Raw genomic sequence first — 119,273 nt, forward strand, 5'->3', positions numbered from 1 at the left:
ATAAACATTTTGCCATTACATACAAAACTGAACTATTTTATAGCTGAAACAGTAAGTTGTTTTGGGAGAAGGGGAAAATATATTTTTATCCTGTCTATTGCTTCACCGTTATTTCGAGAATAAACCCAGCTTAAATATGCAAATGTCACTCCCAAAACATATCAACTTGCATGTGCCGAAAAACGAAAGTTTCATACAAATTCTAAATGGATTATAGCCTGGAAAGTGCAAAGCACGCTCCCCTTATTATCACTAAAAGTTCATAGAGATCTCACAAAATTCCGTTATAATTAATAAAGCTCTCTAAACTACACAATTAATATTTTTATTTACATCGCGTCTACACTCATAAGATGATTCACGAGCGCACAAAACGGCACTTAATAAAAACCGATCAGGCGCTTTCAGCAGTGAGTGAATTCTGACAAGTGTTTCTAATTGTTCAGAAACAACAGATATGTCTGTGATTGGCTACATTGCTCAACACTGCAAAAACACGTTGGATAGTTTGCCAGATCTTCAATTGCTTTGCTTTCGTTTGAGGGTTATATAGCAGCGGGGCTGTCGAGGATTCCATGACTAACCACAGGGGGGGCAACTGCCCCCCCCTTGCCCCCCCCCTAATGTCGCCCATGCATATATATATATATATATATATATATATATATATATATATATATATATATATGGAGAGAGAGAGAGAGAGAGAGAGAGAGAGAGAGAGAAAGAGATTTTGATGTGAGGGAGCAACAGGGAATGAACATTTTCACCGGGAGAAGCATTATTATGGACATTATTATGGTTGTTTTGGCTATAGGTAACAGTTTAAAGTGATGGATTTGTTTCGTACAGACACAAAACTTTTCACTTTACAAGGAGTTAACTGATAGATTGGTGTTGTGTGGATTACTTGTGGATTACTGCGATGTTTTTATCAGCTGTTTGGACACGCATTCTGACGGCACCCATTCATTGCATTGGATGCTTTTCAACAAAATGCAATTTTTGGGTAAACTATTTCTTTAAGCATTACAATAAAACAATAAAATAAAGTTGCACTTCAACAGATCTGTTGGATTAATACTTTCTGTGTTTCAGAACTCATTCTGAGATGAGAATCTGCAGACAGTGCAGTGCAATGGACTACAGCCTCCCAGTGACAAATAAGGGCATTACAGGAAAACAAAACTCAAGGAATCTTTCCCATTGCACATTTTGCAATACAGGAACATGGTAATAAATTAGCATAAAACCTTACCTTTTGATTTGAACAGGTCATCACCATCGTCGTCACTATCCGACTCAAAAAGACCCTTGAACTCCTTCTTGTCAGCTCTCTTCTCCGCAAACCTCTTGCGTTTGATCTCAGGAAGATTCAAATCCTCCATCTAAATTAAAAAGCGATGGAAAAGAAAAAAAAAAAGTTTAAATGCTGTCATTAATCAAAACACGACAAAAACATGAACAAAACACTCTAGACATAATAATAATGAGAATATAATGCTGATAAATGCTTCTGTTTTTTCATTTCAGATTTAGTTTTAGACTAAATCTGGTTGAATGGAAGACGTGGAAGTGTTTTTTTTTTCTAGCTGATGTACAATGAGCTATTCTTTGAGTTTCCTTCCATCTCATTAACATCAGATGTCACAAAATGAGTCACTGTTGAGACTTCAACCTCTTTTATCTATATATGTCTTAATACTACAAAAGATATAATATAATAGAAGTTAACAAATTTAGAAATCAAGAGTAAAAAAATAATAAAGTTACATTATTTTCTCCTAAAAACATAATGGGACATAAGTGTGTGTGTGTGTGTGTGTGTGTTGATGGAGGAAGTGGCAGGAGGGAGGCAGTGGTAATCAGATCTGAGCGTGGGGACTCGGTGGATCAAAGCCTGGGACGCAGCCCTGAGCGCTATAATACTCTTCCTGTAGCACTAGCCCTGCCGCCTCCTCCGCCAATCTGCCGCTTCCTAGACGCCAACACTCCGCCTGGTGTCATCTCCATTATCTCCCCATGGACACGCTCCAGCTCCACACACATACACGAACACACACAGTAGGTGCTTTCACAGAACCAGCACTACAGTTTTCACTAAGACAGTCACATCTGTGCATTTCATATAAGACTGGCATTAAAAAAAGCACTGGGATAAACAGCCATGTCAAAATATATAATCCAAATAATGAGATTCTGTTTCTAAAGATCAAACTATAGCATTGTAATGACGCTCTCTCTGGTAAAACATGACGGAGTTGTCTAAATCCTGCTTCCTCTGAGAGGTGTGGTTTGGATTATTCTAGTAATCATGGTTGTGGTTTTGGCACTTTTTACCCTTTCTTTTCCAGAGATCTCCAGCTGAATCTCCTTCTCACGAAGTTTCTTCCACTGACTGTAATATTTAGTGAGCGGAGTGCCTTCCTCTGCTACCTGCTTCTCCCAGGCCGCCTGTAAACACACCAAAATAAACACAGTGAATGTTACTACATAGGAGAGTTAAACAAAAGGGATCTCAATACACATTCTCAACAAAATAAAGCCATAAAGTTACTCAAAAAGTACAATTGCTGGCCATGATGAGTACACACAGGCTTGCTCTGTTATGGTGGATCAATAACCCCCTCCCCAAAACGAAACAGAAATATTGTAAGGTCTATCACTATACTCTGAAGTGTATTGATGAAGTATCAATTGTAGCGGTCCAAGAAGCGAGCCTTGGTGCACACCTTTTCTCCGAAACAGCAAAAATAAGTGGCAAACAGACGGATAAAGGGCTACGGGAGGGTGCAAGAGAGTGAATCCCTGCCAGACTTTCCTTAAAGGTCTTTGTGGATGATATTGATCAGGTAAAATGAGATTAGTTGACCTCTAAATTCAATAGACTGTAATAAATCCCGACTTCAGTCTACAGTTAGCGAAACTTATTTATAACAATTTGCAGTGGTTTGTAGGATAGCGAAAACGATCAAAGCTAGAAAAGGGCGCAATATGCTCTTTCCTTGATGCAACAGACCCAAACAATGCTAACAGATGTGTACATGACCAGCGAGGATGAGCTCCCTGGCAAACTGGGGGCTTCATCCTTTTGAAGCATCTGTTCAGCTACTGCTGTGCACATTCTGGAAGGAAGTCCTGATGCGATCGCTCGGCACTACGGTGCTGAGGCTAAAACAAACCGCAAGAAATCACAACAATGTTTTAAGTCATTGCAACAGTTTACGTGCTCCCGATACATTGAGCTTTGGTGTTTAAAGCAGGTGATGCAGAATTTTAAGTTTAAAAGTGCTGATTTTTCATGTAACCAATATAGTTATTATAAACACACTGCCAGTCAAAAGTTTTTGAACAGGAAGATTTCTTTTTTTTTTTTTTTCAAAAGTCTCTTCCACTCACCAAGCCTGCATTTTTTTTAATCCAAAGTACAGCAAAAACAGTAACATTTTGAAATATTTTTACCATTTAAAATAACTGTTTTCTATTTGAATATATTTAAATTGGTAATTTATTCCTGTAATTTAAACGCTGATTTTTTTTGCATAATTACTCCAGTCACATGATCCTTCAGAAATCATTCTAATATTCTAATTTGCTGCTCAAAAAACATCATTATTATTATTATTATGTTGAAAACAGCGGAGTAAAATTTTTTTTAGGTTTCTTTGATGAACAGAAAGTTCAGAAGAATAGTATTTATCTGAACTAGAATTATTTTGTAACATTATAAATGTCTTTATCATCATATTTGATCAATTTAAAGCATTCTTGCTAAGTAAAAGTATTCATTTCTATAAAAATATAGAAAACAATTATACTGATTCCAAGCATTCGAATGGTATAGTGTATAATGTTACAAAAGCTTTGTATTTCAGACAAATGCTGATCTTTGGATCTTTCTACTCAAAGAATCCTGAAAAAAACTGTATCCTGCTTTTTTCTGTAACTGTTTTAAATATATATAATAATAAAAATGTTTCCTGAACAGCAAATCAGCATTTTAGAATGATTCCTGAAGGATCATGTGACACTGAAGACTGGAGTGATGATGTTAAAAATGAAGCTTTGATCAAAGGAATAAATTACATTTTAAAATATATTCAAATAGAAAACAAAATGCAGGCTTGGTGAGCAGAATAGGTTTCTTTAAAAACCATTAAAAATCTTACTGTTTAAAAAAACTTTTGACTGGTAGAGTAAATAATAAGCAAATAATAAATAAACCAGTAAAATAAATATATGCAAATATAAGTACGTATGCACTGTATTATGAGAGAGTAAGAAAGACTAAAACTTTTGGTTGTTTGTTTTTTACATTGAAATAAAATTAAAATTTATACTAAAAAGAAGAAATGTAGCCTTTGCAACAAACTAAAACAAGTTAAACCTGAAGTACTAAAATTACTAACTGAAATAAAACTTTAATTAAAATATAAATAGAAAACTATTTAGAAATATATCAAAAAAAAAAAAAAAACAACAACATAAGAATTGAAAATCTAAAAAATAAAAGCTAATTCATAATATTAACAAAACTCCAGGTAGTTAGATATGCATTTATTTAGCCTCTGTGTGAAGGATTAGGGTTAGTATTAGAGCTGTTGGAGGCACTGGTACAATCCATAGAGACAGATATTTGTTTGTTGGACTGATCCGTGCGGCTCTATGCAGCTGTGCTGGCGGCAGTGCCGGGTGAGAAGTTTGCCATGCCACCCTCGTTACTAAAGGACATCTTTCCCGCTGGCCAGAGCCCAGCGACAGACGCACCCCGGCATGGTGCCATGCTGTCTGCGTGCTCTGCCCTGCTGCATCTCTCCCTACGGCTCAACATTACACAGTGGAGAGACACAGACCCTTCCACCCCTCCTTCATTTCAGTCTTAAACGGCCTTAAATATTTATCAGAAGCACGAGTCGGTCCAGAGACAGCGAGGGGCGGGGAGGAGAGATGAACGGGCTGTGCGTCGGCAGGGGTGACAAATGAGAGCGGAGATGGAGATGAATGGAGCCGAGATCTCGCCCCAGAGAGGAAGCAACTTCTCACCTTCTCTCACAACCTTCACCCCTGCCGTCCCCTCATTTTTTTTTTCTTCCCACCAACTTTGTCATTATCAGCCCAGTCAGCACCAGGGTTATTATTGTTAACGGCTATGAAGACGAAAATTAGCATTAAAAAAGAAAAGAAAGAAAGAAAAAATGTAATTCTAATTAAAGTTTTTTGCCAAAAAGTAAATAAAAACATTTTTTGACATTTTCTGATTATATAACTAAATATAGATAAAACAATACTGAAACTAACATTTGCAATAAAAATAAAACGTAGAATGTTTACGTAGAAATGTAGAATTGTGCAATTGGTAAAAATAATAATAAACTATTATTATTACTATTATTATTATTATTATTATTAAACTATTATTAATATTAAACAATAATAAAAACAACAGATTATAAAATTAATACATATTTATTAAGCAATAAATGCATATTTACATATTTATTTATATATATTTATTTATTTATACACTAACACTAATTAAAAGTAAACTAAAATTAAAACAAATAATAAAAACAGTGACATTTTCTAATTATATAAAAATATAGATATAACAACATTTAAAATAAAAATAAAAATATTTATACACACCAACACTAATTAAAAGTAAACAAAAAATAAATGTATTATTATTGTTGTTGTTATCAAAATTTAACAATTATTATTATTATACTATTATTAGTAGTAGTAGTAGTAAACAAATATAAAAGAATTGATTATAAAATTAATGCACATAACTTATTAAACATTAATGATATATTTATAGAGAAATATACATGAATTATATAACTAATTATAGATAATACAATAATGACACTAATTCAAAGTAAACTAAAATTATTATTCTTAATAATTATAATAATAATAATAATAACTTATTATTATATTATCATCATTAATCATTATATTATTGTGGTTATTATTATTGTTATTAATAAACTATTATTATTATTATTATTAAACAATTATAAAAAATAATTAAAAATGAATACATTTCTGTTTTTTAAGCATTACATATTTACAATTAACATTTACATATTTAAATATGAATAAAACATATCATCTATGGATGAAACTAAAATTTAAAATAAAAATAAAAAATATTAATACACCAACACTAATTAAATGTAACAAAAATAATAAAAACAGTGACATTTTCTGAATTAATATATATTTTCAATTCTATTTCATTTCTATTTTTTTTTCCCAAAAAGAGATGCAAAAACAGAACGCAGGGCATCTGATTGATATAGAAAACAACCAACACGCTTCACTTTCTGTATACAATGTTTAGAAATTTGAATTCTAGAATTTTAAAATGGGTGACAACAACAATATTATTATTATTATTATTAATAATAATAATAATAATAATAATAATAAATATACAATTATTATTGTTGCTTTTATTATTATGATTATAAAACAATGTAAAATATTTATTATAAAATGAATGCATATTATTTATTAAATACTAATTACATACACATAATTATTCATATATTAAATTCATATAAAAATTCATTACACATTATTAATTAATAAGTATGGATAAAACAATAATGAAAAAAAAAAATTATACACCAACACTAATCAAAAGAAAACTAAAATTAAAACTAAATAAAAACTGTGACATTTTCAATAAGTACAATAATCCTGTTTAGCGAGCACAAAATCTGCTTCAATCCAATCTACTACTGGACTGTTGTTACCAGACGCTCGCAGACGAAGCACTTAACGTCTGCGCGTCCTCCTCTGAGTCTCTCGCTGAGAGAAATGGCATTAGAAAGCTTTCCGCTCCATTACTTTCATCTGCTCTCACATCCGCCACCGACCCTGCGTCAGGCTACGGTCGTAATAGCATTCCGTGCCACGATGGCCGTGTGTGTCTGTCTGAGGACCTGTGACTGCACTTCCTGACTTGCAGGTGGTGTGGTCAACTAGGCTCCAGGCCAACCGCCACATGCTGTTTTCAACTGACCACAGCAACACACACTCAAATGTGTTCACACGTAAACACGCAGCGCTCCGAACACGCAAACACAGACCAAGACTGCGGGTGACCAGCAGTCACCTGCGATGGGACGGAAGGCAGGGTGGTGTTTGAGGTGGGTGGAAAGAGGAGGAACTGCAGGGATAACAGTCTGCTTTTACAGCTAAAATAAACATATGACTGCCATGTCTGGTCCCAAAGCTCACAAGAGTGGAGCAAAAAAACATCCTTCAGTTGACGGATTTACATTACCGTTCAAAAGTTTGGGATCGTTAAGATTTTTCGTATTTTTTAAAAGAAGTCTCTTACACTCAAAGTTCCATTTATTTGATCAAAAATGCAGAAAAAATAGTAATATTTTGAAATTGTATTGTACATTTTAATATACTTCAAAATATAATTTATTTCTGTGATGCAAAGCTAAATTTTTATCAGTCATTACAGTCTTCAGTGTCACATGATCCTTCAGAAATCATTTTAATATACTGATTTATTACTTTTATTATCATTATGTTGGAAACAGTTGTGCTGCTTAACATTTTTTGGCACCTGTGATACTTTTTTCAGGATTTTCTGATGAATAAAAATTTAAAAAGAACAGCATTTATTCAAAATAGAAATCTTTTCTAACAATATACGTCTTTGTTATCAATTTTTATAAATTTAACACATCCTTGGTGAATAAAAGTATTCATTTCTTTAAAAAAAAGAATAAAAGAAAAGAATGTACTGACCCCAAAGTTTGCATATTTTTACAAAGGTTTCTATTTTGAATAAATGCTGTTCTTTTTAATGTTTAATCATCAAAGAATGCTGAAAAAAAGTATCACAGGTCCTAAAAAAATATTAAGCAGCACAACTGTTTCCAGCACTGATTAGAAATCAGACACTGAAGACTGTGTAATGACGCTGAAAATTTAGTTTCGCATCGAAGGAATAAATTATATTTTAAAGTATATTAAAGTACAAAACCACCATTTTAAATTGCAATAATATTTCAAAATATTACTCTTTTTTTTCTTTTTTTTTTTTTAAATCAAATGATCACAGATTTGATGGACAGAAAAGACTTCTTTAAAAAACATTAAAAACCTTACTTCCAAACTTTTGTACCCAAAAAAGGTTGTACAGAAGACTGTTTAATGCTGGACAGTAGGGTTATTATAGTTAACTAAATGTAAAACCATAAAACTAATTTTGTTTCTTGAAATAAAATAAACTTCAACTAAAATAAGTAAACAAATAAATAAATCTACAACATTTCTCATGTTCATTAATTTTTTTCTTCATGTACTAAAATAACTAAAACTGAAATAAAATTTAATAAAATCTATATAGACTATATAAAACAAAAACAAAAGATGACTAAAAATAAAAAAACTAAATAACTAAAATTAATATTAAAACTGAAAAAAAAAAATCAAGATATTAATATAAACTATAATATCTCAGTAATATTAAAATATTACTGCTTACAAGTGCAGAAATAAATGTAAATAATATTTAACATTTTTTTAATGTAAAGCATGAATTCATTTTATTGGTTTTATTAAATATAAAACATTTTATAGCATACAAGCTTGATCAAAAACGCAGAAAAAACTGTATTATGAAATATTATTACAGTTTAAATTAAGTTCTTCAGCCATTACTCCAGTCTTCAGTGTCACATGATCTTTCAGAAATTATTTTAATATGATGATTTATTACTTTTATCCTCAATGTTGGAAACCGTTGTGCTTCTTCATTTTTTTGGAGCCTGTGATTCTTTTTTCAGGTTTCTTGATGAATTAAAAGTTTAAAAGAACAGCATTTATTCAAAATAGAAATCTTTTCTAACAATATAAGTCTTTGCTATCACTTTTTATCATTTTAACACATCCTTGGTAAATAAAATATTCCTTTAAAATTTTTTTTTGACTGATCACAAACTTTTAAATGGTAGTTTATATTGTTACAAAATTTTTATTTTAAATAAATGCTATTCTTTTTATTTATTATAATTTTTTATTTATATTAAGCAGCACAACGGTTTCCACCATTGATTATAAATCAGCATATTAGAATGATTTCTGAAGGATCATGTGACACTGAGTAATTATGCTGAAAATTTAGCATTGCATCACAGGAATAAATTCTATTTTATAAGTATATTAAAATAGAAAACCACTATTTTAAATTGCAATAATAGTTCACAATATTATTAGTATACAAAATATACTTTTCTGTATTTTTAATCAAATAAAGCTTTGAAGAGCAGAAATGTCTTTAAAAAAAACTTTTTGAAGTTTTGAACTGCAGTGTATATATAAATATAAAAATTGATATATACTATTCTTGAACTATAAAACTGAGGTAGGAATGGTGGTTTACTTCATTTTCAAGTGAAAAAACATTAAGTGAAAAAAAAAAAAGTAAGATGGGGCTTGGAACTAACCAAATATTACTGGTTTTTGACATTTTTTTTGTGCGACTTTTGATACAAGGCCTACATTTTGCTTAAGATCATGAGATAGTTATAATGCATCCATTTTGATTTCATATTGACTTCAAGAACAGTTTGGTCCGTTTCTGGTACAAAATGATACACGATTTTATGCACTCACCACAGCTGTGACATCAGCCACGCCAAAAGCAGCTTTCTGCCTTCGCCCTGTGATGTAGCTGCAGTTCTCCTGTATCTTCTCCAGCAGCTGGCGCATCTGCTTGCAGTAATTGGCCACTTTGCATTCCTTCAAGAACGCTTTCAGCTGAGGAGACCAACAGGAGAAAGCATGCATGAGAGACAGGGGGAAAGAGCACAAATGAAACATCACAAAAATGATGTGAATATACAGCCACATGCAGGAAAAGTTTTAACCATCCTCAAAGAGAAACATTAATATATCTCTTAAAACTGTCTGTACAGATTCAATTTCCATTTTTTTTTTTTATTCCGCCAATGAAAAGTACGGAAGAAACGGGAGTGGATATTATAAATAAACCGGACTGGGCCAAAAGAATAAATATTCAAAACCGGATTTTTAAACAGCAGTGAGGAGAGTTTGGTTTTGGCCAGAACAGAGGATGTGGCCAGGGTGTATGTGTGTGAGAGAGGCCTGAAAGAAGTGATGGTGAAAGAAGCTGGCTTTTTTCCTACAGCCAGTGTGTTTGTGTGCTGTTAGTGTGAACATTGCGGTGTAAGCGTGTGCTGTGTTGCTGGGGTAAGTGTTGGGATGTGTATGTTGAGGTGTGAGCACTAAAAGGAGCCATTAAATACAACTGTCGAGCACGCTCCATAACTTTCACTTATTATGACCTGTTGGCGATGTGGTAAATACTGGAAAGTGAATAAGTGAAAGCTTATTCCAGAGAGACTGAGAACAGTACCTGAACGATTGTGGGCAAAGCCAGCTCAGGGAAGCCAATAGAGCAGGCCTGTGTGTGGAAGTACTCCAGAATGAGGTCATACAACTGCTCCACTAGACCATCCTAAAACAGCAAAAACACATAAACATTCACAAGTCAACACACAGGATGCATTCTTGGCCCAAAAAACATACTGAGAATTTTTGAATAAAGTTATTTTTGTTTTCTTTGCACACAAAAAGTATTCTCATAGCTTCATGAAAATAAAAGTTGAACCACTGATGTTACATTGACTATTTTAATGATGTCCTTACTAACTTTCTTGGCCTTAAAAGTGGTAATTGCGTTGCTGTCTATGCAGGGTCAGAAAGCTCTCTGATTTCATCAAAAATATCTTAATTTGTGTTCCAAAGATGAACGAAGGTCTTGCGGGTTTGTAACAACATGAGGGTGAGTAATTACTGACAGAATTTTCATTTTTGGGTGAACTGTTCCTTTAAGTTACAATATATCCAAATTTAAAAGAACACATCATAAACATGTACATAATTTTAACCCTGCACCTCATGTTTTGAAATGAAGAATCACATTCTGTGTGAATTCCTGTGTGAATGTGAAGTTGAGAAAAAGAAAACAGTCCTCTAGAGCCTCCCTTACAATGCAACACGTACCTGTGTCACGAATTGACATTTCAACACTAAATGTTGGACTTGGAAAGCTAGGATTGTCTGCATTCACATACTTGCATAGAATTTGTTTTAGGCCTTCAACAGCATCAATTTATGCTCGTTTTTAATTGTTCGATTTGGATTTACACATCAGTCAAAAGTTTTTGAACAGTAAGATTTTTTTTTTTTTTGAAGAAGTCTCTTCTGCTCACCATGCCTGCATTTATTTGAGCCAAAGTACAGCAAATGCAGTAAAATTTTGAAATATTTTTACTAGGGGTGGGCATAGATTAATTTTTTTAATCTAGATTAATCTAGATTAAATTTTGGAATTAATCTAGATTAATCTAGATTAAAATGGCTAATTTGAATTCTGCTGAAGGCATTCAGAATATGTGTGCTACCCAAATAATGACTAAAAGTAAGTCTTTGAGAATGGATCATAAAGCTCATAAAGCTGTTCTATGATAATTTGTTGATGAAAATAAATTATGTTCAATTAGATGTACTTGTGTTTACCAACTAACTAACAATGAAATTATTTTTTCTAACTATAGATTGTGTTTTTTTTTTTACGTCAACACCTACCCAACCCATTACATGTTACACCGTACTTTTATTTTGACAGGTTGCCGTGAAGTTTCTGTGTATACAGTATGATATGATGCTAGTTTTCTCAAATGAAACGGTAAAAGTGACACTCACAGCAGTTTGGGCGATTGAGTTTATCTGTTCATGTGAGATGAAAATGCCAAAAATTACCGGGAGCGTCACGTGTGTTTCAGTATTCGTGTAGTAAAAGCTCGTCCCCGCCATGCATACGTACAGCTAGGCAAACGGAACATATCGGATTCATATTAAAACGGTCTTTTTGCATTTCAGTTTTCACATACACTAGTCCATATCGCGATTTGAATTAAGTGACAGACCAACATTTGATTTATGAATCCAAAAAACGACGAATTTACGTGGCATTTCGCTATAGTAGATTCTGTTTTCATGAATGGAGGACGACGCGATCCCGTCTGTATTTTGGCGGAAGAGACTTAAGGAGGAGACGCGATCATATTCTATAGTCTTCGGTATACATCCGCGTTAAACTATCAAGGTGAAAGTCATCATAGCTTGCGTAGTTTAGACCCAGCTCCCAACCCAAATTTGAGAATAGATTAACGGCGATATTTTTTTTATCGCACGATAAGAGTTTCACGTTAACGCAGCACGTTAACGCCGATAACGGGTAACCACTAATTTTTACTATTTAAAATAACTGCTTTCTATTTGAATATATTTTAAAATGTAATTTATTCCTGTGATCAAAGCTAAATGCTTGTTTTTAATTGTTCGATTTGGATTTAAGCTGATCAAAGCATCATTATTCCAGTCTTCAGTGTCATATGATCCTTCAGAAATAATTGCTGATGTGTTAATGTGCTGATTTGCTCTTTAAGAAACATTTATTAATATTATTATTATTATTATTATCAATATTCAAAAAAGTTGAGAACATTTTTCAGGATTCTTTGATGAATAGAAAGATCCAAAGATCAAGATTTATCTGAAATAAAAAACTTTTCAGCAAATCAGCATATTAGAATGATTTCTGAAGGATCATGTGACTGGAGTAATGATGCTAAAAATTCAGCTTTAAAATCACAGGAATAAACATTTTAAAATATATGCCTACAGAAAACAGTTATTTTAAATAGTACAATTTCAAAATTTGACAGTTTTGCTGTACTTTGGATCAAATAAATGCAGGCTTGGTGAGCAGAAGAGACTTCTTTAAAAAAAAAAAAAAAACTTTTAACAGGTAGTATAATTTTTAGACATCTTTGTTAGGAGTTTGGTACTGTATTGCACTCTATTTTTAGGAACATTGGGTTTTAGTTCAGTTAAAATAAAGCTTTTGTTACACAGGGCAACAGCCTAAAATACAGTGAAAACAGTAATATTGTGAAATATTATTACGATTTAAAATAACTTAAAAATCATTTAAAATCAATGTAATTTATTCCTGTGATGCAATAAAAGTATAATTTTTTCTTTATCTTAACGACCCGGACTTGAAAACGTGTCTCAAGTTGGAGACATGCTGGTGGCATTTACAAACGGGTTTTTTGTTTACCACTCAAACTTGTGTCAATCTAACAAAAATAAAAATGAAAAGCCAGTCTCAGCAGCACTAATGTCCATTACAAAAGACACCTGTTCCTGAGGTAACATAATGGTAAAAACAGCAGTCAATCAGTTTTCCCCTCAAAGAAATGGCTGCCCTGCCCCCCACAGAGTACTCACATCTCTACTCAACACCTGGCACACAAGTATTCACACTAATCCTGACCCGGTTTAGTGCAGGGATCGGACCTAAATCCTCTGCCCTACCTAAAATTCACAGCCACAGCCTTCGCAAACACATTCCTCCGCAATGGAAACGGGAAAACCCTGCTCGTAACTGCCCTTACTAGTCGGGAAATATTTAAGATTAAGTAAGTCAGACAGAGATCCCAGACAGCAAGGGTGGAGTGGCGTCTCGGGGGGCCTGTGGCTGCGGTGTCTTGGCCTGGGTGAACATACTGGAAAGCTTCCCCGTGCCAACCAGGAGAGCAGGATAATCCCTGCAGCTTGTGTGGCAATCCTCTTGGCAGCGACACGGCGCGCGGCGCTTTAGCCTGTGTAGCAGCGTGTTCGGGCTTTCATCTCCTAACCTCAATCCAGTTACAGCCAGTCAGCATGAAGACATGACAGACTCCTGGCCCAGGAGGAGGGGCGATTTTTATCCAGGCCTTTATCTGCATTTAAGTGATTGTCTTTTGTTTTATTTTAATATGACGCTTTGCTCATTATTTTGGATTTGCACTACCGTTCGAAATGTTGGTGTATTTTAAAAAGAAATTATACTTTTATTTTTTATTTTGTACTTTTAGATTTCACTTTTTAAATTATTAATAAGCTAATTAACTGTAGGAATAAAGTCCACATGTTTTTTTTTTGGTTTACTATTAAAGTATTAAACGCATTAAATGGTTTTCAATTGACCACATGGTAAAACATTAATTCTGACAGGTTTATTATACATACGTAGCCATAAACTGAAAGAAAATGAAGAATTTATGAAGGCCTGAAACTCAAAGAAGTACAGGATGTGTCACCTTATAAGCCTTCTCTTGGAGATTGGTCTTGCTGAGTTTGAGGATCACTGCAAAATTGATGGGCTTTATACTCATGCGGCCTGGTTTCTTATTGAAGTCTTCCTGCTGGAGGATCTGAGGAGCAGAGTGAACAAACAGATACATCAGAGCACTGCATCACAGACATACATGCACAGAAACACACAAATAAAAAAGACTACAGCAGTAGCCCACTGATTATTCACACAAACAAAAACCAGAGAATGACTCAAGGGCTGGCTTATAGTAACTTAAAGTATACTATCTAACCCAGGTGTGCAGGCAAGTGTTGGGGAAGCCTCTCTGAAACTGAAGCTTCCCATGCAACAAATAAGTTACTCAAGCAGTTAAACCCTTTTTCAACCTTTGATAAATATATTGAGGCTAAATATAACCTGACACATACAGATGACCTACTTCTTCAATAAAGGGATAGTCCCAAAAATGAAAATTACCCCATAATTTACTCGCCCTCAAGCCATCCTAGGTGTTTATGACTTTCTTCTTTCAGACAAATACAATCGTAGTTACTAAAAAAAATACTAAAAAATCTCCAGGCTCATCCAAGCTTTATAATGGCAGTGCACGGCTGTTGATTTTCCAATAAAGTGCATCTATGCAGCATGAAAGTACTCAACACAGCTCTGGAGAGTTAATAAAGGCCTTCTGAAGCAAATCGATGCATTTGTGTAAAAACATCCATATTTAAAACTTTAGAAGCGTAATCTCTAACTTCACAAGAGAGTGGTGTTCCAGCAAATGACGTAGGATGTGAGAGAGAGCGAAACACTGAATGATGGATGGATGCACTTTATTGGACTTCAAAATCTCAACAGTTTGAAAAAAAAAAAAAAAATCTCAATCTTGTTTTTAAGAAAAACTGAAGTTAAGAATTTAAAAAAAATATATATAAATAAATAAATAAAAACAAATGTTTTTCTTAAAAACAAACAGAATCATTCCTTGGCACAATTAGTATTTTAAATAAAAATTAATATATGACTAAAAATAAATAAAATAAATTCAGTCAAGTGGGTCCAAACTTTTGACTGGTAGTGTATTTCAGGGGCCAAACTGTGTGTGTGTGTTTTATTTTAGATGTGCAGCATTTATACGGCACCAAAACAAAAAGGGTACAAGTTTTCAAACAGGGTACACTCTTAAAAATAAAGGTTTTTGCAGTGATGCCGCAGAAGAAACATTTTTGTTTCCCCAAAGAACCTTTCAGTATACAGCTCCTAAAATAACCATTTTGAAAAATATATATATATAAAAAAAAAAAAAAAAAAAAACTAAAGAACCTTTTCTGCATTTGAAAGGTTCAATGGATGTTCAAGGTTCTTCATAGAACCATAAATAACAATAAAGAACCTTTATTTCTAAGAGTGTAACTTTATTTAACTTAAATAAGTTTCCACTAAATACTGATTTTTCATTAAATAAATCTAGGTACAACCTAATTTACATAACCAAAACCTAATGATAAACATTAGCATAGCATTTAATATAAACATTTAAATGTTTTGCTACAAAGACAGCAACTAGGTCTCAAATTAATCTTTTTTTTTCTTTTTTTTACACTACCATTCCTATTGTGATCAGGAGGAGGGGCGATCTTTATCCAGTCCTTTATCAGATGCATTTAAGCGGTTGTCTTTTAATTTTATTATGACTCTTTGCTTATTATTTTGGATTTACAGTATCGTTCAAAAGAAATTGTTTTTTTTTTAATTCAACAAGGATGCTTTAAATTGATGAAAAGTGACAGTAAAACCATTTATAAGGTTACAAAAATTTCTATTTCAAACATATGCTGTTCTCTGTTTAACTGTTTTCTTTTTTTTTTTTTTTTTAATTTAGTTTTTATTGACATTCGGTAACAATTGTTGCATGTGCATGTATCACACAGTGTCAGCTTGAATGTCTGTTTTCCAGAAATAAAGAACATTAAAACAAAATAAAAACAACAACTTAAACACTTAGGGAGTGAAGTATGGTTACTGCTGCATATATAACATATTATTGTCTCAGGTTAAGCAGATCAAAGTCCGGCCTGTATAGAGTTATATAGTCTATCCATTTTTTCCAACGTGAAAGAAATAAGTCCTTCTTGTAGTTCAAATCTGCAGTTAATTTCTCCATCCTGCATATTTCCATCGTGATGTCCATCCACATGGTCAATGTTGGACTCTCCTGTGAAAGCCATTTTTTTGTAAGTGCCTTTTTGCCTGCCACTAACAAAATACTGAATAAATGTTTGTCTCTCTTTGTCCATCCATCAGGCATGAGTCCAAAAAAAAAGACTTTGCTTTGTAAGGGCAAGTGGCTCCCAAAAATTTCTTCTATTGCTTTATGTATTTCCTTCCAATAAGTTTTAATACCCTGACAACTCCAAAAAACATGATAATGATTTGCATTTATATTTCCACAATTTCGCCAACAGTCTGGGGAGTTACCTTTATAGTGTGATTTTTGATAAGGTGTAATAAAATATCTTATCAGGCTCTTCCAGCCAAACTCCTTCCAACTTTGTGAGCTGCTACATTTCCATTGATATTCCCAGATTGTTTCCCATTCATCCTCTGACAGCTCTATTCCTCCTTCCCTTTCCCACTTTGTCTTAATGTACAGGGTTGAATGTGCTTTCTTATTAATAAGCCCTTTATATAGACCTGAAATAATACCCCTGTCTTTGTTTGCTCCATAAGCCCTTTTAAATAGATCTAACAGCTGATTACTTGATTCCGATACATACTTTAACTTTTTGCTGATAAAGTGTCTCAGCTGCAGGTAGCGATGGAAGTCCTGTGACTCTAGAGCATATTTCTCTTTAATCTGTTCAAAACTAAAGAGTGTATTATCTTTTATTATTTTGCATATAGCCGTTATTCCTTTATTTGTCCATTCCTTAAATCTTGTATCTAATTTATTTGGGACAAACTGTGTGTCATATGCACACCATTTAAGGATCACAATATCCTCTTCTAATTTGTATTCTGTTATCACTGTTTTCCATATTTTAAATGTTAACTTTACCCATGGGTTTTCCGTATTTTTTATGAATTCTTGCAGGCTGCAATCGGCTATAAGTGCTTGTATGGGGGTGGAAGTCAGACCCTCTTCAATTTTTTTCCACTGAGCGTCGTATGCTGGATTACACCAATTTATCATATATTTTAATTGTGCTGCCCAGTAATAATCTCTGAGGGAAGGAAGGCCCCATCCCCCTTTTGCTTTAGTCAGTTGGAGGGTTTTAAATCGGATTCGGGGTCTCTTGCCTTGCCAGATATATCTGGACAACATTTTATCCCATTCATTGAATAGTTTTTGATCTATTTCTATCGGTAGGGTTTGAAATAAATATAGTAATTTGGGTAGGATGCTCATTTTAATCGAGTCTATTCTTGAACTGAAACTTAAGTATGGAATTAGATTCCATCTTTCTATATCCTCTTTAATTTTCTTTTGTATCGGTGCGTAATTATGTTGAAACAGTTCTGTGAGATCCTTCGGTATTACAACCCCCAAATATTTAAGATATTCTGTTTCCCATGCTAAGTCATATTTACCCCTAATTTCATCTGGTACTTTATAATTGTATTTAAGCAGTTGTGTTTTATTTATGTTAATTTTGTATCCTGATAGTCTGCCAAAATATTCAAGCGATTGCATTAATTTGGGTAGGGAATTTGTTGGTTGACCCAGAAAGATCAAAATATCGTCCGCGTAGCAGGCCAATTTGTGCTCTTTATCCTGGATGTTAATGCCTATTATTTCTTTATTTTGTCTTATATATTGGGTTAACGGTTCTAAGTACAATGCAAATAGGAGTGGTGAACATGCACAGCCTTGCCTCGTGCCCCTTTCCAATGTAATACTATTAGATAAGCTGCCATTTACCTTAATTCTAGCATTGGGTTTATTATATAATGCTTGTATTGTTTTAATTATGGTCTCGTGTAGGCCAAATTTATGTAAAACTCGATAAAGAAAACTCCAATTCACTGAATCAAAGGCCTTTTCTGCATCAATACTAATTACCGTAGCTGCTATTTTATTCTTTTGGATGTGGTTAATAATTTGTAGTGTTCGTCGTATGTTATCTTGCGTTTGACGCTCTCGAATAAAGCCTGTTTGGTCATTATGTATCAGATTAGGTAGAAATCTCTCTAGTCGTCTAGCCACAATAGATGTAAATAGCCTATAATCTATATTGAGAACCGATATGGGTCTATATGATCCACACTCTAATTTATCTTTATTTTCTTTTGGAATAGCAGATATTATTGCTTCCTTCCAACTGGGTGGTGTTTGTGCTTTCTTTAGAGCCCAGTTAAAGGTAGGAAGAATTACTGGTATTAGCTCTTCTTTCAACTCCTTGTACCACTCTGCCGTATAGCCATCTGATCCTGGTGATTTGTTTGATTTGAGTTTACTTATTGCCATTTTTAGCTCTTTTTCAGTTATGTCCTTTATCATTATTTTATTCTGTTCTTCATCTAACACTGGTAATTCCAGAGAATCCAAAAACTGATCTATTTCAGTTATACTGCCTCCTGTCTTTTTAGAGTAAAGAGTCTTATAAAATGTTTCAAAGGCTCCCATAATTTCATTTAGTTTGTTTTTTATTATTTTAGTCCCTGGATCTTTGATTTTATGAATTGTGTTCTGTGCTATTTTCTTTTTAAGTTTCCAGGCCAAAACTTTCATTGATTTGGATCCGCCTTCATAATATCTTTGTTTAAGGAACATCAGATTTTTCTTGATTTCATACGTTGTCAAGTTATCAATTTCGTTTCTTGTTTTCCTGATTTCCTCCAATAGAGATTGTGTTGTTCGCTCTTTATGTTTTTTCTCTAATTCTTTTAATTTATTTTGTAATTCTCCCAATTTCTTATTTCTCATCTTTTTTTTATAGGAGGATATTGCTATGATTTTCCCTCTTAGGACCGCCTTTAGGGCATCCCACAGAATGGGAGGGGATACATCCCCTTTGTCATTCATGTCCAAGTAGAAGTGGATTTCTCTTTTTATCTGTTCTTTAAAGTGAGGATCATTGAGCAGGCTTGAATTTAATTTCCAGTTATTCATTTTTGGTTGTAAGTTTAGATCTAAAGATAGATTTACTGGTGCATGGTCGCTCAAATCTATTGTTCCAATTTCACATGTGTTTATTTTATCTTTGTCCTTTCCAAATATTAGGAAATAATCTATTCTCGTATACAATGAGTGAGGTGAGGAGTAATGGGTATAATCTCTTTGATTGGGATGCAAATCTCTCCATATATCAATTAACCCAACCTCCTCAAATATTGTGTTAATTTTCTTGATCAATAATTTTGTATTCTGGGCTTTCCCAGTGGAAATATCTAGTTTTGGCTGTAAATGTACATTTAAATCCCCCCCACAGATTAGAAGGCCTACTGTCTCTGATACCATCATATTAACGACTTTCTTAAAGAAGTCGATATCACTTCCGGGTGGTGCATATATGTTTAGCAACGTTATTGGGTTATCCTCAATGTTTCCTCTTACTAAAATAAATCGTCCCTCCCTGTCACTTATTTCGGATACTTTTTCAAAGTGTAATTTACTTGATATAAGGATAGCAACTCCTCTCCTTCGCCCACCTTTATAAGAAGAAGAAAATACGCTTGTAAAACCCATTCTTTTCAATTTCTCGTGTTCCTTGGAGTCCAGGTGGGTTTCTTGTAGATATACTATTTGTGCTTGTTCTTTTTTCATTTTAGTTATTATCTTATTACGTTTTATAGGATTTAACAAGCCGTTTACATTATATGAAGTAATTTTTATCTTGCCATTAGCCATAATCTGATTGTCTGGGTGTTTTTGAGACAACAAAATCAGGTGCAATCCATACACTCCCTGAACATACATAAACAACTATTATATAAACATAAGAGCTGTATAGAACAACAGCTGCAAAAAGAACATTGAATTGTCTTTGAACAAATACTGAATACAAAAAAAAAAACATGTTGACTTCCAACTGTGGGGTCCTCGAAATGACCCTGAGTAAGCCCCGATGAAAGGGGGGCTTTGAGGGAGGGCCTCTCTCACCTGTAGGTGTGAGTGGGCCTTCATGCGCTATTCGGCCGCTGTCCATTCCTTTCACAGCACAGATAGAACACCCGACCATTGTAATAATCTCTGTTGCCACATTTAGCGTAGTTCCAAAAAAATTTTAAAACAAAGAAATCCCTTATGCGTCTCGTTTTAACTATCTCTTCGGGGACATCTTTTTTAATTTTAAAAGGAGCGCAAAAAAAGAGACGAGAAAAAAAAAGTGGAGAGAGAGAAAGGAAAAAAAACCCACAAAAACATCACCGGCAGTCCTCGCAATATGTCAGTTTTTACGTCCTATCGTTACTCCTGTTCCTGTCGTCTGAATGCTTGGAGTTTCTCCTTGTAATCCCGGGTCCGATCCTTACTCATCTGACCCCTGGTCTTCCTCACTGTGCGCCACGTTAGATGTCGGATTTGTTCCATAATGGTCTCCGGGCGTTTGATGACCGTTACCGGGAATCCCCTCTTCGCCAAGTCGCTAGTTGCTTCCTCCACCGAGCTATATAACACCGGTCCCTCTGGATAAAATACTCTCATCTTTGCTGGGAATGGAGTTTGGAACCGGATTTTCTTCTCTTTTAACACAGATTTCGCCTCTGCATATTCCTTGCGTTGCTTTAGAACCTCCGGTGCGTAATCATGATCCAGGTTAACTTTGTTACCCAAATATTCAAATCCACGTTTCTGCCAGGCTAATTTTAATATTTCTTCTTTTGTTCTGTAGCTGGCCATTTTGGCAACGATGGATCTTGGCGCCGCATTTGGTGGTGGCTTTGGGACGAGCGCGCGGTGCGCTCTCTCAACTCGCACTTCAGCTGACTCTGGCAACTCCAGTTTGTGCCTTAATAAACGCTCCACGAAATCAACCATTGAAAGTGCATCGTCTTCCGATCCCTCTTTGACACCGTGTATCCTAATATTTTCTCTTCTGGACCGTCCCTCCAGATCCGTCAACTTAGCGTCCATTTCAATATGCAGTTTAAGCATCTCAGTTACTGCTTCCTCGTTGGTTTGTATTCGAGTTTCAGCGTCTTTGATCCTTTCCTCGGCCTCTTCCACTCTCGTATTTGTCTTATTTATATCTTCTCGGATCCCCTTCAACTGTGTGTCATTATCTTTCCTGAATTCCCTCAGTTCTCTGAGTATAAGATCCAGACTTGCGTTGCTAGCTTGTTCTCCTTCGTCTATTAGCGCGTCGTTGTCCTCCATGGCGCTGCTGGCCGGCGAAGTGTGTTCGTCTACATCTCTCTCGTGTTGCACCCTCTGTGTAGATTTCTTTTTGATTTTGTTTTTTGGCATCTTTAAGCCCCTTTCTTATTTTAACTTTTTGCAAAAGTTGTTGCGAATTCGAGTTGTTGTGGGCTGTTTTCACCTCAAAAGTCGGGATCACGTTCTCCTATGCTGCCATCTTTTTCGAGCCAAACCGGAAGTCAGCTGTTTAACTGTTTTCAACATTGATAATAATAAGAAATGTTTCTTGAGCACCAAATCAGCATATTAGAATGACTTCTGACAGATCATGTGACACTGAAGACTGGAGGAATGGTTGCTGGACATCACAGGAATAAATTACACTTTTAAATATATTAGAAATAGAAAAGAGTTATATTAAATTTTAACAGTATCTCACAATTTTGCTGTTTTTACTGTATTTTTAATCAAATAAATGCAGCCTTAGTGAGCATGGGAGACTTTTTGCATCTTACATACCACAAACTTTTGAACCTGAGTGAACTGATTCATTAAAATGAATATGTTAATTATTTATTTAATCATTTTATCGCTTTTTTAAACCTAGCAGTACAAAAAAATGTGATCAAAAATCTGCTGTGTAGTAAAAGTAACTTGGCTTTTTAATTTATATACAACTATTCCGCATAATCCACATTTCTGCAGGCAACAAATTTGAATACTTTTCACAATACTTTCTCCACAATTAACAATTGAAAGATGCTGTCACTCTAGCAAACATACATGGTGCATGGCACATGGCTATGACTTCTCCCATAACTCTCTCTGCACTTCCGCATTTGAGAGCAGTTGAAATGACGAGGTCATCTAGAAGCAGCGAGGTGTTTGTGTGTGTGCGTATGTGTATGTGCTCATGGACGGCCGGTCTGTGAAAACAACGGATGTGGTGTCGGCCTGCGGGACACAGGAGGAAGTGGTGGCGCATGGTCCCAACCTGATACGCTCAGGGGCTACTGCAACAGGAAGCTTGAAATCATAGAGCGCAGATAAAGAGAGAGAGGGAGAAAGAGCGGGAAAAGAGAAAAATAAAGAGACAGCCATGCCCTACTCTACTTCGCCGCACGCCTACTTTTCAACATGAGCGCGAAAACAGGAAGTGGACTGCATCACAAATAAACAGAGGGAGCAAGAAGGGGGTCGGTGGGAGTCGCCACACTGACAGAGGATGTGGTCTGCGCAACACGTTTGAGAGCTGAGTGAGAACCACAGACCTCCCTCGTACACACACACACACACACACACACACACACACACACACACACACACACACACACACACACACACACACACACACATATATATATACGGACACACACGTACGCTCTTCCCCCCCAGGCTTTATCGCAGTATGGTCAGGACTGGTGGGAGATCGCAGCCAAGCAGTGACCACCCCCCCTCGTCCCCATCCCTCCCTTCCGTTGGTCTCGGCTGCTGTCGCCTCCACGCTTCTATTCTCACAACAGCTGTCACCGCAGGGGCCCACGCCAGCCACACACAAACACACACGTTTTGTCACCCGCCTCACACTGTGGAAAATGTTGACAGTTTGTGACCTCTACTTCTCCCAAAAACGAAGACGCGCAGCGTTCGCACACATTAGGATGCGCATTCATGCAGACCGCACACTCTGATCTCTGGGGTCTTTTATCTTTCAGGCTTTAATTCAAAGCTTGTCGACCGTTTAGGTAGCTTGTCTTGTCTTACTTTTTGGGTTTTAATTTTCCAATAGTGACTAGTTGGTGGGTTTTCTGAACAACTACATGTATAACTTGGCTGCATCAGAACCCAATCAGATGTGATATTAGGGAGCATCCGTATTGTACAAGTTCTTGTGTTCAAAAACCCAATTTAGATTCCTGTTGACAACTAAGTACAGCTGTGCAATCTAAGAGATTTACAAGTTTGAGGTTTCAGCCATCAGGAATTAATTGGAATTTGAAAAGTGGTTGAATGTGAGTTTGCATAAACAGATAAAGTACTTATCTATGTCTTATATATACTTATATAGTCACTTATTTTTGTGAATAAGTATTTTACGCTCACAAAGGCTGTAATTATTTGGTTAAAAATACAGTAACACCATGTCCTAACTACATGCGACACGACGACACGGTGAAAGGTATCTTTTCCATGTCAATCTGAGTTTTTACCCTAACTAGCCGTGATGGCAGGACGCAAAATTTCTATTTTAGAATTTTTTAGGTTTCTATTTCTGCGACGTTGCGGCTTGAACAACAACATACAAACTATGACATATATAATGTCAGGTTCTGATTATGTGCTTTATTCAATGTTTAACGTGTCTAATGTGAGTGTGAATATCATATTTTGTGACATTTATGGCCATACTGAAATTAATTATAGATTATTTACCTCAGATCTTGAAAATAAATGTAAATAAAACACCTTAAAACTGAATGCGAACGAATAAGTGTTTTCCATGACAAAGACTGTATAAGTCACTCAGTATGTAGGTTTAATAATGTTAAAAAGGTTGAATATTTATGAATTACATTGTAAACTATTTTGTTGGGAGTGCAGTGCACTCCTGTGCTTTCGAATGGCTGTGATATTCTGTCAGCCAAATTGCATGTCACTCATTTTGTTGCGTCGCATGTAGTTAGGACAAGGTGTGAAACAATTATATTAAAATTCTATCACATTTTAAAAAGAACTTTTCTATTTTAATATTTTAAAATGTAATTTATTCCTGTGATGGCAAAGCTGAATTTTCAGCAACTATAACTCCAGTCTTGATCCTTAAGAATTCATTCTAATATGTTGATTTGGATCAAGAAACATTTCTTATCAATTTCAAAACAGTTGTGCTGCTCAATATTATCATATAATCATATATGTGGAAAACAACAGCATTTATTTAGAAAAGAAATCTTTTGTAAAATTACAAATGTCTTGACTGTCACTTTTGATGAATTTAGTGAGTCCTTGACACATAAAAGTTCAAGAAAAAAAAATATTTTTTAAACTTTTTAACAGTAGTGTATTTGGCTATTGGTCAATTGTATACAATTTCACTGCCTAAGTAACTGTAAGTGAATAACAGTTAATATGTACTTAATTTAAAAATTACAAATAAATAAATAAATAAATAAACTGTGGATTTGTTGCAAAAAAAATTTAAGAGAGTGAAGAGACCAAAAAAATAAGAAATTTCTGTCTTTAATTACTCACCCTCAAGTCATTCTAAACCCGTAAGACCTTCGTTCATCTATGGAACACAAATAAATATATTTTTGATGAAATCTGAGAGCTTTCTGACCCTGAATAGACAGCAACGGTACTACCACAGTTATTTTCACAATGTTCTTACTACCTTTCTGGGCCTTGAACGTGGTAGTCCTGTTGCTGTTTATGCAGGGTCAGAAAGCTCTCAGACTTCATCAAAAATATCTTAACTTGTGTTCTGAAGATGACCGAAGTTTAGAACGACGTGAGGGGAGTAATTAATGACAGAATTTTCATTTTTGGGTGAACTATGGGAGGGACGAAGACAGGTAACTTTATCCGTTTACAGCACTCACAGTCTAGCAGTATGAGCACAGCACACTGTTAGCATGCTTAACCCCTGCACTTCTTAATGAATCAATCATCAGATTAATGAATCTTCAAAACCAACAACATATGTAACCCTGGACCACAAACCAATCATAAAGGTACTTTTTTTTTTTAAAAAATGAATAAGCAAGGTTTCCATTTATGTATGGTTTGTTAGAATAGGAAAATATTTGGCCAAGATACAACTATTAGAAAATCTAGAATCTGAAGATGCAAAAAAAAAAAAAAAAAAAACTAAATTCTGAGAAAATTGCATTTAAAGTTGTCCAAATGAAGTTCTTATAAATGCATATTATGGTATATTTACAGTAGGAAATTTACAAATATCTTCATGGAACATGATCTTTACTTAATATCATAATGATTTTTGGCATAAAACAAAAATCGATAATTTTGACCCATACTATGTATTTTTGGCTATTGCAACAAATATATAGGGTCCAGGGTCACATATATTGAAGTACAAAATATACGCTAGTTCAACTCACAAATTGACCCTTTAGCTGGTAGATTCTTCATAGGAAGATTTCTTGTTATTGTACTTCAGATGCGATGAAAGGTCAGCGCATGGAGAAGTCTTTTTATAGTTAACTGTAAAAAAGTGGGACGACCATGATGACAAACGCCGTGGGTACAGTACTCATGCCCAAACCACGTCCACCCACACAGGAGCCTGTTTATTCAAGGCAGCCTGGGAGACATGAGAACAGTGGATGACGGCATGATATGCCAGTCTCACCTCTAGAAGGAAGGGCAGGGCGGGCACGAATGTCTTGGTGTTGGCAGATAGCAGGATGATCGCTCTGACACAATGCATTCGCAGAGGGTAATACCGGGAGGTGGGCACAAGCCTACAAATAAACACACAAAAACAAACAATAGAACCATTAATGACTTGATAAGAGTTGAAATGAAAACAGTAGTTTCTGTAAGCAAACAAATAATGTGGATTTGTAGCATCATTTTTAATATTCAAATCTTCAGTCTTTAGTAAGATCTTCATTTTAGCAGGCAGTAAAGTAATCTAGAATTCAGAGCTGAAGTTCTGAGCTCAAATCGACACACTGAGAAATGCAATCTTAAATGTGGTTAAGGGCGCCACCTGCTGGTAGAAGCTGTCAAGACAGTAACTAATAATAGCATTTACAGAGTAGCTCACTAAAAATAAATAGATTGTAATTTGCCTGATTAAAAAACTGCATCTAAATTAAAAATATCTAAGTTTGCTATTCTTGTTTGTAGGATTGCACAATTTCACAAAAAAAACTTGTGATTATATACAGTATCTGACTGTAAGATAATAATTACACCTGAAGTCAAAAGTTTACATGCACCTTGCAGAATCTGCAAAAAGTTATTTTACCAAGATATGAGGGATCATACAAAATGCATGTTATTTTTATTTAGTACTGACCTGAATAAGACATATTTACATATAGTTGAATTTATAAAAATGTATTATTGAAATTATAAAAATGATCTTGTTCAAACATTTACATACACTTAATTCTTAATACTGTGTTGTTATCTGAATGATCCATAGCTAAGTAGTTTTTTTTTTGTTTAGTGATAGTTGTTCATGAGTCCCTTGTTTTTCCTGAACAGTTAAACTGCCTGCTGTTCTTTAGAAAAATCTTTCAGGTCCCACAAATTCTTTGATTTTCCAGCATTTTTGTGTATTTGAACCCTTTCCAACAATGACTGTATGATTTTGAGATCCATCTGAGGACAACTTGGGGACTCATATGCATCTATTACAGAAGGTTCAAACGCTCACTGATGCTTCAGAAAGAAATACAATGCATTAAATTGAATTAGCAGATTTAACTTATTTTGTCTTTTGGGAAACATCCAAGTATCTTCTGTGGCTTCTGAAGGGCAGTAATAAAAAAAAAAAACATGATATTTAAGCAAAATAAAAAAAGTACACACCTTCATATTCAAAAGTGGCTCTTAATGCATAGTTTTTCCTTCTGCAGCATCAGTTTTAATATGTTTTATTTTAATCATGCAGCCCTACATTAATGACTTTTTTGACTGATGTGATATACTCAAAGTTGGTAAATATCTCTTTAAAAATGCTGAGCAAAAAAGCAATTGGCAAAAAAAATAAACAAACAATCAATCATACTTGATGCAGCCGATAATGACTTGACACAATGGGTAGATCAATGGCTCCAAAACCTCACTTGGGTAAATGGTGCTCAATACTCGACACCACAGATACAGACAGTGCACATACTGCCAGTTATACACAGACTGGTATGTCTCCTGAGGATGCACAAAATAGAAAAATACAGAGATAAGCTGACATCTGCAAAAAATACATTGGACATATTTCTTAGTGACAAAGTAATACAAAAAGGAAAAAATATATGTAAAGTTGAACTCAGTTTTACAATTGAGTCAACAATGCCTAACAATTCTTAAACAGCAATTTTAAAAATAAAGATTTTTCTTTGGACTAACAAACACAGATGATTGACGATAGCTTCAGGATTAAGAAAATAAATATTTTTATTTATTTATTCAATTTTATTTTTCTGTTAACTTCAAAGAATAATTTTTTCAACACATACACACACACACACAAAAAAAAATACAGGTCAAGATTTCAAACTACCTTCTTCTTCAAATTCATGGCGTTCCTGAGGTGGATGGCTAGCTGACGGATGTAAATAAAGGTATGCTGGTAGGACACCTGTGTGTCCAGTGCGTACATCTCAGTGAGTGTCCGCTGCATGAAATTAATCATGGGAAGTGTGTTGGGAGACGTGAACTTGCAGTTCTTTACATAGGCGATGTACATTTGCTGCAAACAGAAAACTCAATTTTAGTAAGGAACCATGTATAATGATTATCTTCATTAGCATTTCATCATTACAAATGAAAATTTATTTTGTAAAAATGAATTTAATTAGCAAGCACACGTGAAATTAGGAAAGCCTGTTTCTACCACTGAATAAATAAAACGAGGTAATTGTGATTACATCTCACAATTTCAAATTGCGAGCAAACAATAAGTTAGAATTGTGAGACAAACTCACAATTGTAAAAAAAAAAGTCAGATTTGCAAGATACAAACTTGCATTTGCAAGAAAAGTCAGAATTTTTAACTTACAATTCTGACTTTATTCCTTGCAATTATGAGTTTTTCACGCAATTCCGAGAAAAAATAAGTCAGAATAGTAAGTTGTCTCACGGTTCTGACTTTATAACTCGCAACTGCGTGTTTGTCATGCAATTCTGACTTTATAACTCTCTATTTTCTTTCAGAATTGTAAGATATAAACTTACAATTCTGAGAAATTCAATCAGAATAGCATGAAAGTCAGAATTGCGTTATAAAGTCACAACTGCGATTTCTCACAATTCTGACTTTTTTTTCAGAATTGCGAGTTTATAACTCACAATTGTGACATTATAACACGCAACTGCAAGTTATTAAGTCAGAATTGTGAGATATTAACTCGCAATTCTGAGAACAACAGTCTTTTTCCCCCTCAAAATTGGACTTTATAACTCACAATTGCAAGTTTATATCTCACAATTCTGAGAAAAAAAGTCAGAATTGTGTGAAAACAAAAAGTCAGAATTGACTCGCAGACAAACTCGCAATTGTGAAAAAAAAAAAATCTGAGTGGCAAGATACAAACTCGCATTTGGAAGAAAAAAGTCGCAATTGCGAGTTTATTTCTCACAATTCTAAAAAAACTACCACGTTTGGACCACGCAATTCAGAGGGAAAAAAAAAAGTAGGAATTGTCAGATAAAAAGTTGTAATAACCTTTTAAGTGGTGAAAAGAGGCTTTCATATGAAATAGATCAAATGTAACAGTAAAGACATTTACAGTGATACAAAGGACTTCTATTTTAAATAAATGCTGTTCTTGTAAACTTTCTGTTAAAGGAGAACTCCGGTGTGATATTGACCTGAAGTGTATTGAATCATGATACCGAGTGTGAACGTACCTTGCATATCTCATCTCGGTTTGTGTCCTGCTGTCCGAAATCTGGGGTTAGTTAGCCGATGCTCACAACAGGTTGTCAATGAGAGTCAATAGGGCATCTAAGTAGCCATGTAAATAAATCACTGTTTTATGCCATTTACGAGGCACAAAGTAGCTCCACACTTCATTGGTAGACTTCCAAGGGCCCTGACATTTAAAACGAGACATTGAGAACTCAGAAAAAGCACCGGTAGTTTATTTACGAGAAGATTTATACAGACAGTTCCTGCAAGAAAAAAACCCGGTCGCCGCCATCTTGAATTTAGTCACGATAAGTCGAGTGTCGAGCGGCCGGTGATTTTACTAAGGGGAATGTCTGTATAAATCTTCTCGTAAATAAACTACCGGTGCTTTTTCAAAGTTCTCAATGTCTCGTTTTAAATGTCAGGGCCCTTGGAAGTAGGGCTGCACGATTAATCGTTTTTAAACCGAAATCGCGAATTTGAAAGGGTGCGATTTTCAAATCGCAAGAGCTGCGATTATTTTGATTTATTATCAAATGTGGTAACAAGCATATAAGTCGTTTTTGACAGGTCACTTCAAGTGCATATTACGTCTTCATGCTTATATTACGTTTGATGCAGAGTTTAACCAATAGGGGGCATTTTAACACTGCATGTAGAGACATGCACGGGCCGTATTTTTCAGTCCCGCCTCCGCAGAAATATGTTGATCTCGGTCCGTTCCTACCTCGACATTCATGTTTTGTCCCGCTCCTGCCCGCATAAAAGTAACCTATATAGTTTTTTTCAGTACATCAATTGAATTTACATGAAACAGTTTTGTAACATCTCGTAAGTTTCACAAAACCCCAGCATAAACGTCCCCGATAAAATATTTGTTATATAGGCTAAGCATCAACATTCACAAACCACTGTTATTCTTAACAGAATTAAGAGCAATCATGAGCTACTGTGTGTATCCAGAGCAGAATGCAAGCAGACAAAGCTAAAGTTGACATCTCAGTTCATTTGCGATCTCATAAAGCTCTAACACAATGAATATTATGCACGATGAATCTTTCACAATGTCTACACTTCGTGTGTTTTAATTCGCGAGCACGCAATATTCAGCACTGTGCAAGAATGTTTGAGCAGTGAGTGGATTCTAACTTAAACACCTGACTGCCTATCCTTGTGCGTCGGGTCCCGCTATACTCCCGTAGGAGTGCAGGTCTCTACTGCATGTACTGAGCAAATAACGTTAACGCCATTTGGAAAAGATGAGCGGGAGCAGCGGCTCAACTTCCCAACAAAGTGTCTCTTAATGTAGGTTATCATCAGTGTTTTACTGATGTAAAATTGTTTACAGTGTGTTTGGATTCCTAAAAGTTTAAGATTTTAATAATATTTTATTATATAATTTTAATTGTTAATTTAATTTTATTTTATTTAAGATACTGTAGTTATTTTCTTAATTTGTCATGATAACTGACAACTTTATTTTAAAAAAGGCAACAATGTTTAAGAGGTTTTAAATAAACAGTAGAACAGTGTAGCATACTTTGTGATTATGCTTGGTCTTTCTTTGTTTCTGTTAAAACCACCATATCAAACCTGTAGCTCTTTTATGAAATAGTAGTAAATCGCATTTTAAATCGCAAATCGCAATTTTGATCAGAAAAATCGCAATTAGATTTTTTCTCCAAATCGTGCAGCCCTACTTGGAAGTCTACCAATGAGATGTGGCGCTACTTTGTGCCTCGTAAATGGCATAAAACAGTGATTTATTTACATGGCTACTTCGATGCCCTATTGACTCTCATTGACAACCTGTTGTTAGCATCGGCTAACTAACCCCAGATTTCGGACAGCAGGACACAAACCGAGATGAGATATTCAAGGTACGTTCACACTCGGTATCATGATTCAATACACTTTAGGTCAATATCACACCGGACTTCTCCTTTAATCAAAGAAGCCTAAAAAGTATCAGCCATTTCCAACAATATAAATGTTTCTTGAGCACAAAATCAGCATATTAAAAAGATTTCTGAAGGATCATGTGACACTGAAGACTGGTGTAATGTCTGCTTAAAATTCATACATTAAATTAGAAATGTTATTTTCACAATATTACTGATTTTACTGTATTTTTGATCAAATAAATGCAGCCTTGGTGAGCATAAGAGGTTTTAAAAGCATTTTAAAAAGTAAACCAAGCCCAAACAATTTATTAGATTGTCACTTAAAGGGGCTATATGTAACTTTCTGAAATTTAAACTCGCGACTGACACCTGTGGCCAAAAAACGGAATTGCTCTTCCTCTCTGCTCGCTCTCATACGTACACACTTCAAAAGTCATCCGCTGCAAAGAAGTCAACATTATGTTTACAGAGGTAAGAACAGTCAAATACATATATTGTTTGAGAAACTAAGTTTGTTTGCAATATATATGACTAGCGGTGGTGGCAGAGTGATCTGAAACGTTTAACATGAACGCGCTTGACGTCACATCCGCAGACAGCAAACATAGGAAAAATAGGATACAGGCTTATAGGTGCACCCACTGTGAGCTGACAAGGTGTCAGTATGCTCACCAGGAGATGTTTGAGTCATAAATGGTCAAATAAAAAAGCTATTGTTACGTTTATTTTGGGGAAAAAGTTACATATAGCCCCTTTAATTAGGACATCAGTCAATATTCAACTCAATTTTCATATTTAAGCAATTATTTTTTGTCAAGTCATATTTTCTAGCTACTTATGGTATTTGAGAAAACAACAGATATATGACAGTACTGCTGTAATGCACATTGCAGTCAGGAACATTTACTACAAAAGAAAATGTCATCACAAAACCTAACTCACCTTAAGAACAGAGTTTAAGTAGTTTTCCTGTTTGTTTTGGCAGATTTTGTTGAGAGCCAAGAAGGCAAGGACCCTCACAGTCTCCTCTCCTGTGCTCCAGTGTTTGATCAGACTCTAGTGTCACAAACAAAAAACACCACAGATGCTGACTTTTTTTTAGTTGTTTGATTAAAAACATCCATCTCAGTTCACTAAGCACCATTTCTGTCTAAGTCAGTGCCACTGATTTGCAGTGCTTACTTTGAGAAAGTGCCTGCACTGTTTTGGCAGACACAGGTAGTATGGCACCATCTGGTTGGCGTGACGGAGAACTGCAGCTATGACTGTGGCCTGGGTTAAACTGGAGAGGAGCTAAGGAGAAAAGAAAAAGCATCACATGTTAGCACTGGGATTATAGAACCAACTAAAAACTAAGTGACAAAGATGTGGGGAAAAATCTACCTGGACAACACCAGCAACATACATCTTAATATCAATCTGGTTTTTCTGCCACCTGGGACTTGAGGATGGAAGTATCAATCTGAAAATATAGATTAGCACAGTTACATAAAAAAAAAAAAAAAATGTGAGTGATCTAAACATCTGTCTGTACAGCAAAAGAAACAAAGCTGTTACTTTTTCTGGCCTTTCTCTGGAGCTTTCAGCTTCAGCATTTTGTTCAGAGCTGCATGCATGTCCTTTATGCAGAACAGGATGAGGGAATTGAATACTGTAAATGGAAAACAGATAGAGGCTGTCAGTAAGCACATTAAACATATTCCGCTCTGTAAGCGAGTGCCCTAAATAAGACAGTTAGTTACCCGCGCTGTCTGAGATAGTATATCGACATTGCTCCTCAGAGTCGCCCTTTGTTGTAGCCACGGCAGCCTTGAAGGCTTGTGTGATGTCCCTAATCAATTTTGCCGTAGGCTCTTTCTGGAAAGAAAAACATTAGAAAAAGATTCAATAAAGAGTGCTAAACCATGAATCAAACCTACCAGCTCCCAGATGAATCACAACATTATAAACTTTGATTTAAAGCAAAAAAAGCAAAAAAAAGGAAAGTATAATATACACACACACACACACGCACACCATTGTTCAAAATGTTTTTTTTTTATGTTGAGTTTATGCTACCAAGGCTGCAACTATTTGATTTGAAATACAGTAGTGAAATAGTAAATAGTACTTCAATAATAGTATAATAAATAAATAAATAATTAAAACATATACATACACTGCCATTCAAAAGTTTGGAATCAGTCAAATTTTTAATGTTTTTAAAGAAGGCTTTTCTGCTCACCAAGGCGGCATTTATTTGATTAAAAATACAGAAAAAAACTGTAGCATTGTAAAATATTATTGCAATTTAAACAGTAATTTGAACAGTAAGATTTTTTCTGCTCACCAAGCCTGCATTTAAGCCTGCATGGTCCAAAATACAGCAAAAGGAATATTGTGAAATATTTTTACTATTTAAAATAACTGCTTTTTATTTGAATATATTTTAAAATGCAATTTTAAACCTGTGATCAGAGCTAAACTTTCAGAATCATTAGTCCAGGCTTTAGTGTCACATGATTCATCAGAAGTCATTCTAATATGCTAATTTATTATAAATGTTGAAACAATTGTGATGCTTAATATTTAGTTTGAACCTGTGATCCTTTTTTCAGGATTCTTTAAACAAAAAAATTGCTAAAAACAACAGCATTTATTTAAAATAGACTTTTTTTGTGTAACAATGTACACTACAATTACATTACAGATTTAGGGGCTGTACATTTTTTCTTTCTTTCTTTCTGTCTTTGAAAGAAATGTTTACTTTTATGTGTATGTGTTAAATTGATAAATAATGAAGTAATGAATACTGAATAATGAAGACTTGTATTGTTAGAAAAGATTTCTATTTTGAATCAGTGCTGTTCTTTTTAACTCATCAAAGAATCCTAAAAAAGTTTCAGTTTCCAAAAATATTAAACAGCATAACACTTTTCAATACTAATTATAAATCATTATCATTATTTCATCACAGAAATAAATTATAATTTAAAAATTATATTAAAATAGAACTGTTGTTTTAAACTGCAATAACATTTCACAATATTACTGTTTTTTTTCAGTATTTTTGAACAAATAAATGCAACTTTGATGAGCATAAGAGACTTCTTTATAACATTAAAACTCTTACTGTCTTAAACATTTGAATGGCAGAATTATATACATATTTTAAAATGTTAAGTATTTCTGTGATGGTAAAGCTGAAATTTCAGCATCATTACTCTTAGTCTTCAGTGTCACACAATCCTCCAGAAATCATTCTAATATGTTGAAAACAGCTGCTTAACATTTTGTGATTGTTTTTAGGATTCCTTGATTATTAGACCATTCAAAAGAACTGAATTTATTTGAAATAAAATCTTTTTAACATTAGAAATGTCTTTTTTTTAATTTTTATTTAATGCATCCTTGCTAAATAAACTTCTTGAAAACAAATTACTGACCCCAAACTTTTAAACAGTAGTGATGGGGTCCCTACTCTTTTGCTTTCACTGATTGGTGATTCTTCACCAGGAATAACAATATCTCCCCCTTGTGTCAGTTTCAAAATCTACAGCTAGCCATGCTGTCAATGGAAAATTTACATTCAAGGGTTTTTCAGTGTAATTAAATTCAAGATGTCTCATTTACTATTAAAAAAAATCCAGCTTAAAAGAAAAGGGAAAAAAAACACATTGATCATCCACTACAGCTAAGCATCCACTTTGGACAATAAATAAGAGCTTGTACTGATCATCTGGAAGTTCCAGATGAAAAACACTGAATGAAACAGAATATAAACACATTACCCCGAGTTCAGTTCTCCAATTGTCAATCATTGCTTCTGTGACTTTGGTAGCTTCTTTAGACTTTTTCCCTGATTCCTCCTTGTCATTATCATCATCGGCTTCCTAGTCACATAAAAACTGTGATTTTTCAATATTCCAAGGAAAACACAAACATTCACATAGGAAGAACTAAACGACTGACTTTCAGCTTAGAAGGGAGTTTGTGGTACATCCGCTCCTCTTCGTCCTCTTCCTCATCTTCTTCACTATCAGTCTCATCAAAATTCAGGAGCTTCTGGTCATTTTGTTGTAAAAACTCATAGAATTCTGGGTCTTTGCTCTTGAGGGCTGACAGCTGGTCCTTGTGCTCAGATGCCTTGCCATGCTTTTTGACAGACCTGTGACACAGTTCATCAGAGTTAGATCACCAGAAATACAGGACTTGTTATCTCACTAGCTTTCTCCAGTGATAACAATAACATATACTCTCCCAACATTTGCAGAATGTAGCAGGTAATGGGAATAAAAATTGGATACTGGAATTACCATTAAAAATTGAAAGCCACACTTACGTCTTCTGAGGTGCTGGTTTCTTGACCTTCCCTTTCTGTTGTGTTGATTCCTCATTTTCACAATCATCTTCCTCATCAGAATCAAACCCAGATAACATGAACTCATCTACGCTGAGATCCTCCAGCTTCCTGCACAAACATAGATAGCACATCACTAATTTACCTGAAATAAAAAGCTTTTGTAACAGTATACACTATACCTTTCAAAAGCTTGGTGTCGGTATATATTATAGGAACTAATACATTAATTTAGCAAGGATGATTTAAACTGATCAAAGTGATGAAAAGAATGTTACAATGTTACATTTAGAATGTTACAAAAGATTTCTATTTCAGATAATTGCTGTTCTATGCAGAACATAATAATAATAAATGTTATTTGAGCAGCAAATGAAGGATCATGTGACACTGAAGACTGGAATAATGATGCTAAAAATTGAACTTTGAAATCACAGGAATAAATTACATTTTAAAATATGTTCAAATAGAAAGTGGTTATTTTAAAATATTACTAAAATATAACACTACTGTTACAATATTACTGCTTTTGCTGTGCTTTGGATCAAATAAACGCAGGCTTGGCGAGCAGAAGAGACTTGTTTAAAAAACATTAAAAATCTTACTATTCAAAAACTTTTGACTGGCAGTGTACAGTAATGCTTTATGACATGCTTGTCACATGATCCCCTCTATGCAGAATAGAACAGCTTATTCTAGATCAGGGGTTTTTAAACTGGGGCCAGTTTAGTGGAAAGGTAGTTTAGAGGAAATACCGTGTAAACACAAATAATAATACAAATTAAATAAAAATAGATTAAAATATATATTTAATTGATTGAAACAAAAATGTTTTATTTGATATAAATGAATTGATTAAAATAAATATGTAATTTAAATAACGCATGTAACATCACAGTACCGACAGTGTTTAAAAAAAAGTGGTGTAATAGAAACAAAATATTTTTCAAATAACAATTTTTTCTAATCATTATTGTGGCCTTTATACATGAAAATATATAGCTGTTTATATACAATTATATAGACTGACATCTCTTAAGTCTCCAACATGACAAATATTACTCAAAAGTGCTGTTCATTTCTTAATAAGTATAGTTTTTACTAGTATAAAACTAACGTTACTCAACTCAATGCTCTCCGGGAAGCATGTTTAGACAACTTCCCTAGTTAAAATGTCAAGAATGTGATTTAGAAATTACATACAGAAAGTGCTTAGGTTACAACAGCAAACGTCTCTTTAATATTCAACCAACTGTTTAGCAATCACATGTAGTTTCAGTACACCAGAAAATAACTGTTTCCAAACTCATTTTGGAGCTGATTATGATGGAAAAATCCAAAAATCACTTCAGACTCAACTAATATTTTTTTACTGTCAACACGATAACGTTCTCGCCATAAATGTTAATATGCGTATCCTTTTAAAAGACAGTTGAATTTTAGCTCATCAGTAGCTAGAACTAGCTAGCTATCGTTAAATATAGAATCATATAAGTGTTTAATGAAGTGAATTGAGCTCTGACACCTCCGTATACAGTTAGAGTCACTGTAATTTAACTCAAACAATAATATATGATTATGCATGCGAAGTTAAATAGCTAAAAATGTAACATACCTCTTGTTTTTGCCTGCCATGCTGGATAAAAACGTGCGCAAGGACGCAATACCCACAATGCACCGCTTTCGGCAGCTCTACTGAGTTGATCTCGTGTTTAACGTTAACATTAGACACAGAACCAAAACCGAAAACCCACAATCGTTCTTTAACGCTCATTATGTTTACGTTTTTAATTCCTCGTTATGTTTTTGGTAGTATTATTACAAACAGATTATTTGCCTTTATATATAGGTGATACGCGATTTTTTTGCCTATCGCAGAATGCTTCAAGCCACTGACAATTTATAAAAAACATAAAAATGATATAACATAACTCACTAAATATCTAAAATCCACCAATACAGGTCTCCAACCACGAGGCTGGCAGACAAAGCACATATACTAGCACCGTCGTTACAACAAAGCCCAGATACATTTGTTGTGGGCGTGACATATTAAACAGAATATATTTTTGAGTAATGCCGATCAGAGCTGAGACAGACGTCTGTTTTGATGCGACATGTGATGTAGCATGTCAACGAACCACGCACAGCTAAATAAAACACTACATGCATTACAATCAATCATCACACACGGACAAAACTGGAGAGAGCGCTCCACAGAAAGAAACGGGTCTTGTCAATTAGACACAGACGACGCCAGGTGAGTTTGGATTCTGATCTCATCCAGACCGAATTGCAGCTCAATCAGCTGGCAATAAAAGCAACATTTATTTATTTACCTATTTATCGCGTATTTGTTTAAATTTAAAAAACATACGAGATGCAAACACATCTCGTATGCTCATCGTGTCAAAGCTGAAGTGTTATGAAATTGCCCTATCGCTTTGTTGTGCTCTTTGTCCAGACATCAGTTTGTCAATCGAGTCATGTTTAAAGCTCATGCATTGAGCATTGACTTCTCAGTGTCTGGTTCAATAAAGCGTTTGAAATACGTTATGATGCCTGAATGATGCTTTTCATTTGTCAGCTGTCAGTGCAACTGATCTCTGCACAGTATCCCCTTTGAACAAAGACAATGAGATCAGCCAAATAAGCGATTCGTAATACATTGTTAAATAGAGCAACATATTCCTCTATTGTATGATTTTATGTGTGTTATTGTATGTACGCAGACAGCAAATATTTATTTCCTATACATGCACAATGAGCTTTAGCAATTTCCCATTCGTAAACGAATCGTGTTTTGAGTCTAAGTTCGAATCTTTTAAATGAATCGGTTCAACCGTATTAACAAACCCACTCTGAAAGATTCGAATCCCACTTATTCGTTTCTCGCGTCAGAAACCCTCTCTTTAGATGTCGGAATAAACTGATAAGACTCATTCTAAGTAATGAATTATTAAGTATTCAAAAAATAAATAAAATTTAACCGAAAAAGAGATAAACAGCAATTTGTGCTTACATATGTGACCCTGGACGACAAAATCAGTCGTAAATAGCAAGAGTATATTTGTACTCAGTACATTGTCAAAATGGGTCAAAATTGTCGATTTTTCTTTTGTCAAAATCATTAGGATATTAAGTAAAGATCATGTTCCATAAAAATATTTTGTAAATTTCCTACCGTAAATACAGTGCCTTGCAAAAGTATTCACACCCCTTCATTTTTTTTTTACATTTTACTTTGTTGCGGCATTATGTTAAACTGGTTTAAATTACTTTTTTCCACATCAATCTACATCTCACACACCATAATGACAAAGCACAAAACAGGTTTGTAACAACTTTGCAAATTTATTAGAAATAAAAAACTGAAAAGATCCTTTTGCATATTCATACTTTCATAAGTATTAATTTCTGGGACACTCGAAATTTAGCTCAGGAGCATTCATATTGCTTCTAGATGTTACTAGACTTCGAGTGGAGTTAAACTGTGGCAAATTCATTTGAATGAGTATGATTTAGAAAGGCACACCTCTCAGAAAAGGTCTAACTGCTGAAAATGCATATCAGACCAAAAACCAAGTCCCGAGGTAAAGATAACTGCCTGTAGAGCTCAGTGACAGACTTGCGTTAAGGCAATGATCTAGGGAAGAGTTCAGAAATAAAAAATCTGCATTGACGGTTCACAGAAGCATGTAGCCTCCATTATCCATAATGGAAGATGATTGGAACAACTAGGACTCTAGAAAATTTCTGCCAGCCCCCATCCAAACTGACAGAGCTTGAGAGGTGAAAAGATGAGGCAAAGAATGGCAGATAATTGCCAAATGCAGATGTGCAAAGCTTGTCATATCATACCCAAAAAAGACTTGAGGCTGTAAAGGTGCTTCAACTATGTACTGAGTTAAGGGTATGAATACTTAGGCAATGTACTTATTTCAGTGTTTTATCTGTAATAAATTTGTAAAATTTGCAAATCTGGTTTTTGCTTTGTCATTATTATGGTGTATGGAGTGTAAATTGATGTGGGGAAAAACTAATTTAAAGCAGTTTAACATAATGCTGCAACAAAACAAAATGTGAATAAAATGAAGGGGTATGAGTACTTTTGCAAGGCACTATTTATCAAAATGTAATTTTTGATTAGTAATATGCATTGTTTAGACCTTCATTTGGACAACCTTAAAGGCGATTTTCTCAGTAACGTTATTTCGATTTTTTTGCAACTTCAGATTCCAGATTTTTAAATAGTTGTATTTCGACCAAATCCTATCCTAACAATTTTTTTTAAAGATTTTAGATGACGTTTAAAAAAACTGCCCCTTATGACCGGTTTTGTGGTCCAGGGTCACATATGGTTTACTTGGAATATTCAAAGCATGTAATGTGCACCGCGGGGATGTCAGAGACCTTACGTCATGACGTGAAATAATTGCTGAATTGTTTTAGAACCGGTTGTTGGAAACGAACAGTTCGAAGGAACCGACTCGCATAAATGAATCGCACTAGCTAACTGTAGTTAAGGAGGCGTGATTTGACAATTGTGTTGTAGCTTTTAACCATTACAGACGGGCCGTTATCAAATTGCTCGATGACACCTTGTTCAGCTGTGTTTAAATGTGAGCAGTTTTATCAGAGCCTCGTTTAGTACCAAATATTTAGAAAAAGAAACATCCGGCGCGACCTTAAAAAGTGACGTCAGTGTCCAGCACTCATGCGGCTTTCATTTACGTCAACAACACACAAGCACCCAAACTGAGGCTTTATGCATTTTTCATATGGACTCTGATGCTCAACCGCTGCATTGTAGGATTCAGTCAAAGATATTCTTCGTAAAGCAAAGAAACGAAACTAAAGGAAAAGGCGTCTGTTATTTCAGGTAGTGCTGGTTATACACAGTGTTATTGTGCTGCATGACTTGTATAGCACAGAGGAGGAGGGGAGAGAGATGCTCTGTCTGGATGGCACACTGTGTGCTGAGTCAGATTTAATGATGCTGGGGATGTTTGTAGAGATTGTCTTTAGCTGAAGCGTAAACTCTGGAACAGCTTGTCTAGAATGTAGGAAGAAAGGTGCTATTTCTATATCTGGTCCTCTCATTTCTTACAAATACCAGTTGCTACAACTATTGCTACAACTGTGGAATCATAAAAATGAATATATTTTCTCTTTTTCACAGTGTAAGAAGCTTTCAAAAGCTTATTATTAAAAGTTATTATAGACTTTATAGATGTTTTTGGACAGAAAGCTTTTTAATGGTTTTTTTTTTTACTTAGTCTCTTCTGCTCACCAAGCCTGCATTTTTTTTTAATCCAAAGTACAGCAAAAACAGTAAAATTTTGAAATATTTTTACTATTTAAAATAATTTTCTATTTGAATATATTTTAAAATGTAATCTATTCCTGTGATTTCAAAGCTGAATTTTTAGCACCATTACTCAGTGTCACGTGATCCTTCAGAAATCATTCTAATATTCTGATTTGCTCAAAAACATTTATTATTATTATTATTATTTTGATTATGTTGATAAAATTTTTCAAGTTTCTTTGATGAATATAAAGTTCAGAAGAACAGCATTTATCTTTTTTAACATTAAAAATGAGAAATGTCTTTATCATCACTTTTGTTCAATTTAAAGCATTCTTGCTAAATAAAAGTATTAGTTTCTATAATTTCTTAAAAAAAAACTGACTTGAGCTTTTGAGTGGTATAGTGTATAATGTTCTAAAAGCTTTGTATTTCAGAGAAATGCTGATTTAAATATTGATAATAATAATAATAATAATAATAATAAATGTTTCCTAAACAGCAAATCAGCATATTAGAATGATTTCTGAAGGATCATGTGACATTGAAGACTGGAGAAATGATGCTGAAAATGTAGCTTTGATCACAGGAATAAATTGCATTTGAAAATACATTCAAATAGAAAGCAGTTGTTTTAAACAATAAAAATATTTCGCAATATTAGTGCTTTTGCTGTATATTCACTGGTGAGCAGAAAAGACTTCTTTAAAAAACATTTAAAATTTTACTGTCCAAAAACCTTTGACTGATAGTGTAGTCATATGTTTTATAATTTTATTTAATTATTTGTTTCATTTGAGCGGCTTTATTCTAGTACTAATAACTTATTATGGTTACAATTTTCATTTTAGTTACAGAGTTTAGTTTAAATTGAGTATCTCCTGATAAATGCATCAATGTCTGAAATGAATTATCATACAGCTTTTATTCAGCAGCAGTGCTGTAGTGTCTCACTTTGTTACTGTTTTGAAAGGACTGAGACATCTAAAAAAAACCTATCCTGAGTGCCTACCAAACTACAACAAGACTATTGTGAACAGTTTCATTTTGTCTGCATGTTTAAACAGTTTATTATTGACCTCAGGTTTCAGACCGCAGTGTTTGCTTTGTATAACTAAGGGATTTATACATTTGAAACCCCACAGCCATTTTGTGGGCAGCCACACGACTGCTGGCTGTAATACTGAGCCTATGACTCCATGCACTTTTCATGCTTTCACCTGTCATCTGTTATTTGGAGTAACATGAGTAATGCTTTCGAGTTGGAGGGGTATTGTTAGGAAAACAGTGCCTTATAATTGTTCTATTCTTCAAAACATCCCATTACTGGATGCTTTGTTTGATTTGATTTAAAATAGCGTCCACCTCAACACTATTATAGAAGAGGTGGCATCTTGTAATCCCACCTTTGTCAGCTGGATTGCTATTTATCACCCTGCTTTAAAATGTCCCACGCAGCTCCATCCCACTCAAAGTGAAGCGTATGACAGATACCAGCACATTACTGTGGGCACCTTGGTTTCTATAGTGATGCTTTTGATGGAGAATTGAATGTGTGCAGCTGGCTGGCCAACTCATCACGACGTGTCCTGGTCCAACCTTTCCATACCACTGGTCCTTTCAGCTGGAACATGGTTTCATTTTTATAATCAACCAGCCGGTTTATTTATTCAGTGAGTGTGCCGGAGAGACCAAATTTAAAAAGCTTTCAGGGCCTCGGGCCAGTGAGAAAAGGCCACTGACTATTGAGGAGCAAACCATATGTAGCTGTAAGCTGTAAAATGAGTGGGAATTTGTGAAGTGATCATTTTCACGATATTTAATGCTTGAGCGATTCGGCCTGGCTCGCTTCTCCCATTATGATTCTGTACTCGTAGTTCAAAATGCCTTGAAGCGACCATTATGCTGTATGGAAAGGAAATGTGAACCAAGAAAACACAAATTAAGATGGATTTACAGCCTGGCGAATAACATGCACAGACGTTAAACATGTCTAACAGCTAATTAATAATTCGGCTTAGCTAAATGAGAGTTCTTAAAGACACTTGTGAAATCGTTTTTTATTTTCTTGACTTATTTCCAATTGAAATGGGACGTTTGTAGGTGATATAGAGTGTAACAGCCTGGTTCTGAAAGTAAAATCTTATTTATTTTCTCCATAGCGGAATTTATTTTTTGAATGATTAAAGATCAAAAGGCGTTTGTGGTTGGCCAAACTGAACCATGATTTCCAGGGCAAGAATCTTGACAACATCCATGTTTGTTCTTATCATTTCAACTCAAGTAGGTGTTATATTAGTCTAATATCTTAATTAATTATGCTTGTACGTATCTTTACCACCTATTAACTTTAGTTCGTCAAAATATTGCGCCCTTTCCTGCATCCTTCTCTATATGATTTAGGAGCATCCACACATTTTTTGCGTGGTTTAGACAGCAAAATTTAGCAGAACAACGCATTCAGTAGTACCACGCAATCCATGGTGTGTACATCCGAGTATCTCCAATATGGCCGTGCATCGGGCTAACTGACCAAACCGTGCAAACCTTCTATTTGATCATATGCTTTTGTTGATGTTGTTCACAATGCTTCATGGGACTATAGTTGTGTAGGGAATAGGGGAGTGCGATATGTATCGTCTACGACAGGGGTCCCCAAACTTTTTTCTGAGAGGGCCACATAATTTTCTTTTCTTTAATGGGGGGCCGGGTCGTTTTATAAAAGAGAATTCCAGGGGGCGGACTGACTACTATTATTATTATTATTTCATTATGATTTTACCTGTATTTATTATACCTTTTAATGCTAGAATAGTTTATTATTTTGTTATGCACCACACAGAAAAATGATTATTTCTTTTCAAAAGATATACAGGTGCTTCTCAGTAAATTAGAATGTCATGGAAAAGTTCATTTATTTCAGTTATTCAACTCAAATTGTGAAACTTGTGTATTAAATAAATTTAATGCACACAGACTGAAGTAGTTTAAGACTGTGGTTTCTTTAATTGTGATGATTTTGCTCACATTTAACAGAATCCCATCAATTCACTATCTCAAAAAATTAGAATATAGTGGCATGCCAATCAGCTAGTCAACTCAAAACACCTGCAAAGGTTTCCTGAGCCTTCAAAATGGTCTCTCAGTTTGGTTCACTAGGCTACACAATCATGGGGAAGACTGCTGATCTGACAGTTGTCCGGAAGACAAGCATTGACACCCTTCACAAAGAGGGTAAGCCACAAACATTCATTGCCAAAGAAGCTGGCTGTTCACAAAGTGCTGTATCCAAGCATGTTAACAAAAAGCTAAATGGAAGGAAAAAGTGTAGAAGAAAAAGATGCACAACCAACTGAGAGAACCTCAGCCTTGAGAGGCTTGTCAAGCAAAATCGATTCAAGAATTTGGGTGAACTTCACAAGGAATGGACTGTGGCTGGTGTCAAGGCATCAAGAGCAAACCACACACAGACGTGTCAAGGAATTTGGCTAGAGTCGTCATATTCCTCTTGTTAAGCCACTCCTGAACCACAGACAACATCAGAGGCATCATACCTGGGCTAAGGAGAAGAAGAAATGGACTATTGCCCAGTGGTCCTCTTTTTAGATGAGAGCAAGTTTTGTATTTCATTTGGAAACCAAGGTCTTGGAGTCTGGTGGAAGGGTGGAGAAGCTCGTAGTTCAAGTTCCTTGATGATTTGGGGTGCAATGTCATCTACTGGTGTTGGTCCATTGTGTTTTTTAACAAACGTCAAACTCCGCCTTCAGCATTTTCAGCGCTTCCACAGGCTTTTCAACTGGGAATGGGGCCACTGGTTTCTCAGCTGAAAAATTTTGGGTAACTGGGAGATGAGTGAAGTCTTGCTTTTGCACCTGTTCAATCACGATGACGCATTATGTTGAATGTACCATTCTGTTGGTGAATTTAACAAATAATTAGGCTATGTTAATAACTAAGGGAAATTTTAGTTTGAAAGCCAACCTCTATTATCAAATACCGATATAAGTAAAACATGTATTAAAAATTACATTTTTACTGGCATTGTTCAGAGGGCCGGTCCAAATGTGGGGGCGGGCCGCATTCGGCCCCCGGGCCTTAGTTTGGGGACCCCTGGTCTACGATAATGTCGTAAGTGGTATGCGATTGACATTATCAAGAATATTGCAAAAACCAATCAAAAACACACTGTGTTTGCACATTTTACACTTTCACTGTGTGGTTAAGTATTAAAATACGTTTAGAATTCATACAAAATTCAAGATAAGGGGGCAAATATGCCCCTGTATGACTTTCATGTCTTTTATATTTATATAATCTGATATTGCTAATGTCACACGAAAAGTGTTGTTTTTTTCTCCAAATATCAGCACGATTGCAAATGTGATATTGATTTTTTTTAAACAGTCAAACAAACAAGTTAATATTAAGTGACTTACATTTTATTTTGCTCTATTTTGTCAACAAAGAGTTTCAGACAATGCCACAGCATAATTGTTTTGTGTCTCTGAGCGACACGCAACATTGTTTTGTTACTAATTCAAAATCAGACGTTTTAATGAATCAGTTGAAAAAAATGGCTCAATGACTCACTCATGCAGTGATTTGCCACCACCTACTGGCGATTTTAGATTTATATTTAAGATATATTTTCCCTTTTTCCGGTAAACCATTTCAAATATCAGTATTCGATGTTGGTAACAGCCCTATAGTGTCCTTATTAGTGCTGGGCAACGATTAATCGCATCCAATATAAAAGTTTTTGTTTATATAATATATGTGTGTGTACTGTGTATATTTATTATGTACATATAAAGATACACACAAAATATTTACATGTATTTAAATGTATATATTTTTTAATTTATATAAAACAAATATTTAATATAAATATAATTTTTTCTTGAATATACACATGCATGTGTGTATTTATATTTATATATATATATATATATATATATATATATATATACACACACACACACACACACATATAAAAAATATACACAGTACACACATGTACACAAAAACGTATTTGATGCGATTAATCGCAATTAATCATTTTAATTAATTTAATGATTAAATTTAAGAATTTGACACAAGATGATGCACACATTTAATTAAATCAGAAACACATTGCCTTATAAAGGTAAAAATGCCCATAAAAGGTTAAAAAAATCTATTTTAACCTAAACTATTTAAATTAAAAGTTAATTTCGGTTACTCCTGCAAACTAATGGGCAGTAGTGGCCTAATGGTTAGAGAGTCAGACCTGTAACCTAAAGGTTGCAGGTTTGAGTCTCGGTACAGGTAGGGGTTGTACTCTGGGTGTGTGTTTAAGGTGTGTGTGTGTGCACAATAACACAACAGCAAAATATCATCTGATTATAGATATCGACTATAGTGCAGAAAATATTGAGATATCATTTTTGGTCATTATTACACACCTCTAGTAGAGAAGTACACCGTTTTGTACCTTGGTCTTTTTATCCAATTCTTAAATCCGCAGATAAAATTTTAGTTCATTGCTTATAAATCTTTAAAATCCCTTTAGGGAAAATACTTAAAGAACCAAGGCCACTGAAAAAGTAGTATTTTGTCAACTTCTAGAAGTATGCTAGCATATAAACAACCTAAAAGCTACTAAACTCTATAGGTAGAACTTTCATCGGGTGTGTTTCTGTTTTTCTTTAGTGTCTTAGAGTGAGGCCCAGGCTCCAGCAGGCCTCGGTGAGCACCGGCATGATGGAGGGGGGTATGCAGCTGCTGAACCGGGATGGTCACAGCATCTCGCACAACTCCAAGCGCCACTACCATGACTCCTTCGTGTCCATGAACCGCATGCGGCAGCGTGGCCTGCTCTGCGACATCGTGCTCCATGTGGCCAACAAGGAAATCAAGGCGCACAAGGTGGTGCTGGCCTCCTGCAGTCCATACTTCCATGCCATGTTTACAAGTAGGTCTTATGTTCCTATTTAAGACTTTTTTTTTAGCATATAGATGGTTTCAAAGCTAACACACATGAACTAAGCATCACAAAAAACAAATCTTGACTTCACATGGTCTTTAAGGTGTATTGTTTATTCCTGATGTGTACATTACCTCAGCTTCCTTTTCAAGCCTTTCCTTCCTTCCTGTCTTTTTTCATCACCTAATGTTTTTTCCATGCTTTATTCTCTTCCTTGTCCTGGTCTCAGGTCAGCAGGTGTCTGGTTTTTCCTATTGCTCGTGTGTCCCGCTGCACCTCAGACTAGAGTGTGATGGTACGAGTCAGGACAGTGTGGGCTCTTCATTAGCCATGACTATTCTGAACTTACCATACACTAGATTTACTAACAACGCACTCATTTAACTCCATTATACATATGTGACCCTGGACCACAAAACCAGTCTTAAGTCGCTGGGGTATATTTGTAGCAATAGCCAAAAATACATTGCATGGGTCCAAATTTTTGATTTTTCTTTTATGCCAAAAACCATTAGGAAATTAAGTAAAGATCATGTTCCATGAAGATTTTTTGTAAAATTCATACTATAAATATATCAAAATGTAATTTTTGATTAGTAATATGCATTGTTAAGAACTTAATTTGGAGAACTTTAAAGGTGATTTTCTCAGTATTTAGATTTTTTTGCACCCTCAGATTCCTGATTTTCAAATAGAAGTATCTCGGCCAAATATTGTCCTATCCTAACAAAGCATATATCAATAGAAAGCTTATTTATTGAGCTTTCATATGATGTATACATCTCAGTTTTGTAAAATTTAACCTTATGATTGGTTTTGTGGTCCAGGGTCACATATCAGAACGGAAACTGCTTAACAACACAACCTTTGGACTAATTGGTTCTGAGTTTCTGCATTTCTCTTATAAGGAATGCTGTTTTTTACATTTTCTTTAAATGCTTGCAACAGTGTGATGAAAAATAATATCTTAATAGAAATAAGAGAAATAAGCATTCTGTATCTAAAACACAAAAGTAGATCTTTTTCCTTTCATAAAATCCTTTCAAAAGCAATGACCCCATTTAAAAGTACATACATACGCTTGATTCTTACTACTGTATTGTTACCTGAATGATCCACAGCTGTGTTTTTTTGTTTAGTGATAGTTGTTCATGAGTCCCTTTTTTGTCCTGAACAGTTAAACTGCCCGCTGTTCTCCAGAAAAGTCTTTCATACCACAAATTCTTTTGTTTTTCACCATTTTTGTGTGTTTGAACCCTTTCCAACAATGACTGTATGATTTTGAGATCCATCTTTTCACACTGAGGACAACTAAGGGGCTCATATGCAACCATTACAAAAGGTTCAAACGCTCACTGATGGGTGAAATCTTTTGGAATTTGAAAATCGGGTAAATTTTACTTATTTTGTTCTCTGGTGTTTTTTTTTTTTGGTTTAGTGATAGTTGTTCAGAAGGCTCAAACACTCACTGATGCTTCAAAATAAAAACACGATGCATTAAGAGCCGGGGGCTCTTGCTTTGTCTCCTGGGAAACATGTAAATATCTTCTGTAGCTTCTGAAGGGCAGTACTAAATGAAGAAAAAAAATAAATAAATAATAATAATAATAATAATAATAATAAATATATATATAGGCAAAATAGAAAAATGTGCACATTTTCATTCTGTTCAAAGGTTTACACATAATGCCCGTAATGCATCGTTTTTCTTTCTGAAGCATCAGTGAGTGTTTGAACCTTCTGTAATAGTTGCATATGAGTCCCTCAGTTGTCCTCAGTGTGAAAAGATGGATCTCAAAATCATACATTCATTGCTGGAAAGGGTTCAAATACACAAAAATCCTGAAAAACAAAAACAAAGAATTTGTAGGATCTGAAGGATTTTTCTGAAGAACAGCAGGCAGTTTAACTGTTCAGGACAAACAATGGACTAAGATATGTGGAATACCTTATTCAGGTCAGTACTAAATAAAAATAACATGCATTTTATATGATCTCTCTTATTTTGGAAAAGTAATTTTGCAGATTCTGTAAACTTTTGACTTCAACTGTATTTCAGTTAGTAGCTATGGCAATATTCCTTAACTTTATTTCAATTAACAAGACTGATTTTTAAAAACAGGTTTAGTTAATAACAACAAGGCATGTTCATTTATACAGTGATTTCCAATGGCATGAGCATCACTGAAGGTCGTCAACATATTAAATTCAAACAAAGTTTATGCAAGTTTCATGCAAATGATAAAATGTGGTGACAACCAATGACAATACAGACAGTGATCCGCTGTATGATAACTGTTTCAGCAGTCAAGTAGGAACGTCTGCTAGCGTCCAAAAGCACAAAGACTCTGAACTCTGATCAGATGTTCATCCCATTTGTGATCAGATTTTTGAAAGCTATTGGCAATGTTAGGGCATCTAGCAATAGGAACACCCACTTTGACAAACAGTTCAACCACTCGGCGCCCTCCAGAGGCCGCTGTATGTATGAACGGGCCATTACAGTATCATTGAACCCCCTGAAAACAGTTTTCTGCAAAAGCCTCTTTTGAGATAAACTGCTGTGTGTTGTGACTGCAGATGAGATGTCAGAGAGCCGTCAGACCCACGTGACCCTGCATGACATTGACCCTCAGGCTCTGGAGCAGCTGGTGCAGTACGCCTACACTGCCGAAATTGTAGTAGGAGAGGGAAACGTGCAGGTACGTCACCTTTAGTGTCTTTTAAAGTGCATTTTATATATGACACTCACAGTAACCCCTGTGTTGGGCTATCTTGTTTGCTTTGTGAGGTACTTAGGTTTTGTTCAAAGTTATGGTTTGCATTTTTGCAAATGAAGGTCTTCTGATATGTCATTTCAAAAGATCAAATGCATATGTGGCGGGTGGCTAGTTTACAAGGCGTTGACCTCATTAGACTAAAGGTAGTCACATTAGCAAAATTTCTGCAACATTTTCAGTGAAATTTTGTTGCCTTTGTCTGTTGTCAGAGGTGAAGTGATGTAAGAACTCAATTAGAAGTCACTTTTGAATCCACTTTTCTCAACAGGTTAATGGAGTGAATTCACATTAAATCAAATAAACCTGCATAAGAAACATTTTTGTGCTCATGCGAAATTCCAGATTGTGTGGGTTATTATTGAAATAACTCCAGTTAATGTGGCAGCACCTTAAAAAATCCAAATTATGTTAAAGATTCACTTACTACTTTTCCTCCGTTTCATCCACTGTATCTTGCCTTTACCTTGAGCAGACCCTGTTGCCGGCAGCTAGTCTCCTGCAGCTCAACGGAGTGAGAGATGCCTGCTGCAAATTCCTTCTCAGCCAGCTGGACCCCTCAAACTGCCTGGGCATCCGTAGTTTTGCAGACACTCACTCCTGCAGCGACCTTCTCAAGTCAGCCCATAAGTACGTTCTGCAGCACTTTGTAGAGGTATCGAAGACTGAGGAGTTTATGCTGCTACCTCTCAAACAGGTGAGCCATTTGCTTTGGGAAAGTAAAAGAAAAAGGAGAGTTCACATTTTAATAACATTTTCAGTGTTATTATAGCATTTTTGTGTACTTCATTTTTTATATTTAGTACTTTTAAATGATTACAATTATATATTTTAGTCTAATTTATAAGTTTAGGTTTTACTTTTTATATATAATATTAAAAAAGTATGTAACTTTTGCAATTTATATTTACATTTTATTTCAGCTTTATTATAATTACTAGAATTTAGCTAACAAGAAGACTGATAATTTGCATATTCTACAAATTTTTTACTAAAATTGGGCCTGTTAAAAAAAACACGACATAAAAGGTACATATAATAGCAGGGGTGGGCGATATACCAGTAGACATGATTTACCATTAGAACTTTGTCTACTGGTAGAGATTTTGGAATAACATAATGGTTACAAGCTCACATGACGTTGCTGTGCATTGGTAAAACATATCATTTGCACACGTTTTTAATTGTTTTGGTTTAAAAACACGTGATTTTAAGCCATTGAAATACAATTAACAGTGAAAGAGAACTAATTTCACTATATTCAAAATATCCCACAAGAAGATGGTGCTAATAGAGCACGCTATACTTTGCCGACTTATAGACCTTGAACGGTTAAATACACACATGTATGTGTCAGAATGGCTGCCTTTGCATTCCTTATAAATGCAGTAATTTTGGTCTTTAGTGAAAGCAAACAGCTGAGAAAGAAAAACGTGTTACAGTTTATTGGATCTGGGCAGCTCCTAAAGTGACAGCAGTGTAATATTCCTGCTGTTGTCATTTATGTTAAGAAACAACAAAACAGAGAAAATCTCTCACTGTTCTTGTCTAAATCACTTTTGTAACTTTAATTAGAAGAAATATAAATTGAATTTACACAGTAAAGAATATGCAGTGATTTTATACATTTGATTACTTTTTTTATACAATGTATGCAGCATTTTTCATTTATTTGTCCAGCTGTAGTTTTTTTTGTTTGTTCTGTTGCTTGTAATTAATTTCATATTCTTTTTTAAATCGCTGACTGTTTACTTTTCTTCAGTAAGTTTTTATTTTTATTTTTTTTAATTTAGGCTAGTATTTTTGTGATAATGACACTGGTGACAAGAATTATAAAATTTCTATGATATAAAAAATTGATATCATAAAGACCTTATTTAAAGCAAAAATTACTATTTTGTGATATATATTGTTACCATGAAATGACTCATATCGTTATATAATATTTTATTCATACTGTAATTATTAACGAAGAAAGACTCAAGAATAGATTTATTCAGAGTGTAAAAAGAGGGGTGTAAAGTGTACCCGTTAAATGATGTATGGAGAGTGCTGGAGAGATGAGCCATAGCAATCCTCAGAGGAAAAATGGTTTTGGCTACGGATGTCTAATTATATATTTGTCACTGACACCACTTCCTGTCACATTGGCTTTGAGCTTTTTAAAAACAAAATCTCTTGATCCTCTCTCCTCCTCTCTGTTGTCTGGGAAGTCTTGAATCTTTTGACTTAGTCTGAGGAAAAAATATCTGTACTATTTTGACCTTCAGTGCAGGAAGGCTGGTCACATCCTGGCTTTTAAAACACCCCTCACCCTCCTAAAAAAATCTTCCAAGGTCTGGAGAAAGCTGTCAGATAGAATTTACATTCATTTCAATGTCAGTTGCTCAGCTGGCGCAGAGTCTCTCAAAATGATGTGGTTCAAATTCATCTTTTCTCACTAGTGTTCTGGGAATAGAAATGTTTAATCTGTGAGTTGTAAAAGCCATGTGACCAGCAACCAGGCAGCAGACGAAGAAAATCATGGTTTAATATCCCTATATAATATACTACAATTCAAATGTTATTTCTGAAGGATCATGCAACACTGAAGACCGAAGAGTTATGCCTGCTGAGAATTAAATTTTAAATTGTAATATTATTTCAGAATTGTACTGTTTTTACTGTATTTTGATCAAATAAATGCAGCATGAAAATAGAAAAATCCTTAAACAGCAGTGTACGTATTTTATATATAATTACATATCTTAAACTTTTAATTATTACAATAGCATAATTAAATATTTTAATTCTAATTTATTTAGACAGCATACACAGGAACATTTGAACATTTGCAGAGAGATGTTTTTGACCCTACATAAGATAGTTACAGCATCTATCAGGAGGAGCTAATTGGACCATGCTAATCAGCCAAACCCTGACCTCTTCTTCGACTCGAAGCTAAAATGTCAGAACGCATTGCCCCATGGCGACACTGATATAAGTGCTCTCGGCGTCAGCACCTTCAATACAGTGTCAATCATCCGCTCAAATACACGGTGACAACAGCACGTCTTTGAGAAGCTGAGACAGCTAATCAGCAGAAAGCAGCTCCTGCTCTCATACAACACTAATTTCATCAGCCCTAATCTGCTCTCTTCATGGAAGAGCATTATTTTGAATAATTGTAGTGCTGCTGGTATTAGTATCTCTGTGCTTTGAAAGGTTGAAATACCCCTGCTGTTTAGACACTGATTTGGAGAGAACCATTAGCAAGAGGTGGCTGATGATGACACACACTTCTGTTCTCTCTGTCTGTGATTCTCTCTCACGCTTAACAGCTGTTGCAGGCTGGAGGCTCCCATTGGCCCCATATTTAACCCAGAGTACCCGGTAAATGCTTGTAGCCATGTTAACTGTGCCCTCTGCCCCAAATAAACAAACAGTCTGTGACAGGAACACTGCAGAGTCTGATGTGGTGCTCTTGCATGTGTAGATTAGATGATAGTGTAATGGTAAGCTAAAGAAAGAAAGCTAATGTGTGCAATATTTACATCACTAACAGCAGCAAATGGAATTGCAAAAACAATGATAACGGTTTCCCAAACACTTTTATCAGGCCTTCCTCCCCGTCTGCCATTGTTCCAGTCTAAACACTCACTCAGCACTATTGGTAAATTGAGACGTTGACATGTTAGCATGAAGTAAACACAAGCCAACACATCAGTGTTTTTGAAATAAATAAGTCTAACTGTAACTAGGATTTTTTTCCCACATTTTTTGCATATATAGTTGAGGTCAAAAGTTTACATACACCTTGCAAAATCTGCAAAATGTTAATTATTTTACCAAAATAAGAGGGATCGTACAAAGCATGTTATTTTTTATTTATTTAGTACTTACATGAATAAGATATTTAATATAAAAGACGAACAAGACAAAAGTAAAAGTTGAATTTATAAAAATTACCATGTTCAAAAGTTTACATACGCTCGTTATCTGAATGATCCACAGCTGTTTTTTTTATTTTTTTTTTACTGTTAGTCATTCATGATTCCCTTGTTTGTCCTGAACAGTTAAATTGCCCAAATCTTTCAGATCCCACAAATTCTTTTGTTTTTCAGCATTTTTGTGTATTTGAATCCATTTTTTCATACTGATGACAACTGAGATACTCATATGCAACTATTACAAAAGGTTCAAACACTCACTGATGCTTCAGAAGAAAACACGACGCAGTAAGAGCCAGGGGGTGAAAACTTTGAAGATCAGGGTCAATTTTATTCTTATTTTGTCTTTAGGGAAACATGTAAGTATCTTTTGTAGCTTCTCAAGGGCAGTGCTAAATGATAAAAATATAATATTTAGGCAAAATAAGAAATTATTATTATTCTGTTCAAAAGTTTTCACCCCCTGGCTCTTAATGCATCGTTTTTCCTTCAGAACCATTAGTGAGCATTTGAACCTTCTGTAATAGTTGCTATGAGCCCCTCAGTTGTCCTCAGTGTGAAAAGAACTGTCTCAATATCATAGTCATTGTTGGAAAGGGTTCAAATACACAAAAATGCTGAAAGACCCAAGAATTAGTTGGACCTGAAGGACGTTTCTGAAAAACAGAAGGCAGTTTAACTGTTAAATTATTACTAAACAAACAAAAAAAAATACAGCTGTGGATCATTCAGGTAACAACACAGTATTAAGAATCAAGCGTATGTAATCTTTTGAATGAAGTCACTTTTATAAATTCAACTATTATTTTTTCTTGTGGACTATATGTAAATGTCTTTTATCTGAAATATCATATTCAGGTCAGTACTAAATAAAAAAAGAACTTGCATTTTGTACGATCCCTCTTATTTTGGTAAAATAATTCAAATTTAGCAGATTCTGTAAAATTTTTGTTACTATAATGCTATTGTCAGGATGATTATTGATGAAGAAACAATACTTTTTGCTCCAGAAGGATGCATTAAATTGATCAAAGATATAAAATTGTCACTTTTTCCACAAAAATATTAAGCAGCTTAACAGTTAAGGGATAATTTACCCAAAAATGAAAATTATGTAATTAATTACTCACCCTCATTTTGTTCCAAACTCGTAAGATCTTCGTTCATCTGAAACCCGAGAGCTTTCTGACCCTGCGTAGAAAGGAACTACCACGTTCAAGGCCCAGAAAGGTAGTAAGGGCATTATTAAAATAGTCCATGTGACATCAGTGGTTCAACCGCAATGTTAAAAAGAATTCTCGTAATTTCATATGAGCAAAAAATCCCAAAATAACACCGCACCACACACGTGACGCAGAAGAGAAAAAAAATGTTGAATAAAGTCATGTTTTTGTTTTCTTTGAACACTTAAAAAGTTAAATTAAGGTTGAACCACTTACATCATGTCAGATAAAAATGGTTGAAACAATGTGACATGGACTATTTTAACAATGTCCTTACTACCTTTCAGGGCCTTGAAAGTGGTAGCTGTGTTGCTTTCTATGCAGGGTCAGAAAGCTCTCGGATTCAATCAAAAATCTCTTAATTTGTGTTTTGAAGATGAATGAATGTCTTGCGGGTTTGAAACAACATGAGGATGAGTAATCACTGACAGAATTTTAAAACAGAGATCTGTTTTTTGACATTATGTGCAGAACACAATGTGCTTGGAGTCAAACTGAGCACATCTGTCCTGTACAGAATATTACATAAGATGTTTAAATGCACTCCATTCAGATTAAAACAGCAATCTGCCTTCTTAAAATGTTATGTAAATACTTCAGTCCAACTGAAGCCAACCAGTCAAACAACCTTTAGTTTTAAGTTCTTTCTTGTAATTTCTGCAGGTGCTAGATCTGATTTCTAGTGATAACCTGAATGTCCCATCGGAGGAGGAGGTGTACAGGGCTGTGCTGAGCTGGGTCAAGCATGACATTGACGGGCGGAGGCAGCACGTGCCCCGGGTGGGTGTGATTTCTCCTGTCAAACTGCTTTTAGCAACATCACAGGATTAATGCTTATAAAGGATTATGTCTCTGCAAATCGATACTTGTTTCTTTCTGTATTCTTTAATCCTTTTAACTCGCACGTCTTACCTGTCACTCTTTCCATCCATGTCTTCAGCTGATGAAGTGTGTGCGACTGCCACTGCTGACACGAGACTTCCTGATGAGCAATGTGGATACGGAGCTGCTGGTGCGTCACCACTCCGAGTGCAAAGACCTGCTAATTGAGGCGCTGAAGTATCACTTGATGCCTGAGCAGCGGGGTGTTCTCAGTAATAGCCGCACCCGACCTCGCCGCTGCGAGGGAGCCAGTCCGGTCCTCTTTGCCGTAGGTCTGTAAATCAGGACAAGAGGACATAAAAACACACATACACATATGTTGTATGTTATTGGGTTGATTTCAGTGCTAAATGTCTTTCAGGTGGGGGCAGTCTTTTTGCCATTCATGGAGACTGTGAGGCCTATGACACTAGGACAGACCGCTGGCACATGGTTGCGTCCATGTCAACGCGGCGGGCACGAGTTGGAGTAGCTGCTATTGGAAACAAACTCTATGCTGTGGGAGGGTACGCAGAACCAAAAGCCTCATCTTTGTCAGAGAATCAAGTGTTTTTTCTTTTATAACGCCAAACTAAAGTGGTAGGAAAATTAAAAGGAAAATTCACCCAAAAATGAAAATTCTGTCAACAATTACTCACCCTCATGTCGTTCCAAACCCATAAGACTTTCGTTCATCTTCAGAACACAAATTAAGATATTTTTGATTAAATCTAAGCGCTTTCTGACCCTACATACACAGCAATGTAATTACAACATTCAAGGCCCAGAAAGGTAGTAAGGACATTGTTAAAATAGTTTACTTGACATCAGAGGTTCAGACTTAATTTGATTTATTACATTACGGAAGGAACAGAATGTGCAGAAAGCCACATTATTTTCTTAAGATTACCCTGCTGAAGCAATCAAGAAGTTACCTAAGATTAGTTAGGAAATGTGTCAGGCGTTGACTAATGAATTCTGTGAATGATGACTGTCTTGTCTTTACTTGCATGATGAAGACAAAAACAAAAGGTCTACTGTTCATCTTTGTCTCTCCTTTGCTTTTTCCCAAACCAGGTATGACGGCACCTCTGATTTGGCTACTGTAGAGTCGTATGATCCAGTAACCAATGCGTGGCAACCTGAGGTGTCTATGGGAACGAGGAGGAGCTGTTTAGGGGTGGCGGTCCTGCATGGGCTTCTGTATGCAGCAGGAGGATACGATGGTGCTTCTTGTCTCAACAGGTACACTACAGTATCTAGGCAAACCATTGTGAAAAGTAAAAAATAATAGAGAAAATTATAAAAAAGCATTAAAGGGATAGTTCAGCCAAAAATGAAAATTCTGTTAATTACTCAGCCTCATGTCGTTCCAAAACCGTAAGACCTTCATCTTCAGAACACAAATTAAGATATTTTTGATGAAATCCGAGAGCTTTCTGACCCTGCATAGACAGCAACGTAATTGACACATTCAAGGCCCAGAAAGGTAGTAAGGACATAATTAAAACAGTCCATGTGATATTAGTGGTTCAAACATTTTTTTCTGAAGCTGCGAGAATACTTTTTGTGCTCTAAGAAAACAAAAAAAATATGTTAACAATTTCTGCTCTTCTGTGTCAGTCTTTGACTGCGACACGTGTGTGTACATACCTCTTCTTGCAAACAAGGCGCAGCGAATCTGAGTTCTATGTTAGAATGCCAGCTCCTGCGTCAGAAGCACCACATGCATGCGTCTTGGTTACTTTCTTGAAATTCTCGGATTTCATCAAAAATATCTCAATTTGTGTTCTGAAGATAAATGAAGGTCTTACAGAATGACATTTTTTTTTCTTTCTTTTTGATTTTGTCCACAGTGCAGAGAGGTATGACCCTCTGACCAGTACCTGGACTTCTATCGCTGCCATGAGCACCAGGAGGAGATATGTTAGAGTGGCCACATTAGGTAAAAATACACACTGCTAATGTACTAATAAATATAAAGAATTGTCATCAGTACAGCTACAAGCACTTCCACTATATGTTAACGGAAAGGTTCACTTTCAGGACAAAAGTTTATATTTATATACTTTAACTTCAAATGTCTTGTCCAGCTCTGTGATGTGCATGCATACTGTGTACTCCAGTTCAATACTCCCATCTCATTTTCTCCTCCAACTCCAAAATTGTCCTACATTGCTGCAGAAGTACAGACCCAGTGTTTACAAAGTAAAAATGCAAAGAAAGTTGATTTAAGCGATTTTAAAGTTGGAGGAGAAAATGTGATTGGAGGTTTTTGACCTAAACAAGACATTTGAGGTTAAAAAAGTAAATAAATTATTTGTGTTTTTTAGAAAATAACCAATCGTTTCGCTAGATAAGACACTTCTTCCTCAGCTGGGATCGTTTAGAGCCCTTTGAAGCTGCATTTTGGAAGTTCAAACTCGCGGACACCATAGAAGTCCTCTATATGAAGAACATTCCTAAAATGTTTTCCTCAAGAAACATAATTTCTTTACAACTGAAGAAAGACATGAACATCTCAGATGACAAAGGGGTGAATAAATTATCTGTACATTTTTTGTTCTGGAAGTGAACTTCTTTAAGCAGTTGATTAACATCCTCTGTGGTTGCTCTGAACACCATACATGAACTTGTTTCATGTATTTCTTCTCTTAGATGGCAGTTTGTATGCGGTCGGCGGGTATGACAGCTCCTCACACTTAGCCACAGTAGAAAAGTACGAACCACAGGTAGGTGACACATGTCTCTCTGACATGTTAGAAACATCTCTAGGGTGTTTTATGTTTTCTCTCCATGGCTAAATATGACTAAAGATGTTTTTTTTGTTTTGTTTTTTCAGAGTAATGCCTGGACTGCCATTGCCAACATGTTGAGCAGGAGGAGCAGCGCAGGAGTGGCTGTGTTGGAGGGCATGCTTTATGTTGCGGGGGGCAATGACGGTACAAGCTGCCTAAATTCAGTGGAACGATACAATCCGAAAACAAACACCTGGGAGGGAGTGGCCCCCATGAACATCCGCAGGTTTGATAGCGACCAAATGTTTGTTTAAAGAGGTAGTTCACCCAAAAATTATCCCTCATGTCATTCCAAACCCGCAAGACACTCGTTCATCTTCGGAAGACAAATTAAGGTATTTCTGATGAAATCCAAGACCTTTCTGACCCTGCTTAGACAGCAACACAACTACCACGTTTAAGGCCTAGAAAGGTAGTAAGGACATCATTAAAATAGTCCATGTGACATCAGTGGTGTTATGAAGATGAACAAAGGTTGTATGGGTTTGGAACAACATGAGGGTGAGTAATTAATGACAGAATTTTAATTTTTAGGTGAACTATCTTTAAGAGATGTGTTTCACATCCGCATAAAAATTATTTGATTCCTAATCGACCTTTCTCTTGATCTTCAGGAGTACCCATGACCTGGTCGCCATGGATGGCTGGCTCTATGCAGTTGGAGGCAATGATGGCAGCTCCAGTCTCAACTCCATCGAAAAGTACAACCCTCGTAGCAACAAATGGGTGGCGGCGTCTTGTATGTTCACGCGCCGTAGCAGCGTGGGAGTCGCTGTCCTAGAGCTCCTCAACTTTCCTCCACCGTCCTCTCCTACTCTTTCCGTCTCCTCCACAAGTCTTTGACAAAGGGTAAAAACCCGGCTTAGCTCAAGCGGCCTGCCCTGCGTGGCTAAGAGGCGCAACTGCTCAGTTTGAGCATCAGACGAAGAGCATTTTGTGGGCCACAGCGCCCCATCTGGCTGGAGGAATTCTGCAGCATGCTGCGGATCAAGAGGGTAAAAAAAAAAAGGAAAAGACACTCACACACTAAGCCTCCACAACTCTCACCCTATAAACCCGTGCTTGAAAGTGCAAAATAATGTTGCTCTGCCATTTCGCGGTCACTTTGTGTATGATGTATATCTAAATGTATATTTATGTTTACGATTCTTTTTTGAAATACTACGAAATAATATATGAAACAAAACATAAAAAAAAAGAATGAACAACTTTAGGAATGTAGCTATTGACAGGTTCTGCCACGCATGTTTACAGAAATTTCATCCTGGCAGAAAATAATATTGTAGTGCTGCTGTGTCACACTAGGTGGCAGTAATGTGCAACGCTGCCCTGTCTCACCACAGATGCGCATGGACATTTAGAAGCAGAAAATTCACACAAAACGGTGGATGGATTCTACACTACGTACACCAGATCATGTTCACAGCATAATATATGTTTGACCTATTTTCCTATTTATTTATCAAATGTAATATAAACATATGACACTATTTCAGAGATATTTGAAGGACCCCCTCTAACTTAAGAGGGGAAATATATAGTTTTAAAACATACTAATGGACATACCTATTACATATCAGAGAAGCACTGGTGTTTGGTATGAAATGTGAGATTTAGGAAGAACAGGTATTTAGTCTTTTATCTAACAAACATGTTTGGTTCGTTTTATACAGTCATGTTTTTCAAGCCTTCGAGAGTTTGAGCTCTACACGAGTACAAACTTTACTAATATGACACGTCTAGATCTCTAACCAGGAGAAATGTCTTTCTAATGAAGACTATAGCCATACCTAAAACTAGCTGTGACATTAAAGCTGCACTTTCTCATGTTTTCGAAAAGGGTGAACGGTGCTCAGAACTAATTCTGATTAGCTAACGGGTAATCAGTAACGTTAACACTGACACTTCAATATGGAGCCCTTCAATGTGAGTAACTCGGCTATTTTGAGCTCCTATATATGTTGTTTGTCACGTTTATTTAGTATTTTGTCGTAAGTCTTTAATGAACCATGTCATTGTATATTGCATTTTCTAAACTTATTCGATCTGATATAGATAGTATGTGTTGTGCTGTGATAGCATTGGTAACGGCCACTACCAATGCATCTTACCTCAGATGGGCAGATGAGTGAACGAGGTTTTGTGAGTAATTAGTTTATCTGATGAGAGCACAGATCGTCCCAAAACAAAGGATAGTTCCTCCAAAATAAGGTTAATGTACTTTATTATGTACAGTGGTGGCCAAAATGAATGGTTTTAAGTCAGTTATGTTTGTCTTTTGCAGTAGTGTGTGAGTAGGAAATATCAGTTTACATTTTTATACATTAATTTTGCCATTAATTGTAATAATCCAATGAGTTTTTTGTTTGCACAAGGAGTCTGACAACAGCCAGTGCTTCACAAAGAGATTTGATATCATCATCATCATGTTTGTCTGAAATGAAATGAAGAAACAGAGCAAACTGAGACAGACTAAATCCAGAAGAACTGTGGCAACAACTCTGAGATGCTTCAAGACGCCTACACTCTTGAAAATAAAGGTGCTTTAAAAGGTTCTTCACAGCGATGCCACACAAGAACCATTTTTGTTTCCACAAAGAACCATTCAGTCAAAGGTTCTTTAAAAAAAAACATCTCTTTTTTGCCTTTTTATAATCTGAAGAACCTTCTTTTCTTTTCTGGTGAAACAGAAAGGTTCTTCAGATGTGAAAGTTTCTTTATGGAACCATTTAGACAAAAAAGGTTCTTCTATGGCATCGTGAAGCACCTTTATTTTTAAGAGTGTACCTGCAAAGCTACAGTACTGTTAGAAGTTTTAGGCTTGTGTAAAAATGCTGTGAAATGAGAATGCTGTCAAAAATAATGTCATAAACAGATTTTCTTTATCAATTAAGTTCTGTTAACTAAATAAAATCAACATTTGGTGACCATCCATCCATGCTTTTAAAGCAGCTTTTGCCCGAGGTGGACTTGCGCATAGATTTTCAGGTAGGTTTCTTGAAGCATCTTGGAGACATTGCCACAGTTCTTATAAATTTAGTCTTTCTCAGTTTGTTCTGTTTCTTCATGTCATTTCAGACAAACTGGATTATAATGAGATCAGATCTCTGTGGAGCACTGGCTGTTGTCAGACTCTGGCTTATTTTAATTGATGGCAAAATGAATGTTTGGAAATGTAAACTGACATTTTCCTCCTGACACACTGCTGCAAAAGATAGAAAAAACTGACTTAAAACCATTTTTTAGCTGAAAATACTAGTGTTCTAATACTTTTTGCCACATATTTAGAAGAATGTCAGATTGTCTGTTCAATTTGAAGTAGATGAGAATAAGGACAGTTGTGTGGCAAAAGAGCAGCTTGGACATTCTGCTAAATATGTTATTTTTGAAGAAACTTTGAACTGGCATTAAGGTGATTAAATGGTTTTTATTTTGGAGGGGAACTATACCTTTAGGTAAATCCTGCTCTCTGCCATTTTACATAGGTTTTAAAATGTAGCGTAGTATTATATGATTTCAAAACTTCTGAGAAGTTAGGATTTTGTTTCCTTTTTTTAAGGACTTTGTTAATTCACAGAAACTTGTTTAAGGTCAGTATACGTTTGTGTCCAGGGAGATCAGAGTGCTGTATATGTGTGTGTTTCTGTAGAGGTGAAGCATCCTGCACTTTGACAATACATGCATAACACCACAGGACCACAACCCCACAGAAAGGAAAAATACAGTATGTGTATATAACCAAATATCCTGAAACTTTGTGCAATGTCAATGTAACTGTGGCTTTTTTTCTTTTGGTCTTTTCTTTTTTCTTTTTGGATTGTAATGTTGTTGAATGTGTTATTTATATTGTGCCGGTTATGTTTTGCTATATTTAAGAACAAACATGAATTTTTTGCACTAATGTCAAATGGAGCAATATACTGCTGTATAAAATCAAAACACACTACTGTAAATGAAATAAAGCTGTTTTCAGGTGGAATGTGAGCTTGATCTGATTTGAATAAACTGACACATTAAAGGAATAGTTCACCCCAAAATATAGATTCTGCCACCCTCATGCCATTCCAAACCTGTGTGACTAACTTTCTTCTGCAGAACACAGAAGATATTTGTGACCCTGAACCACAAAACCATAAGGGTCAATATTTTGAAATTGACATTTATACATCATATATTTGGCTGAGATACAACTATTTGAACATCTGGAAACAGAAGGTCTAAATAAAAAAAATCTAAATATTGAGAAAATTCCCTTTAAAGTCTAAATAAAGTTCTTAGCGATGCATATTACTAATCATAAATTAGGTTTTGATATATTTACAGAAGAATATTTTCAAAATATCTTCATGGAACATGATCTTTACTTATGCTGCGTTCCAGGCAGGTTTTTTAACTGGTAAATCACCACTTCAAACCACGACCTACGACTTTGTAGCGTTCCAGGCAAGTCAAGCCAAACTGCCTGGGCACATTTATGAATTATTATTATTAATTTGATTGCAACGTTATATTGTCCTAAGCTCTATTTTTCCACCGTGTGCCACTTGCATAAACACCGCACGCATTAGGGATTATATTTGTTGTTTCACGGGCTATGTCACGTCAGAACTCGTAACTGGGAGTACATCGATCTGTTACGAGTTCACGAGTGGGAAGTCACGGGTTTGACTGCCGTTCGGGTGCACTTTCACGGGTAGAAGGTCGGAAAAACACGGGTTATGGGTTGTCTGGAACGCGGCATTATACTGTAGGGCCGTTGAATGCTTGAATCTGACTGGCTGACGAACGTTCTAGAGGTGTGCATTATTTTCAGGGAAACGCACGGCGAACGTAGTTCCAGGCAGCTTTTGACCGCAGTAAATTACATGTCTATATCACTTCGCCGCACATTTCAGTTATTTCAAAGGTCCTTATGCTGCGTTCCAGGCAGGTTTTTTAACTGGTAAATCACCACTTCAAACCACGAGTCACGACTTTGTAGCGTTCCAGGCAAGTCACGCCAAACTGCCTGGGCACATTTATGAATTACTATTATTTTTATTAATTTGTATATAATATTATACTAATTTATATAAAAATTAATATTAATATTAATTTGATTGCAATGTTATATTGTCCTAAGCTCTATTTTTCCACCGTGTGCCACTTGCATAAACACCGCACCCATTAGGGCTGACTTTGTTGTTTCGCGGGCAAAGTTACGTCAGAACTCGTAACTAGGGGTGTTCGGTTCCGTTTTTTTTGGAGTCGACTCCGACTCCCGACTCCTAATTTTGGAGTCGGTGGAATCGACTCCTCGACTCCATTTACTTTGAATTAAAATAGGGTCAGGATTCAGAAGGTGCGTCTCAATATGCTTCCTCGTTTCCTCACTTCTCGCTAGTATGTCCTACGACCCTAAAAAATGACGCATTTCTATAGACAAAATGCATCTAAAAATGCATTTGAGATGCTGCAGGAGAGTTACCTGATCCAAGCTGCCCAAAACATGAGAATTAATTATTTTAAACTTGAAGTTTATAGCGTAATTGCTTGCCCTGTGAGGCGCTTTGAGTTCCGTTTGTAACCCTTAGCATGAAAACTTTCAGTTTTCGGTCATATCCTTATCTGTAAATGTCATACATTCACACGAGCATTTCCATTTATGCATAAAAGTCCATTCTGGCAGTCTGTGTTAAGTTTAAATCTTTAGCTACTGAATGAGCGAGTCAGACTGGAACACAGAACACAGACAGGGAGACAATTAATACTCAGTGCAAAAAACATTCATTGTACTGAAACATCTGTCGGTGAATGTTAAATTTAGATTTAAATTCAACATGTAGTGCACGTATTTATGGAGGGTAGGAACGGCTGTGACGGTGGCAGATTTTTACCATCGCCGGTGGTGCGGTGTTTTATATATAAATAAATGAGGCTCAAACATTATTCACAATCATGCGTGTTTATTTTAGCAATTCCGTCGGTGAACAAGCAGCCTACAAAACGCTAAAATAAAAGAAATAATACATTTAAATAAGAAAGTAGCCTAAATAAGTGTTAAATAGCCACGTTAAATATAAACAAATATTTGTTGCAAAAATTCCTAACCTCAACAGCTCATCTGAATTACTGGCCGAGTTCTCTTTCTCTTGTTCTTTGTTTTCCTGGCATTACTTATTTTTTCCTCTCATTTCTTTATCTTTTTGTTTTAATTTCTGTATCTTTACATTCATTATAATCTTTTCGTTATAATGAACTGTTGCTGTGTTGAACTTGAAAAAAACACTCGACACTGGGAGTCGATTCCTGACCTGGAGTCGATTCCAACACTAGGGCTAGTGAGAGTCGAGGAATCGACTCTTTTGGAGTCGACTCCCCATCTCTACTCGTAACTGGGAGTACATCGATCTAGTACGAGTTCACGAGTGGGAAGTCACGGGTTTGACTGCCGTTCCAGTGCACTTTCACCGGTAGAAGGTCGGAAAAACAGGGGTTACGGGTTGTCTGGAAAGCGGCATTACAGCCAAAAACAGCAAAATAACCAAAAGCTACAGTGACACTGGCAAAACTAATACATACGGTAAACAACAGATACAGGTAACAACAGGTAAAAAACGACAGATTATGTCCATGTTTTTTTCCACAATATTACGTTTTATCATGTACGGAAAGCACATAACGTTACTCTATTTCTCTCGCTCTCTCTCACTCACAGACGCACACACATACGTTACAGTTAGCACTCGCACTAATGTTGTTAGCGCATCTCTGACGATAAACAACTTAAAAACGACATGACAGTTCTCACGCGAGGTAACAACGGCGTGGTCTTGAAGAAAATGAACTTAAAGTTTAACTGTCAGTAGAGACGATGCTGCCAGTCACCTTTGAGAGAGACAGACTTGAGAGAGGTAATTTACGATCTTAAACTCTCTCCCCCCTCTCTTGCCGTCCGTCTGCTTGTCTGTCGGTCTGTCTAAACTTCATTATAAAACGGTTAGTTCCATTCCTCAATTCTGATTGGTCAGCAGCTGTGTCGTATTCATGATACGGCACGGCTATGACCACTTCACTCAACGGTTTTGTGTATCATTGAACCTCCTTAGCAACCACCCTTAGCAACGTAAACACAGCTGCAGCAGTTAGGGACTACTTTTTACAGCGGAAGGCAGTTAATGATTTTACTTTATGAAAATGTACAACCTAATTTACATATAAATTAATATATATTTTTGATATTAATATTTTTATTGTGTGGTAATTTTGAAAATCGTGGATTTATTCATGATACAGCACGGCCTCTCGTACCTTATTGCTTAATTATTAACTGCATTTACTAACGTTCTATTAACTTTAGTTTGCTATCAACGGCTCAAGCGTCGTTACTAGGTCTAAAATGACATTTTGGAACTAGCAACGAAGCTGTTGGATGAGCTGCGTAAGAAATTAATCCTACTCACAATAGCGTTTTAAGGATAAAAACCGGACGAATGTCTTGAAATATATCATCTGATCGATGTCTTGATGTGTGGTAACTGTAGTATAAGCGGAATAATTGACTTCGGGCTGTAGAATTCTGCAAAAATAATGCACACCTGAGGTGGTGATGCGGTCGTGACCGCATCACCACCTTTTCTAAGAATTCTACGGCCCGTCGTCAATTATTCCTTACTTAATATCCTATTGATTTTTGGCCTCAAAGAACCCATGCAATGTATTGTTGGCTATTGCTACAAATATACCCATGCTACTTATGACTGGTTTTGTGGTCCAGGGTCACATTTTATAGAATGTTGGTAACCAAACAGTTCTGGTGCTCATTGACTTCCTCTAAATATCATCTTTCATGTTCCACAGGGGAAAATAAAATAATAAAATAATAATACTACAGATAATTCAAGTTTGAGAAAACAGTGAGTAAATGATGATAGAATTTCATTTTTGGAGGAACTAATATCAGGAAGAAATGTTACTGTGTATAATATTTTAGCATTTGTGTAAGGTACATGGAAAAAATTCTTAATTGCGCAAAAAGTTAAAGGGATAGTTCACCCAAAAATGGAAATTCTGTCATTAATTACTCACCCTCATGTTATTCCAAATCCGCAAGACCTTAGTTTATTCTCAGAACACAAATATTTTTGATGAAATCCGAGAAGCTATGAAATACTTTTTGTGCACAAAAAATAAAATAAATATAAATTAAATAAATTTAACAATTCCTACTCTTCTATATTAGTCTTTGACGCGCGCTCAAAAGACCCCAACTTTTTGTACTCGAAAACGAAGAAATTAATACTTTTATTCATTAAGGATAATTTTCTATTCATCAAAAAATGTATAATGGTTTTCACAAAAATAGTTTTCAACATTGATAATTTTTTCCATTTTTTTTAATTCAGCTTTGCCATCACAAGAATAAATGACATTTTTAAAACATATTTTTATAAACTATATATTTCACAATATTCCTGTTTCACTGTATTTTTGTTCAAATAAATGCAGCCTTGGTGAGCTTAAGTATGATAATTATTACATTTTTTATATGCATTTAAGTTGTGAAATGTTATGATACTTATTGTTTTTTAACTAGGTCTTTTATTCTCACCAAGGCTGTTTTTATTTGATCAAAACTACAGCAAAACTGTAATATTGTACATTTTTATTGCAATTTAAAATAAATTTTTTGTATTTTAGTATTTTCTGTTAGTACTTTCTTTCAGCTATTACTCCAGTCTTCAGTGTCACATGATCTTTCAGAAATCATTTTAATGTGCTGATTTTGTAAACATTTCCTATTATTATCAGCCCTGCTGCTTAATATTTTTGTGGAAAGGATACATTTTCAAGATTCTTTGATAAGTAGAAAGTTCAAAATAACATTTATTCATTTTACTGCCACTTTTCAATCAGTTTCTTTAGTAAGAACATTGGTAAAAAAAATAAATAAATAAATAATAATAATAATAATTAAGACTTTATTTAACAGTTTCTTCTCTTCTGTGTCATGCAGAAATTGTTGAATAAAGTAAGACCACTGATGTCACATGGACTATTTTAACAATGTCTTTACAACCTTTCTGGGCCTTGAACACTTTTAAAACCTGAATGACAAACTTCAGTAGAAAGTAAAAGCATTCATAGTGGAATGTTAAAGCTGCTGTACAATGAAAGTGAATGGTGACCAAAGCCGTCAAGCGAGATTTTTTCGATTTGAAACCTCACAATTGGTTTCAGAAGCAGTTTAATGATGTTTTATGTTGCTTATTGTCTCAACAGCCCCTGGTCACCATTCCACTGTATAGAAAAGAGCAGCTTTGACAGTCAGCTAAACATCAAACAGATTTGGAACGACATGAGTATTACTAAATAATGACCGAACATTGATTACTAGGTGATCTGTTCCTTTAATAAACAAAATGTTTTTTGGATTAAGAGCAAGACCCTCCAAAGCTGATCCCATTAGAGTTTTGCTCTCTGACTGATGTGAGCAAACAGCTGAGCACTCTCGCTTTACCCACCGTGACCTCAGCTTTGCGGCACGAACACCTGTGCTGTGCGCTTACGCACACGTACAGACACATTTGGGCAGTACATCTGATACGATGTACGTTAGCGTTTGCTTTAAGGAGAAGATTCATTTCAGGATTACAGTATTGTCCTCTTGTTATTTTAGCATCTGTGTTTGTGTATTACCCCTCGTAGCCGTCTGTTGTTAGGCAGCTCTGTTAATGAGGGCAGGGGGGCTGGGGGCTCTGTCGCAAGCCACTGCGCATGTCCCAAGCCCTGAAGCACCGTGATATGAGGGCCTGTGATGAGTTTACAGCATGGAAAAGCAGCTGCAGGCATAGCTGTACAGCAGAGGAGACGCTAACACGGCCCCAGTGTCTGTCCAGCGGCTATCCGGTCACCATAAACCAACCTCAGCTAGCTTTTTTCACCTGAGCTCAGTCTACGTAAACATCAATCCAAGCTCATAAATGGCACTTGCGGTTTTGTATCATATTAGATACACCCTATATAAGAATTTTTACTTACGCTACTGTTTAAAAGGTTGGGGTCAGTAAGTTTTATTTTTTGGAAGAAGAAAATAATACTTTTATTCATCAAGGATGCATTAAATTGATCAAAAGTGACAGTAAAAACATTTTGAATGTTGCATAAAATACTCTTGTTTAGAGCTTTCTATTCATCAAAGAATCTTGAAAAATTCAATTTAATCGTTTTCAACATTGATTATATATTGGTCAAAGATGATTGTTGTTGTTGTTTTTCTAAAAAAAAAAAAAAAAATTAATTGCATTTTTGTTTTTGTTTTTCTGAGCAAAAAATAAATATCTTACATTTTTCCCTAATTTACAGAAGACCACTTTCACCACAAATTCTAATTAGTTGTAATTCTACAATTTGCCACTATTCCAGGTTTTGCCCATTTGTCAGTAAGATTTTTTTACTCATTTAAAACACAATATAATTTAATATGCTCCCTTATTCTTTTATAGATTTAAAAATGTACAAATCAGAATAAGCATGTTGTTTGAATTTTTACATAAATATTGTGTTACACTGAATGACAATGTAGCATTATTTCAACCAAATATTGACAATTTATTCTTCAAAAACTTATTTAAAACCTTTAAAGTAGACACTTTACTTACATTTAATGTACTTTCTATGGACATAAAATCACTTTTGTAAATTTCTTTTGACATGGGCATCTTTTACCCCTATATATTTTTAGAAAATCCAGCTGTCATCACAGGAATAAATTAAGTTTTTATAACTTTGAGAAAAAAAAAAAGTTACTTTTTGTTGTAATATTTCACAATCTTACTATTCTGCTGTATTTTTGTTCAGGTAAATGCAGCCTTGGCGAGCTTAAGTATGATAATAAAGATTTTTTATGCATTTATGATGTGGAAATGTTATGATATTTATTGTTTTTGAATGAAGTCTCTTATTCTTACCATGGCTGTTTTAATTTGATCAATAATACAGCAAAACAGTAATATTGTAAAATTTTATTGCAATTTAAAATAAATCAAGACTCAAGAATCCAGTCTTCAGTGTCACATGATCCTATAGAAATCATTTTAATATGCTGATTTGGTAAATATTTCGTATTATTATCAATATCAAAGCTTGTTATTGAAACTGTTACTAATTTTTAAGATTCTTTGATGAATATAAATTTCAAAATAACATTAATTTACTTTTCTAAAAATTATAAATGTCTTTAATAGCACTTTTGATCAGTTCAATGTGTCCCTGTTGAATAAAAATATGAATAACTAAAAAAAAAAAATATTAATATTAATCAAAAATACAAAAAAAGGTAATATTGTGAAATATAATTTAGAATAATGGTTTTCTATTTGAATATACTATAAAATATAATTCATTTTTGTGATCAAAGCTGAATTTTGCAACATCATCACTTAATTTATTTATTTATTTTTTTGGAACCTGTGACTTTATTTTTTTGATGGATAAAAAGTAAAAAAAAAAACAGCATTTATTTAAAATAGAAATCTTTTGTAACAATATACACAATTGCTCAAAACTGTGGGGTCAATAATATTTTTTCTTTCTTTTTTTCTAAGAAATAAATTGATAAATTGATAAAAAAGTATAGTATAGAGACTTATATTGATAGAAAAGATTTCTATTTTGAATAAAAGCTGTTTTTCTTTTTACTTTTTATTCATCAAAAAATCCTGAAAAAGTATCACAGGTTCCATAAAAATGAGAAGCATGACAACTGTTTCCAATATTATTAATAATAAATCAGCATTTCTGAAGGATCGTTTGACACTGAAGACTGGAGTAATGATGCAAAAATTCAGCTTTCCATCACAGGAATAAATTATACTTTAAGGTACATTAAAATAAAAAATGGTATTTTAAATTGCAATAATATTTCACAATTTTACAGTTTTTTTTTTCTGTATTTTTGATCAAATAAACAGCCTTGATGAGCATAAAAGACTTCTTTAAAAAACATAAAAAATATTACAGATCCTAAACTTTTGAACAGTAGTGTATATAAAAGTACTAAGTAGTCTTCCGTAGAATGATAACAATATATTTAAAAAAAACATGTTGTGCAATAAAAGAAAAAAAAAATTGGCAAACCCATCAGAAACCGATCATTAAGCACCTGCACGTATTCCATGGAACAAGAAAGGATTTGGCTTCGCATATAGTTTCTACTACACTTTCGCCCTTTCCTCCACTGAATTCTGCGTCAGCAAAAATAAAATCCATTACATCACATATAACATTGTTAACATCATTATCAAACATTTCTGTTGAAATTCCACTAAGCTATTTCACAAAAAACTCCTTAACCTGTTTGATGTGGCCCTTCAAAGCCTTGTTTATTCCACCTCTTACACCCTGTTTTTTTGTACTGTGAGAACTCTGACACCCGTGGTTCTCTCTTGCACACGTTGTCCACTGAAAACAGCCAGAGGTGTGAAGTTAGCACTTCTAACACACCCAGCAAGTCTGAAAAAACATTGGAGAGGGACTTCCCAGACAGGGTCGGGCCGTTAGCCTTGCTCAATGCACAGCTCTGGTTCTTGTGTGTGAGTTTCTGACTTGGTCCTGTCTAAAAGATTCATGACTTTGATAGTACATTGCGAACCAAAGTCTGACTTTCTTATCAAAATAATGTTTGAGATCAGTTTTCCTGTAAACTTATTTTGATTTCAAATAGCGGTCTACTTGAAATTATTTAATAGACACTGTCATAGTATGTTAGGTGTGTAAGAAGCAGGTCAAAGTTTGGTCAAAATGACTATTAGGGATATGAATCACAAGTGAACGGTCTGAGAATGACATATTTTTCCTCTATTTGTTCAGGGATATAATCCATTCACAGGCTAAGCATTTAACCCCATGGGATGCAAACAGAAAATCTCTTTCAGATGAGGAAGCGCATTTTTTATTTTTTATTTTTTGAGTAAGATCGGAAGAAGAGCTCATAAAATGTCGTGGGCAGTCATATACACTGTTGTGCTTGGCTTGGTTTTCCACTTCCTTCCACATCCTTCCTTTCTCCTTTGTGACAACTTTCAAAAACACAGGCCTTGATGTAAATCTTCTGTTTTTATGGATTATATAAATTCTCAATAGAATGCCGTTGTTACTAGACTATTATTCTACATACAGAACATTTCAGGAGAAGTTTACTTCCAGAACAAAAATGTACAGATAATTTACTCACCCCCTTGTCATCCAAGATGTTCTAGTCTTTCTTTCTTCAGTCGTAAAGAAATAGTTTTTTGAGGTAAACATTTCAAGATTTCTCTCCATATAGTGAACTTCTATGGAGCCTGCGAGTTTGACCTTCCAAAATGTAGTTTAAATGCAGCTTCAAAGGACTCCAAAAGATCCCAAACTAGGAATAAGGGTCTTATCTAGGATATATTCTTTAAAAAAAACTGATTTTGAATTTATGTACTTAAAAAAAACTCCCATCTCATTTTCTTCTCCAACTTCAAAATCATCCTACATCGCTGCAGAAGTTCCAACCCAGTGTTTACAAAGTGAACATCCAAAGAAGATCAAACACCCTTTACAAAAAAAGCTGAGATTGGAGTTTTTCGACGTAACCTAACTGTCATGAACTGGAATATATAGAGCTGACATAGAGCTAGACAAGACGAGCATTTGAGGTTTAAAAGTATATAAATTGTCAATTTTTTTTTAGAAAATAACTTGATAAGACCCTTCTTCTTTGGCTGGGATCGTTTAGAGCCCTTTGAAGCTGAATTTAAACTGCATTTTGGAAGTTCAAACTTGCAGGCACCACTTAAGTCCACTATATGGAGAGAAATCCTGAAATATTTTCCTAAAAAAAAATGTAATTTCTTCATGACTGAAGACAGAAAGACATGAACATCTTGAGTAAATTATCTATACATTTTTGTTCTGGAAATACACTAATTTCTTGGCATTATTTGACTATATTGTCATAATTACAGTAGTTCTTTATAGTATACAACTACTATTGAACCTTATAATGCCATAAAATAATAACTGAGAAAACATTTGTACAAAAATCCAAAAGGTTTTTTTAATCAAAGGTTTGGGGGCTTTTTTAAAAGTTTAAAAATTGAAAGTCTGCATTTATTTAAACAAAAATACAGTAAAAACAGGTATATTGTTAAATATAGTTAACTGTTGTTTATTTTAATATTTTTTTGAAGCCTTTAATATATTTTGCATTTTGATCCTTCAGAAATCATTCTAATTTGCTAATTTGGTCCTCAAGATATATTTCGGTAACACTTTCTATGAAGCCTGTATTTATAATACATTATAAGGGTATTCTTAAGGCATTATAATGAATGCATAATGCATTATAAAAAACCTTATAATATTTTGTATCATCTCATGAGTAGTTTTAATGTATTATATTTTTTACTTATTTGTGATTATAGCTTTTATGAGTATGATTACCTCCTCATAGTTATAAGGTATTAGAAGTCTCATGTTTCGCCATGTTACTGATGTCACCTTACTTAAAGCATACAAAGACCACTTATAAGTAATAATATTTCTCAAATAGCCATAAGATCATATGTCAGATCAGATGAATGTGTAATATGATCAGTTTGATTATTTTGATGGTACCCTTTAGACAGCTTTTGATACGTAACTCTGCAACTGCATGTCAACTAGCAGTAATTATTATTAGTAGTATGCTAAATATATGCTAACACTGTATTGTGACGGTTCCCCAAAAGACAAACTGATTTTAAGTAACTTTGCAAGTAGGTGAACCTTCTACCTAGCCTAACCTTAATCTAAGTCTACACTCTAAGGAGTGTTAGTTGGCGAGAGTTAGTTGCTTATAGTCAATAGACTAAGGGGACCATCACAATAAAATGTAATATAACGTAAAAAATAAATGTAATATGATGTAGTCCATTATAAATTTAGTAGATTTAATATGCCGTCCATTGTGTGTTAAAAATAATCATAATCTTAAAAGTTATAACCTCTAATTCTCAAGTATAATAATGTATTATAATTGTTGTTATGATTATTCATGAGATGATATAACATATTATAAGGCCTTTTATAATGCATTATGAAATTCCCCTTACAATGTATTATAAATAGGGGCTTCATAGAAAGTGTTACCTATATTTCTTATTATTTATCAATGTTGAAAACAGAATTATTTCAGTCCTGAATTAAAGTTTCCTGAAAATTTACTCATCCACATGTCATCCAAGATGTTCATGTCTTTCTTTCTTCAAACAAAAGAAATTAAGGTTTTTGAGGAAAACACTCCAATATTTTTCTCCATATAGTGGACTTCAATAGGAGCTACTGGGTTGAAGGATTTAAATTGCAGTTTCAACGCAGCTTCAAAATGCTCTACACAATCCAAGCCAAGGAATAAAGGTTTATCAAGCGAAACATTCAGTCATTTTCTTAAAGAAAAATAAATAAAAAAAGCTAAAGATTTTAACCACAAATGTCTTGCACTTGCTCTGCGATACACATCTGCGATTTCACACATTACATAATCATGCAGGGTTAGATCTTCACCTGTGTTTGAAAAGGTAGGTGGGACTTCCAACTTCAAAATTGGCTGACATCATTGTTTTACCTTTTTAGTAAAGGGCGTTTGACTTTCTTTGCATGTTCGCTTTGTAAACACTGGGTCGGTATTTCTGGCTACATCACGCATGACCTTTCCAGTGTGACTACGTAATGCTTGAAGTCGAACAAGATGAGCATTTGTGGTTGAAAACTATATAAACGTTTCTCATTTCGCTAGATAAGACCTTTATTCCTTGGCTGGGATTGTGTAGAGCCTTATCCCCATTGAAGTCCACTATATGGAGAAAAATCCTGGAGTGTTTTCTTCCAAAACTTTCATTTCTTTTCAACTGAAAAAGAAAGACATGAACATGTTGGATGACATGGGAGTGAGTAAATTATCAGGATAGAAAATCCCAGATTCAGCCCTTCCCTAACATCTAATGATCTGACTTGTGTTCCAAAAAGCAACTGAAACTCAAAGGAGCAGACAGAAACCCATATGACTGCAAGTGAGATTTTCCCAGACTATGTCAGATGTTTCCCTGGTTGTGCTTACACTGTAATTTCCTTTAGGAGGCTCAGGGCTGGATACGCAATGAGCACCTCATGACTCATAGTGTAGTTCTTCAGAGCTTAGACCGAGAACCGGGGAATGATACATCATCTCTGTTTTTCCATGACAGCTCTATGAAAGAGCTCTTTCAAGACTATATCTCTTTTATCACCCACTGCCTTCACTATATTTATTATTTTAAAAAACAGAGGATCTTTGTGAGTTAATAAAACATAGGAATGCTCTCCTCATATTTGTGCAAGACTTTTTATGATTTGTTTTTTATTGCTCTGAACCTCAGCTATTATTAGTGCAAACCCTGGAACTTCTCGGTAAGCTATAAACAATGTCATACTACCTGATAATAGTATAAACGTGCTGTAGCTGTTTAATATGGTGAATTGAGGAATGCTAGAGGTGGAATGTGTCAGTTTAGTGCCTCCGGCATGGCCTCGCTTACATTTCCTGGTTCAGCTGGTTTAGATCAGCAGCCACCCACACTAGAACAATAAGCTCGAAAATTGAATTTCTAAGGGTTTGTATGAAAATATGCCATGGGAATGAAACCATAAATGGCAAGAGTTGAAATGCATGCAAGGAGTTTACGTACACATTTACACGTCATTAGATGAACCATTCAAAGTATGCACTCAAACACAGAACGCCTCATACAATAGCTAATCATCATTAAGACACATACAAAGAGGGAGGCTAGAACCTGTAATTGCATTTGTTATAATGTAATATTCTTGAGGCAATCTGCATGTCTGACAGCTGGATGATATCAGGGATACAAACCCTCACCAGGATGGGATTATTCACTTGCTTCCTTGATTGCATATGGGAGTGTTGCACTTTTAATTTGATTAGATCATATCTCACACATTTGCTAACACACAGAGATCATACAGTCACAGGTGTTACGATCACACAAGCAAGTACAGACAAGTGTAATATGACTCCCTGCTCAAAAAAAGATCCTAAAATTATCACATTTTGTAGATTTTATATAGATGATTTTGTAATGTTATAGAAGTTTTTTTTTTTTGCCATAAATGTAGCTTTTGATGCTGAAATGGCATTTAAATGTACATGGACATATAAATAGATGAATGAATGAGTGAATAATTCAATGAATGAATGAATGAATGGATTATAATATATTACTTACATTCGCACATTAAAAATAATAAATATTATAAATATAACAAAATATACTGCCAGTACAAGTAAGAAAATCATATTAATAATAAATATAAAAACAAAGTTCAATAAATTGTATTATTATTACTATACATTAAAAATAATAAATTACAAAAACATTACAAAATAAAATACTGCAAGTAATAGTAGGAAAATCATATTAATAATAAACATAAAAACAAAGCAATGATTAATTATTAAAAACAAATAAATTATTATTCTTACACATTAAAATATTAAATATAAAAAAATATAACAAAATAAAATACTGCAAGTAATAGTAAGATAATCATATTAATAAACATAAAAAACAAAGTTCAATTAATTATATTATTATTTTTACACATTAAAAATATGAAATATATTAAATGTTAAAAATAACAAAATAAAATGCTGCCACTAATAGTAAAATAATTATATTAATTATAAAATAAAAACAAAGTTCAATAAATTGTATTATTATTTTTTATTATTGTTTATTAGATATTTTTAATGAATGATAATAATATTAAATATTAAAATAACAAAATACAATGCCAGTAATATAAAAATCTATAAAAAACTAAGTTTAATAAATTATTATTATTATTATTATTCATTAAATATATGAAAAATATTAGTTATTAAAATATTGACAGTAACAGTAATAAAACGTTTAATAAATGACTATTATTAGTAGTATACTACATTAAAGATATTATAAATAATAAATATAACAAAATATGACAAAATAAAATACTGCCAGGAAATGGAAAGAAAATCATATTAATAAACACACACAAGAACAGTATAGAATAAAACAATCAAGAAAATCATAAACATAACATATCTGTCTGAACGGCTTTAAAACAAGATTGAGAAGCAAAATGATGGAAGGTTTTATAATGTAAGGTGTCAAAGAAAATGTCTGTTTTCTTACAATTTTTTAAAATCTGATTTATTACTATTATTATTATTATTAATAATAATAATAAACTAAACATTTTGTGATTTTTTTTTTAGTGTTCTAGAACTTTTTCATTACAGAGACTTGATTTCCCAGACATCTTAAGTATATTAATTATTTTGGTGAATAATATAATCAGCCTGTAGTATTCAGAGTATGGCCATGTCCAGACATGTTTGGTGTGACCTCTTAAGTGACACCAGCAGGCTCCATTCAGACTTTAATACTCTTTCATCAGAGTGTTCAAACATTCAAATCAGTGCCATTTGCCCACTAAAAGGTGTGAAAAACTACACGTTCCCCTTTGTCAGTTAGGCTTTATTTAGTGAAGGGATCTCATGCTGAAGGTGTGAACTTCATTGCTCCAGTCCCCCGTCTTCGTCTCCCTCCTTCCCCCTTCCCCACACACACACCTCACTTTATCTCCACCCACTGACACACTCACTCTCTCATACACTCCCCTCTCGCCTGTCTGCCGCTTCAGTATCAGTCTCGTCTCTCCGCTGAACAGACACTCACTCACTCACTCCAGGGAGGTTGGATTACAACAGGGATCACTAAAGCATATTGATCGTGCAGACAGATACACCAGCAGTCTCTCATCGAGGAGATACACACACTGTCCCAAGATCAACATGGGGAGTAGTATGTCATGTGTCCCCCAACACAACTTCAGGTTCTCCAGCAAGAGCTTCATACGCAGGAACAGGTAAGAACCATGAGAAACTACCTTCAAACTAACAAGTTTTGAAAGTATGAAGACATGTCATGCAGACTAGAGGGATGTTATTGGTCAAACATTAGTATTTTTGTTTTGTTTCCAGTAGAAATGTCTAATCAGCTTAAAAAACAGATACATTCACTTGAGAAGCAAACTTGTGTGAAACAATTTGATGTAGAGACTATTTTTACTCAGAAATGTCTGATTTCACAATTACACACAAACCGCACAAAACGCATTTAATTAAAAATGGCATTTACAGCAGAAAAAACTGAAATAGTATTTAGTGTTCTGTAGTAATCTGTTTTATTTACAACAAAACACATTTTTACAGTGTATATTTTCAGAAAATATATTTTAAATTCATTTTATTTTCCTCACCCCACTGGCAAACTTTTTTTTTTTTTTACCAATTTGTTTTTTATTAAAATATAATAATAAAAAAAGGCAATTGGGTAAAACAAAAACAAAAAAATTATATATATTAATTTATTAGATTTGTTTTCAGAAAATATATTTTGAATTTTGTTTTTCCTCAACCCACTGGCAAACAGTTTTGTTGGTTTTTTTACATAATTTTGTATATGAAATTATTTGCTTGTTTGTTTGTTTATATATAATTTTAATTTGATATTTTTTTATAATGTAAAAGAAGGGAAAATGCCAACTGGGTAAAACAATCAGTCATATATTAATTTATACATTTTTTTTTCATCAAATATATTTTTAATTAATTTAAAAAGTTTTTTGTTACTTAATTTTATTATATGAAAACATTTATTATTATTTTAACTTCTTAGTTTGATTTTTTTTTTTTACATTTAAAAAAGGAAAAATTGCCAGTTGGTATAAAAAATATATTAATATATTTTAATATATTAATTTTGATTTGTTAGATTCAATTTGTTAGAACAAGATTTGTTATAAGAAAAAAATATTGTATTAATTTTATTTTCCTCACCCCATTGGCAATTTATTACATGTATTTTTATGTATGTATTCAAATATAATTTTATATTTTTTATATTTAAAAAATAAAAATGGTAATTGGGTAAAACATTTCATCTATTAACTTATAAGATTTGTTTTCTTAAAATATATTTATAATTAATTTTATTTTCCTCGGCCCACTGGCAAATATTTATTTATTAACCATTTTTTATATGAAAACTATATTATTAGTAAAAATATATTATTATTTTAATGTAATTTAAATATAATCTTAATTTGATGTCTTTTACCTTTAAAAAAAATACATTAAAATGTCCAATTGGGTAAACAATCAGTCATATATACTTTTATAGGATTTGTTTTTATCTACATCATTTTTATATGAAAATAATTATTATTTTAATAAAAATATAAATGCAAGTTTATATTTATATTTAAAAGAAGAAAAAATAGCCAATAGGGTATAAAAAAAAAAAAAATCATAATCTTTAAAAACACTTTTTAGCTTTTGCCTTCCTAAAAGGTTTAGTAATACACAATGATGTTTTAATGAAAAACAAGACAAAAATACTGATTGAAAAAAGATATTTTCTAGCATGCTGACATGATAAACACAGGTTAGCGATTTGAATTTAGCGGTGTAATGATGCTGTCTGTAAATCTCATTAGCTCAGTGTCAGGATCTCACTTCATCCTGACTGATACATTCATCTGCTGACAGAATTCACTAGTGTAATGAAGTTAGATCTATTTCTGTTTCCAGTGCAGCCTTCAGGGAAGGGTAGACTTCTCAGGTTTCGTGTTTTTTTAAGAGAATTGGGTTTATCCTGCACAGAAAGTAATACTATTGTGCTTGCACTGCAAGTGACAGCGATCCGTGTAATTTACTGTCATCAATTTGGACAAATCTTAAAACTACCTGTCATTAAAACAGACAGTCGGCCTATTTTAAATCAGACTTTGTCTGTTGTGTCTGGCTTGCATGTGCTCTGCATGTAAGTTACTGGGTTCAGTTAGGGTTCAGAGTCCGAGACCATAAAAAACTCTTTGTATTTTTACAGCGAACATATCAGATTAGAGTTCACTGTAGCAGGACCCTTTGGACCCCTATCAGGTTTAAAATAAGTCCACTGAATGGTTGCATTTTTAATGAAGACAAAAGGTGATTCGCTGGAAATAGTTAAAGCCTCTAACATAAAGTTCCACAAAGTTGTCGCTGTCAAACTTTCATCACTTTTACAACATGTTCTGTGTAACAAGCTGCCTACAACCTGCCGGATGAATTCTCCGGATGCCAAACACGTTCATCACTGAGCCCTAGTAAATCACCGATACTTCCCATTATTGTCTGCATGAATGAGCCCAGTGTTGTTATGCTAATAGCATTCAAAGCAGAGACAGATTGACAAAGAGAGAGAAGAAAAACACGGGACTCCTCTCTTGCCGAGGAAGATTTCCTCGCTGACATTGACTTCCTTAGCTTATCGTTGGGCAGGAAGGACTTCATTATATAGATCTGACACTAATGATTATAAATGAGGGTCATGGGTAACAAAAGACATTTCATGAGCAGGGCATTGTGGTTTGTAACACAAGCTTTATTGTTTTTCTCTTTAAATGGCGCAGACTGAGATGTAAAACTGATATGTTGACTAGTGCAAGCTAAGGAAGAATGGACATGTGTAGGGGTGATGTAATCTTTTGTGTGGGACACTGAGAAGCAGAATCTTCACAGACAGATTCTGACTCAGCGAGATTAACTGATCATCTTGAGTCAAGATAACCCCTGTGTGGGGTCACATCTTTTTTTTTTCGTATCCCACAACCCTACTTGACTAACTAGGGTCTACTGTTTTGTGCACTGTTTTCTGAGCAGCAGCCGATTGTTCCGGAAAAAGTACCCGCAGGAGGGTCAGGAGAAGTCCAACAGCATCATCAACATTCTCTGCACAGTCACACCAAGAAAGGTGAGGAACCTCACAGCTAAGGATTTCCTAATCTTCTCATTAAATTATGAAGAGTTCTGTGAATGATCAAAACGTACATTTTTTTGCATATTTTAAGAAAGTTCTGCCTTGGTTTTGCAAAGCAGAATGTTACCAGAAAAGTTTATGTTCTAAGCTTGTTTTCCTAAAATTTGGCTTAAGTTAAATGTTATTTCCAAGGTTCAGGTTTTTGTGAACGTTCAAAACCTCAATTTTTATGTTTTAAGAAAGTTTTTCCTTTTTTACACTAATGTTTTCGGAAAACGTTAGCAGAATGTTACCAGAAAAACAAGAACATTTTCCTAAAATTTCGCTTAAGTTATGAAAAAAATATTTCCAAAAGTTGTTAAGATGCAAAATGTCAAGTTTTTATGTTCTGAGAAAGTTTTTCCTTGTTATACTAAAGTTTCGGAAAATGTTAGCAGAATGTTATCAGAAAACAAGTCTATGTTTTAAGATTGTTTTCCTAAAATTTCACTTCAGTTATGAAAAATATTATTTGTAAAGTTGTTTAGGTTCAAAACTGCAATTTTTTTAAGGAAGTTTTTCTTTTGTTATTCTAACATTTTGGAAAACGTATACTGAATGTTACCAGAAAACAGGTGTATGTTCTAAGACTGTTTTCCTAAAATTTTGCTTAAGTTGTGAAAAAATCATTTTCAAAAGTTACGGTTAAAAACGTCAATTTGTTTATTCTTTTGTTAGACTAATGTTTTGTTAGCAGAATGTTACCAGAAAACAAGTCTGTTCTAAGAATGTTTTCCTAAAAGTTTGCTTAAGTTACGAAAAATACCATTTCCAAAAGGTTCAAAATGTAATTTTTTTTTTTATTAAAAGTTTTTTTTTTCCGTTATACTAACTTTTCAGACAACTTTAGCAGAATGTTACCAGAAAACAAGTCTATGTTCTAAAAAAGTGTTTCTAAAATTTTGCTTAAGTTAAGAATACATTTCCAAAAGTTGTGAAGGTTCAAAACTTATATATTTTTTTAATTTAAGAAACTTTTTCCTTTATTTTGTTAATATTTCAGAAAAAAATGATAGCAGAATGTTACCAGAAAACAAGTCTATGTTCTAAGAACATTTTCCTAAAATTTAAGTTCTAAAAACATTAAATTAGGTTAAAAAGTCCATTTTAAGAAAGTTTTTCTTTTGTTATACTAACATTTCGGAAAATGTTAGCAGAATGTTACTAGAAAACAAATCTATGTTCTAAGATTGTTTTCCTAAAATTTCGCTTAAGTTGCAGAAATATTATTTCCAAAAGCTGTTCAGGTTTAAAACGTCAAGTTTTTATGTTTTAAGAAAGTTTTTCTTTTGTTATACTAACGGTTTGGAAAACGTTAGCAGAATGTTACCAGAAAACAAATCTAAGTTCTAAGAATGCTTTCCTAAAATTAAGTTACGGAAATTTTATTTCCAGAAGTAGTTAGGTTCAAAACTTCAAAAACCTTAATTTTTTTGTAAGTTATGATACAATAACATTTCGGAAAACGTTAGCAGAATGTTACCAGAAAACTAGTACAAGTATGTTCTAAGAATTCTGTTCAAAATCAGATGCTTTAAATTCACAGCATATTTGAAAATAGCGTTGTCATAACTTCCAACAACATTCTTAGAACCTAATTGTATAAATAATATTTTGATGCTAACATTTTGTCAACGTTTTTCATAAGAACATTCTATTAACTACTGCATGAATGTCTTGTTTGCAACTTTTCCAGAACATTAGACAAAGTTATGAAAACATTCCCTATTAATTAGTCTTTCGCATTTGGGTACATTTTTGCATATCAAATGTTATTGAGAGAAGCAACTAACTTTTAACACTGTGTTGACACAGGAAATGTCACCCAAAGATCTCCAGGTGATCGAAAACATCAAATGGGACCCTCCGTTCCCTTACGATCCAGCTAGTGGATGGAAAAAGAGCAGCATCAATGTAAAAAACTATGGCAGGATGATCCACAGCTCTAAAGTCCGCTTCCGCTTCCTGCACTGCCAGGTAAGACACATATCCAAACAAACTACAAACAAACACACAGTCGTCAAGAATAATCATTCAATAAACCATTCAAAACAGACTTGCATACGATGATTAAAGTGGTCCGAGCAGCCGTGACAGTCACTTACTCACTCTCAATGAGGTAATGCATAACAAACAGGTGGAAGATACAAGATGTCACATGGAGCTTCTATGAAGCCCTGCGGGTATGACGTACGTGCATTTGCTGATTAATTGATGCAACTCAGTTTGGGGAGTTTAGGCCGTGTCGAAACACGCAGAGATGTGAGGTGTTGTGAAATGGCTCAGAGTTGCTGAGATTACCTGGGGCAGAGCACGCTGATCAAACCGCTGATATATTACACATTGGCTCTGAAGCGTGGGAATCTCTTAGGTTTGACAACATGTAGTCATACTGGGAAAAAAAATGAGTGTAAGGTGAAGGAAAGAAAAATAACCCAACACAGGGTGAGGTTAAAGGGGGAACATAATGTACAGTGGCGCCATTACAGTTGAAAGGATGTGTTACCTAACAGTATTTGTGATAATGGTATATTCTGTACCGTGTGGTAAAGGCCTAGATCGGATGAAAGGAAATGAGCTGTCCGTGATAAATCAATGTCAGCTGCTTTAACTAGTCTTTGGAGCAAACAAACACTTCTCAGAAAGTATTCACAAAGAGACTTGATTGACACAGACGTATTTAACAACTTAACTAAGATTGCTACATGTATCTGCATCTTTTTTGTAGTTTGCCTTCAACATGACCTTTGAAAATCTTGCTATTCAGACTATGGGAGAGTGAAATCTTTTAATCCACCAATGTTGTTGAATTCAAGCTTATAAAGCAGCATTACCCAGAATGATCCCTCTGATTGTGTCGATGCTGAGCTGATGGAATGTGTCTGTTCTTTCAGGATGTGCATGACTGCTATCTGGACCTGTTCCAAACCCATCTTCATTTTGTCTCCAACAACACAACTGGACTCACATACCAGGTAAAAGATGCACCTACTGTATTCATTTTGCTACACACAATAAACAATGCATACCACAGGCCGAAAAGTAAAGGAGCGCCTTATATGTCCATGCTTGTGTCACTGCCTTAGGCACGAACTGTCGTTTGAGTCATGTAGTAACAGAGACGGATATTACAGACTGTCTATGCTTTATGGTCATGTAAAATGTGTCACCTATCCATGCCAAAAATGCCACACTAAGTTGTATTCTATCATAAAATTTATCTCTGTCTATTGTGACCTGCATTAATCAGGTTTTATTATGCCTGCATTTATTTAGTCACTGGGAGGTGACGGTAATAAATGTTCATTATCAATAAAAGAGCATTGTGCAACGGTGAATGTGTCAAAGTGACAGATAGCTTAAGTGTCATAATTTTCATGACAATGTAACATTTGTTTTTAAAAGTTTAAAGTTATTCTTACACTACCTGTCAAAAGTTTTTGAACAGTAAGATTTATCCTGTTTTTAAAGTCACTTCTGCTCACCAAGTACTGCAAAAACAGTACAAATCTGAAATATGTTTACTATTCAAAATATCTGTTTTCTATTGGAATATATTATAAAATGTAATTTATTCCGGTGATCAAAGCTAAATTTTCAGCATCATTACTCCAGTCTAAAGTATCACATGATTGGGAAAGAAATTATAAAAATTAATACTTATATTTAGCAAGGATGCTTTAAATTGGTCAAAAGTGATGATAAAAAAATGTATAATATTACAAAATATTTCTATTTTATATAATGCTGTTTTTCTGAACTTTCTATTCATTAAAGAAACTTGTTTTCAACATAATAATAAACATTTTATTATCATTATACAGGATAAAATGACTTTAAAATATATTAAAATAGAAAGCAGTTATTTTAAATAGTACAAATATTTCGAAATTGTTCTGTTTTTGCTGTACTTTGAATCAAATAAATGCAGGCTTGGTCAGCAGAAGAGACCTTCTTTAAAAGACATTAAAAATCTTACTGTTCAAAAACTTTTGACTGGCGGTGTATACCAAATTAAGTCAAATTTTATTTTATTTTAAAATAATTAGTATATATGTAATGTAGATTGTCTAATGGCTCTCTATATAAAAATGTTTATTTAATTCGCTATAAAGGCAGACCACTAAACTCACTATGATTTATTTTTGTTATACAGGGAACACTTCCTCTCAAAGAGCTCACAATTTGCAAGTTGCAGAACAGGAACAGCTTTGGTGACCTGCAGGAATTTGCATTCCAGATAAACGGTGAGTGTGCTTGATAATCCAGAGTTGCACAAACAGGAAAAGGTAGGCAAGTAACACAAGATAAAGCAACAGGGAAATAAAGTTACATACATCTAATAGTATGTATATAGAGTTTTTTTTTTTTTTTTTTAATTCTAAACCCTGTTGTTCTCAGTGATATTTAAGTCTGGAATCTGTGAGTCTAAACTTACCAGAAAACATAAGACGAGTGAGGCGTACATTGTAAAACCACACTATGTAGGCCCAAAACCACTTCCCATGTTCGGACATTCCAGAGGTTCAAAAGCACTAACGCAAAGTAAACCTCCTCCATTTGCCACTAGTCAGAAAAGAGATAAGTTGTCCTCAAGACCCCCCTTGTTATACGACAGGTGCGCCTGAACTCGCTCAGCTGTGGAGCTACGAGGGCCCTTTCTTTCTTCACCTCTCTTTCACAGTTAAAGAACTTCACATTCCAGAGCACTGGACCTGAACACACAAGTTTGCTTATAAAATTTTTATGAGAATTTACCACACGAGAAAACATTGATTTTACTGCTTTGTCACGCTGAGCAATCAACTAAACGCGCCAAATACGCTTAACTTTCTCGGAAGATGAGTCAATGCGACCGCAATTAATTAAAAAGAATTAAAGCTTAACCCTTTACGTGATCTTAAGTCCCACTTTGCAAATTAGTGAATAAATCTTCTTATCTGGCACAGCGTTATATCAGATAGGACTCGCTACTGTATTTTGATTGCTGGGAGTGAGAGTCAAGAGCCTATGAGGCACAAAACAGCATTTACAGTCATGACTAAATATGTATTCTGGGAAAAAAATGATCAAGTCTTGCAAACAAACACGTGCCTTGGCTAAAAACACATCACACCTAACTGGAAATGACTGTACAGGGCAGGTCAGAGTGGCTGATATCTGTGTTGATAAAAACTGGAATGTGGGTCTGATAAAAGGGAGATTTCAGGTTGGATGCATTCTTTCAGAATAGCTGTTAGAAGGGACAACTGATTTGCTGCAAATGCATGGCATGTTGTAATGTTAAGAGCTCTTGAAACAGATTATTTGCTCTCAGGGTCAAAAGTGTCAACACTGACATTTTGACATGAAACAGAGCGACGGTATCTACACAAATGCATCTATACTTAAAAACAAGAGATTCACTAAAATATTCAGCAACCTGTTGCAGGCTCTTAAAGAGATCCAGATGGTCACTGGTCATAGTCATCTGACCTAACCTCTGACCTCTTGTCTTTGACCTTTGCAGGGGTCAGCTTGAATCCTATCATCGTGTACTGCTCGACAGAGGAGGAGATGAACAACTGGTTTGGGCTTTTGAAAGAACAAATCGAGGAAAACGGCGGCAGTGCAATCGCACTGGAGACATACACAAGAATTAAGGTATTGCATCTACCTTTTATCAGAATTACCTGAAGTATATGACAATGAACAAGGTGTTAATTCAGGTCAGAGTGACTCATGTTGGTCATTGTCCTTTGGGATTTCATAAGGGAGTGGTTTCTTTTGTGGTCACCTTGACTGGATTTGAAAAAGACATGTATGCTTTCCTGTTCTGACACATCGTGCTATTGCAGCAATTGAGCTCACTGAGCAAAACATCCGCATCCGCATAATTAGCTGAGATGTGCAATCGAGAAGCAACCGTTTTCTTTGAAATCTCTAATGCTGATGACACTCCCTTATCTTTCCCATATCATAACAAGACACATCATGCTGGTTTCTACTTTTGAACATGGATTCAAACCCAATATTGTCTCCAAAGGTGCAGTGCTCAGAAGAAACCAAAGTGGAAAAGGAGGAGTTGAGGAACTCTATCAGTAAAGAGCCCATTTACGAATGGGAGGGCTCGCAACGAGAGAGTCTAGGAACCATCACTTACGTCACGAAAGTCAGGCTGCAACACATGCCTTGTCAGGTAAGAGCTCTCCAGGATGTTCTCATCATATTATCCTTTATTTCAGTTTGATTAGTTATACAACCTGAAAAAATAACACAAAAAATATATTAATATATTTACATACATATGTTATAACAGCAATAGAGGGTTTGCACTTAACGCAATATGCACTTAACATATTGGCGATACTCGAATGTAAACAACTGCATGAATTGGAGTTAATGTACTAATGAATATGTTATTCTGCTAATTTATGCTGTCTAAACCATGGAAAAAATGTGTGGATGCTGCTCATTCATATAGAAGGACTTAGCTGAACTAAAGTTCACAGGTAAAGATATGTACGAGCAGTTTTAATGATAAGAACAAACACAAATGTTGTTGAGATTCTTGCCCTGAAAAAACACAAACACCTTTAGTTCCTCAGTTTTTGCACTCTTCTTGATTTCTTATAACTTTTGGCAGTCTGTAGTACTCCAAATGTTATTTCTTGGTTTGACCGATTAATACAGCCCAAAATATGACAATACTTGATCATTTTCAGCAGCAATAATCAGCTAAATATGCAAGCTTCGTTTGGTTCAGTGGCATTGTTTACGTTCAGTGCCGCCAATATGGCCAACTGATGATGCATAGTGAAAACACTCTATAGCAGGGGTTTTCAAACCTGTCCTGGAGCCTCCCCTGCCCTGCACATTTTGTATGTCTCCCTTATTAGGCACACCCAATTCAGGTCTTGCAGTCTCTACTAATGAGCTGATGATTTGAATCAGGTGTATTAGATGAGAGAGACAAGCAAAATGTGCAGGGCAGGGGAGGCTCCAGGACAGGTTTGAAAACCCCTGCTCTATAGCATTATCATATAAAATATATAATATTTTAATGACGCAGTTACTCTAATTTTCTATACTCAAAATATAAGACAATACAATTGCAGTCAAGTTCAATTTGAACACAAAGGCATTACGCAATTGAGCATGCGGAAAAGCCTTTAAATTAATTGTTTGGTCTTAGCATGACAAGGGTCTAAATTCACTTCCATGCTTTCTTAAAAGGTGCAAAGCAAGCTCGGTTTACACTCAGGATCTGTTTTGGCATGGTCACTTTCACACCCTCATTAGTCAAAGTCTGCCTGGTTTCAGCAGGTCTCCTTGAAACGACAGCATACAAACACAAAGCCCGCCAGTTCATACTGTGGGGACTGTCGTGTAACCCAATATCCGGCGTACGTGTGGCCAAATAGCTAAACCTTTTCCCAGAGAGTGAGGGAGGGTGAGCAACTGATAGTCCTTCTTAAGTGTACTGTGAGAGCGGAGAGGATCTGCTTGTGAAAAGGGTGTGTAAACCAGTTGCTTGCCTCACGCACTTGACTTGACTCACCCAACAGCTGTCTTTGAACACACCCTGAGCCGAGTTAAAACACACACACTCGTGGTCGGAGCAAGACCTCTGGGAAATCATGGCCAGCTTTCTTAGATATTATTACACAAAAGTTAGTTCCGGTCGTCGAATTACGCTCCGACAGCATTTCAATCTTCAACTTTCAACTGTTTGTTTTACTCCGCTTGTCTGTATTTGCGCGTTCCAAAGAACATGCGCTTTCAAAACAATGCTTCGAAGCTTCAAAGCCTTTACGAATCTTTTGTTTCGAATCCGTGATTTGAATCAAACTCTGATAGTTCACAGCTAAAAGGCTCTTATTGGTAAACTAGGGTCATGATTTATTCATGATTTAACCGATCTCTGGTCCTGTTGATTTAAACCGATTGCTGGTCGGTTATAATGTTGGTTCAGTTTTACTGAATTTCCATGAAGTGCGTGTATGATTAAAATAAGGAACTGATAGTTAATTGCTTTTAATTCGCCTAATAAGCCAAGTCTTGCCTAAAAGACATAAACCAAGCCCTTTAATAAAAGAACACACATTTTACAGACTTCTTATTTAATAGTTAATTATTTGTTGATTACATTTAATAGACTGCGTTTTAATAAAACCAATTGTAATTGGTTTGTAAAAGGTGCCTTAGTATATTTAGGTTGAGTTATCATTGCATATTCATCGTTTTGACCAGCAGATAATGCCACCCTGCATTCACACAAGTGCTTCAAAACAAGGAATCATTGTGCGAAGTTGATTCAGAATTTCGAAAAGATTTATTTTTTCCCATCATTAGTCATTAATCATCAAATTCTTCACTCAAACACACTGAATCACACAAAAAGCAAGTTAATGAGTGAGTCATTTACAAAAACAATTGAATCGTTTAGGGACCCATTTTGTGTTTTGCTTACATTCTCTCTGCTGCAGCAAAAAATAGATAAAGTAACTGGAAGAAAGTGTCTAAAACAAGTTACTATTAGCTTATTGCGGACTGTAGTGTAGGTCTATATAGAAACAATAATGACTGTTAATCAATTCCTCTGTTTGGCTGACAGGAGCAGTATGACCGTCTGCTGGTGTTGTATCCCAACTATCTCATAATTCTGTCTGAAGAGAACAATGGCCTCTTTTACAAGGTATGCTGAAATAATTTCATGTGCACAAATGAATGCAGTAGTAAGATTGCACAAATAATCTAGCAAGGCACTCATGAAATAATCTCGAATGTATTTGCAATTGCAGGGCAAACTTCCTCTCAACATGATTACAGTCACAACTCCCTGCCAGGACATCAAGCCCAACACATTTATGATTGAGGGTGAGTTAATGAGTCCAACTTTATTTGCCGGATGTTATCATTCTTGGCAAAGATCTGATATGTGCCATAAAGATGAGTGTAAACTCCGACTGTTTTTTTATCATGCTGTGCAGATGCATACGTGACTCTAACTCTTGTGGGTTTCGTTGTTAGGGAAGTTGATAAACCCCATCATCGTGTCCTGTCTGGACAAGAGCGAGTTCAATGACTGGATCCAGAATTTCAAAAGCGCTGACGTCCCCATCCTCAGCCCTCCTCCCCCTGTCTATGACATCATTTACACTCCAACACAGAAACAGGTGAGTGCTCACTTCCATCTCGGACATGGTGTTGAATATCTTAGATACTGAGTGTAAATGCTATGAGATATTCACTTTCTCCTCTGATATATCTCCTCAGGCTCCAGAGTTTGACAGGTGGAGCGGCAGCAGCCATGGAGCTACCGACCCACTAAGGCAGTCCCAGGACAAACGCAGATCCCATGAGCTCCAGCTGCCCAGTACCGTTGACAACCTTGTTTCCCCTGGTTATGCTGAGCCTCTCTGTGTAAGTGTCTATCCCAAGAGCCCAAACCCATTAACATCAAGCTGTGAACATATTTTCCCATCTGCAACGTGTTTCCTAGGTGAATTGCTCTCACACAGTTTGATTTCATATCTAGTATGAAATTGGGTTAGGCAGATTTAAAATATGGGGCATTATTCATAAGAATGACTTGAATGTTTATTTTGGTGGAGCAGCTCATGTGGTTGTGAATAAGATCAGCAGTGTTTCAGTTGGGCTGTTAATAATTAACACGTGTGCACTCAATTTCCTACAAGACTCTTGTGATTTAGCACTAAACACTATTTACCAAGTATCCTAAAAATGAAAATTCTGTCATTAATTACTGACCCTCATGTCATTCCAAACTCATAAGACTTTCATTCATCTTCGAAACACAAATTAAGATATTCTTGACGAGAGAGCTTTCTGACCTAGTCAGCAATGCAACTGATACGTTCAAGACCCAGAAAGGTAGTAAGGACATTGTTAAAACAGTCATGAGGGTGAGTAATTAATGACAGAATTTTTATTTTTGGGAGAAGGAGAAGTTCACTTCCAGAAGAAAAATTACAGATAATTTTCTCACCACCTTGTCATCCAAGATGTTCATGTCTTTCTCTCTTCAGTCATAAAGAAATTATGTTTTTTTTGAGGAAAACATTTCAGGATTTCTCTCCATATAGTGGACTTCTATGGTGCCAGCGAGTTTGAACTTCCAAAATGCAGCTTCAAAGGGCTCTAAATCAGTGTTTTTCAACCTTTTTTGAGCCAAGGTACATTTTTAATTGAAAAAAAAATCACAAGGCACACCAACAATCGAAACTGTAAAAAAAATTAAACTCTGTAGCCAATATTAACAATATATAGCCATTCTTATCGAAGTGTCTTGAACAGGAATCAAATAAACACAAAGAAAAAAGTATTTTATCTTTCATATTTCTTCTTCTTTTAAATAAAAAGTGCAATTAACAATATACAGTCATTCTTATTTAGGTGTCTTGAATAAGAATCAAATAAACACAATGAAAACAGTTTTTTTCTACCTACTCAGTGTGAAACCTGGGCCTGTTTGTATGAACACAGATCTGATAACTTATTAGTTTCCAAAAAATGTTTTAGACCAATTAGGTGAAATTGAATAATTTTCCAGGGTACACCTGACGATCTCTCACGGCACACTAGTGTACCACGGCACAGTGGTTGAAAAACACTGCTCTAAATGATCCCAGCAAAGAAAGAAGGGTCTTATCTCGTGAAACGATTGGTTATTTTCTAAAAAAAAAATTACAATTTATTTAATTTTTAACCTTCAAAACTCCCTTCTCATCTTTTCCTCCAACTTTAAAATCATCCAACATCGCTGCAGAAGTACTGACCCAGTGTTTATAAAGTGAACGTGCAAAGAAGATAAAACACCCTTTACAAAAAAAGGTAAAACAGCGATGTAGGACGATTTTGAAGTTGGAGAAAATGAGATGGGAGTTTTTCGATATACCTTAACTTGTCTTGAACCGGAGTACAGAGTACATGCATAGCTAGACAAGACGAGCATTTGAGGTTAAAAAGTATATAAATTATCTTTTTTTTTTTTTTTTAGAAAATAACCGATCGTTTCGCTAAATAAGACCCTTCTTCTTCAGCTGGATTTGTTTAGAGCCCTTTAAAGCAGCATTTAAACCACATTTTGGAAGTTCAAACTCGGGGGCAACATAGAAGTCCACTATATGATAAAAATCCAGGAATGTTTTCCTCAAAAAACTATTTCTTATCGACTGAAGAAAGAAAGACATGAAAACTTTGGATTACAAGGGGGTGAGTACATTATTTGTAAATTTTTGTTCTGGAAGTGAACTTTTCCTTTAATAGAGACATGTGTTGATGTTCAACAATATGACAAGGTGCTACGCCATTTTATCTCCTATAAATCAACATTAATTGCCATTCACAGCACATTTTATGTCTGTAAACCAAAATATTTCTGATTGAAACTTTAAGACTTTTTCCTATTAGGTTTTATCCACTGAAATTGATTGGCTTGTGGAAAACTGTCGAACAGAGTACAAAGATTGCTGTAACCTGCTAGAAGAATGTAAATACAGTCCATTTAATCAGTTTCTGTGTTGTTTGTGTTTGTACAGTTCATTTCCAGCAGGCCTAACTCCTCAGATACACAGTACTCGGCTCACCTGGGCAGCAGGAGCAGCAGCTTTTCCTCTCGCGTCCGACCGGCCCCTGACCACCACCCTGTTTCACTCCACTACTCCTCCCCTCCACAGACATCCTATCTTGCTTCAGAAGGTCCCATGTCACCGGTTTACAACACGCCATACACTTCGGTGCACTGCAACGGCCCTGTTCAACACATCAAAAAGGCCCCGCTAGTTAAGGTAGCAGAGCATGATTTGCATTCAGTTTGGCTTCTGGGAAAACAGAATGAAAAACAAGAATAACTAATATTTTTCCATCTGTCTTTTTTCAGTCAAACAGCTGGAGCACGCCACAGACAAATGTCAAACACCAGCTCTTAGTTCCACACCGCCACTCAGACTTGATCGGACACCGCAAACCTCTCTCGCCCCTTTATGACGACCCCAGCACCCCCAGAATGTACCCTCTTGAGGAGAGCTCTGCACATGCATTGGTAAGTGGGTCAGGATATCAGATCCGCTCTCTCACTTGACACCGCTGCTGCCTACGGTGACCGAACACCCCGAAAGCAAGGGCGCTGATTTGACGAGCTAAAGCCATGGAAAGTCCCCATAGCCTGCATTACTAATTGATCCATCTAGATGCATAATGAAAAAGGCTGCTGAGCGAATAAGGCAAAGTGTTGTCCCTGCTAACATGCACATTTGAAAGAGTATTTTTTACATGGAATGCAGGTTTTAACTTGTTGGGTTTTAAACCTGGATTACATAACAGCTTTAGGTCTAAATCCTTTAATCAGTGGAGTATGTTATAGGCTTAGTTTATTATGCTATCTTTCAAGTGAGGGCAAATCTCATGTGCATATTTTTGTGCTACACAGCATTCTTCTCGGGGCTCCATGGAGCAGTCGTATCCTCCTCTCCTTCCTCCTTCCTTCCGGCTGCGCACTCCTCCTCTTGGGCGGAAAATCAGACACGGACAGGCCCTGGAACCTGAGGTGGTCAGCAGTCAGTGGTCTGAAGAGCTACGTGCCCAGGCCGTTTCCAAACTGAAGTTACTGCCCGCCCCAAACCGACAGCTAGAACGCAATCACATCTCTCAGGTAATGGGACGGCAATAGATTTTCTTTCAAGATCATTTTACTTTTATTATGACCCTATTCAAATAAGTTCCTTAATGCACAAAATGTAAACTATTGTTCTGTTTGTGGTTGGTAAGATTTTTAATGTTTTTGAAAGAAGTCTCTTATGCTCACCCAGGCTGCATTTATTTAAATAAATATACAGTAAAAACAGTAAAAATGTACAATAATATTACAGTTAAAAATAATTTTTTTTTAAATTTTAATATATTTCAAATAGTAATTTATTCTTGTGAAGCAAAGCTGAATTTTCACCATCAATACTTCAGTTTTCAGTGTCACGTGATACCTTAGAAATAATTCTAATATGCTGAGAATTCAAGAAACATATCTTATTACCAATATTGAAAACAACGTAATGTTTTCGGAAAAAAAAGAAAAAATTCAAAAGAACAGCAACTATTTTAAATCGAAAGCTTTTGTAACATTATAAATGTCTTTACTGTCTCTTTTGATCAATTTAAAGCATTCTTGCTAAATAAAAGTATTAATTTCTTTAAAAAAAAATCTTACTGACCTCAAACCTTTGAAAGGTAAAGAAATATTTTAATAACTTAACAGGACCAAAAAATTATTGAGATGGATAGAAATAGGTCACTGTTCTGTTTGTGGTTGGTGAGATTTATTTATGTTTTTGAAAGAAGTCTTTTATGCTCACCCAGGCTGCATTTATTTGATCAAATATACAGTAAAAACAGTAAAAATGTGAAATATTATTACAATTTAAAATAACTTTTTTCTATTTTAATACATTTTAAATAATAATTTATTCCTGTGATGGCAAAGCTGAATTTTCAGCCTCATTACTCCAGTCTTTAATGTTACACGATCCTTAAAAATCATTCTAAAATGCAGATTTAGTACTCAAAAAAAAAAACTGAAAACAAATGTAAAAAAAAAAAAAATCTTTAGTGAATAGAAAATTGAAAAAAAAAAAAACAGCATTTATTTTAAATGGAAAATCTTTTGTAACATAAATGTCTTTACTGTCTCTTTTGATCAATTTAGTGCATACTTGCTGAAAAAAAAAATTATATATAAAAACATTGTACTAAAAGTATTAAGATGTATATAAATATTGTATGTATTTTAATGAATTAATAGGACAAAAATAATTAAGATGGATAGAACTACAGTCAAACCAAAAATGATACAGACATTAGATTTAATTTTTGATATTTTATTAATTCAGTGAGGACATATTATACCCAAAAAGTCTTCATACAGTGGACTACCAATAAAATTAATAAAAATTTGGCACCAAAAATTAGATTTGACACTTTGACCTGACTATGTGTTCTTACATACCTTTCTATCAGTTATCTGACATTATCAAGGTGAATTTGTTTTGACACAGTTTAACTTATGAGTTCTTGTCATATTTTATTACCATTTTCTAATCTAAACTATAGCGAATAAACTGTGATAATGTGAGAAATGTTAAAGGTGTCTGAATAAATTTTGGTTTAACTGTAATTCATTTGTAATTATCAAGATGAATTTGTTCTGACACAGTTTAACTCTCAGTTCTAGTCATATTTTATTACCATTTTCTATACTATAGCGAATAAACTGATAACGTGAGAAGGTGTCTGAATAAATTTTGGTTGGACTGTATAAGTATGTAGCTTTAAAACGGTATGTTAAACTTAACTCCTGTTCTCCTGTTTTTTTTTTTTTACAGAGAGGTTTCTCAGGTCACGCTGTCATGGAGACGCAGCAGATATCTTACAGTTACTCGCCAGGTGAGAATTTTTGACATGCTAAAGATAGGAGGAAGTTACAGCACCACAATGGCACGATGTTACGCACGTTTCACGGATGTAGATAGAGAAACAGATACGCAAGATACACAGCAAGCTGCACAACCAGTTTTGTGGCCACAAGTTTTGTTTAGAGTGTGAAATGTTGACCTAGATCATAAGCATATTTTAAACTAATCAAACAAAACAAATAGTTTAATTGAATAGCTTAAACGTCTAATTAGGCCACACGTATACACACTCACTTGTCAGGTTTAAACACAACACCACAAGGTGGAAATAATCCACGGTGACACGTGCATAAACCAGAGTCTCACGGCACAGCTAATACGATGGTTTTAGAATGACCTTCTCCAGCACACACACACACACACACACACACACACACACACACACATAGAGTTTGATGGGGTGTGGTTGCCCAAGCAGGACATGGCAATGGAAACAAGAGTGCAGATGAAGGGGCATGTGTGTGTATGTTTGTGTGTGTAATGTGGATCAGGCCCAGGGTATTTTAAATGACAGCACTGCAGGTGGCACATGAAGGAAAGACCACCGAAAGGACAGAATTACCGCTGAGGGTGATTTAAAGCTCACAAGTGGGAGATCCTGCAAGACATTTAGAGCCTCTCTGTGGAAAAGAACACAAGAAACGATATGCTAGATCTTAAATTAGGGCATGAAGTATTTAGATGGCTCACTTTACTAAGTTCTTGAACCATGCTGTGTGGATTTTGATTTAAATAATAGATTTTTACATATTGAATTCAAGTATCGGAACACACAGTTTAAGTTCATTCCATAAGTCAACATTTAGTAGAAAAACTAAATATTTCAAGTATTTGAAGACATTAATCATCATCTTTTACTTTTAACAGATGACTCTTACCTTCAGCCGGTGGATCCAGATGACCAGGAAATGGACTATGATAACATATGGGAGTTTGACCCGGATAATGGGATGATTCAGCCGCTGCCTGGAACTTCACCACACCGGACACCGGCTTACTATGGAGCTCAAGGCCTGGCCGCTATGACAACACATCAGAGATGGTCATAAAAGAGAACAATGGGCTTATGCCCGTCCGGACTTGCACACATAGCAGACTAATCAAAACCACACATGCACACTGGGCATGTTTTCACCGAGGACCGGCATGCCCGAGTATCTGAATATTCACAGTTTGTTTATGACATATTTTGCACATGTAATGTCCTTTCATTTTGTGGTTTCAAACTGCTGTATGAATGTGGTACAAAGACGTGTTTTACAGTGATTGATGCATTTATGTATATATGAATATGAGAAAATACTTAAAGGTAGCATTTGGGAGTTTTTGAATTAAGTTTAGTTTGTAAATCCTACAAACTGCTGGAAATTGTGATTGTATGCATATTTTTTTTTATACATACTGAATGTAAATATGTTATTTTTTCTATTTAAGTTTTACATTTTTATTATTATTGATTATTGATTATTGTTATTTTTATTTTATTTATACATCTTTCATTATGGCCTTCTACCTTTTGTTAAAAAAAAATCCTTTTGGTCCTGTGGAGGTCAAAGCTATTCATTTAAAAAGAAATAAGTCTGTACTGTTTCTGAATTGTTTGTGACAAATAAACGCAGTGATAAAACAGTAACTATTGATTTTTTTTTTAAACAAAACAAGTTCTTGAAACACCTTTATTCTCTACTCTAAACAATGTGGATTTACTATTAATTTGTAATCTTTAGATAGAAGTTTAGCATGTTGCAGGATGAGTTATAGGAAATAAATAGGGAAACACTTTACAATACATTAATTAGTTAACATGAACTAAGAATGAACAATACTTCTACAACATTTGTTCATGTCTTTCTTAATTCGTAAAGAAATTGTGTTTTTGGATTAAAACATTTCAGGATTTCTCTCCATGTAATGGACTTCTATGGTGCCCCCGAGTTTGAACTTCCAAAATGCAGTTTACATGCAGCTTCAAAGAGCTCTAAATGATCCCAGCCAAGGAAGAAGGGTCTTATCTAGCGAAACGATTTGTTATTTTATAAAAATATTTACAACTTTTATACTTTTTAATCTCAAATGAACATCTTGCCGAGCTAGACAAGACGAGCGTTTGAGGTTAAAAAGTAGATAAATTGTAATATTTTTTTTTTTTTTTTTTTAGAAAATTTAGCTAGATAAGACTCTTCTTCCCTTGGCTGGGATCGTTTAGAGCCCTTTGAAACTGCATTTTGGAAGTTCAAACTCGGGGGCACCATAGAAGTCCATTATATGGAGAGAAATCCTGAAATGTTTTACTCAAAAACATAATTTCCTTACGACTGAAGAAAGAAAGATGACATTTTGGATGACAAGTGGGTGAGTGAATTATCTGTAATTTTTTGTTCTGAAAGTGAACTACTCCTTCAATGTTAATTTCAGCATTTACTAATGCATTATTAAAATCACAAGTTGTGTTTGTTAACATTAGTTAATGCCCTGTAAACTAAAATGAACTAACAATGTTGTGGGGTAAGAGTTATAGTAGTTTTCCAAGACACAAAATTAGAGCAATTAGCCTAACATCAAAACTGTTTCAACTGACTGAATCTTACAGATGTTGATATTGAGATGAAATGACAAAATTAAAAATAGCGCAACCATTCATTAGTGTTGGGGCGATATTTTGTACCATCTATGATCAAGAGAAAAAAGTTAGGAGTGTGGGTCATCTTACCGTTCAATGCTGTTTTAAATGCTGTTAAAAATGCTGTTGAGAGATTGAACCTTCAACAGGGTTGGAAATTATGAAATTTGAATTATGAACGATGAACGAGTTTTTGTCCGCGTAACCTTTACCTCAGTCTTCTGTTGCCATCTGCTGGTGAGATTTAGAAGTACACGTTAAACGTCGCAAAAGAATTATATTAGTCAAAGGTTTTTGAACAGTAAGATTTTTTTTTGCCTGCATTTATTTGATACAAAGTACAGCAAAAACAGTAAAATTGTGAAATATTTTTACTATTTAAAATAACTGTTTTCTATTCGAATATATTTTAAAATGTAATTTATTCCTGATTTCAAAGCTGAATTTTTAGCATAATTACTCCAGTCAGATGATCCTTCAGAAATCATTCTAATATTCTGATTTGCTTCTCAAAAAAACTATATATTTTTTTATACTTTATTATTATTATTATTATTACTATTATTATTATGTTGAAAACAGGTAAGTAGATTTTTTCTTGATGAATAGAAAGAACTTATAAATCCTTTGTAACATTATAAATGTCTTAATCATCACTTTTGATCAATTTAAAGCATCCTTGCTAAATAGAAGTATTCATTTCTATAATTAACAACATTTTTTTTTCAGAAAATGTTGATTCAACAGCAAATCAGCATATTAGAATGATTTCTGAAGGATCATTTGACAGTGAAGACTGGAGGAATGATGCTGAAAATGTAGCTTTGATCACAAAAATAAATTACATTTTGAAATATATTCAAATTGAAAACAGTTAATTTAAATAGTAAAAAATATTTCAAACTTTTGCTGTTTTTGCTGTACTTTGAATCAAATAAATGCAGGCTTGGTGAACTTCTTTAAAAAAAAAAAAAAAAAAAAAAATACTGTACAAAACATTCAAAACATTTTTCTTAACTTTCTCCAAAACTGTTAGAACTCTCAGTTTCTATTTCCATAAAAAAACTAATGTTAGTTCCCTTCAATTCTAACAAATGTAAAAAATTGTTTAGGTTTCTTACCATAGTACGGTTGGCTGTTTAGTCCCCTCTAGTGGCCAAAATAAGCATTACTATTATCATACAGGTGTACTGACAAATAAAACACACTTTAACCTCATTTAAATGCTTTCAAATAAATATAACATTTATTTATCCTACATGATAATTAAAACAGGGAGCACCATATGATTGAAATCTGAACAAATCAAATACTGATTTTCAGATCTGAAGTGACATCAAATGGGTATATATGGTTTAATATTTCGATGGTCTATAAATACACCAAAAGAATTTGGCCCAGCAAAAATCCCTGTATCCCAATAGTATCATAATCTGTCTATTTGTACATAGACATTAGCTATTCCATTACAATCTCTCCACAAGTACACTTATTCAGACACATATGTCCATCTTCATCATAACACCTCCATAAGCATCTCATTACCAAATATTAATCAACATACCGCTGCTCTCCTCACAACGCACAACAGCATTCACTGTGAACAGAATCAGATAAAGGGCTTTGGTCATTTCATAAACAAACTACATTGCTTATTTCAATCCGGATATACAGATTATTGAAATGCCACTGGCCTGAAGTCACAGTTTTTGCTACATCTATTGTATATCAACTGAGTTCTTCAGCTCTAAACACACATCCGGATGTTAATCATAATAATATGTACTGAGAATGATGGAAAAAGGTCGTGCATGCACACGTTTGACATACGCCATCACCCTTTTGGACTACATGGAAAAAGGGAGATGTGACTGAAATCAGATCTGGGGGCTGTGCTACGGAGTTATGCTGGCTCTATCTGACGCAAAGGAGTTTTTCCAGAGACCTCCTCCCTCTTGTGTCTGCGAAGATATCGTATGGCAGAGAGTGCACTGACATTCGCGAGAAGAGCTGAAAAAACAAAAACACAGATATATGTCATTATGGATTACTATTAATTGTAATACTAAATCAAATTTGTTAATAAAATAATTAAAATAATTGTTAAAATAATTAAAGATGATAAACTAGGTGCCTCTCCAAATTTGTCCTGATTATTAAAAAGATATCCTTGAGGTATTAAATCATTTGTTGCAAAGAGATCTATCACTTAAAGACAGAGTTCTTATTATTAAAAGCAGAAGACATTTGTAATTTATCATATGCTTCTCAATAATTTTATGTTAACAAACGCACGTTAAGTTAATTGAAAGCATGTGGGCAAAAATTTTTATACATTAGGAAATCAATAATATTGAATTCATGAGAGACAAACTTATTTTCTCTGTAAAACGCATACAATTCTATGTAAATACTGCCAAATAAATGATTAAATCAATGACTCACTTTATTTAAAAGTAACCATAAGTACAGGTGAGGTCAAAAGTTTACATACACCTTACAAGAATCTGCAAAATTTTACCAAAATAAGAGCCATGTTTTTTTTTTTGATTTAGACACGATATTTCACATAAAAGATGTTTACATATAGTCCACAAGAGAAAATAATAGTTGAATTTATAAAAATGTCCATACAGTTGATTCTTAATACTGTTGTTTATGAGTCCCCTATTTGTCCTGAACTGTTAAACTGCCCGCTGTTCTTCAGAAAAATCATTCAGATCCCACAAATGTTTTTCAGCATTTCTGAGTATTTGAACCCTTTTCAACATTGACTGTATGATATTGAGATCCATCTTTTCATACTAAGGGACTGAGGGACTCATATGCAACTATTACAGAAGGTTCAAACGCTCACTAATGCTCCAAAAGGAAACACAACGCATTAAGAGCCTGGGGATGAAAACTTTTGAACAGAATAAAGATGTGTACATTTTTCTCATTTTCCCTAAATATCATATTTTATTTCCATTTAGTACTGCCCTTCAGAAGCTACAGAAGATTCTTGTTTCCCAGAACACAAAAGCAGTTAAATTTACCCTGGTTTCAAAAAGTTTTCACCCCCCGGTTCTTAATGCGTCGTGTTTCCTGTCTGAAGCATCAGTGAGTGTTTGATCCTTCTGAAATAGTTGCATATGAGCTCCTGAGTTGTCCTCAGTGTGAAAAGATGGATCTTAAAACCATACAGTCATTGCTGGAAAAGGTTCAAATACACAAAAAAACAAACAAAGAATTTGTGGGACCTGAAGGATTTTTCTGAAGAACAGCAGGCAGTTTCATTGTTCAGGACAAACAAGGGACTCATGAACAACTATCACTACACAAAAAAAGCTGTGAATCATTCAGGTAACAAAACAGTATTAAGAATCAAGTGTATGTAAACTTTTGAATTACTACTTTCTCTTGTGAATTATATGTAAACGCCTTTTATGTGAAATATCTTATTCAGGTCAGCACTACATAAAAATAACATCTTATTTTGCTAAAATAATTAACATTTTGCAGATTCTGCAAGGCGTATGTATACTTTTGATCTCAGCTGTATATTCAGGAAAGAAAAAAAGATACATACCAGCTTTCCAGGTGTCTCCTCCTCCTGAACCAGTTGATTTTAGCACCCACGAGGCAAAAGCAATACAAACCAAGCACATGTCTGCCTGTCTCAGAGGCAAGAACGGAGCATCCAATCCTAGAAAAGAAGCACGGAAATCAGAACAAATGTGCAGCTTTATTTAATGATCAACAAAAATAAAAAAATGACTAAATAAATAAACAACCAACCAAATAAATAAATGTACTCAATAATGTATTCAAAAACAGACAGGCTTCATAAAAGGCTTTTTAAATTTATTTATTTTTTTATCATAATCATAATAAGAACAAAACCAACTCTTTCTGAGATATACACTACTATTTAAAAGTTTGGTGTCAATAAGATTTCTTTAATCAAAAATACAGCAAAAACAGTTATATTGCGAAATATTAAAATAATAATACATTCAAATATTGCAAAATGTAAAATGCAAAACTACATTTTCAGCATCATTACTCCAGACTTCAGTGATAAGTGATCCTTCAGAAATCAGTCTAATATGCTGATTTGCTGCTCAAGAATCATTATTATTATCATCAGTACTGAAAACAGCTGTGCTGCTTAATATTTTTGTGTAAACTTTGAATTCTCTGATGAATAGAAAGATTAAAAACAGTTATTTGAAACAAAATTTTATCTGTAACAATGTAGTCTTTACTGACATTCTTGATCAATCTATGTATCCTTGCTGAGTACTAATTATTATTTATCAATAAAAGTATTAACAAAAACATGTTAAATTACAATACATACTCAAAAGTAAACAAATATAATAATATTTCAGCAGGCAGGTAGTAAATTTATACTGACTAATAAGCTAATAAGACTAATAACTAATACTAATAAAACTAATAAGACTGAATCCCAAATGATAAGTGATTGATGAAGTGATGACGGTTAAGTGTCCAGATGTTCCTGGAATTTCCTCTATTTTTACATGAACTTTAAAGTGAATCATGTTCCTAAATTCTGGCACACGGCAGATTTGAGAAGCTGCCCAGCAGGACTGAAGACTAATTCGCACGTAGTACCATTCCATGGGCCTGGGCATGGCTCTACATGTGACTAGATACTCTTAGTCAGCAGCTACTGACAGAAAAGAGGTGAGAGTTGACTAACATCAAAATTATTGGTAACACTTTACAATTAGGTAAATTAGTTAACATGAATTAAGAATTAACAATACGCAGCATTTATATAGTTAATGTCAATTTCAACATTCACTGATGCATTATTAAAATCACAAGTTTTGTTTGTTAACATTAGTTAATTGCACTGTGAACTAACACAAACAAACAATGAACTAACATTAACAAAGATTAATAAGTAGTGTAATAAATGTATTGTTCATTGTTAGTTCATGTTAATTATCACATTAACTAATGTTAACAAATGACAATTTATTGTAAAGTGTTACCAAATCACTTCCAGAATATTTAGAGATGCCAATGTATTTTCTTATTTTATGTTTAGGTTTAAAGTGAACAAATAAACCCTTTAGGAAAGTGTTAGTGTGTAGTTTGCAGTTGTGCAGAATAATGTGTGGTAGAAGTTCTTACTTGGATCAGCGACAACTGTTTGCATCTCCACACACTTCTTCTGTTGTTCAGCCAGCTGCTGGAAGATGCGATTCTCCAGGTTGAAGAGCAAGGGATCTGGGAAGGGGCTCCCATCAGGGCTCATAGCATTAATAGGCTGAATGATTCCTTTGTGAAATGCCTTCACAGGAACAAGTTCTCCAGAACATGTCTTCTCTTCAGGTACGGTAAAACCTGTGCGTCGAACTTTTCTAAGCGAAACAGGGCTCGTCCAGAGGAAGTCGCTCTCATCTTCAGAGAAGAAGTGCTCGTACATGTCAACAGTATCATGGTTGGGAGACTTATAGTCATACCGTGTCACTACCTTGACCACGGCGTTGTCATTCTCATCATCTTCATCTGAATTCCCAGGGGAGTCAGGGAAGAAATAGTCATATGCCTCTGGGAACTGAATGTTTCTGTTAGCTGAGCGGGAGCAGGAAAATATGGGAACCATTTTATCACCACCTGACTCTTCCACAATTGCATCAAACTCAGAGAAGAAATGGTCATACGTCTCAGGCAAAGAGGTGCCCGTTTCATCAAGGTATGAGGCAGCTACACTGTCTGCACGAGATGCACAACGTTCAGGCTCATCCTCGCCAAAGAAAAACTGGATAATTTCAGAAAAGGTTACACCACTGCTCTCGATTTCTTCTTCATCATCAGAAAAGATCTTTGAGCCTGAAGTGTTCACATGGTAGAAAGGATCCATAAAGTCATCTCCGACCTCTGAATGGATTGAATGCATGGAGGCATTTCTAGAGCTATCTAGAGCTTGCAGGTTCTGCACAGACATGTTCTTACACATTCTTCTAAAGCACTGCTGAGCATTAGCCGTGTAGAGATGCTCAGGAAGAGCGGTTTCAGAACTTATGTGCACCATTTCGTCACCCACAACCACTGGATCTGGATCATTCTCCCACATCACACCACAAGAGCTAGGAACTCGACTCGAACTCGCCCACTCACTCAACTCGTCCTCTTGCTTAGAAGGAAATGGGGTTTGAAGCTGTGCGAGGTCTTCATCCAGATCAGATATGTATGACATGTCTCCACTTAAGCGGTCTGGCTTTGAGTCATCAGGTTGTGTAAAGTAGCCAGAGTCTGCTGCATCTGTTGTGTCTACTATGCTACCATCCTCAGGCTGGGTCAAAATGCTGGGGTGCTGGGCGTTACTGATCATCCTCAGACGTAAAATGTCATTGATGGTTAGCTTTTCCATTTCATTCCAGAAGGAGGAGATAGCAAACACAGGAACTGGAAGTTGATTTGAAGCATCAAGAGAAATACTCTCCAGATCTTTGGCTTCACTTTTTAACTCACTGGAAGTAGAGTCCTCCATTTCAGCCAGCATATTTTGAGGCAACTCTGAAACATCTTGAGTGGGATCTTCACTGAGCATTTCTTCTGTAGGACCATCTATGTCTTTACTAGATCTGATGGACTTGCCACAAAATAGCTGTTCACTAGTTGAAAGAGCAACTTCATTATCACTAATGTCTCTTGTATCGTCTGTTTCATCCGAATTTCCTGTCTTTATGGGTGAGGCATTTACAATTAACACCTCACTAGTCTTGTTTCTAGTTTGGATATGATTTTCATCTGTTCCATGAACAATATCATCAGACATATGACTCTCAGTCTTTGCATCTGACTCATTTACAGGTATATTTCTGTTTATTTCAATGGTTTGAGAGGTCAAACAGCTTTGAGATTCTGAAATGTTCTCTTGAATACATGCGTTTTGTTTCTGAGAAGCTTCCTGTGAACAAGTTAAGGTCTCGGGAGCTTTTTCATCCCAACTAAATTCTGCTCTTTCAATGTTGTCAATTAAAAACAAGCTGCTTCCTTTGGTTATTTGAGATTCCGAAATTTTCTCATGAACACATGCTTTCTGATTTTGAGAAGCTTCCTGTGAGCAAGTAAAGGTTTCTGGTCTGTTTCCCTCCGAAAAAGATTCAGCTCCATCAATGTTGTCAGTTAAAGAAAAGCTGCTTTCTTTGGTGATTTGAGATTCTGAAATGTTCTTATTAATACATGCTTTCTGTTTTTGAGAAGCTTCCTGTGAACAAGTTAAGGTTTCTGGACCTCTTCCATCTGAACAAGATTCAGCTCTATCAATGTTGTCAGTTAAAGACAAGCTGCTTTCTTTGGTGATTTGAGATTCAGAAATGTTCTCATGAATACACACTTTATGTTTTTGAGAAGCTTCCTGTGAACAAATTAAGGTTTCTGGACCTTTTCCATCCCAACAAGATTCTGCTCTATCAATGTTGTCAATTAAATTTAAGCTGCTTTCTTTGTTGATCTGAGATTCAGAAATGTTCTCATGAATACATGCTTTCTGTTTTTGAGAAGTTTCCTGTGAACAAGTTAAGGTTTCTGGACCTCTTCCATCTGAACAAGATTCAGCTCCATCAATGTTGTCAGTTAAAGACAAACTGCTTTCTTTGGTGATTTGAGATTCTGAAATGTTCTCATTAATACATGCTTTCTGTTTTTGAGAAGCTTCCTGTGAAGAAGTAAAGGTTTCTGGACTGTTTCCCTCCGAACAACATTCTGCTCTATTAGTGTTGTCAGTTAAAGACAAACTGCTATCTTTGGAGGCTGAAATCTCTACTATATTACAGCTGCTTGGAACTGTCTGTTCATTTTTTAATGGAGAACAGTCAGTCTCATTTCCTAAACAGGATAAATCTTTGTGCTCAGTCAATTTAAAAGAGACTGTAGAGGAAGGAGGCTCAGTTGAATCAACAGCACTGGAAACGCTAGGAGATAATAAGGATTTCCTCTGACATCCTGCATCAGAATTATCACTTAGAGGTGCTGATAAGGTCTCTCCATTACCGGTCCTGCTCTCTCTTAAGCGTACGGCAGGATCAAACTGAAGGGATTTGGTTATATTTATTCCACTTTCTTTTACATCCAGAACTTTATCTGTCTGGGGTAATAATGACAGCTCACTAATCTTTGCTTTCAATTGTCCATTGCTTACAAGGGACGTATCATGCATGCTTTTGGAAATAGTATTAAAACTTATGTTTTCAACTTCTGGCCTTGGACGTGTGGTGCCTAAATCACTGATAAAAGACAAGCTTTTTGAAAACTTAAAATCAGATGAAGTTTCCAAGTCAAATGTGTTTCTAAGCTGTAAATGACCTGTATTATGCGCAATAGAAGGTGTTTTAATTCTTTGAAGTGATAGGTGCTCTGTCTTCCAGACATTTGAAGGAAGGTTGTTCATCTCTTCCCTCTGAATAAATCTCTCTTCCTCTGATTCACTTTGATGGTAGTGGATCTGAGCCTCATGTCCAAGCTCTGCTGGTTCAACACTCATTCTCTTCTTCTTCCTCCTCTTTCTCCTGGACGGTGACACTGGGATCTGACCGATTGGTGACTCTTTCGAGCCAGAACTACTTACGGCACCCAGTTGAGCAAGGTTTTGTCTTGCTGGATATGGGTCAGTCATGTCTTTTTTAATAACCACTACAATTTTCTCTTTGTCAGGTGGCTTTGTTTCAGGTGTCAGCTGTAGATCTTTGCTGAGGCCGTTATATCTTCCCTGTTGCTCTTGCTTCATTCTTACTGTAATTAGGGGTGTTGTCAATGGCTTTCTTCCAATGACTAGCTCTGTGTCAGACTTTGATGCATGTTCTTGTGCATTAGCGGATGTGATCTTTAAAGCTTTTTCTGAGGCTTTATCGCCCCAGGTATGAGCCACACCCCGTTTAGTGATTTCTTCTCTAAGACTGGGCTTATTTCGGACAGATGGACCAGTATCTACAGACAGAATATCCTGCTTATCAATCAAACCCTCCAGATGGCCCGTCTTCTCACTTTCATGAATGACAACGTGGCTTTGTTCCAAAGGCTGTTGGTTTTCTGTGACACTTTTTAACTGCTCAAAAAATAGATTAACAGTCTGAAGGTGCAAGTCTTCCTCACTGCCAGAGAGAACCTGCTCCGGACTACGTATTCCATACTTGCTGAGGTAATTACAGACAGGTGAACCCTCACAGTCTGGAGGGCCATCAATCTGAAGGTCTGGATCAGGGTCTGTGGATGCTGTGCCCACAGTAGGGTTCCTGCTTCGAAAGAGGCAGCCCATCTCATCAATGTCACTCATTCCCGAGTCCTCTCGGCTGGCAAGCACTGGAGACAGCAGGTCACAACCCTCGCACTCCTGAAAAAAAGAGTCCCAGTCTTGGTCGGAGATGTGCACACTGTAATCAAAGTCGTCCATCGTAAATGGATGATACACAAGTGGCTCTGAATCTACAAATGAAACATGAATTAATCACTGAATGACATAAATGAATTACAACAATTGTAGGAACATGCAGAAATGTGGATACTTTTATTGCCATCATAAAAATGGCAAAACCAGTATCAGCTGACAGGTAGAATTTATATGTGACCAGTCTTATGTGGCATGGGTATATTTGTAGAAATAGCCAAAATACATTGTATGGGTCAAAATGATAAATTTTTGTTTTATGCCAAAAAACATTAGGAAATTAAGTAAAGATCATGTTACATGAAGATATTTTGTAAATTTTCTACTGTAAATATATCAAAACGTAATTTGTGAGTACTAATATGCATTGCTAAGAACTTCATTTGGACAACTTCACAGGCAATTTTCTTAAAATTGTAATTTTTTTGCACCCTCAGATTACGGAATTTCAAATAGTTGTATCTCGGCCAAATAGTGTCCTATCCTAACAAACCAAAACATACATCAATGGTAAGCTTATTTATTCAGCTTTTAGATTATGTATAAATCTAAATTTAAAAACATTTACTCATATTGACTGGTTTTGTAGTATATATATATATATATATATATATATATATATATATATATTTATATACATATATCTTCTGTTAAACTAGGACTACACATGTTGCAGCCACAATTTGAGATACAACATACTTAAATACATTTTTTTCAGATACAAGGTGCAATTTTACACTAATATTAAACTCACAGCAGAAATCTGTACAGTACCTGTTCAGTGGTGTAAAAGTGCAAAAGTCCCAGAGCAGTCAGCCTGTCAGACCACTTCAGTAGCCTGAGGCATAGTGAATGCCCTTTGAAGTGTGTCCTTCTGAGTAAGAGTGGTACACCACAGGCCCTATGATTTGTTATAAATAGAACGTGTTACACATCACGTAATACATGCAGCACTTTCTCTCTCACTCTCTGACACCTTCCACCAGTCCCCCAAACAAATGCGTACAAAGTGAACACCATAGCTACTTGGTTGGCAAGGCTGTTACATAATCTGCAAGTATACAGTATGGAAAAAAAATTATTTGATCCCCAGATGATTTTGTACATTTGCCTACTGACAAAGAAATGATCAGTCTATAATTTTAATGGTAGGTTTATTTTTTTATTATTATTTTTTTTTTTAAGATTTTTTTTTTTTGGTATTTTTGCCTTTATTACGATAGGACAGATCAGACATGACAGGAAGCGAAGAGGGAGAGAGATGGGGGGCGGGATCAGGAAAGGTCCTCGAGTCGGGATTCGAACACAGGACGCCCGTGCCCACAAGGATTTCGGCGCCGACATGGTAGGTTTATTTTTACAGTAAGAGACAGAATATTAACAGAAAATGCATTTCAAAAAATGTATCAATTGATTTGCATTTTAATGAGTGAAATAAGGAAAGGAAAGGAGGTGAAGTGAGGCCAAGTATGGTGACCCATACTAGGAATTTGTGCTCTGCATTTAACCCATCCAAGTGCACACACACAGTAGTGAACACACACACACACCGTGAACACACACCCGGAGCAGTGGGCAGCCATTGCTGCGGCGCCCGGGAAGCAGTTGGGGATCGGTGCCTTGCTCAAGGGACTCACCTCAGTCGTGGTATTGAGGGTGGAGAGAGTGCTGTACATTCACTCCCCCCACCTACAATCCCTGCCGGACCTGAGACTCGAACCTGCAACCTTTGGGTTACAAGTCCAACTCTCTAACCATTAGGCCATGGCTGTATTTGATCCCCTATCAATCAGCAAGATTTCTAACTCCCAAGTGTCTTTTATACAGGTCACAAACCTGGAGCTCTCTCTTAAAGGAAGTGCTCCTAATCACAGTTTGTTACCTGTATAAAAGACACCTGTCCACAGAAGCAATCAATCAATCAGATTCCAAACTCTCCACCATTGCCAAGACCAAAGAGTTGTCCAAGGATGTCAGGGACAAGATTGTAGACCTACACAAGGCTGGAATGGGCTACAAGACCTTCGGCAAGCAGCTTGGTGAGAAGGTGACAACAGTTGGTACGATTATTTGCAAATGGAAGAAACACAAAATAACGGTCAGTCTTCCTTGGTCTGGGGCTCCATGCAAGATCTCACCTTGTGGAGTTTCAAGGATCATGAGAACGATGAGGAATCAGCCCAGAACTACACGGGGGGATCTTGTCAATGATCTAAAGGCAGCTTGCACCATAGTCACCAAAACAAAACAAAAAACAAAAATAAAAAACTTGAGCCCTTTGGCATCAACTCAACTCGTCCTGTTTGGAGGAGGAGGAATGCTGCTTATGATCTCAAGAACACTATCCCCACCATCAAACATGGAGGTGGAAACATTATGCTTTGGGGGTGTTTTTCTGCTAAGAGGACAGGACAACTATACTGCATCAAAGGGTCGTTGGATGGGGCCATGTACTGTCAGGTCCAGGACATTGAAGCCAGCTCTTGGATGGGTATATCCCAAAACATACGGCCAAAACAACGACAGAATGGCTCAAAAAGAAGCACATTAAGTTGCTGGAGTGGCCTAGCCAGCCTCCAGACCTTAATCCTATAGAAAAATCTGAGGAGGGAGTTTAAGGTTCGAGGTGCCAAACGTCAGCCTTGAAACATTAATGACTTGGAGAGGATCTGCAAAAAGGAGTGGGACAAAATCCCTCCTGAGGTGTGAAATGCATTTTTCTGGATTTCTTTGTTGTTATTCTGTCTCTCACTGTTCAAATAAACCTTCCATTAAAATTACAGACTGATCATTTCCTTGTCAGTAGGCAAACGTACAAAATTAGCAGGGGATAAAAAAATTTCCTCACTGTATATTATTATGGTTTTCAGCACTGCAGAAGTCAGAATCTACCAGAAGAATGACTGGCCATGAAAAAACCTAATATATAAATTTCAAACTAGTGAAAAAAGTTAATGAGAGGTGTGGTGGCTTTAGGTTGAATTAGTGCCTTATTACACTCTAAAAATGCTGGGTTCTTTTTTTAACCCAAATGCTGGGTTTAGCTTGTTGGGTCATTTTATTGGGTTATTTGTAACATTTTATGGAGTCAGTCACAGCATCTTTCAGCTACGAGTGAAACGCAAGGTGGCGGTCTGAGGTTTATGGTTACCCTGGCGAATAGCAGCCCATCACCAACTCAGATTTCGGCATGAGACTTTTCGGCACTATTTCTGTGAAAAGTGATTATAGAGAACAATTGAATACACTTAAAATGCTACTTTTAAATCTAAATTTTTTTATCTCTAAAATGCTTGTTAAACGAATTGAATGGTATGTAATATTGTAAACTATGCTGTATTCACCTAAATAAATTCAATTTGTCTTTTCCAATTAACTTTTTGTCCATCGGTGCTCTTGCTTAATGATAAATGTTCATCTTTTGATTATTGCTGTTGGCTTTATAATTGTGGTTTTTAATTTCCCACCCATTTTAAACCAGTACTGTAATATAATCATTTTTAAACAATAATTGACTTAAATAAAACAACCCAGCATGTTGGGTAAAAACATTTAAGTCAAAATAACCCAGCATGTGTTCTGTCCAATATTTACCCAGCGCTGGGTTGCCAAATAACCAAAGTTGGGTTGTTTTTAACCCAGTATTTTTAGAGTGTAGTGTTATTGTAATAGTTGTTAAAAGTTCAACTTTGCCATTACTGGAAAAAAAATTACATTTTAAAATATACTATTTTTTTTTCTAAATATTACTGTTTTTACTGTATTTTTCTTTTTCTTTTTTGTTTAAAAATTATTTTTCTTTGTTTTACAGAACATTAGCTTTGAACCCCTTACAGTAAAAAAAAAAAAAAGAAATTAAGAAATTTGTACCAAAAAAACATCAGACAAAACACATACATTATATAGACTGCACAGTACAAATATAATAATTTATAATATATCTTAGAAATTTATCATTTATATAATATATAAACTGTAGGTATATTGTAGCCTTTTATTTCAACTCTCATTGACATACCATTTGGCAGCTATGTTTTGGCACAGGCTTAGTGAGGAAGGCAAAGGATTGTATTGCCTGCAGTAAAAAAGATTCCATCAGCTGACACAGTGGAGGACTCTCAAACTAGAGGTCATATGATTCTGTCTGTTGCCAGCTTTCTGCTGTGATATCATGCGTATATATGTCAGGTGTTCTTTCCCACCGCTTAGAAACAAGTCATGGCGAATGCCACTTAAGGTATTAATGTCACAGTCAGAACACATTCACATTTTGGTCATTTGACACAGCTGTGATCTGTGCGGTCTGACACGTCCCTTCAGCATAGTGCTTAAAGCATATTATACAAGGACGTATGTATAGAAAAAGACACTAAGAAACCAGATCATGAATTGTAATTGTAGCTCAAACAGCAGAGCAAGGTTATGGGTTCGATTCCCAAAACAATTAAATGTCAACTTTGAATGTAATGCAAGTTGCTTTGGATAGCATCTGACAAATGCATAAATATAAGAACTAACATATTATACAATGATTTCATACTGAGCAAATAACATGCGTGTCATTTGTACAAAATTGCTCATGTTGGCTCCTGTCCAGCCCAAGGCTGAATGGCAAATGGGGTCCGGGGTCATGTTTAGAGACATCAAGATTATAAATGTAGACAGTAGGATTAACTAATCTGGCCAATTTGCCAAGTGCCATCAAGTCATTATGATATTAAGATAACAGATCTCTCTTTATCCCATTATCTACACAGATCTAAGCGGTGTCTCGTGCCTTCTGCTCTTCCTTCCTTCACAAGTGTCAGAACTCCATAGAGAATCAGAGGACAACCTGTAGAAGGTTTATCATTGTCTTACATGCGATATTTAAAATAAACTAAATGAGAACCAAAGGCTATGTATCAAATAACAAGTCAGTAGCACTTGAAGTCCCTTTTCTTTCACAGAAGGAATGTTATTTAAGACTTTCTGAAGTGAGAAGTTTGCTTGACATTCAGACAAACAAAACCCACTTTGCATTCAGTCTTTTAATTATTCATGACCTTTCTACATTTGATTCTGGCTTCTGTGGGAAAACATTCCCCCCACCAATTAACCAACCACAGACCGGGCACGCTGCCCAGCGAGGTCCTATCAATTCATCAGAGCATTACTGAGACAGAGGGAGAAAGGCCTTGTCTTGTGAGTTTACTGCACCTGGGGCGGTGGGCTGTCTGAACGCGGGTGGGATTCTGTTTTCATCAACAGGATTAAGCCCAATAAATCCGTTTCTGGGATTAAGATTGGGATCTGTTTGGACTACTTAGCAGTGGCTAATACAGTGGCGTTTCTTCTCTAATTGTACTGCTGTTTCAGCTGCAACTATTCATCGACTGACTTTTCAATCCCTTGTAAATAGAAACGCCCAGGTCAAGTGACAGTTTTTCAACAAAGCATGGCATGGCATCTCCTTTTCAGATATGCGTGTAACAAAAGACAGTGCTACAGTATTTCTTTGAGAAATAGATCATTAAATTCATGCTTGTCTACTTTGGAGGTTCGTTAAAGGGACAGTTCACCCAAAAAAGAAAATTCATTAATTACTCACCCTTATCTCGTTCCAAAACTGTAAGACCTTCGAAACACAAATTAAGATATTTTTGATGATATCTAAGAGCTTTCTGACCCTGCATAGACAGCAACGATACTAACACATTCAAGGCCCAGAAAGGTAGTAAGGACATCGATAAAATAGTCCATGTGACATCAGTGGTTCAACCTTAATTTTAAGAAGCTACGAAAACACTTTTTGTATGACGAAAACAAAAACAACGACTTTATTTAAAATTACGACTTTATCTTCTCTTCTGATCGTCTTTTGATGCACATTCATGCATTTGATGCATTTGAACACAGGACTACTTCATGTTCTAGAATTTTTATTTTAATTTGAGTTGTTCAGTGGTGCCTTCACAAGGTAAAATGACTATTTAAGATACTAAAATACTGTAAAAACAATATTTAAGTAGCTAAACTACAAGACCCTGGTCCATCTTTTGCATAGGGTCAGAAAAGGTGTTCTCAACCTTTTTTACAACCCTTTGTCAAAAAAAGCTATTACATGTATATGATAAAAGATGATACTTCTACTTCTGTTTTAACAAAATAAATCAGATTATTGTTGTTATGTTCATTTTTTGTGTTGTATAAGTAAATTGTAATCGTTTTAATTATTGGGGCCACTCTGGTTTAGAACCAGTGGTCTAAAACATTGTGTCCCACATAACAAAAGTGTAAGAATCGTAATCCAGAGATCATACTCATAAAAATCAATGGTAATATTGATATTCTGTAGTAATAGAATTATTTAGCTGTTTTACTAATATATTTCTGACAAGGAGTGGAGGTTATTGCATGATCCACATCATCACATGCACTACCAGTCAAAAGTTTTTAAATGTGTCTCTTCTGCTCACCAAGCCTGCATTTATTATAGCAAAAACAGTAACATTTTGAAATATTTGTACTACTTAAGATAACTGTTTTCTATTTGAATATATTTTAAAGTGTAATTTATTTCTGTGATTCCAAAGCTGATTTTTTTGCATCATTACTCCAGTCACACAATCCTTCAGAAATCACTCTAATGTTCTGATTTGCTTATTATTATTATGTTGAAAACAGCTGAGTAGTTTTTTCAGGTTTCTTTGATAAATAGAAAGTTCAGAAGAACAGTGTTTATCAGAAATAGAAATCTTTTGTAACATTATTATAAATGTCTTTATCATCACTTTTGATCAATTTAAAGCACCCTTGCTAAATAAAAGTATTAATTTCTATAATTTCTTACCCCAAAAAATTATACTGACTCCAAGCTTTTAAATGGTATAGTGTATAATATTACAAACGCTTTTTATTTCAGATAAATGCTGATCTTTGGATCTTTCCATTCATCAAAGAATCCTGAAAAAAAAATTACTCAACTATTTTAAATATTGACAATAATAATAAAAATGTTTCTTGAACAGCAAATCAGCATATTAGAATGATTTCTGAAGGATCATGTGACACTGAAGTCTGAAGTCATGATGCTGAAAATGTAGCTTTGAAAAAAAAATTTAAATATATTAAAATAGAAAACAATTATTTAAAATAGTAAAAAATATTTCAAAATTGTACTGTTTTTGCTGTACTTTTGGATCAAATAAATACAGGCTTGGTGAGCAGAAGAGACTTCTTTAAAAATCTTACTGTTCAAAGACTGGTAGTTTCTATGTCAATGTGCTTCTCATAAATGTGTAAACACTTGCTTTGGTAGCTAATGCAAGTAACATGCTGACATGGAATTCAGGCTATAGTATGTTTTACCATGCAAACCAAAAGCCAGAGGTGGAAAGAGTAATAAAATATGCTACTCAAGTAAAAGTACTGTTACTTCAATGAAATTTTACCTAAGTACAAGTAAAAGTACTGGTCAAAAAATCTACTCAAGTAAAAGTAAAAAGTAACTCATTTAAAATTTTACTGAGTAAAACTGAGTTTTTTTTTTTTTTTTTTTTTTTTGAACAGCAGGGGTGGGTGGGGGATTCTAGTGTTATTCAAAAAAGATATAAAAAGGGGTATAAATCTCAACCTGGTTGTTTTTAATTGAGGAAACAACTTTACAAATTAAAGTGCAATAAAAACAAATAAATAAGATACAATAAAAAAAATCAAATAACCATATAAAACATTTAGGGAAATTTTAGTGCAAATGATCCCATAAAACTCTAAACATCACAACCACTGAATGTAGCATAAACTGTGGATTCAGTAGAGCAGGGGTTCCCCACCTTTTTTACTGCGGGGCCCCCCTCCTTCTCTGGTCAATTTTGCAAGGCCCCCCTATGTCTGACATGTCCTCTTATTTATTATTATCTTATTTATTTACTTATTTACTTCCACAGTAAAGAGAAAAGTATTTATTTTAAAATCTTTTTTATTAACCAAAACATTTGTTTTGCCTTATTATTCTTCTACTGCATGTTATAAAAACTCAAAATTCAAACAAACTTTAAATTAAAACTTTAAATATACACTGAAAAAATTATTCATTGAATTTACTCAATTTAAGGTAAGTGGTTGCAATCAATTGATTTGATCTAAATTTAAACAAGCACATTTATTTGGATTTAAATAATTTTATTTAGTTAACTTAGTATTAAAAAAATGAGTAATTTCAGCCCAATTTAAATATGCTACTTCCTCTTAAATGTATTTAATTGTTTCTGAAGAAAAAATATTCATTGAATTTACTAAATTTTAAGGTAAGTGGTTGCAATCAATTTATTTTAGCTACATTTAAATAATCACATTTTGTTGACTAAATTTCAAAATTGTTTTAATCACTTACCTTAAAAAAATCATTTTCTTAAGGAGAGGTTCTTAAATGGCTTTGCAAATACACACAACAAGTTTAATGTTTTGAATTTATTTTTAATGTCATCAAATGTAAATTCAGTAACAGTTTCTTTGTATATACAACAAGTGTTTGGAAGACAAGTGCTTACTTAACGTTGCACATTCACAAAATAAAAATGAACAAAAATTCACAGGTGAAAGAGGCCACATTGTTGAGTGCGGACTTGGAATTGCAAAATTAATAAAAAATGTGGAAACAGGCAACAGTATATAGTGATTAAACAGTATATAGTATTTTTTCAATAGTGAATAAAACAATAGTGCTAAAACTGTTCATATGTCATGCAACAAACTGCAATTTGTAATGGATTTTACAGGTATGCCCATGGTGATGTGTTGTGGGTCTTTCAAGGAGTCATCTCTTTGACTGTCCTATATTTAAATAAAAAGAAACTGTTATTAGTAGGGTTGGGTATCAACTGATATTTACCAGCCAATATGCACAAAAACAAATCAGTATGTCATCGTAAACAGCTGGGTTTTTTTAAGTTAAAGTGAAAGGAAGCAGATGAGAAAGAAAACTGACAAATCTATTTGTATATCTCCCACATGTTGTTCCTAACCTGCAAATGGAACACAAATTCAGATATTTTTAATGAGATCTGTGAGCTTTCTAACCCTGCATAGACAGCAACGCAACTCAACTGAAATGTTCTTAGGCCAAGAAACACATTAAAGATATTGGTAAAATAGTCCTGTGACATCAGTGGTTCAACAGTAATTTCATGAAGCTACGAGAATACTTGTGCGCAAAGAAAACAAAAATACAGACTCCTCCGTGCCACCGTCTGCCATTCATGAGAGTACCATGACACAAGTGTTTGGTGTTGCTGACATGAACATGCATGGGCTGAACCATGTTTATAAGAAAAGAAAAACACACGCATATGTCATTGTAGTCTTGACAATGGAGGCAGGAAGAAGAATTGTTGAATAAAGTTATTTTTGTTTTCTTTGCACATTAAACTTATTCTTGTAGCTCTGTAAAGATACGGTTGAACCACTGATGTCACATAAATGGTTACACTTATGTCCTTAGTACGTTTTTGGGCCAGTTATATTGTTGCCTATGCAAGTCCAGAAACCTCTCAGATTTCATTAAAAATAATTTTTCATTTTTTTTGGTTCTGAAGATAAACTAAGGTCTTCTGGGTTTGGAAAGACATGAGGGTGAGTAATTACAGTTTTTCTCAATTGCTAAAACACTATAACCAGTCTTTTGAACTAAAATTTCAAAACTATAACGCCATTTTTGAAGAAGCACACCCATTTCCCTAAACAATAAACACTATTCCCTGCTTTGACACATGAGTTATATTTGGTGAACTGCTACTGCAAAACTCTACACACAAACCCCTACATTTCTCAGTGCTTACACCATGTGGTCATTTAGAAAGCACAAGCATTCAACATTGTTCACTCAATCTGTGAAGTTTGAGCTCAATTAGCACACAATTATCCAAGTGGAAACACTAGGAGTCAAAATTTAGCACACACAAATCAGAACCTAAAAGAAGCCAAAGTCAGCTTACAGTTTTTCTCAGTCACTTTGGTGCATTTCTCAGATCAGAAATGAAATTGTCAAAACTACTTGTTCAACATCCACATCATCTAGTCTCTTGTGCACATCATAAAAAGCTTCTCATTCTTCTGTTCAAGTTGTGATTGCTTTGGTACATTCATACAACTGATTAGATACATTTGTCTGCGGTTTCCCACATTATCAGTTGCTATTGTCATGTTGCTCAAAATGTATGATATAGTTCTCTGTGCAATAGTTTGACCCCTCAAAACATCAAGTCATTAGCTCATCGTATAAGTCATTACCTAAATGCAAAATTTTTGATCTAGTTGTTATAAACTGTCAATCATATATTCTACACATTTCTATTAGACTTTTTGTAAATTTGCCATGAATTATTCAAGTGAATCTTGACTTTCACTAATGAAGATAATGTATATCAACCAATGATAAAGCAGTTCTCTGAAATAGCACAAAGGTACATCTCTTGAACCTTCCATTGGAAAGCATACTGCATATAGACAGAGGACAACGCAGGAGTTACAAAATCTGACAGTAGACTTTCGAATTTTTATTTTTACCTTTGTGCCCGTATTTCTTTTTCTTTGCTGTTTCACAATGACACTGTAATGCATTTTTATTTTTTTCCTCAGACCACTAGTACAGTACAAGTGTAACTGCGAATCCTATCCAGTCTTTTTCAATCAGTATCCCACATACAGTAATGTGTAATTTTGAAGAGGAAGAGTAGGAGGTGAAAGAGGAAGAGGAGGAGAAGAAGGTGGATGACAACGACAACGTGGAAGAGACAGAGGAAGGGCAAGGGCGAGAAAACAAGCAGTCTCATATATTTTAGTTGATGAGTGCCAGGGTTGGATCAGGCATGCAAGAGGATTTGACCCCTGCTGCCTGGCCAGGGCTAATTTAGCCTGTGATGCTGAAGAGGTTCTTTGGCCAGTCCCAGACCAAAGACAGGATTCTGGGCAGAAAAATTATATTTTGTTGTTGTTTGCTGTTTTGTACTGTACTCTACAGTACATTAAATTAAGGAATAAAACACTTGCAAAGGCATAGATTTGTTGTTTTCATCATGTGAAAAGTTTTTTATTTGGATTGTTTTGGTTGTATTGTTTTGAATTTATCTCATCAGTGTGTAAAACTGTGTTGTAGTGTGTGTGTTTTTGAGAATTTGTGTGTCATGTCTGAGAGCAAAGTTTGGTTTTTCAGCAAGATTGTGTTGTTTTGAGTGGAGAGCTTCATTTTGACCTCAATATAAGAAGTTTGGGGAATTGAGTTAGGAGTTGTGGATTTGTGTTTAGAGTTTCGCAAATAAGAGGCATAATTTCAAGAAATGTGTTTAAGCAATTGAGAAAAACTGTAATGACAGAATTTTCATTTTTTGGGCAACTATAACCCTTTTAGTATTTGAAATTTAAGTAGAATTTAAAAAAAAATATCCTTTAAGAATTTAAATTCAAGCAGAGACATTTTTGTCTGGACAGTGTATTTGACATCACTGTGTTAAATAATAATACATATGGGAAGGAAAAGACACTTGATAAATGAATACATACCTCCTAAAATGCCGAAATATTTGACCATTTTCCTCCCAGTAAGACCTCCTTTCTGGAAAACAGCAGTGAGCTGTGGAACATAACACATTACATTATATGATATATTTCATTAAAGTCAACTGTTTATTGTAAAATGCTTTAATACTAAAAATACTTACTGTGCATTTTGCTGGAATAATACAACTTCAGGAAAGTGGCGAACCTGGAAACTTCCTTTGGCATCAAGGAAATGGTATGTGTTAGTGTTGGGCGATATGCTCAATTTTCATATCGCCCTATCGTCAGCCTGAGAGATCGCCGATACACGATACTATCGTGCTAATTTAATTAATTATCTATTTACTAAATTCCTTATTCGTTTTGTAAAGGTAGACTTTCTTTTGGCATATGATTAAGTTGTGCGTGTACAGAGCGCTATCTGCCGGAGTTGTTCAAGTTACTTTCGGTTTCATTCTCTGCTATCGTCAGTGAGTGAGTTGTAAATGTGCGTGCCAGAATGTAAATGAATGAATCTTTCTTTACCCGTCGTATTGCGAGTATGTTACCGCTGTATGTCTGACCGTTGTCATCAGGTGATGTTGTAGTTCAGTTCATATTGAATACGGAGAAGTGATGCGCGTGTTATTCACGTGCGTATTTTTAGCGCCATCTGATCGCATCGTAATTCTAATTAACGCCTATAGACGTTACTGAGATGAATGTTTATGTTTACTATATACAGACTGATTATGATACATCGTAATTAATTCAGCCTGAACCAGCTTTTACTACCTCTGTTATCCTAATGACCGCAATGCTAATATAATATAACACTCCCTTTAGAATCTACCACCGTACTGTATGATGAAAATCTCCCATTTTCACTGCACGAGGTGCGTTAAGGCGCTGTGGCCTCTCTATGCGTGTGTTTATACCGCGGCAAGTTTCTGAAGCATCCTAGAACAGACTCTCTGTGCTGTATTGCTGAAGTTAAGTTCTTTGTTGACGGATAAAAATAATAATCGTCTAAATATCGTCAAAGGCATCAGCAACAGGCGATATCTCTGACTATCGTCGATACACGATACTATCGTCT

The 119,273-nt window shown here is 35.0% G+C and overlaps 4 protein-coding genes across 4 annotated transcripts; 2 read left to right on the forward strand and 2 right to left on the reverse strand.

Annotated features, from left to right (window-relative positions):
* Positions 1 to 1,241: 1,241 nt before the first annotated feature.
* LOC141290559 (nucleolar complex protein 2 homolog) lies at positions 1,242 to 37,029 on the reverse strand. Its single transcript, XM_073822680.1, has 17 exons — positions 36,980 to 37,029; positions 35,347 to 35,475; positions 34,977 to 35,172; positions 34,796 to 34,897; positions 32,768 to 32,882; positions 32,583 to 32,676; positions 32,409 to 32,487; positions 32,208 to 32,318; positions 31,968 to 32,081; positions 27,772 to 27,960; positions 27,280 to 27,419; positions 25,888 to 25,999; positions 14,217 to 14,330; positions 10,418 to 10,519; positions 9,655 to 9,798; positions 2,341 to 2,454; positions 1,242 to 1,388 (listed from the first exon to the last, which is right to left on the reverse strand). Exons 1-17 carry the CDS (start codon positions 36,997 to 36,999, stop codon positions 1,242 to 1,244), a joined length of 2,022 nt encoding a protein of 673 aa, XP_073678781.1. The 5' UTR covers positions 37,000 to 37,029.
* Positions 37,030 to 46,370: 9,341 nt separating this feature from the next.
* On the forward strand, positions 46,371 to 61,458 carry LOC141290476 (kelch-like protein 17). The gene is made up of 11 exons (XM_073822601.1): positions 46,371 to 46,628; positions 49,221 to 49,342; positions 49,893 to 50,114; positions 55,233 to 55,349; positions 55,510 to 55,723; positions 55,813 to 55,957; positions 56,508 to 56,675; positions 57,287 to 57,375; positions 58,089 to 58,162; positions 58,273 to 58,454; positions 58,843 to 61,458. The coding sequence occupies exons 1-11, from the start codon at positions 46,415 to 46,417 to the stop codon at positions 59,069 to 59,071; spliced, it is 1,776 nt and encodes a 591-aa protein (XP_073678702.1). The 5' UTR covers positions 46,371 to 46,414; the 3' UTR covers positions 59,072 to 61,458.
* A 15,535-nt stretch (positions 61,459 to 76,993) lies between these two features.
* Positions 76,994 to 96,264, forward strand: LOC141291484 (uncharacterized). Its single transcript, XM_073823643.1, has 16 exons — positions 76,994 to 77,188; positions 80,028 to 80,118; positions 81,979 to 82,140; positions 83,058 to 83,138; positions 84,320 to 84,410; positions 85,673 to 85,806; positions 86,189 to 86,341; positions 88,760 to 88,840; positions 88,947 to 89,022; positions 89,176 to 89,321; positions 89,422 to 89,568; positions 91,707 to 91,955; positions 92,048 to 92,209; positions 92,597 to 92,818; positions 94,542 to 94,602; positions 95,499 to 96,264. The coding sequence occupies exons 1-16, from the start codon at positions 77,115 to 77,117 to the stop codon at positions 95,678 to 95,680; spliced, it is 2,112 nt and encodes a 703-aa protein (XP_073679744.1). The 5' UTR covers positions 76,994 to 77,114; the 3' UTR covers positions 95,681 to 96,264.
* A 2,211-nt stretch (positions 96,265 to 98,475) lies between these two features.
* On the reverse strand, positions 98,476 to 106,692 carry LOC141291318 (uncharacterized). Its single transcript, XM_073823492.1, has 3 exons — positions 102,403 to 106,692; positions 100,823 to 100,939; positions 98,476 to 99,261 (listed from the first exon to the last, which is right to left on the reverse strand). The coding sequence occupies exons 1-3, from the start codon at positions 106,664 to 106,666 to the stop codon at positions 99,155 to 99,157; spliced, it is 4,488 nt and encodes a 1,495-aa protein (XP_073679593.1). The 5' UTR covers positions 106,667 to 106,692; the 3' UTR covers positions 98,476 to 99,154.
* Between the last annotated feature and the right edge of the window lie 12,581 nt (positions 106,693 to 119,273).

The sequence above is a fragment of the Garra rufa genome, chromosome 18, assembly GCF_049309525.1.
Source record: "Garra rufa chromosome 18, GarRuf1.0, whole genome shotgun sequence".
Lineage (NCBI taxonomy): Eukaryota > Metazoa > Chordata > Actinopteri > Cypriniformes > Cyprinidae > Garra > Garra rufa.

Coding starts and splice junctions, on each gene's coding strand:
- LOC141290559 (XM_073822680.1), bottom strand. CDS start 36,999: ATGGCAGGCAAAAACAAGAG. Junction 35,476..36,979: donor ATGGCAGGCAAAAACAAGAG/GTATGTTACATT, acceptor ATGTTTGTGCAG/GAAGCTGGAGGATCTCAGCG. Junction 32,677..32,767: donor TACTATCTCAGACAGCGCGG/GTAACTAACTGT, acceptor TTCCATTTACAG/TATTCAATTCCCTCATCCTG.
- LOC141291484 (XM_073823643.1), top strand. CDS start 77,115: ATGGGGAGTAGTATGTCATGTGTCCCCCAACACAACTTCAGGTTCTCC. Junction 84,411..85,672: donor ATTTGCATTCCAGATAAACG/GTGAGTGTGCTT, acceptor TGACCTTTGCAG/GGGTCAGCTTGAATCCTATC. Junction 92,210..92,596: donor AGAGCTCTGCACATGCATTG/GTAAGTGGGTCA, acceptor TGTGCTACACAG/CATTCTTCTCGGGGCTCCAT.
- LOC141290476 (XM_073822601.1), top strand. CDS start 46,415: ATGATGGAGGGGGGTATGCAGCTGCTGAACCGGGATGGTCACAGCATC. Junction 56,676..57,286: donor GGTGCTTCTTGTCTCAACAG/GTACACTACAGT, acceptor TTTTGTCCACAG/TGCAGAGAGGTATGACCCTC. Junction 57,376..58,088: donor TGTTAGAGTGGCCACATTAG/GTAAAAATACAC, acceptor TTCTTCTCTTAG/ATGGCAGTTTGTATGCGGTC.
- LOC141291318 (XM_073823492.1), bottom strand. CDS start 106,666: ATGGACGACTTTGATTACAGTGTGCACATCTCCGACCAAGACTGGGAC. Junction 100,940..102,402: donor AACAGTTGTCGCTGATCCAA/GTAAGAACTTCT, acceptor CTTCTTTTCTAG/GATTGGATGCTCCGTTCTTG. Junction 99,262..100,822: donor AGGAGACACCTGGAAAGCTG/GTATGTATCTTT, acceptor TTGTTTTTTCAG/CTCTTCTCGCGAATGTCAGT.